This window comes from Pinus tabuliformis, chromosome 1_2 (genome assembly GCF_031772625.1).
Source record: "Pinus tabuliformis cultivar Carrire ecotype Pingquan chromosome 1_2, CPIR1, whole genome shotgun sequence".
Taxonomy (NCBI): Eukaryota; Viridiplantae; Streptophyta; class Pinopsida; order Pinales; family Pinaceae; genus Pinus; species Pinus tabuliformis.
This window is the reverse complement of record NC_142298.1, coordinates 325,646,776-325,790,954: the sequence shown is the minus strand read 5'-3', so window position 1 is coordinate 325,790,954 and position 144,179 is coordinate 325,646,776.

Genomic DNA, 144,179 nt, shown 5'->3' with positions numbered 1-144,179 from the left:
TTATGATGGCAATCATTCTGCAACTTCCCTTATGTTTGCATAAACTTAATAGGTTGGTGATCTGTGTGGAAGATCATCTCCATCCTCAGAATGTAATGTTTCCACTACCAGTAAGTCGGCATGATGGAGTACATATCCTTATCATAGGTAGAGTATTTTTGAATAATATCATAAAGTGTCTCACTATGATAGGTCACAGGATGCCCTTATTGGGTGGGAAATGCACCAATAACATAGTTGGAGGCATCTGTCTCAATTTGAAATCACTGTTGTAGGTTTGGAAATGTGAGTCCTAGCACAGAAAAGGCGATGTTTCAACTCAACAAATGCCTTATGTTATTCCTTGGAGCAAAAAAACTTTGCTTTTGCTCTACCCTTTTAACTTGACTCAAAGGCCAAGTGATATGAGAGAATCCTAACACGAACCTTCGATAGAAATTAGCAAGGCCCAAAAAGCTGCGAAGCCCTGTGAGAGTTGTCGGGGCTGGCTAATCCCCAATGACTTGGATCTTATCTAGATCCAAATGCACTCCTTTCTCATCAATTATGTAGTGCATATATTGGACTTGGTTCATGCCAAAGGAGCATTTCTCCAAGTTGGCACATAGTTTGTGCTACCACAGGGTTTGAAGGACCTACTAAATATGTTGCAAATGTTATGCCCAAATCTTGCTGAATACAAGGATGTTTTCCATATTTACAACCATGAATGAGTTGGTGAAAGGTTGCAAGATGTCATCCATCAACCTCATAAAAGTTGCAGGGGCATTTGTCAACTCGAAGGGCATGACCAACCACTCAAAGAGGCCCTCCTTGGATTTGAAGGCGATCTTCCATACATTTGTGGGTTCTATTGGAACTTGGTGATAGCCAGACTTCAAATCAATCTTGCTGAAGTACTTGGCCCCCTTGAGCTGGTCCAGAAGGTCATCAATCCATGGGATTGGGTATCTGTTCCTAACAATGATCTTATTCAGTGCCCGATAATAAATACAAAGTCTCTAGGTCCCATCCTTCTTTTGTACAAGTACAATTGGGCTCCCACAAGGTGAGGAACTTGGTTGAATGTGCCCTTTTTGTAGCAACTCCTAGATTTGCCGCTTGATTTCCTCATTTTCTAGAAGAGAGCAGTGGTATACTGACCCATTGGGTAAAGGTGCTTCGGGAGTCAGATTGATCAAATGCTTGAACTGATAGTGCAAGGGTACCCCTGTTGGTGAGGAGAATATGTCTCTATACTCCTCCATGACTTTATCCACTTGCGTCTGCTAAGCAAAGGAACCCTTTTTGGGGGCCATGGATGTGGTCATGATCTTCCACTTACTTTGAGAGAAAATCAGAAAGAAAAAAAAAATCTTAGTCTGGGAGACGATCTTACCACATTACTTAGTAGAGATAAAAGAAATAGCTGTAGGCGGGGCTACCTATGGTATTTTGTATAGTTTTATGCCCAAAGTAATAATAACAGTGCAAGGTCTGGACTCATATACAACATAACTCTTCCACAAGCATGGTTGTTCTAATAAAACATCATAGACTTCAAGAGGAGCAACATCACACAATACCTCATTCGTGTAGGGCTTGATGTTGTAGGGAAGGTGACACTGCTGGCTGACACAGAGATCTCATCCTTGGTGGATCCACCTGATGGTGTATGGCTGCGAGTGTGGTGCAATTGAAAGGCCCAAACGCTTAATGACCTCTATTGAGATGAGGTTCTTTTGGCTCCCATTATCGACAATGAACTACAGTGGAGAACCCTTCACCCACATCTGTTACTGGGAGAGTCGCCCCCCCCTCCTCTGGATCTTCAGGATCAATATTTTAGAGCTTGGTGGTGGCAACAGTGGCATTAGATTCTAAATCAATAATTTGCTTCTCCTTTTCATTCTCCTTGTCGGGTTTTGGCTTAGAGTCAGAACATACATTTGACTCTGAAGCTATTAACTTAGTCACCAATGACTACTTGACACAACACTCATTTGTGTTGTGGGGGGGGGGCTCTTGTGGAACTCACACCACTTTCCAGTGTCCTTCTTTGTCTTTGTGGTGCTATTATTTGCTTGTGGCTTCGATGGGTTATCCCTAGACACCCCACCTTGGCTTTGTATTTTGTTTTGTTGTTTGGAGGTGCATTTTCCCTACTTCATATTCGCATATCTAAAGTCTCGCTTCTTCTGTTTAAATTTCTACTCGATCCTCAGAGCATATCAATACAGTGCACCAAGCAAGGAGATGTCTAGGAACTCCATTTCTGTTTAGATGTATTAGTGTAGATAACCATGATACTTGAATACCAGAAGTCGCTCAGAATCCTTGGTACCCAAATTCGTGCGTAGGGTATGGAAAATGTTCATGAACTCCGACGCATCTTGGTGGCTTTCCTGTCGTAGTGTGGTCCACTTTATGTACTTATCGTCATAGCTCCTAGCAAGGTAATATTGTTCCTTGACAACATCTGGAAAAGAATTCTAAGAGGGTGCGGCTGAAAATAGTGAGGATTCCTCCTGGTCCCTCTGCTCACAATAAGTTCCCCCCTAGTCCTTGACACGGGGGGCGACTTTGAGAAGTGCAAAACTAATCTTTTCCCTATTGAAAAAATTATGAACCGAAAAATATCCTTCCAACAGATTTAACCATCTATCTAGGGAATTTGCATCTATCTGGTCTTCAAATATAGGAGCGTCAAAGTTAACTTGTACCTTAAAGGGGTGGTACCTCCGAAGTGACTCTTGGATGACGATGCATCGCCCATTGATACCCGCTGAAGGATCTGGGAAAAAATGTCCATCATCTCATTCCTTTGTCGCTCGAGGGCCTCTTCGAGCAACATTTTGAAAGGATATGTTTCTCCCTCGTCTTTCCTTTCTTTTTCCCCGAGAGGTCGTCGGGGTTGGCGAGGCCGATCTTGCAAGGGTTCAACTAGTTCAAGTCCCAACTCCTTATACCTTGACCTCGTTGGGGATATGCACAAAAAAATAGAGAAAGAGCAGACCACTCTAATACCATTGATCCAGATTTATGAAGGAACAAAATGAAATATAGATTTAAACAAAAACACAGAGATGCAACGAAACAAAACTTCAATTAATAAATAACAATGGTCGAAAATTGGTTACATGCAAAAAGGAAATAAACTAACTCGAACGATGGTAGATTATCTCTGAGAAGAGAAGTGACGGTTACATACCTTATGAACTATGTTACTATGAGGCTCAAAGGCCTTTTTATCATCAAGAAACAACGGAAAACCCTAAAAATCCAAAAATATAATCCTAGGAGATGAAATGCCAAAAGCTTGTAGGTCCCGTTGGGGTTAGTTGGAATGTCAACTTCCCGTGGTCATAAATTTGGTATACGATCCCCGTTTTGCGTGCACAATACCTTGTTAGAAGTATCTATTCGAGGTAAACAATTTTCAATCATAAGTAAACTTATTGTTTGCTCGTTTATCAAGAAAACGCCATTTAGGGCCTCAAAATGACTCCGAAAGTTCAAGACCCGAAAAAAACTACCAAAAATAGAAAATTGTCCAATTAGGAAATGACGTTGGAAATTAGGAAACTGAAAGGAAAAAATGTTGGGGGTCCAAGTGGAATAGGTTGTTGGCTACCAATATCCACCTAGATCATAATGAAAGATTACGGGTTTTCCCCCTTGTGGGGTTTTGTCCCAAGAAATTTTGGTGTCTCTTGTTCATTGTATTTATTGTGATATCTATTACTCTACTAAAGTTAATGGTTGAAAATTTTCAAGTGGAATTGTTTAACGATTGGAATGTTCTAAAGAAGTCAAATTGTACCATTGGAAGTAGTTATCAGTTTTGAAAATTTGTACTAGTCTTGTTTGCACTAGAAAAATCAACAGCAATGAATGGGCTCCTTTCCACCCAAGTTTAATTCCCACAAATGACATGATAAGCTTTCATGTAATGGCTTCGAGCCTTGTTGTTAAGAATGAATAGTCCCTAAAAAGCCATAACATGATTTCTCATATAAAATATAAAGGTATTTTCCATATGAAAAAATATTTAAATATTCATTGTAATATTTCGTCCCTTCTTATATATATATTTCTTTTAATATTATCTTTAACTTTAATCTATTGAAAAATTAACTTTAAACTTCATTTTATTAATAGTATAAAATACCTTCTCCTTTATCTTTAAACATTTTTCCTATCTTCCATTTTAATACTTTTAATGTGGTTTATTTTTTAGTTGTTAGGTGACCGTCTGGTGATTAAGTTATTCCTTCTGTTACATGTTGTTCATTAAGTTATCTTTTTAAATGAATTTATCATTTTAAACACTATTACTAAGCATTTATATTTTTAATTTAAAACTAGGCATATTTGCTATTTTTTATATTATAAATATTTTCATTTATTTTTTCTATTTAATTTAACTTTCTCTCCTAATTATCACTTTTTTCTTTTCTTTTCTTTTTTTGGCGCTGATTAAGACCCGCTTATTTTTTAAAATCTTGTTCCGATTAAAACTCAATTCTCGATTCAATAAAATTTACTCGCACTATCTTTACACATTAAAAGAAGAAGAAGAAGAAAACCAAGATAGTACATATCTGATCGACATACAAATAGTGGAAATATGCCAATACTTTGTTAATACATTAGCATGACCGATTGAGTGTTTAAGCCATATCTCATTTGTTAAGTTATTGTCATTGGGTGAATGGAGTTATATTCCAGACCACATAATCTTCAAACTAGTGTTTCCCAATATAAATGACTATGCATAACGTCTAAGGAATAGTTACATCAATTTCAAATGGAATGTTTTCTCTGCGTGACTCTACCCCCTTTAAAAGAATAATATTTTAATTTTTCTATTTTGTTAAAAGATTTTAGTTCCAATGGTTTGGTGAATAATTCGTTTCTCCAACTGCATGGGTTCAAGTCCCGTGACATTGTACAGATTTATGACATTGATATCTGAGATCTCTTGACAATTGTACACAATTTGAAGTGGCATTAATAAATAAAAATGAATATAATTGAAAGATAACCAATATGAAATCCAATAACTTAATCAATTATCAAATATATAACAAAAAAGAAAATGTTGTGATTTTGGCATAGGAAATCATTCCCGATATTTTCTGTCTTTACAACTTTCAAAAATGTCATCTTACGCTAAATTCGACCAACGAAAACTCAAGATACGGCTTATTGAACTAAGCATTCAACACTCATTGATCTGAGCTTGAGTGATCCTTAACCATTAATTTGTAATCTTTATGTTTAATACCACATGCAATGTGAGAAATTTGTTTGATGAATTTATATAGTATTTACCTCCCGTATGATTTATGTGTGAAGTTGAGGAAGCTATGGAACACATAGTAATCTATATCATTTTATTGTGTTAAATAGTTATCATTGCATATTGTTGTTATAGGTGTTCTGTCCATAGAATTTGTGTTAAACAGTTCTCATAGTACATTATTGTTATAGGTGTTATTTCCATAGAATGCCATGTGCCCTGTATATGAGTGGCTAAATCAAACATCAAGATATTTCAAAAAGCCAGATTTAGAAATTTAGAATGCCATATCCATAGAATTCCATGTGCCATGTATATGAATAGTTCAATCAAACATCAAAATATTTCAAAAATCCAGATTTAGAAATTTATAATTCCATCTGCCCTATATATGAGTGGTTCAATCAAACATCAAGATATTTCAAAACACCAAATTTAGAAATTTGAAAAGATATCCAAAAATCTAGAAAAACCAAAAATGACCATAAACCAAAATCTTAGACTATCTTGCCATGTAGGATAGTCACCTTGGATAGGACACTTAAGAAAAAAGACATGTATATTATATAATTCCATCTGCCCTATATATGAGTGGTTCAATCAAACATCAAGATATTTCAAAACACCAAATTTAGAAATTTGAAAAGATATCCAAAAATCTAGAAAAACCAAAAAATGACCATAAACCAAAATCTTAGACTATCTTGCCATGTAGGATAGTCACCTTGGATAGGACACTTAAGAAAAAAGACATGTATATTATATGCATATATTATTTTTATTGTTCTTGATGATGCTATTCATCTTCAATGATGTTAATAGTCTTTTATTAATTTTGAGTTAGCTAAAGGCTAGAAGAGGACTTTGTAGATATGGCTTATGAGTAAAGGGCATACAACTAGGCTCTAGGATGATAGAGTTGGATATGTGGAATATAACCCACAACCATATGAAGGGACGAGTATTTCAATGCAACCATATAATTCTATTAGTTTTCAAGCCTCACTACTGGGGATTGAAGCGACTACGGCCTTAGGGTCCAACAGTTGAGAAGCATCAAAATTAAGTCTAATTGATTTGGTGGGGATCCATAATGGATGTTAATCCTTTGTACCTGAAGTCTAAATATTATCAGAACTCATGTAGAGGTAGTAGGTCATGATTCATTTGTTTGGGAGGGAACCTGTAGAATTCAGGTAGAGTTGTCAATACCATGGTATGTTTGAGTCAATGAGGTTTCAAAATGATTTTTCATATAGTTATTTTCTTTGTTATCGTTGATGTTATTTGTTTTTTATTGATTTTGAGCTAGCTAGAGGTTTAAAGTTAACTTTGTAGTTATGGCTTATCAGTAGAGGGTATATGACTAAAACTTAGGAAAATGGAGGTGAATCTCGTGGACTACAACCCAGGTCCATTCAAAGGGAAATATACTTAGATGCAACATTATAGTCTCTATTAGTTTTTAGGCCCCACTAACAAGGATTGAAATACCTACAACCACAAGGTCCAACACGTGGGCGGAATCAAATTAGGCCTAATTGATCTAGTGGGGATACATAGCTAAAGTTAGTCCCTCATAATTGAAAGTTTGAATACTGTAAGAAGTCATGCAGAGGTGGAAATTCACAAGTTTGTTTGGGAGGGGACTTCTAGTGACCATGTGGATTTTTTAATACCATAGTCGGTTAGAGCCAATGCAATGTCATATTGATTTACACCATCATTCACATGATTATGAGCCTTATTTTTCTAGAGAGGATCTTGTTTTCCGAATCCTCTACCCAAACAAGAAAATTGGCAATGTTATCAAGAGTCTACAAGAGGACATTGGGGCCAAAAGGTTATGGAATATCAATTGTTGGGTTTGTCACTAAAATAATAGTCAAAGTTGTCATACCTGAGCATGCCATTGCACCTCTTATTGCAAATTTTGCAGATGTTAGGTGAAAAAGTTAACATACTTGAAGTGAGACCAAGATTATATAACGTGATTGAAATATTTGGCACTCTAGGGAAAACCCTTTCAACTTAGAGTTTGCTTCAGACATTTATTCTAAATAATCAGTCATCGTATGGCTCATATTCTAGATACTTACTTGTATGCTTAAGCCATCAAACCCAGGTAACACAAACAAGGATGGTAGAGCACCTTCAATTTCCTGACAGTTCTGAAATCTCTCCAAACGTTGTAGTGTTTTCAAATTTCTAATAAGATTCCCTTGAGATGGACCTTGTTTTGTTTCCAACACTAATGCAAAGAATGCTCAAGTGCAAGAGCATATTTATGAGCGATGCTTTGAGATGAATTTTAATCTAAATCACAAAGATGATAAGGATGTTATGGTAGTTGGAAGGATTGCTATTAGTAGTTTGACTATAGGCATCAAATTATTCACGGCCACGTCTAAATGAGTTAAAGATGAGAATCTATCATCTCACACCAGTATGATTGACCTAACTTCAACGATGTCTATTGGTAAGTCACAGTTACACAGGAAAGTAACTCATTGCTACCATCAACTACAATCTACGTGATATAAACAATTCCATAAAACTATTATTAGATGTGGGTGTGTTGGTGTGCTTCACAATTCAGACAACGTATTAGCTATGGAGGGGCGACATCAATCTTCAAATCCTTCCCATACTTCCTAGCATAGGAAATATGGAATTTCCTATGCATGATCGACATATGTACAAATTCAAACATTATTTAAACTATTGCAGCCACATATAGTTAAAAAAGACAAAAGACGCTAGCTAGAGAAGCATAGCAAGGGTAAATGTAGTTTATAAAGGAATAAATATATAATTTAGTAAATATAAATCAATAGAGATATATATGCACAAAATAATAGAAGGTGAATGCCAAAAGTTATAAACAAAGTTAAAAAAAATGTGAATCAGTTGCCAAGTGATTGGGCAGGTGTAACAACCTAGGACTAATATCACGATCGATCCAATATTTCAATGAACTATCTGGGCCATTCATCTATCACAGTTAAATCCATAAGAGAGAGGCATGTATCTAGTCCAAAGGATCCCCAGTCTTTTGCACCAAAATGCTGCCCAATTTTTGAGTGAGGGTTTTTCCCAGTTAGAAAGGATTCTTTCTCCTTTACTTAATCAGTTTTTTGTGCATAGATTTCTGCCAATGTTTGATGATGATTATTGATTGTAGGGTGCTCTTTTAAGTGCGTCCAAGGGTGTGATAGGATGAAGGTATTACTTTCTTTTCTGCATAATTTCCATAGGTTATTATGAGTTCATCGATGTTGCGATCTGCGATGTTGCGAAGCAAATTGCAAAATCACTCATCGCAGATGTTTCGGGCACGCTATTCAAGAAAAGTATTTTCCTTAAGCTGACACCTGGTTATGCGCTTTAATGCTAATAAATGAGGTAGTTGACAGTTATAATGGATTATGGGTGCGTACTTATCAAAAGAATCATTTCACATAAGGTGGTATGCTTGATATGTCTGCGACATTTAAAACTTTTCCCATCACCCTTCCTTGTCATTCATTTTCACTTCACTTGTGAATTGCAGGAACGGACAACAGAAGCCGATACAAAGCATTACGCAGGTTGAAATGGGAAAGAAAGGCAAAGCCCCGAGCTCAGAAGAAAAGGAAATGGTGCCCTTATATACAGACACGGCCTGTAACAAAGATGCAGGAATAGCTACGTGGGAAGGCATGTATAATCTGCTCGAAGAGGAAAATCCCAGGGTAATGGAAGTAGTTGCTAGCGCAGGCTCAAATGGTTCTTCAGAAGCATCCCTTTCAGAGCTAGCTTGCTCATTCTTACACCGGATAGCAGCAAGGCCAAAAATTCTCCCATACACGGACATGGTCAAGTGGATACTGGACAGCGCAGAAATCAGAAATAGACAGTTCAAAACTCAGGGTCAAGAGCTTACGAAACTGTTCTGTTTACAAATATTGAACTTTATATCTGCTGAAAGGAAAAAGCACAAAAGGCGAAAAATGCATCAAGGAAGCCTGGATCAAGGAACGAAGGCAGTTTCCGATGCACGAATCACGCATCGCTGAGAAAAATTTCTAAAAAAGGAAAGCTGCTAGTTGCCCAGTCACCTGCAAGTCCCGAAAATCGCAAGAAAGTAAAACTACAGGCAGATTGGAAACAGAGAGCTCAAGAAAAGGCAAAAGCAATTCAAGGGTTAACCAAGTTAAACTGGGATTATTACTGGACATACTTGGTAAAACCACATAGCCAGTGGATGACTGTTAAGTGTATCATCAATTCGGCCGAAAAGATGGCGCCAACTCTTGTCGATTCTGTTTTCTCAGCTCAGCTAAAAGCGGAAGTCAGCCAGCCGACTCTGCTCAAACAGATGCTGCATGCGTGTGATTTCAAGGACCAAATATAGAAGTAGTTTAATGTTAGATTTAATTTTAGCTTTAATTTTGTTTTATTTTCCTGAAAAAAGGACGATCATTTAAACCACATCCTACATTTTTGTAATAATTTATTTTTAGAATTAGTTTAGTAGTATTTAAACCCTTCTCATGCATTTAGAGAGGGGTCCTGAAATTTATCAAAAACTTATCCCCAGAACATGCACTTCTGTACCCTCTGAGGAGGTTTTGATGAATGAATGGAACAGGATTTATTAATGTTTGCATTTGATATCTGCTACTGATGTTGCACTTTTGTACTCTTAGTGGATATTTGATCAAGGAGAGATAAATCGTGATCACTTGAAGCTCATGAGTAGGACTAGTTATAAATGGTATTTCTATCTCTTAACTATTTCTGCCTTGTGTTAAAGTGATGTTCATTTCAGTTATTTATATATTAATGTATGAATGCCTGAGTTATCATTTGGCACTTTTGTACGGTGATAGCTATTTATTTATGCTTAGTGTATGAATAGCTCATTATGCGATATGTTTTTCACAACTGTTTCGTCTAACTTCTTATACGAAGTGGTTCATCTTCATTGAATTCTTTTCTCATAATAGCTGAATGATCTTTATTACCAGTTGTTGTTTGAAATCATTTTAGATCGCATAGAAGAAAATCACACCCCGGGTTAGTGTAGATTTACATATTCCTGTTATTAGAATACAGTTTCCTTATTATTAGATTAGAATTAGAGTAGAAGTATTCCATTTAGAAACTGTTAGAAACAGAAATATCAAATCTTCCTCACACACACACACAAATTGGGAAACTGGTCCCATATCCCCAGTCGGACCCGCTATACCAAACGAAAAATGAGCTGCCAACCAAGGTCTGGACCGGGTGGGTATCCCCCTTGTTTTAGACCCGATTTTTGGGGCTTCAACAGGACCCCGTGGAGGTCGTTTTTATATAAGAAGGACAACCTACAAGATCCTACAAGCAAGATACTTTTTGCCAAATCTTCATAAAGATGCCCAAGGATTAATTGTACAATGTGATGAGTTCCAGAGAATGGAGAAGCCTACAAGCAAGGATGAAATGCCCCTTCAACCTCAAATGTCTTTTGAGACATTTGAGAAATTGGGCATGGAATTCATTGGTACTATTGATCCCCCATCTCGATAGAAAAAGTACATCATTGTATGCATTGATTACCTAAATAAATGGGCTGAAGTAAAAATAGTAAAGGCTTCCGAAAGAAAACAGTTGTTGAGGTCTTAAAAGATAATATTTTCTACAAGTTTGGTTTTCCAAGAGAGCTAATTATAGATCAAGGCACCCAATTTACTTCTAACCTAATTGAGGGAATAAAAAAGAAACATCACATTCACCATTAGAAATACACACCCTACTACCCCAAAGAAAATGAGCAAGTATAGGTCACTAATAGAGCCTTAGAGAATACTCTTACTAAGGTAATTAGTGGTAACAAGAAAGACTAGGTAAAAAGGTTTGTTAAGGCCACATGGGCCTACAATACTACTTGGAAAACCACCATTGATTTCACCCCCTATGAACTAGTTTATAGGTGGAAGGATTTATTACCAATTGAGTTTGAATACCAAACTTTAAGGATGGCCTCTTAACTAGATTAGAATTTGACCAAGACAGAAACTGATCAGATAAAGCAACTAAATTCATTGGATGAGTACCAGATGCAAGCCTTGTTGGATAATGAGGTAGTCAAACAAGAAAGGAAAATATGGGATGATAAATAAAATAAAGCCAGAGCCTTCCAAGAGTGTGATCAAGCTCTCTTGTATGATTATAGGTTAGAGGACTTCAAAGGCAAGCTCATGACTAGATGGTTGGAACCTTACCTAGTGGGAAAATGATATGACAATGGCTCTGTGAGGATTAGAACCATATATGAGGAGCAATTATGACTATTAGTGAATGATTACAGACTAAAATTTTACAGGAAGCCCGTTTCTAGGGATAAATTTACAGTTTTAATAAGTAGGGAACTAAATGTGAATGAGAGAATTAGTGATCATAATCCATCTAACTCCTAATTGGTTAAAAGAAAAATCTCAAGTGAAAACCTCCTTTGAGGCACTCAAGATAGACTCATTAGTTGAAAACATCCATGAGGTAGTCATTGGGTTTGAAAAAAGAAGAGAAAGAGAAGAAGCTCTAGGTGAAAACCTCTTATGAGGCACCTAAAGTAGGTTCATTGGCTAAAAACTCCATGGGGAAGCCATTGGTCCCAAAAAAGATTAAAAAAACATATTGATATCTCACATTTATTTTTTTGTGCAGGAACAATTTCCCATGCAACATAAGGAGAAACAACATTTAGGTCAACCAAAAAGAACATACTGCAAAAATTACAAAAAACCGCAGTTTGGCATGCATTTCAAGTCATCAATATAGATTGCCTCAAGGTTGGCCCAATTGGTATGCTTGTACTGTTTTCCATTCCCTTACATCATTCCCAACGTAATCCATCTCATATTCCCCACTTTCCATAAGTTTTTTGTAGCATTCCTGAAATGCTACAAGAAAGTCCAGAACCACTACACGAAAGACTTGTGTCTGAAAAAAACTATCGGTTCAAGTTTTTTTGAGTATCTTCTCCAAAGAAGAGCACCAAAATAGTCCTAATAATTTCCCTTTCATGTCCAAAATTCACAAATGTGCTCCTCTCACTCTTTTCACCCCATTCCACCCTCTAGTAGCCCATTTCCTTCACCTTTTCATGGAATTCACACTGAAAACCTTCTCCATCCATATTTCCTTCATCCCATGAATTATCAATCCACCTGCATCATTCAAGGAGACTTTTCACTGAGCTTGAAAGGCATTTATGCATGATAAAGGAAACTACACAATCTTGTAGCAAGTTGCAAAGGCCCCTCAAACCCAACTTTTTCTCGGCACTTCTCTAAGGGGACTGTACTCGCCAACAAACTCCATAGCCCTTGTTTCAGAGAATTTAGCATCTACGGATAAACACTAATTCACTAGATAAGTAGCTGTGCCTAGAAAAATAGTTTAAAGTGTTTTAGACTTGCCCTATAAGAAATAGATAAGAAGAGAGGATAGAAGGCCTACCTGTAGTTCCGCTTTCCTTTCGACTCCCTTGTATCGATTCCGTCGCTCCTTCTTGTACTTAAACCGCTTGAAAAGTACCCTGTCAACACAACAGAAGACGAAAACTGACCAAAGCATGCGGTCCATTGAATATGAAGCAATTCATACATATAAGCATTATGAAAGAACACAAATATGGAAAAAGGTTCAAACACTTTATTAGATAGAAGAAGGAATTACAACCATTAGTGTCTGATTCAAAGTCATTCCTCCAGCTTGGATCCCATCCACATCACATCAAAAGCAAGACAAGCTTGTGGCATCACATCATTTGCTCCAAAGTCAAGTCTCATAGCAACATTATATCCTTACAATTCAACATAATCCAGCCCCTGATTACTTGGATGAGTGGTCAATTTATAGGAAGATGAAGGAGGTTTTGTCATTAATGGTGACATTGAATGGCCTTCCATACTTAGAATTAGTTCCATGGAGGAAGGGATGATCCTTAACTCATTCCTCATCCATTTTTGAGCTCATAGGAGTTGATAAGACAGGGAAACTTCTAGATGACTCAACAAGATAATAATATTCCCAAACCCTATGTGAATTTCGCTCATTCTCGCCCAGTGCAGGTGAAAGGAAGCCTAAGTGCTCTACAGAGCACCCTGACAGTGGATTTAGCTGCTCTGCAGCGCTTCTTCATAAGGGCTTACCTGCGCTGGTCCCTCAAGAGGCAATTTATGGATGTCTTCAAGGCATGAAATTGTCTAGGAAGGAGGCATTCAAAGGGTTGACTTGTTTAGGGCATGAAACAACTGATTTTAGGGTTTGATGAGTCTTAAATCACTGATCTAAATGTTGGGATTTAATGTGCCCAAATGGATCTCTAACAGTTTCCCCCTAAAGCATGAAGTCAGAAAAATTCCAATGTCGAATGAAATTCTTTACGATGTGATGAGGAGGTATCGAAGTGGAAGGTGACCTGCATCAATTACAATACATATATCATGATATTTGATTTTACATGAATAGTTGAGGGAAGGCATGCCCATGCTCAGCTTATAAATTTTCATTACATGTACATAAACAGTCCTCTACAAATATAGACCCATGATCGGAATGACTATCAATGTAAAGCCATTGTACATATGATTTAGTACTCCTAATATCGTAGCCTGGATGGATGAAACTAAATCCGGGGCCTTCAATCTTGTTCAACTGTTTGCTCAAGTACGAGTCTAAGCATGTGAATATGTGATCTGAAGTCGAACATGGGAAGACATCATCTTATTACCAACCGATGATGTAAGCTGTTAACAGATGCGAGATAAACCACCAATAATGATAATGATCCTCAAGGTATTGCAGTACATTCTGCATGCTGTGAATGGATGATTTGATGTCGAACACCATACAAAGTCTTTTGGTCAAAGGCTATTGATGTATGCCTATTGCCGAAAGCGAGAAACCTGCCATTGATGCTTGCAAGCCTCAAGGTACCGAATGGGTGTTTCAAAGTCAACTTCTTGGATAATGAGTTGATGTCGAGAAGAAGCAACTCGTCGCAGGAGGGCCTTGATGTATCCCACATCAACGATATGAAACGAGTGTAGTGATTTTAGAGATGGAATTTGATTGACGACACAAAGTTCAGGAATGGCGGTCATGAAAATGAAGGTTTATGGTCTTGCAAAAGATGGATTTTGATTGAATGACTTCTCTTGAACATGTCGGCGACACTAAAGTGAATTGGTAGCATTGACCCAAAACAAAGCAATGGATGGTATGATAGACCAATGGTGTGATAACCATCAAGATAATAACCCAACCCAGATAGTCACGGTGATGGAGTGAAAGTGTCATGTTCAAGAGCGACCTGCTACCATAAAGTGGTTTTCCCTTTTTTCCATTTTCCCTAGTCATTGCTGACTAGTACCTCTTTAATTTTATCAAGCTTGAGGAGGATAACATATGCTTTTTGTATAATTTCACCCTTTGGGCGAATCCATTGCTATTTGATGTTTTAACAAGTTTAGTGAAGGTGAAACTTGATCTTGTCTAGATAGACAAGTTTGTCTCTATTTGATGTTTTTAACGAGTGTAACGACAAAAATAACTCGGTCCTTTTCATGTTTAGAGAGTTTGAAAAGGGACAAAAAGAAAACTCCACAAGTTCTTTTTCGTAAATTAATCTCTGAAGTCCGAAAAATCATAAAATAATACAAGAGAGATATCGTTTCCAATTCGTTAACAAGCTGGAAAGGAAAAGCACTCGGCAACCTTTTCATGTTTAGAGAGTCTGAAAAGAGCTTAAAGAGGACTCCAAGGGGGTTCCTTTTTCGTTTTTAACAAAGCTCAAAAAAGAGATAAAAGTGTGCTTTGTGGTCAAAAGTACAACTTACAATCGAGCACGTTGAATTTTGCAAATCAGTTGTAAACCTGCTCAAAACATCACCAAATGGATTAAAAATATCTGTTTCATAGGTAAAAATAGGCAAATACTAATGTTTAGTTGATTAATTAACATGAAATAAACATAAAATAAGTTTTTACCATATCATTTTTACCATTTGGAACTTACCATCCAGTTTTGTGCTCTGAGCTCAGTTTTTACCTCAAACTTCACCGGCTGATTGCGAAAGATTCTGCGGACCGTTTCTCGAGCCGTCTGGACCAGGTTGGAACTAAACCTCTCTACTTTCTTTTCAGTCCATTCTTTTGTCATTTCATGCAAGTTTTAGGGTTTTTTGGGGCCCCTGGTTTTTTTTTTTTTTTTTTAAGCGCTAGGATTAGCGCAGGCTTTCACATCGAAAACTGCGCTGAAGAGCACCCAGATAGAAGGCTAGATGCTCTACAACGCACTGTCTCTGTGTCTAGGCTGCACTGAGCGCATTTCCCAAGTTGGTTTTAGCTGTTTGCTCCAAAATTTGCCCTATTTTTTTGCATGGAATGGATCCTAATTTAGCTTATGATTGTGTTTCAGGCTTTCATCGGATCAGAATGTTGATTACATGGTGAGAAAGAGAGCATGAAGAACAAGACATGGTTTCCCTAAATAACCTGGGTACAGTTGAGGCCCTCAGGAATTGCGGGTTACTCAAATACTTCAAGTTGTTCAGAATGAGGCAACAAATAGAACTATTGCAGTTCCTTGTTCGTTCATGGGATCCGATAGATCAGACATTTCACATTAGAGACAAGATGGTCCCTATTACTATTGAGGATATTTACTTTATTACTAGACTGTTGAGGCGAGGTGTCCCCATATCACTTTCTGGATTTTCCCGTGGAGGTGAATCGGTGAGAGATAACATCAGACAATTTTGTTGGCTCGGTAAATAGCCTAGCAGGGATGGGAAAATAAAAATTCGGGATGTGAGTGATTTGCCTTTACAAACGATCCTCTTTACGATCGCAAAATTGGCTGGAAGTGTGACACTACATCTGGCAAACAGATCTTATATGCAGTATGCACTGGAGTGTCTAGAGCCAAAAGTTTTCAACTGGTGCGAGGCTATACTTTCACTGCTGAAAGAACAACTGACTAAGGTAAAAAGTGGTAAGATGAAGAATTTTTGCTATGGTTTGATCTTGATTGCTTTTTCCTTAGAGAAAATCCCATTGATGCAACCACAACATGTATCACTGGGTGTGGCTGGTCCTAGAGATCCACGTATGTAGAGGTGGGTTGAATTGATGGCTCGACATGCTGGTCAGTCAACAATCATTTTCTCCCTTGCATTTTTCAGCTGGCTTGAGTGACAACATGTCGTTATCGAGAAGCATCCATACTCAGGGATGGATTATCGTGGAGATCCAGATTTGATTCTACCAGTTGGAGCACAATGGGGTGTTATGGGTAAGTTGTTTGACCAAAGTGTTTTTTATTTTTCAAGTTTCTACATGTTTTTTGTGTTTTTTAATGTTTCCAAGACTAAAATAAAATTACTCTTATGCATACAGATGTGGGTACTATTCGACTTACGGTACGCCAATAGGTTGCAGGTGGGCCAACACAGAGAAACATCGGGAGAGCAGTTCTCCAGGACTTGGATTTGGCCGAGACCTTAGCAGAGTTGCAAGATCACATAGAGGGATTAACCCTTGGTATTCCGGATATCTGGATCGAGGAGTTACCTATGAGGCTGCAACGCCACACTATTGGTGTTCCTAACCATTAGGCTAGGCTTTTGCACATGATAGCATAGGCTGTGACCTGTTACCATGAGCACCACTAGATCTACTTAGGATATTTTGTATGCATTTTTGAGTTTTCGAGTCAGATGACCAAATGTGTCTTGGGCACAAATTTTGTAAAAACTTTTAAAACACATATCTATTTTACTTTCAGAGTTTTTTATGGTTATATGCAATCCTATTCAATTGATGATGTGAATTGAAAATATTACTTTTACATATGTCACAAATGTCTATTTAACACATAATTCGCTAGAGAATCAATTAATGTGTTAAGATTTCTGGAAATATGTTGATATTGAATGTGTTCAAAACGTCTTTCCAAAATACGAACTCTAAGGAACATACAAAAAATTGTTGGATTTCAGATAGTATAAATGTTTGTTAGTTGTAGTACAACGAGTTGCGAGTCCAGCCTAACGATGATTTGGTGAATGCCAAGTGAAATGGCATTAGAGAGTAGTTAAATCAACGCACTATACTCAGTGATATTGTTCGTCGATCGACTGATACAAATCCCTTGAAAACTCACTAACTCGCCACTTGGAGCGAAAATGGCCCATGCTGCAGAAGACAAATTCTGTGTACTACGACTGGCACCATCGGCGTAACCAACAAAAGGTTTTGAATCCTCTCACATCTGCAACAAATGCAAAGTGGATTACTAACCAGATAAAAATCTCTAAAAGACACACACACGCACACATGCAATGAAAGCATATATACAATGAGTTTTACTATGCTTAATCAAGCATAGTGACATTTAAGGTACAGCCCGTTTCAGGGCTACGACAATGGAATCCCATCATAATCTACTAACTCGTAGGCTTCTTTCACCAGAACACGCTTGAGAACATAAGGACCCATCCACATTGGTTTGAATTTCCCTGCTTCAAGTTTATCAACTTCCTGATAGTAAAGCAAGACCAGGTCTCCTTTTGAGAAGATACGAGGCTTGACATTCCTATCATATTGAGCCTTAATACATTTCTTATGCACTTCGTTAGCCAATGTGGCATCACGACGGGTTTCATCTAGATGGATTAATTCCAAGAACGCGCTTCTTCTTCAGAAGTGTCGGTAACAGGTCAATCGCGAGTTTGAGCGATGGAATTTCACATTGTATCGATAAGATTGCTTCCAAACCATACACCAACTAAAAGGGTGTAAATCCAATTGCATTTCTCACTGAGGTTCGATATTTCCACAAGGCAGAATACAAGATTACGTGCTAGTTTATTTTATGAACCCCTATCATTCTTTGCAACATCTGCTTCAGGACCTTGTTGATGGCCTCAACTTGTCCATTCGCTTGTGCGTAATATGGGGTTGAACTATCATGTGACAGTCCTAACTTAGCAGTCAATTCAACCATCATGTGATTGCGAAATGTGACCTGTGATTTGTAACTATGGCTTGTGTTACACCAAACCACGCAACCACATGGTTAAAAAAGAAAAGAGCAACTGTTTTGCCACTGTTGTTCAATGTTGGCATCACCTTGGCCCATTTGGTAAAATAGTCAACGACGACTATAATATACCCATGCCCCCCTGCCGAGGTGGGTTACATGTCATAAAGTCAATGCCTCATCAGTTAGAATTAGTTCCAACAACAACAACTGGATGCAATGGTGTAGGTGGTAATCTAGTTTTTCGGTCATATATCTGGCATGCATGACAACTTTTGACAACAATAATACAATCTTTGAATATAGTTGGCTAGACATAACCAACACGAAGAATCCTTTGTGCGGTTGCATATCCAGATCAGTGTCCACCACATGCACCTGAATGGAAATCATTCAATGCTTTCTCAACCTCCTCATGCGTGAGGCACCTCCGTAAAACCATATCAATACCACAACAGTAAAGTGTGTCGCCAATGATTAGATAATCTTTGGCTTGGTAACAAATACGTCATTGTTGCGAGTGAGAGGTATCTTGCCGGAAAGTTTGGGTTTGGGGATAGATCAGTATATATCCATACCAGGCATCAGATGACGAAATTAGAAACAAAGACTCATCCAAAATTGATGGTTCGGATGTTGATTCGATGAAGGTTGAGAAAAGGTCACATAGTAACTCAGCGAAAACTATAGATTTCTTTCATTTAGACTTGATGAATTCTAAATCAAATTCTTGTAAAATAACTATCCATTTCGAATATTTCCCCCCCTGCAATTGACGTGGCAAAATGTATGTCATAGGGTTGTAATATGAAATGACAGTTGTTTTTCCGTAACAGGATATAGTGGCGAAATCTTTGAACAGCTTGCACAGCTACCAAAGCTAGTTTTTCGACATAAGAGTACTTACTTTCTGTATCGTTGAGATTATGACTCAAGTAATAAATAGGATGTTCAATCCCGTTTTCTTCCTGGACTAAAACCATGCCAATGGTTGTATCTACAGCGGTGAGATACAGGTAATAGTCATTTTGGTAATTTGGAGAGTACATTAATGAAGCTCTAATCAGGGTATCTTTAAGAGCGTCAAAGGAAGCTTGCGCAACCTAATCCCAATGAAATGGTATCTCCTTTTTCAAAAGACGTGTAAAACCTTTAGCCATTTCAGCGTAATTAGGAATGAACCTCCTTAGAAAGTTGGCTTTCCCTTGGAGTCTTTGTAACTGTAAAAGATTTGAAGGTGGAGGCAAATCCAGAATTGCCTGAACCTTTAATGGATCCAGTCGAATCCCTTCTTGAGATACTACAAATCCAAGAAAGCGACCAGAACCAACACAAAACACACATTTGTGTGGATTGAGTCGAATCTTGTAGTGTCGGCACTGTAAAAATATTGCTCTCAAATGTTGCGGGTGATTAGTCTGCTTTCGTGAATGAGCAGGTAAATCGTCAAGGTAAGGTTGAACAATGTGCTTGATGTCATGGAAGGCATAATTCATTGCCCTATGAAATGTGGCCCCAACGTTCTTCAAACCGAATGGGAGTTTCCTATAGGCGAATGTGCCCCATGGAAAAATAAAAGTTGTTTTCGATTGGTCCTGTGGGCATATATTGATTTGATTGTAGCCGAAAAATCCATCCATAAATGAGAATATTTTGCATTTGACACATTCATCAATAATCTGGTCGATAAAAGGAGTAGGATAATTGTCCTTTGGACATGCTTGATTTACATCCCTATAATCGATGCACACTCGTATTGTTCCTTGTTTCTTCATGACAGGAACAATGTTGGAAACCTAGTCAGTAAGAGGAATAGGGTAAATAAAACCAGCCCGCAAAAGTTTTTCAACTTCTGCTTTAATTGCAGCAGCTTTCTTTGGATGAACAAGTCGAAGCCGCTGTCGAACTAGCTTGACATCAGGGTACATTTTAATTTTGTGTTCAACAATACTAGAGTCAATGCCTGGCATCTCCTCGTAAGACCATGCAAAAATATCTCTAAATTCACGAAAAAGAGCACGATAATTATCAAGTTCCAATGGAGAACAAGATTTGTTGACATGAATGTTCTCTACAATATTAGGCCTGGTCTAAATATTAATAGAAATCGTTTCTTCAATATTTGACAGATTTTGCTTAGATTCGATTGTGTCTATGAAAACTAAATTCAAAATTATAACATAGTGGAAGATCTTGCTCAATGTGCACAATTCCCTTTGGTGGTTTTATTGTCAATTCAGGTACAATGGGTGGAATAACTTCAGATGAAGTCGAAGTCGAAGGATTAGGTTGATCAATGGCCTGATTATTCGACGATGACAACGGATTTCCATAATCTTTGTTTCTCGTTGACACCAAAACTTCGTTTTGTGGCTTTGTGATGGATAACATGAGTACTTGGGATGTGGAAGCATGGTCTGTTGCAACCAAATGTGTCTCTGGGGTTGGAAACAGATCAATCAACACTGCCGATGTGTTTGAAGTCTTTAAAAGTTTAGAGACCTCAGAGCGGTGTGGACAATCTCTTGTAAAATTCTCGTCATTACATATCAGACATGGATAACGAGGTTTCCTTGCCAAGGTAGAGGAATCATATGATTTCTTTGGAGGGGAATTTTCTTGTTTCTTTTTGTTTTTCCCCTTTTTCTTGCTCCCTGGTTGCTTTGGATTTTTGCCTTTGTTAGATGACACGACATTAATCTCGGAGGCAAGAGTATTTTCTGATGCATTGGTAGTTTGATTGGAAATAGCAAGAGTTTGACTAGATGGTCTTCCTGCTATTTGCGTGCTTGAAGAACCGATCACACCATCGCCGGCATGGCATCGCCGGCATTAGAGTCCTTACTCGATTGTGGAGGAGGGGAAATAGTGAAAGCTGGTCGAGGTGCATTTGGAATTTTATCATAAAGCGTGCCAGATTGTGTGTAAATCAAATCCAAGTATTGGGCACAAGAAATAACTTGCTCTTCTGTGACAACTCCACCTTTTGCCACATCCTCGATAATTGATGGCAACAAGGATTTTATGAACCACTCGACTAAAAATTGATCGGGAACATACGTCTTAACCATTCGACGATGACACCACCACTCATGAATATGATCTGATATATGGGTAGCAGTAGTCTGTTTAAAGTTGGTTATGATTTCCATTCCATTCTCATATCTGATAGGTAACTAGAAGTGGGTCAAAAATGTAGTGGCTAAAGTGGTGAAATTATTGAAAGAAGCTCTTGGTAATTCAATGTAGCATTTAGCAGCTGGACTAGTAAGTGTTCTTTGGAAAAGACGAAGTCTGATCGAATCATCATTTAAGGAGTTTGATTAACACCACAAATGAAAGGTCATGACATGATTTGACGGGTCTTCTCTAGGATTTCCATTAAATTTCAGAATGTCAGATGGTAACTTATGCAGAATTACCGGCCACCAAGGTGCATATAATATTGGATCATTAGTGAGCCGATTTAAATCTGGTAATTCTAAAGTTTCTAAAAATGGCAACTGTCGATTCAAGTCAGGTTGAGCATACCCAGGATATGATGGAATTGCCTGAGTAATAGGTCTTTGCATATCGACATAGGGCATCTACATTTGGTAACCTTGGTATGGATGTTGAACAAAACCAGTATAAGGTGGTTGCTGATAACCAAGTTGCATGTGTAGTTGTCTATAACCTACAAAGCCATGTGTACCAGGACCTTGGTAAGATTGAGATTGACCAAAACTAGGTTGAGCCTGTGGAACAAGTCCAAAATGGGGTTGGAATTACTGGAATTGGCATTGTTGAAATTGAGGCTGCCACGGTTGTTGAATCAACTGTTGTTGTTGTTGGTACAACTGTTGTTGATTTAACGGTTGTTGCTGTCCAGCAATGAAAGTTTGGCTAGGTTGTGAATAAACTATACCACTGTAAGCCTGGGTCAGTCCAGATAAGGGTATACTAACTTGAGGTTGTTGTTGAACTCCAGAAACATGTGGTTGTTGTACAAAAACTTGAGTAACTTGAACTTCTTGACTTGAAACTTGTGGTTGCAAGGTAGAAGGATCAGTTTGTACTGGTTGAGATACAACAATTTGAACTTGTGACTGTGGTACAGTAGTAATAATAAGTGTTGTAGGAATAGCTAACATTGTTTACATTGGTTGTGTTGGAAACAAAAGCCTCGGTTGAATTGGCATTGTTGGTTTCCATTGACAAACTCTAATTCTAGATTGACCTAAATACTGTGGGATATTACCATATGGTAGTCCTCTGGAATAAGGAGGATACAGTGAATAAGCATATTGCTCTCCATATGGTGGCAATCCAGTATTTAATGGATATATAGGTCTTTGTTGACCAGATTTCCCAGCTTGATACTGATATGCAGGATCAAACTGTTGAGTTCCCATTAGAGAAGAACCAGGTAAAATTTCGGTTGAGGACATGGGTGATGACCATGGTGTAGAAGCAACCCCTGAGTGGGTTCCAGAAAATGATTGGTAACCAACTGGGATGGATGATTCACCATATAGGTGCGACTCAGGTGTGGTAGAAAACATCAAAGAGGTTACAACAGAAGATTTTGCTGCAGCTGCATCAAATGATACAGTCTGAGATGTTGACAGTTGTTAACCATAGTTAACTGACCCAAAAGTTGTCTTAAAGAATCAACAGGTACTTGAAAAGAAGCAGGGTCAAATGAAGCGAAAAAATCAGGAGTATTAGGGTAAAGATAAAGCCCAGTTGCAAAGTGAAACAGGGTTCCAGGTGTGGAATCTTCTTCCATTTCCTCCTTTATATCAATTAAACCTAGTGGAAGAACTTCACCGTCAGGTCCGTAAAAGATTTCTGGTGTTGATGAAGTTGAAGTTTCAATAGTTACTGATGTCTGAGGGGTAACCGGTTGGTTTTCTTCTGGTAAAGTAACAACTTTTGAATGTTCAAATTCCAAGTCCAGATGTTCGGGTAAATGAACAAAAGTTTCAGAAAGAGGTTCTTGAATAACTTCAGGTTCAGACGTAACTTCTGTTTGAACTGGGATAGGTTCTGGATTAACTTCTGGTTGAACTGATTCAAGTTTAGAAGTACTTTCTTGTTGAGCAACTTCAAGTTGAGGATCAACTTGTTGCTGAAAAACCTCGGTTACTATTTCACTAGGATCAATACTAATGTCCTCAAGTAATTGTGAAACTTCTTCTTTAGAAACATACGGACCAGAAATAGTTGGAGTAATTGAAGCCTCTGCACTTACCGAAGTAGATGATTCAGGTAACTCAAATGAAGAGCTAGGAGTTCTTGATGTACTAGACTCAGTTAAGCGAGACCGCTTTGCCCGAATTGGTGTCGCTTTGGGAGGCAAAGGTGGTTTTCTCGCTGTTCTCCATGAACGACAGGGTATGAGTTGATGTTCCTCCACGATTGATGATTAATTTTATTATCAAAAAAGAAATAAACAAAAAGGGGCATACTAGGCAAAAGGTTTACCAAGCAACTGTGAACTGCAGAATACCTCCTGGCGAACCAAGAAGTACGGGCAGGCAATCTCCCCGAATGTTGTCTTCGATGTATCATAGTTTAAAAGGCAATCGACTCGATTACTTAAGGATGGATAACAACCTAGAGTTGTCCTCCCATATATACCCAAAGGTACGTGGAGGCCCAGTCCGTGTAAGTGCTGTCTAATGCAAAACCACATAGTGAGAGCATTCCCATATACTTTACGTACTGAATTGGGTAACTTATTGGGCTCATTTTGCCTAATTGTCCTTGTTCAATCCTCCATTTTTCATAGATTATGCATGTTTTTTTAGTATGTTTATGTTATTTGAACGAATAAGGGTGGTCACTCTACCAAGGAGGCTAATACGTGGTCATTTTAGGTTTTTTGGACAAATTTTGGAGCAAAAACAAGCAATTATGGCCCAGGTGACAGCCAAGATTGAGGTGAGGATTCGTAGGAAGGTTGTCTTTGGCATTAAATGGCCCTTCCTCGATATCTCCACCCTCAACTCCGAGCTCAACAGGCCACCAAAACGAATTCTAAAGGTAGCCGAGCAGCTTTGGTAAGAGTGACTGTTTACTAGTAGTTGGAACAGCCGAGTCCCTTGAATTTAGGAGGGCTTCTAGGCCCCTCGTAGTGTACAAATAGGAAGGCCTCAGCCTTCGTAGTTTACTTTTGGAACTATTGGTATTTGCACTATAGTGCTGTCCTTTTCTCAGCTCGTTTTCTTAGCTACTGTTGTATAACTTTCTTATGATGATTATTTTTGAGTAATGAGAAGTAGCTTTATTTGGCATTAGATCTGAGTTCTTTATAGGAGCTTGCAGCTCTTCGGGTTGGGCCCAACCCGAGTGCTAAGGCCTCCTTTATGTATTGTTATTTGTTCTGTATGTATTTGCAAAATCATTTCTGTTAAGTAGATTAAATGTTGCTGATTAACTAGGTCACTGTTGATGATTAGAAAGACTTTTGATGTTCAGATTGAGTTGATAGGTTGTTAACAGGTAAAAGCTTCAAAAAAGGGCCATCAAACACCTCTGATTTCACCTCTCGCTCATTGGGATCAGGAGCTGGGATCAAGGTGACCTTGCTGCCCACAAAAACACTAACTTTGCTTTTCCATGCAATCACTAGTGTTTGATTTTCATTCGTAGAAGTTGGTTACATGTTCAGATTCTTGCTTTCTTAGTTGCATAGTTAGTATACATGGTTTCATTGCAGTTCAAACTTCTGTTCATTCTATTTACTGTTAGCTAGATCAGATTAGGTCAACGTAACTAGGTCTCATATTTTACAAGTCTTCGTTGGTTCAGTTGGAAAAACAACTTGCAGAACACCTATACCACTTCTCTATCTGCCCATACTTCATCAATCCCATCTGCTCCATCCCCTAACTCGGATTCTTGCCTTACGTTTGCCATTTTCTCACATAACCCTAGTTTTTGTGCAACATTGCTTCAGTCCTCCTTGAACAAATACAACCATATACATCTTTCCTTAACTCCATCCACCAAGTCCTGGACCACCTCAAACCCTTATCCTACCTCCATACTCCCTCCCACACCTTTCTTTCTCCATCCATCCTCCAAAACCCCATTTCTGAACAACCTGTAGAAAATTACAGACATCCTGTAGAACCCCTGCAGACTTCCTGTAGAAGCTCATGAATGAGGTTTCTTGATAGCCAAACTCTGTGAAAATTTCTAGAAGGGTGTTAGGGACCCCTTAGGCCCTCTCTGAACCTTCCCGACCTCCTCCAAGCATTTCCTCTCGCCAATCCACCTCTGCACAGTCAAAACAATCAAATCGCATGCATGATAATTTTGGCAACTTATTCAAGAATACAAAAAGATGGTTTTTTTTTTTTTTTTTCTAGAAGTTATTGTAGAAGTAGCTTAGATACATGTATTTACCTTCCTAGAAGTCAATGGCATCTCTTTCAGTAGCTTGCATCCTCTTTCTTGCATCGGTAGGGATAACTGGTAAAATTAGGGTTTGCTAGGGTTTACGTTTCCTTTCAGCTTTCCAGTTTCTTTCTGCAAATAGATCAACCTTCTTTGAGTTAGCTTTCATCCATCAATTAAAATGCTTCTTCTCAGAGCTCATAGAAGTTGGCTTAAGCTCCTAGCGGACTTGTGCCAGCTGACCAAGTGATAGCTGCGGCAAGAGCTAGTACTTGTGCATACAACACCGTCACTTCCAAGTTTGTTACGAACTACCGGGTTGATAAAATTAAAGAAGGGAGTCACAGGAGTTGCAGCATTATTGCTGCAATACTGGAGCTCACCACTCTTTTTGGCGTCGTTGCCGGGGAAGCGTCAGAGTATTTGTGATTGCTACTTTTCTTCTATTTTCCTACTCTAACCTTCTGCTAAGTAGTTTATTTCAGTTCCATTCTGCAATTTCATTTCTGCAAAAGTAAATTAGACATTTCCTTCTTTCATAGATTAGCCTTTCAATTCCTCAATTTCAATTCTGCAAGTGTAGAATAGAATTTCAATTCTGCAAGCGTAGTCTAGCATTTCATTCTCGAAATTTGATTTCAACAAAATAGATTAGTCCTTTCCTGCTTTCATTTCAATTCCGCATTTTCATTTCTGCAAGATAGATTTTAGTTAGTTGCAATTCCATCTGTTTTAGTTTTGCAGGTACAAGCAGAAAAAAAGCAAAAGCGACAAAAAATCTTTTCATGCCTCGTAGCAACAAAGATAATACCGGAAAATTCCTACCCAACACCCCCACCACTTCACTGAGTCACCCTTCTCTCTTCTTTGGTGGTAGTGACCCAGAAGAACCTATAGGTGAACCTCCTGAGATATGCGAAGATCCTATAACAGAAGAAGAGCAAGAAAAAATTCCTTTTGAGACCATGGCTGAAAACAGAAATGGTAGAGACGATGACGAGAGAATAGAAGGTACCTTCCCCATTCGAGAGACCAACGGGGACATGAAAATGAAGAACATAAGTCCCTCATACGTACCTCATTTCCATGGATTGACCACTGAAGACCCTGATACCTTCCTGTTTGAGTTTGCTATCCTTTGTCGAACTTATGACTATGCAGAAGACGAGCAAAAGTTGAAACTCTTTCTCTCTACCCTCAAGGATGTAGCGTCACGCTGGTTCATGGGGCTGCCTGGAAATAGTATCACTACTTGGGCTCACATGCAACAAGCCTTTAACAACAAATACCGAGATTACTGTAGGTCAAAGGAAACCAAGGGAGAAATTTTTCGGATGACCATGAGAAATGATGAGTCTTTAGAAGACTACGAGGAAAGGTTCCAACTTAGCTATAAATGGGCCAGGTGCACACTTGACCCTGAATCTCTAAAGCTGGTTCTGCTCCGAAGAGTCCCTGAAGACCTTCTAGATACCCTTCACATGCTAGTTGGAGGAGACATATACCAACTACCTTATGAGGACATAAAGACTGTGTTTAGAAACCACTCTAGGGTAGCCCGGAAAAGAGGTAGGGGGAATCCACTTTCAGCTAGTACTACCTTCTCCAAGCATGAGTTCGCTAATCAGATGGAAGACCTCAAAAGTGAGATGAGACAGACCATTGCCATGCAACTTGATACTTTCTGAATCCAACAAAAGAAAGAGGAAGCTGAGAGGGCTTTGGCCATTTTTTGTCCTAGATGTACGAGGAAGCACCCTAAGAACGAGTGTCCATTGCACTCAGTAGAGGTATGTTTCGTTTGTGAGGAGAACCACCCCACGAACCAATGCCCAACCTTGCCTGGATTTAAATCCATGTACCAAGGGACTGAGGCAACCACTGAACCTCTCTACTTCCTCAACCAAAGGAGGCCGCATGGGCCCAGACCTTACCAGCAAGGGATGCAAGGGATATCCCAAGCTTATTATAGCTCCAACCAATCTACTCACATGCCTTCTTGGGGTCCCCCTTCTCATCCTTCCTGGTTTGCACCTCCTCCGTGGTCTTATCCACCTCAATACCATACTCAACCCACTGCTCATTCATTTCACTCACATGTCCAGCCACAGCCTCAGTGGAATGCACCTCAACCGGGGTGGAGGCCCTAATACAATTCTCCTCCCACCATTCTACCTCCACCACCGGCTCAACCACAACCATTACCTCCTGCTCCTCCAAGACAACCCCAGATGCCTGCTCAACCGAACCCGAACCCCAACAACCGACAGGCCCAACAGGTATACACTGGGGAGACAACATGTCCTACCTATGCTGTGGAGATCCAGGAGATCAACCTGCGATCCAGGAAGACCCTTCCAGATCGCCAACCTCCTCCCCAGAGGACGAGGAAGAGAAATAGGAAAGTGAACTCAAAGCCATTCCACCCTTTCCTGAGTGACTAACAGTAACCACGCAACCAAACCCAGAGGAGATTGAACTTCTGGGAGAACTGAAACAGTTGTGTGTGAAAATACCACTTCTCCAGGCCATCAAAAATGTACCGATATACAACAAATTGATTAAGGAGAAGTGTTTCAGGCACCCAGGCAGGCGAAAGAGAGATGCCTCGACTATCAATGTCATCAGACAACTGTTCGATTTGATGTTGGGGCAAGTAATTTGTCCAAAGTATTTGGACCCTGGGAGTCTTGTAGTTGATGTCCACATCAATGTCACCATAATCCCCCATACCTTGATTGATCTAGGGGCTGCCATTAATGTGATGACCAGGGACACCATGCTTAAACTCAACCTTCAGAGTTCCTTAAGGAAGACCTCGACAGTCCTGTAGTTGGCAGATCGCTCCACCGTGACTCCCGAAGGGATTGTGGAAGATGTCTTGGTCTCTATTGACTCTTGGGAGTACCCTGCGGACTTCTTGGTCCTTCAGCCAAAGGCAAAGCTCACTGGATACCCCCTCATTTTGGGAAGGCCTTGGTTAGCCACTGCGGATGCTTACATCAGTTGCCGAGCTGGAAGCATGACCATCAAGAATGGGCCTATGTCCAAGAAGCTAGTCCTATATCCTCCTTCCCAACCTCTGCTAGAACATGACTTACCACTCTGGTTGGAAGAAGGAGATGAGGATGAGGTCTACTCTGCACCATTGTGCACAGTAGAAACCACTAGGGGAGGCCCTCAAACCGAGGATGATCTAATTGAGACTTTGATTCAAAATCCACCTCCCAGTGCACTGTCCTTAGAGGAATTGGTGGAAGATACCCAAGCCAGCACCTTAGTGGACCTCTGTGTGACTGATCCGACCTCTCCCAGAGTTAAGAACGTGGAGTTTGGTCCCGAAAGAACTTTAAATATCAGCTCCTCCCTATTTCCCTCCCAGGAGAAGAAGCTGTGCAGCTTACTTAACAATCATTTAGATGCTTTCGCTTGGAGCTATAAGGAGATGAAAGGAGTCCATCCTTTGGTATGTACCCATCACATTTACATTAAAGAAGATTGTAAACCAGTTAGGTAGCCTCAGAGGAGAATGAATCCAACCCTTAAAGACATTGTCAAAGAAGAATTGCAAAAATTGTTGGATGCAGGATTCATCTACCCTATCTCTGATAGCGAGCGGGTCTCACCTCTAGTGCTTGTGCCCAAGAAGAACGGGAAGTAGAGGATCTATGTAGATTACCGAGAACTTAACAAAGCCACCAAGAAAGACCATTTCCATTTGCCTTTCATAGATCAAGTGTTGGATGGACTGGCAGGGAAGAAGTTCTTCTCTTTCCTAGATGGGTTCAGCGGGTATAACTAGATCCAAATAAGCCCGGAGGACCAAGATAAAACCACCTTCACTTGTCCATGGGGTACCTTTGCCTATCGAGTCCTTCCCTTTGGGCTTTGCAACGCTCCTGCCACTTTCCAGAGAGCAGTATTGAGCATCTTTTCTGAGTTGGTCCATGATTTGGTAGAAATCTATATGGATGACTTTACTCCTTAAGGGTCCAACTTCCAAGAAGCATTGACTAATTTGGGAAAAGTTCTAACCAAGTGCATTGAGATAAACCTGTCCCTCAGTCCCGAAAAATTTGAATTCCTGATGACTGAAGGGACCGTGCTAGGTCATACCATTTCTCGACAAGGATTACAGGTGGATCCTAATAAGATTTCTATCATCCAAAAGGTACCACCTCCTCAAAAGGTAAGAGATGTTCGGAGTTTCCTAGGCTTAGCAGGATATTATCAAAGATTCATGAAAGACTTCAGTAAGCTAGCCTCGCCATTGTTTGGCCTCTTAGGGAAAGATGTTGAGTTTAAATGGACTGACAACTGTCAAGGGGCACTAGATGAGTTGAAAGATAAGCTGGTGTCCACCCCAATCTTGAGAGGTCCGAACTGGGCCCTACCTTTCCACATCCACACTGATGCCTCGAACAAAGCCATAGGGGCAGCCTTAGGACAAGTTGAGGAGAAACTACCATATGCCATATAATTCGTCAACAAAAACCTATCCAAGGCAGAAATGAACTATACTGTAACCGAGAAAGAGTTCCTGGCTGTAATCCATTCCCTAAACAAGTTCAGACACTACATCAATGGTTATCAAACATTTGTACACACTGATCATGCTGCGATTAGATATTTAATGAATAAGCTTGATGTCAATGCTCGTATCATTAGATGGTTACTTTTGTTGCAGCAATTTGATTTGACTATTGTCAACAAGCCATGTAAGGAAAATGTTGTTGCTGACTTCTTGTCTAGATTGGATTTGCCTGCAGGTGAAGAAGGAACAGTGGATGACCAGATGCCAGATGAACATCTGTTTGCTATCTCAGTACTCTCTCCATGGTTTGCTGATATAGCAAATTACTTGGTCTCAGCACAGTTCCCTCCGCATCTATCCTCAAAGGAGAAGAGCAGAATTGTAAGGAAGAGTGCCCCGTTCACTTGGATCGGGGGCAACCTGTTCAAACTTGGCCCAGATCAGATCTTGAGGCGTTGTGTTAGGGAGGAGGAAGTCTTTAACATCCTCCTAACCTGTCATGACGGACCTTGTCGGGGCCACTTTGCAGCAAAAAGGATTGCCTTCAAAATTCTACAGGCAGGCTACTATTGGCCTACTGTTCATCAAGATGTCAGAAGATACATCAGCTAGTGTGACCGATGTCAGAGGATGGGGAAACCAACTCCAAGGGATGAAATTCCTCTCAAACCTCAAGTGACCTTTGAGCCATTTGTGAAGTGGGGCATGGATTTTGTGGGTCCTATCAACCCTCCTTCAAAGCAACGGTCTTGCATCATTGTGTGCATCGACTATCTGACCAAGTGGGCAGAAACGAAGGCAATCAAAGTAGCAACAGAAGAAAAGGTGGCTGAGTTTTTGAGGGAAAATATCTTCTACAAGTTTGGCTACCCAAGAGAGTTAGTCACAGATCAAGGAAGCCAGTTCACCTCCAACCTGATTGAAGACTTGCTCGCGCATCACAAGATCAAGCACAATACTTCCACCCCATATCATTCTCAAGAAAATGGGCAGGTGAAAGTCACTAATAGAGCATTGGAAGGGATTTTGACTAAGGTTGTGAGCAGCAGCAGAAAGGATTGGGAAGATTGCCTGGTTGAGGCCACCTGGGCTTACAACACCACTTGGAAGACTACAACAGGTTTCACACCTTATGAGATGGTCTACGGGAAGAAAGCTTTTCTATCCATAGAGTTCGAGTACAATACATTGAGGGTGGCAGCTCAGCTGGACCTAGATCTTAGCCATGCTCAACGTGAAAGTTTATTGCAGCTGAATGGATTAGATGAATACAGAATGCAGGCCCTCCTCCACTCAGAAGTAGTTCAACTCCAGAGGAAGATATGGCATGACCGACACCTTAATGAAAAGCAATTCCAAACGGGAGATTGGGCACTGCTGTATGACTCAAGATACAAGGATTTCAAAGGAAATTTAAGGACAAGATGGTTAGGACCATATACAATGGAGAAATGCAATGAAAATGGTTCAGTCCTTATCAGGACCATTGATGAAGAAGCCATCCCCATGCTTGTCAATGGGCATCGATTGAAAATATACAAGAAACCCCTTTCGAGGCAGGAGTTCATTGAAACTGTGGAAAAATCAGTGCTGGTAGTAGAGCAGGGTTTTGCCTCTATTTCGGCCACACCTTGACCATAAAAAAAAAGAAACAAAAAAAGGGGGAATAAAAAGATCCCTGGGTGAAAACCTCTCTGAGGCGCCTAGGGCAGACAGTGAGGGTGAAAACCTCATGGAGGTGCCCCAGCTGTCTCTCAGAAAATAAAGAAATGGAATAAAAAAGATCCTTGGGCGAAAACCTCTCTGAGGTGCCCAGGGCAGATAGTGGGGGTGAAAACCTCATGGAGGCGCCCCTACTGTCTCTCAAAAAGAAAAAAGAAAAAGAGAAAAAGAAAAAGAAGAAGAAAAAGAAACAGGTCTAATCTCTGGAATTATTGTAGGTTGCAGGGAATACAGTGCAGATAAAGAAGGTCACGCAAAACGAGGACAGGGGTCCGTACCAAGCTACCAGACATCCTCACAGACACCCCCTCCATGGCCACTCACTTTTTCTAGGATTTGAACACATTTGGGTCGAGATTCAACCTCCTACAGGAAGTTCTGAGCTTTCTACAGGAAGTTTTGGGGCTTTCTACAGGAAGTTCCACATTTCTACAGGAAACATCCTGTAGAGCCTTCGTGTAGGCCAAAATTGATTCTGGAAAGGGATTTAAAGCTTGAAGTCTATTGATGAGGCCTGCAGCCACCCCTCTCTTCCATCCATCAACAGTTTCATCTCTTTCCACCGCCATTACAACGATCTGGTCCTGTATTCCTGCATAGCCATGCAAAGAGTCCTGTTTTCCTCAGATTGAATTTTTTTTCCCAAGTGACAAATCAAGTACACAAAGGCTCGCACACTCTACTTGTCAAAGCTCCATCAGGACCCTTCATCCGTGAATACGACCCTGCTCGTTTCAGCATGCATCCCAGGAGGAGAAGCATCTATAGGATGTCCTACAGGAATCCTGTAGCAGCTGATCCGTCTGGAGCACACACTATGGATTCAATAGCAGTTGAGATTGATGCAGGAGGCATGTAACTAGCTCCGCTTGAATGTGAAAACCTCCTCGACAGCTGAGAAAATACAGAGCCGTGCATGTAGCGTTCACCACCAGAGGATCGGGTCCCGAAGCCTTGCATACAACATAGCCAATAAAAGAAGGCATTCCAGCGCCTGTGCATGAAGCAACAGTAAGCAAGGCCATCGTTCCACATCCCGAAGCCTGCAGAACACGTCCACGGCCACACAGGTAAGTGTCTAACCTTATTCGTCAAATTGCATAGACAATACTCTGAAAACTGCATGTCTGTGAAATGGTGCGGATTGAACGAATTCGGTGGCCAGTCAATTGGCCACCCACAGTCAGTCGAATGGCCTCGTGGGATCTGAACGAGCTCGGTTACGCTTGAATCTGCCAAAGGGACGAAGAGCCGACACGTGGGAAGTGTCCAGTCGGGGAAAATCGGTGGATTGGCAGTGATGACGATGGGTAATGGCAGAGAAAGGAAATGGCGGTCAGAGACACGTCGAAGAATGATGGCCGTGACGTTGGCTAATGGATCGGCCTGGACACCTCACCCCCTCGCCATTAATTGCACCGTAATTCAAAATCGTTCAGCCAAAGAACTCACATTAACCACTGTCATTTACACTTGCAACCGTTTTTTAGCAAAGTACGCGTCCTCCTCCTCTACAGTTCATTAGCCCGAGCTTCTCAGCCTGTTTCAAAATCCTCCCACGTCCCAGGCTCGTTCAGAAGCGCTGTGACGCCCTCCAAAAGCCGGCAAAGCTCTCTACAGGAAGGAGCTCTACAGGAAACGCGGCATAGCCTCTCAGAGTGGAAAAACCTGGACTTTCTGCGTCGAAGTTGGAGTTTCGAAGAGAGGTAGGCTCGAAAACACCATTCCCATGCATGATATTTCGAAAGGTGGTGAATTAAACTGTCCGGAGTAAGAGAATTAAAAACAAGTCTGCCTGTGGGTCAAGAATGGTAGTTTGCCTGTGTGATACACATAATTTTTTTCAGTTGGTTCTGCGTCACATTCTCCTCCACGGTTCCTGTTAACAAATTCCTCCTGTAGAAACGATAAACCACTGTAAGGGCTAACCTGTGCATGAAGAATGTGACTTGTATGTGGTTGGTGTGAAAATTAAGCTCTGCACTCTGTCTGTGAGAGCCTAATTCCCTTTTGATAGTCGAGTTTTGGGAAGCAACAACATTATAACTAGGGAATTGGTGCAAAGTGAGATACAAACATCTGAGAAACCCTGTCCTAAGAATCAAAGGAGGAAACCATACACAGAATTCCCCTTCTGATTAGAACACAAGCCAAAACAGAGCATTCTCACCATTCCAGGAGGGTTTATCAGAAAGGAACCCTTGGATTCTAGGAAATTACGAGAAACTCCCGAGGTGGTAGACCTATTTACCCGTGCCAATTGGATGACCTTCTGTGACAGAATTCAAGATCATGATGATGAGGTAACAGAAGAGTTCTTGATGTCTCTGCAGCCTAAATCCAAGATATTGGCCACTGTAAATTTCAGAGGGTTGACCTTAAAGCTTACGCCACAACTCATTAGTCGAGTCACTGATCTACCATTAGGGATACCCTGGAGCAAAGAGGAGAGGCATTGGGCCAAAAAGCCAAAAAGGAATTCTTCCTACCAGAGGAACAGCTTTCAAAGGATAAAAATGGGGTCTGGAGAGCCAACCTACATCCATTTTGGAGCGAGGTCAGCCTTCAAATCATGAAATACATTACCTGTGAGGGGCGGTTCAGTATTGTATATGGTTATCACTTCCGGTTGCTAACTGAACTCAAGCATAAGATGGATTTACCCACAGAACAAAAGTTAAGAATCCCATATTTCCTCCTACAATCATTAATGGAGTGTGGCACAAAATTGAAGGAAGGGACACCAGACCAGCTGGCCCATCATGGGTTTATCAAGCTTCTAGTAGAAGATGCCCTCCATACCTATACTATCCCTCTCTCCTGGGAGATTTTCCGCAATATGTCCAAGGATGATGATATCCGGATTTTGGCTGAGTAACTCACTTCATCCAGCAGTGGGGAAAGGGAGCACATTGAGGCAGAAGAGAAAGCCAAGGGTAAGGAAACCTAGGACAGACCACCACAGAAAGAGCAAGAAGAGACACAAGAGAAAGGCCAAGCTGCTGAGCCCAGAACTGTGGGTGAAATAAAGGCACAAACGCCAAGGGAGAAACAGTTGCAAATCAGGGTGGAAAGGACTGAAAAAGTCCAAGCAAGTGCGGGCACACCCAAGGCAACCACAAAAAAATTAAAAGAGAAGGCACCCCCAGCCAAGCAGGCCAAAACAGTGAAGACCATTTCTACAGGAAGCCAGAGAACTGTTTCTACAGGAAGACAAAAAACAATGAGCACAGGAATTTCTACAGGAAGTCTGGAAAAAGGGCAACAGAAGGAAAAATCACCAGAGATTTTAGCCAGGGAGGCAGTAGCTATGTTGGCCAACCTAAGAAAATCTCCCAGGCAGAAGGGGAAGTGAAAGAGGGAGCCTTCACTGTATTTTAAGGCAAGAAGGAGCGTGAGGATTAAGACTGGAAGACCCCAGCCACCGTCAAAAGAACCAATCACAATTGTAGACACCCCTGCCACACAAAAGGAGAGGCCCCCCTCCAAGGCATCCATCACTTATGAACGGGGAAGCCCGAAGACATCCACCTGGAGAGAAAGAATGAAAATGTTGGACACAAAGGCCTCTCTACAGGATGTTGAGACTATTCTACAGGAAACGCTGGCTAGGCTAAAGGAGACTGAAGTAATGGAAAGTGAGGCAGCTAAATCACCAGAGGAGGAAGAAAGGGTGGAGAAAATTGTGGAACCTAGCCCCCAACCCAGCTTGGGCTCCTACTATAACTTCTTAGAGGCTGGAAAGATGATTCCTAAAAAATTCATAGTGCCACATTTCCTTGCACTAGAAGAAGAGAGAGTGAGGACCCACACTTGGATGAAAATCGCCAAGTCCAAGGGTGTGGCAGATATAGGTTCTCTGGAGGAACAACTCAAAGAGGCAAGAAGGGAATTGGCTATGGTACGACATGTGGAGAGTAGCCAGCAGGTCAAGCTACAGGAAGAAAATGAGCTGCTTAGACAACAGCTACAGTTACAGGGACAGAGGAAGGAAGACATGCATCATATCTTGGGAGAACAACAACAGCAGGAGGAGCCCACAATAGCCAAAGATACCCCTGATGAACAACAGAGAAAGGAAGGGATGTAGGCTGAAATTGAGACACTGAATCGACAGCTACAGGAAAAAGAATTGCAAGCAGGCTTGGAGATACAGTCTCTGAAACAACAGGTACAAGAAAAGGAGGCCCAACTGGCCTGCATGGCTAGCTGGGCAATGGAAGCTCTGCAGTGTAGGCAGCCTACCAAATCCTATGCCCTATACCTCAAGGATCAATGGTTGCAGTTTCAGATCAATACCTTGGCCCAAAGGGGCATCACCCCATTCAAAAATTATCATCAGTTTGCAGCTCTATGTGGCAGTAGTTCATCAGAGGATAGGGCCAAATTATCAGAGTTCTACTTGCACAACTTCGCGCTTCCGAACATGAACGCATGGGATCCCAACACGGTGATAGGAGATGTCCAGCTTATGGCCATGGCCTCTTGGATGAGTCATGAGGATAAGAGAGCAGCAGAGGTCTGCAGTATCATAGGCAGAGAGCTCAGTGAGCCACTCATGATCAAAGTAGAGCCGGATGACCCCTCAGCAGTGATAAGCGCCCACCAGCACTTGGCCAACAGCCCTTAGGATCTACCGGAATACATTGAGCAACAGGCTCAAGCTATCGCCCACTTTGAGGACATGGAGAGACTGTTGGGAGAAAACTGCCTGCATGCCTGCACAAGGCAGTGGAACACACTGCCTCACAACCTGAAGATAAAGGAATACCACTCTCCCACCAGGATGAGGGAAGCCTTGGCAAGGGTACCTCTCTACAAACAGTTGATGCAGAATTTGCAGGCCAATTGGATTGGCCTGAAATTCAGTCCTCCTTTACTTTTGGGATTGCTAGAAGGAGTTAAGGAAGAGGAGGAAGGTATACAATGGGAGGAAGTGGAAAGGAAAGTAGGATTCCACGACCGGGAAGAGGATATCACCGTAGAGCCCTGGGACGTGAGGGAGGCGATCAAAGCCATAAAGGATGATGAGCTGGACTAGTTTCTCAGACGATGAGCAACCCATTTAGCAGGGGGTGATGATGAGCCCCGAACTGGGTAACTTATTGGGCTCATTTTGCCTAATTGTCCTTGTTCAATCCTCCATTTTTCATAGATTATGCATGTTTTTTTAGTACGTTTATGTTATTTGAACGAATAAGGGTGGTCACTCTACCAAGGAGGCTAATACGTGGTCATTTCAGTTTTTTTGGACAAATTTTGGAGCAAAACCAAGCAATTATGGCCCAGGTGACAGCCAAGCTTGAGGTGAGGATTCGTAGGAAGGTTGTCTTTGGCATTAAATGGCCCTTCCTCGAAATCTCCACCCTCAACTCCGAGCTCAACAGGCCACCAAAACGAATTCTAAAGGCAACCGAGCAGCTTTGGGAAGAGTGACTGTTTACTAGCAGTTGGAATAGTCGAGTCCCTTGAATTTAGGAGGGCTACTAGGCCCCTCGTAGTGTACAAATAGGAAGGCCTCAGCCTTTGTAGTTTACTTTTGGAACTGCTGGTATTTGCACTATAGTGCTGTCCTTTTCTCAGCTCGTTTTCTTAGCTACTGCTATATAACTTTATTATGATGATTATTTTTGAGTAATGAGAAGTAGCTTTACTTGGCATCAGATCTGAGTTCTTTATAGGAGCCTGCAGCTCTTCGGGTTGGGCCCAACCCGAGTGCTAAGGCCTACTTTATGTATTGTTATTTGTTCTTTATGTATTTTCAAAATCATTTCTGTTAAGTAGATTAAATGTTGCTGATTAACTAGGTCACTGTTGATGATTAGAAAGAATTTTGATGTTCAAATTGAGTTGATAGGTTGTTAACAGGGAAAAGATTCAAAAAAGGGCCATCAAACACCTTTAATTTCACCTCTCCCTTAGTGGGATCAGGAGCTTGGATCAAGTTGACCTTGCTGCTCACAAAAACACTGACTTTGCTTTGCCATGCAATCACTAGTGTTTGATTTCATTCGCAGAAGTTGGTTACATGTTTAGATTCTTGCTTGCTTAGTTGCATAGTTAGTATACATGGTTTCATTGCAGTTCAAACTTCTGTTCATTCTCTTTACTGTGAGCTAGATTAGATTAGGTCAACGTAACTAGGTCTTAGATTTTACAAGTCTTCATTGATTCAATTGGAAAAACAACTTGCAGAGCACCTATACCACTTCTCTATCTGCCCATACTTCATCAATCCCATCTGCTCCATCCCGTAACTCGAATTCTTGCCTTACGTTTTCCATTTGCTCATATAACCCTAGTTTTTGTGCAACATTGCTTCAGTCCTCCTTGAACAAATCCAGCCATCTACATCTTTCCTCAACTCCATCCACCAAGTCCTGGACCACCTCAAACCCTTATCCTACCTCCATATTCCCTCCTGCACCTTTCTCTCTCCATCCATCCTCCAAAATCCCAATTTTGAACAACCTGTAGAAAATTACAGACATCCTGTAGAACCCCTGTAGACTTCTTGTAGAAGCTCACGAATGAGGTTTCTTGATAGCCAAACTCTATGAAACTCTCTGGAAGGGTGTTAGGGACCCCTTAGGCCCTCTCTAAACCTTCCCGACCTCCTCCAAGCATTTTCTCTCGCCAATCCACCTCTGCACAGTCAAAATAGTCAAATTGCATTAGCTCAGATACATGTATTTACCTTCCTAGAAGTCAATGGCATCTCTTTCAGTAGCTTGCATTCTCTTTCTTGCATCGGTAGGGATAGCTGGTAAAATTAGGGTTTGCTAGGGTTTACGTTTCCTTTCAGCTTTCCAGTTTCTTTTTGCAAGTAGATCAACCTTCTTTGAGTTAGTTTTCGTCCATCAGTTAAAAAGCTTCTTCTCAGAGCTCATAGAAGTTGGCTTAAGCTCCTAGCAGACTTGTGCCAGCTGACCAAGTGACAGTTGCGGCAAGAGCTAGTACTTGTGCATACAGCACCGTCGCTTCGAAGTTTGTTACGAACTACTGGGTTGATAAAAGTAAAACGAACTACCGGGTTGATAAAAGTAAAGAAGGGAGTCCCAGGAGTTGCAGCATTATTGCTGCAATACTGGAGCTGACCAGTAACACTGCCCTATATACCCGAAGGTACGTGGATGAGCTACGATATACTCACGTACGTGGAATGAGGTATCTCACTCAGGATGTATTGCAGATAAGTTAGCGACAACTGCTTTGTTTTATAACGCCGGAACACGTCTCTAGCCTAGAACCACTAAATGTTCTCGTTAATGACAATGCTCCATTAGGTAAATTGATGTTATTTTTAAGTTCATCTTACTTAGGAATTTTCCTTTCAAGTTCACCATGTGATGTATTCTGAAATTCCTAGGAATGCAACTATCATGATAAGCATTCTTTCCATTCAATTTAACGATGAAAATCCTAGCTACTTAGGGATAAAGTAATCAGATTTCTTTTGATAAAAGAGCAAAGAGCACAATCTAAATGCAATTTCCCTACACTATTCCTATCAGCACACACAAAATTTTTCAATGCAACATGCACGTATTTCTTTTCGATTCCCTTAATATGAATATGAACAAAAAGGAAATATGAACATACAATAAATCAATCTTTCATATGAACGAAGACTTTTATGACAGTCCAGATTCGAAGGAAGAGAAGACTTTTACAACAGTCCAGATTCGAAGGAAGAAAATACTTTACGAAACTTTCTTTCGAATGAATATTAATCAATTATATCCTAACTTTGACTATTGATCGATAATGACAAAGAAAACATGAAGAAACATTAATCAATCCAATCAAAGTTGGGCTAGACCAGGAGATAAACACTCATTTTCAGAGACATAACATTCATTGATCAATCAACAAACAATCAAACAGAGAAAACTTGGTAAAAACTCTTTCCAAAGGTGGGAAATTGATCCTAGGAGGATCAGCGCAGCCCAGAGTGGGAGACAGTGTGCTTCAGAGCACTGTCCCTAAGCCAAGGATGCTCTGCAGCGCACTGTGTCCCTCACAAGCCTGCGCTGGTGACAGTAAGCCATTTCAAGAGGCAATTTGATACAGTTTTGACCAAATTTTCTATGTAAACAGCTGAATCACAAACTATGAACACAAATAGAGTCTACAAGGATGTATTAGGAGGTGGATAAGCTACTAGGAAACATGATTCTTCCCCACCAGAGTCGCCAATTTGTTTTGGAGAATTTAGCATCTACGGATAAACACTAATTCACTAGACAAGTAGCTATGCCTAGAACAACAGTTTAAAGTGTTTTAGACTTTCCCTATAAGCAATAGTTAAGAAGAGAGGATAGAAGGCCTACCTATAGTTCCGCTTTCCTCTCGAGTCACTTGTATCGATTCCATCACTCCTTCTGTTATAGACATTTTTGTGCCTCGCAACATGGAGCATGAAATGTCAATAAATATAGGGATCCTCAGTCCCTAAACATGTTGTTCTTACCCCTAAAAGAACAAGGTCATCAAACCACAGCACTTCCAATCAGTTCTCCACCTGAAAACACTTCAAAACAGGCTATTTTTGGATCATGTCAGCTGCTCCACTGAGCATCTGCGCTGGAATGCAACTGCTCCTCCTTGTACCTGCGCTGGAAGTCAAATCTAATGAAGGCTACCTGCGCTGGGCGAGATTGGCCAAGTGGCACAGTCATTCTGCAAGGTGTCAACTGCCCAGGAAGCTTCCAAACTGACACTTGGTTCATGAGATTCGCCCTGTGATGAGTAAGAGGTACTTGATCACCATGTGTAAGCAAGGATCTCCAAGTGGACTCAAGAACTGAAGATTAACTGAAGAGGGAGAGGACACTAGTCAGCTCTATGCCAGCCTCAAGCTGACTCATCCTCTCTTCTTCTCTCCTATATATAGAGCTCTTCTATGAGGTCTAAAGAGGCTGGAATTTTGTGCAAAGTAAGGAAGTGCTGTTGGTTTACAGTTAGAGCTATTGGGTGATTGTTTTTCTAGAGGTGTAGAGGAGACTTCTTGCTGCTGGGGAGGTGCTGCTGGATTGGAGCCATTGATGGTTGTAACCTTCTCAGAACCCTGTTACTTTTATCAATAAAGCTTTGAATGTTCTCCTATATACTTGTATTGCATTGATGTATTGTATTTACTTGTATATTTGATTCACTCTAATCCATGCATCAGTTATGAGTACATGTATCTTGTAGTCTTCTTCTCTCTGTTGTGCAGGATCTGTGTGTAGCTGGACCGGCAAAGGGAGCAAGGAGCTGGGAACAAGAGACAAAGAGAGAGGATAAGGATCGACAAAAGCGAAAGACACCGGTTGGTTAATCTTTTCTTCCTTCTCTCTGTACTTTCATAAAGGAAAACATTAAAGCCTTACTTTCAGTTGTTGCTAAAGACTGTCGCCTTTAGAGTAGGGATAGGGTCATCCGAGTCGGATACTTTTCCCCACAACACCTTCCCATACTTAAACCGCTTGGAAAGTACCCTGTCAACACAACAGAAGATGAAAAACAATCAAAGCATACGATCCATTGAATATAAATGAAAGGAATCAGAAGCAATTCATACATATAAGCATTATGAAAGAACACAAATATGGAAAAATGTTCAAACACTTTATTAGATAGAAGAAGGAAATACAACCATCAGTGTCTGATTCAAATTCATTCCTCCAGCTTGGATCCCATCCACATCACATCAAAAGCAAGACAAGCTTGTGGCATCACATCATTTGCTCCAAAGTCAAGTCTCATAGCAACATTATCTCCTTACAATTCAACATAATCCAACCCCTGATCACTTAGATGAGTGGTCAATTTATAGGAGTATGAAGGAGGTTTTGTCATTAATGGTGACATTCAATGGCCTTCCATACATAGAATTAGTTCCATGGAGGATTGGATGAGAGGATAGGATGATCCTTAACTCATTCCTCATCCAATTTTCGAGCTCATAGGAGTTGATAAGATAGGGAAACTTCTAGATGACCCCACAAGATAATAATATTCCCAAACCCTATGTGAATTTCGCTCATTCTCGCCCAACATAGGTGAAAGGAAGCCTAAGTGCTCTGCAGAGCACCCTGGCAGTGGACTTAGCTGCTCTACAGCGCACCTTCATAAGGGCTTACCTGTGCTAGTCTCTCTAGAGGCAATTTCTAGATGTCTTCAGGTCATGAAACTGTCTGGGAAGGAGGCATTCAAAGGGTTGACTTGTTTAGGGCATGAAACAAATGATTTTAGGGTTTGATGAGTCTTAAATCACTGATCTGAATGTTGGGATTTGATGTGCCCAAATGGATCCGTAACAACTCCGGAAGCACCCTGCAGGATTGATGAAGAGCTCATGAGAACCTATAGAATCCCTTACAGATTGCTACAGGAGGAACTATACACAACAACAAAATTATACACATCGACTAGCACTAACCCAGTCCCTGAAAACATCTACAACCATGAAATTCATCAACACCAGGTAAACACGAGGTATGGAGCCCTCAACTCTCTTTGAATTCATCTAAATCATAGTGAAAATTTCCTTTTTATGCAAATAGGGCTTTAAATATACTAGCAATCAACACCTACTTTTCTCAAGTTCTCGTCCCTTGCGTGAGAGGGAAGTAAGAGAAACAAACTTATCTCCTTGACTTATTTGAAAAGATGACCATTGTATTTTGATGATGTAATGCTAAAGGTGGAGAGTATGACCGAGAATCACGTTGAGGAGTGGAGTGGTAGATGGGACAAATAAGCGCTATGTGTTGATTCCCATCCATCACCCTGTTACTACATTATACTTTGTGATCATTATATTTTTGAGAAAACAATACCGGACGGAATACAAATCACATAGTTTGGGGTAGGATAGTACCAAGGACGGGCGATTCACTCACTCATCGGGCAAGAGGAGAGGAGAGGGGAAGGACAACCAAAGAAGACAACTCACCTTCATCATGCCACATCCACCCGGCAAGAACGAATGCACCAGCAAGGGACATAGTCTCACTCAGCAGAGACTATCTCCCCATCGACGAAGTGCACGAGAAAGTAAGAAACCATAGGTTGCTAAAAAAATTGTTATAGGTTGCTACAAGATATATCACAAGCTGCTACAAATAATATTATAGATAGCTACAGGTCTGTAGGTGTTTGCTACAGGATCACATAAACACTACAAGATTTCCCTCATTGAGTATCAAAAATATATGCATGTTTTAACAAGGTTGGTACCCACAAACAACTCTTGAATTTCCTACCAAGACCTCTTCCTGAGAAGTTGTTTAGTCCGCACTGTCTATTCTTTGTTAAATTGGGCACACAGTTTGCATAAAAAAATCTGTTTTGTGTCAAATTGAAGTGAGAAGAGAGGAGATTCATCATTTTTCTTGTTTATATTTGATGCCAAATTTGTTGAAGGAATAAGATAAAAAAAGTTCTGATATTTGAAACTCTATCCTTTAAAAAAGAAAAATATAAAGAGGTACTACAACACGAAACCATGTTTCCTATAGGAGCACACCACAATATCTCCTCCCAAAGTTGTTATAACTGCAAGCAAAAATCCATTTAGGAGCTATAAGAAGGAAATCTCTGAGTTTGATTTGAAATTAGCTTCTAAAATCTAGTTGAGGGAACCCTATGAGAGGACAAAATGGGGTCAGTTTTAACAAAAGAGAGCCCACTTACACCAACAAAATTTACCAACACCCTGGAGTTGTTACCATCTTTGAAAGTTGCCAATGGTTAAGGTTCTTTGAAAAATCAATGGCTTTGATGATGAAGTGACAATGGAATTTTCCATGAGTTTGTAAAACCCTTAGGGGCATGAGTTTGTCACTGCAGTCAAGGGATTAGTAATTTACTTTAATATGGAATTCGTGAGCAAAATCACAACTCTCTCAAGGGTCTTTAGTGGAACAAGGAAGAGAGGCAAGAGGCCATCACTGCCAAAAAGGGTTTTTTCTTGCAAGATGAAAAACCTAATGAGGATAAAAATGGAGAGAGGAGGGAAAGCTTCCCTGATCCCTAGGATGAGGTAGCCTACCATATACTCATATACATCTCTTTGTGATGGAAGGCCGATCATAGTCTATGCGTACCAATTTAGGCTGCTATACCATATATGATTCTAAGCCCACCTCCCAACCTTTGAATAATTGAGCTTCCCATTATTTCTCCTACAATATATGAAAAATATGAGCACTAAAGTGAAGGAAGGGAAGCACAAGTACTTGTTCCATCATGGACCGATTAAATTGATTGCAACTTATGCACTAGAAGACTTACAACATCCTGTTTCTTGGGCCAACTTTATGGATATATATAGACATACATTTCCAGAAGCGTAAGAAGAATTTAGTAGGCTTAAAAATATTGTAACTAAAAAGAGGAAGGGGAAGGAAATAACCAACCCCTCAAAGCAAAAAAAGAAAGACACCATGGAGGAGGAAGAAAAGGAAATAAAAACCACCTTGGTAAGTTTAAATACCCCTACCAAGCCCAAAATAAGTAAGCCTATCCAACAAATTGTCTATACAAGGAGAAAAAGCACCAGAATTAGATTCAATGGAAAGCCTCAACCTCCTTCTACCACTCCCTTTGCTAGCTTCAAAGATAAAGGGAAGTAAGAAAGAGAAGTACATGGCTTCCTAGATATTTATAAACTATAAACTAATGTGCAATAAGGAAAAATGATAGTACTATTTGAGGAGATAAAGCATCTATAAGAGTAGTTTGTTTGGTTATAGGAGCATCATAAAAAGCTACAAGATGGAAAAAAAACTACAAAACAGTTTGCAACATAGAAGCCACCTTCCTTCTTTTCCTTGCCATTAAGGGTAGATCCTCTTACTACAGGTCCATCAAGCAAAGTGATTCTTGCATATCTAGTGCATCACCTAATGATTAAGGTGGAGAAAGCCAAGTCGAAACCCACATGTGTAAAAGGGTTTCTCAAGATAAAGGGGTGGCAGATTTTGATAGCATGTAGGATGAAGTCATAAAAGTAAGGGTGGAAATGGCCTTCCTAAAAGTAGAAGAAGCTAGTAGAAGAGAAAACCTTGAGAAAGAAAATCAATAGCTAAGGAGTCAATTGCAACAAGCACAAGGGTTGTGTTGTCACTTACTGCAAGATGTGTTCTCAGTTGTCCAAAGAGTAATGAGAAGAGAATTTTACAGTCATATTCCAAGCCATATAAGGACTCAAATCCTACATTAGACCCTCTCCATTGGAAATTTCTATGAACAAGCTTTCCAAGGATAAGTGGAAATCCAAAAATGGACTCCTGGATCAAAAGATATGGTCTTTTGAAGTTTCAAGGATTAAAGCCTCAAGAAGGAAAATATCGGCGATCGCACATCGGAGCATCAGGCATATCCGAATATTGGCGATCGCATATCGGAGGTCCTGACATTTTGATGATCGCATATCCGAGGTCCAGATGTCAGAGGTCAAGCAGATCGATGATCAAGTATCGAAGGTTAGGTATCAAGGCATCGCATCGTCGGCACATCGGAAGCTCGGCAAGTTGGAGAATCATAACTTCTTAAAGTGTAAACCTTTTAAAAGTTGTGATATTTAAAAAGTTTTGATGAATGTTAAAAACCATTGGGAATGCCAATAAAGTATTAACAAATGATTTCATCGCAAAACCAATGGTGGGCGAGCCCTTTTCTCTCCCCTCTAGTAGGACACATGGCAATATATGATTGGTTTTGATAAATTACACATGGCAACATATGATTCTCTCCAATAAAGACACATGGCAACATATGATTGGTTCCGATAAACCACAATGACATCTGACATCAACATGACATGGCGGTACAACAGGACATGTGGTAGGAAGTTTTGGCGTTTTGACGGGCCTAAGGGGGAAAATCTGGGTGACATGTGTAATCACTCAAGAAGTTCCACATGTAGTGATGACTTGATATCGAAGGTCGACATTTTTGCAACTTCAAAGTTATTTCCCCAATTGGAAACCATCGATGAGAGGGGCTCTGATATTTGGCTAGCACATGGTCAAGAGGAACTTAAAGAAACTCAGGCGCTAAGCACTTAACAAAGGAAGAATGGCCCTTGGCAAGAGTCTAAACGCTCCAACACCTCAATGCTAAGTGACAGGTCTCGACCCTCAGTCCCATGGAGGAAAATAGAAAGGGGCTAAACAAAAAGGGCCAAGGGCATCAAAACTCGTTGTTTTCATAATGTCTTTTAAGAATAAATTTCCAATAAGGAAAAGCTCTTAAGTGGCATTATGGCAATGTTGAAGGACATAGTGGGCTCCGATAGTGTAACATAGAGAGTTATGAGATGGATGAGTTGACAAATGTGATTCCGCGACGCAACTAAGGCCATCACAACTGATCACTCTGAGCTCTAGAAAGTGGGAAGGTCAAGAAGTTAAGAGGAAAGTGACAGGTGAATCGAACGAGTAGATGAAGAAGAGCATCATGGCAGAGACATGGCCTGATCAACATGAATGGCAGGGAGATATTTTCCTCAATCATCATTCAGTTTTCCTTTTGTCTTTTATTCTGTAATTTCTGCATTTTAAAGAAAGGAATCAAATCCAATTGTAATGATTTGGGCAGCAGACCTTCGCACATTGAGACAACTAGTCAATCACATAGCTAGAGCTCTGCTGAGATATTTTGTAACTGCTTTCAAAGCTCCCCATATCCTTATAAATAGAGGGAAGAAACACTTAACAAAGGTTCCAGAATCCTGAACCCAAGAGGCCAAAATTCTGTGGTTCCAATTTTTGGTTCAATTTTGCTTGTTCATGAGGTCCATGGACTGATACAATTGCTAAATGTAATGGAATGGTGATTTGGACTCCATCTTGAAGGATTAATAAAGCAGTTTTGTTGATTCCAATAAGAGCAATGCGCAATCTGTTTTCCCCTTTGTTTATCATTTCATGTATGTCTTTCCTCTTCTGAAATTGTATAATGAAGCTGTCTGTTTCACTCTCTCATGGTTGTATGTATGATGCTAAGTAGTGAGAAGTACCTGTGTAAACACATATTTACTTGTGTTATTTGATAGCCTATAGTACCTGTATGTAAGCACATATTTACTTATGCTAATTGGTGACAAATGTATTCACGAGGCATAGAGTTTGAGACCTTAATTCGTGCTGCACTTTTTTTTTGCATTTTCACCTCCTCACTCTTCCATATTTCCGCTGTAAATTATTTCTTAGGATTTTGTGTTATGTCCATCCCTCTGCATCGATTTCACTCCTTTCCTTCTTCCTTTTCATCTATACTATAATAACAAGTTAAGCTACCTATTGTTGTGTGTGGACCACCAGAACCAAGACATTTCTCTTTGAGATTAGCCATATTTACCCCCTCAGTATTTAGATCTATGTGTTTGCTTGAGTTTACCTTGATGAAGGACTATTGAACCAAGCCACTGAATGATCTCTTTTCAAACTCACAGATAATCTTCAAAAGCACTCCTCTTAGATACCCTAGGCACTGGTCTCCTATCAACCCAGAGGTCATCTCTAGGAGGCTTCTACATCTTCTAAAGCACTTGTGGTACAGGAAATAGAAAAAGCTACAACATATTTCTGACACCATTGTGGGGGAACGAATCATAATATTTTTCACTGGATACGAAAATTTTTACAATCCCTCTGTCTGGTGAGAAAGGGAAGTGTGGGTTGAATATCTCTCACCTTGGCGACTCCACTATTTGAATCTTATTGTAAACACCTTGGTGACTCCACTATTTGAATCTTATTGTAAATACCCTCACGACTCCACTGTCTATATCCTGATTTGGTCATCCTGGATTTCAAGAGGCGTCAGACTCGCTCTGATGTTAAACAATAGAAAATTTCCACTACATCTGATCTTGAGATTACTCACCTAAAGGGGTTTTCAAAATGGCCATTCTTGCATTCTTGGCCAACAAATTTTCCCCACTGGATTTTTCTTCTATTGCTGGTTATCCCCATCATGTCCCTTCAGTTCATGAATGGTATACCTATTTTCCTAGATTCAGTGGAAACACAGATAGAAGGTCGGACCAACACCTCAAGGATTTTCATGAATGCATGGAACAACTGGGTATTGTTTTTGAAGATGTGAAAATGAAATTGTTCATGTATTCTTTAGAGGAAGATGCTAGACTTTGGTACAAAACAATACCTCATGGAAACATATCTTCCTTAAAGAGATTTCACATAACATTCAATCATTTTTGCAAAAGATTATATCCACTGGGTGCTCTGTTTGAAGATTGTTGTGCACATTTTAATGTTGAAAATATTTCTAAGGTTAATGATCCTGCTGAAGATGTTTGTGGGGCTCAAATCCAAGAAAACATATACTTGCATCAAGAATCGCTACCCATCAATCAATAAAGGGAAGAAGGAGACATTATAAAGTTGAAAATAAACCCTAAGAGATATTATTCTGTAGAATTTGTTGATTCTCCTTCTTATGATGTGTATGATGAGCGATGCATTACCACAATAGTCTCAGTCATGGGAAGTTGCACAAAAAGAGGAGGCCCACCATGAGGTTAACAAGGAGGCTCCAGTTTATGATTCACATCCTTCACCTGGAGAACAAGTTCAAGAACCTTCTCCAATCTATGATTTAGATGATTCAGAGGAATATAAGATGGTCGTAGACTTTCAAAGGGATTTTATTACATATAAGTGGGGAGAATATGACCAACAAGAACTTCCTTAAGAGGATCCCAAAGTTGAAGAGCCAAGAAATGTCTATGGTTGCCTGTTGCTAAAAGGTTCCTCCCTGGAAACTGTTCAAGAAAGGGAGATAGTTATAATTTTTTCTCATCAGTTCCATGATCCAGTAGCTGACTACATGGCATCTTTCTTTGGCCTAAAAAAATATACACCAATCCCAAGGTATGCGTCAAATTTATGGTTTGAAGTTCTTATGGGTGCATGCCTATTTTAGTCACTGGTTTTCAAGAACACAACCCAATTAGCAGGTTCACAGAGGAGATTAAAAGAGTTGAGCATCAACTATCAAGTTGGCCAAAGAGTAAATGAGTAGAGAAGTTTGAAGTCATCTTCCAAGCCACAGAAGGACTCAAAGGCTACATCAGACGCTATCCATTGGAAAGTGCTCTTAATAAGATTTCCAACGACATGTGGAAATCCAAAAATGGACTCCTGGATCAAAATATATGGTTTGTTGAAGTTTCAAGGATTAAAACCTTAGGAAGGAAAGAATATCGACAATCAGACATCGGAGCATCAGGCATATCAGAATATCGATGATCGCATATCATAGGTCTTGGTATATCGGTGATTGCATATTTGAGGTCCGGATGGCAATCGTATATCGGTGATCGCATATCAGAGGTCTTGTGTCAGTGCATCGCAACATCAACGCATTGGAAGGTCAACGACTTGGAGAATCAAAACTTCTTAAAGTGTAAACCTTTTAAAAATTGTGATATTCAAAAAGTTCTGATAAATGTTAAAAACCACCGGGAACGCTAATAAAGGATTAACAAAGGATTTCATCACAAAACCAAAGGTGGGCAGGCCATTTTCTCTCTCCTCTAACAAAACATGTAGCATCATATGATTGGTTCCAATAAACTACAGTGGCATTTGACATCAACATGATGTGGTGGTATGACATGACACATGGCAGGAAATTTTGGCGTTTTGAGGGGCCTAAGGGAGCAAATATGGATGACATGTGTCATCACTTAGGAAGTGCCATGTGGAGTGATGATGTCATATTGGAGGTTGGCATATCGGAGAATTAGAATGTCACAACTCCAAAGTTATTTCCCCATTTGGAAATTGCCGATGAGAGGGGCTACAATATTTGGCTAGCGCATGGTCAATAGGAACTTAAAGAACCTCTGATGCTAAGCACTTAACAAAGGAAAAATGGCCTTTGATAGGAGTCTAAATGCTCTAGCACCTTGATGCTAAGCGGAAGGTCACGACCCTCGATCCCATGGAGGAAAATAGAAAAGGGTTAAACAAAAAGGGCCAAGGGCATCAAAACTCGTTGTTTTCGTAATGTATTTTAAGAATAAAGTTCTGATAAGGCAAATCTATGAAGTGGCATTATGGAAATGTTACAGGGCATAGTGGGCTTTGATAGTGTAATACAGAGAGTTATGAGATGGATGAGTCGACAACTGTGATTCCGCGACACCACTAAGGCCACCACAATTGATCACTCCCAGCTCTAGAAAGTGGGAAGTTCAAGTGGTTAAGAGGAAAGCGACAGGCGAATCGGCCGAGTAGCTGAAGAAAAGCATCACGACAGAGATGTGGCCTGATCAGAGGCCATCATAGTAATGGAGGGAGATATTTTCCTCAATCATAATTCAATTTCCTTTTGTCTTTTATTCTGTAATTTCTGCATTTTAAAGAAAGGAATCAAATTTCCTATTGTAATGATTTGGGCAACAGACCTTCGTATGCCGATACAACTAGTCGATTAGACAACTGGAGCTCAAATGATATATTTTGTAACTACTTTCAAAGCTCCCCCTCTCCTTATAAATAGAGGGAAGAAACACTTAACAAAGGTTTCAAAATTCTACACCCAAGAGGTCAGAATTTTGTGGTTCCAGTTTGGTTCACTTTGCTTGTTCATGAGGTCCTTGGGCTGATATAATTGCTAAATGTAATGAACTGGTGATTTGGACTCCATCTTGAAGGATTAATGAAGCCATTTTGTTGATTGCAATCGGAGCAATGCACAGTCTGTTTTAACCTTTGCATATTAGCTCATGTATGTCTCCCCTCTTCTGAAGTTGTGTAATGTGTTGATTTGGGGTAGCATTGGATGTGCTATAGGCCTCAAATTTTGTAGGGAGTCTTGGGAACATGCATTCCAAATAACTCAGAAACCATTTTGGGAAATTCGACCCAGAGACAATTATATTAAAATAATTAATATTTTTAATGGAGTTCCTAAGTCTAAACTTAGGAAAATTAAAATATTAATGGGTATTAATCTAATTGTGGGTGAATCTTCTAGGTAAAGATGGAGATCACGTGAAAACGATTTGAGCCTTTGATTAGGAGTTAATCTAGGTCATTGGTTGTCCAATAGGAATATATAAGAAGGGGTTGAGGGTCATTTGGAAAATACACTAGAGGAAAATACTTAGTTACCTAAGTAAGATCGATTTTCTCACTGGTTGAAGTTAAGAAAGAGAAAATAGATTCAAAGGGAGGGTTGCAGGTGAGACAAAGAGAGAGGGAACCAACACATTTAGAGAGTGTAAGGTAGAAAGACACAAAGCAAGAACATGGTGACGCAAAAAGAGGCAGTGCAGAGGCAGTTTGACGCAGAGCCTGCATGGGCAGCTTGACATTGAACTTGGGAGAGAATTTTGACCCAGAGAGGATCAGAAGGATTACAGAGAAGAATAAGTGATTCATTTGGGGTAGAACTTGGTAAAGAAGTGTCTGTAATATTTCTCATTCCTACTTTGTTGGTTGTAATTTGTACAAGAGAATTTGCTAAAGAATATAATAAAAACCCTCATCTGCTGCATTGGTTTTCCCACATTGGGTTTTCCCAGGGACGATTGTCCAAAAACCACTGTCATTTTGGTTGTATTTGTGCCAATGTATTTCCTTACATTTACTTTCTGCAATGTTTTAATTGTGAAGGCTGTAGTAGAATATATTTCGATATTTGTCGTAAGAACACTGTAGATAGCTTATTTATGAGCTAATAAGTAGAAGAAATAATATTAAGAACTGTAGTAGGATTTCTATTTAAAAATTTTCACATAATGAAGCTGCTAATTTCACTCTCTCATGGTTGTATGTATGTTGCTAAGTAGTGAGAAGTACTTGTGTAAACAAAAAAGTACTTGTGTTATTTGATAACCTACAATATCTATATGTAAGCACAAATTTACTTATGCTAATTGGTGACAAATGTATTCATAAGGCATAGAGCTTGAGACCTTAATTCACGCTTCGCTTTTTCTACATTTTCACCTCCTCACTTTTCCATATTTTTGCAGGAGATTATTGCTTAGGATTTTGTGTTATGTCTAGCCATTTGCATCGATTTCCCTTCTTTCCTTCCTCTTGTTCATCTATACTACAATAACAATGTTAAGATGCCTATTTTTGTGTGTCGACTACCAGAAGCAAGACATTTCTCATTGATATTAGCCATATTTACCCCCGAGTAGTTAGATCTATGTGTTTGCTTGAGTTTACCTTGATGAAGGACTATTGAACGAAGCCCATGAATTATATCTTTTCAAACTACGTGACATATGGAGCGCAACCCAAAACTCTCAGATAATATTCAAAAGCACTCCTCTCAGATACCCTGGGCACTGGCCTCCTATCAACCTAGAGGTTGTCTCTAGGAGGCTTCTACATCTTCTGAAGCACTTGTGTGACAGGAGATATAAAATGATACAACATATTGTTAAAAGCAAAAGATTCTCAAATTCCAACAATGGAGACATCATTAGAGCTATGGCACATTTTTCCTTAGAGGCTGCCAACTATAGGCAATCATTCAAGGCATATTCATTATTTCTAAAAAAATAATGGTGTAGATTCCACGTTAATCAGATAGGTCAAAGGGGCACCATACAGTTGCAAGAGACTAAACACTTCATAAACTTATACCTAGAGTGTATCATGGAGGACAAAGCAAAACTAGTTGAATTCTATATGCATAAAATTGTCCTATGTGATATGCCCATTTGGGAACCAAATCCTTACTTGTGGAATGCATAATTATTGGAATTAGCATCTTGGTTAAGACATGAAGAGATTTGAGTAGAAGAAGTGAAAAATGACCTTGTAAGGGGAGTTAAAGGGGCCATTATGGATCAAACTAGAGCATCCATCTCCTTCAGTGCTTGCTCAATCCCATGCTATTCTTCCACAGGACCCCAAGGCTTTAGATTCTATCCAATAGGAGTAGCCACAACCAGTTCATCTTGGGACATCAAGCAATTTATTAGAGAGTTGAATGAATAGGAGCATAGAAGAGAGGAAGATTGAGTTTCTAAACGATGAGAAATAGCTATAGTAGGGGGCATCATGGGCCTCCAAAATAGGTAAATTATAATAAGACTAATTAGTCCACTCCTAGGCACATAGAATAATGTTTGACCTTAATGGTATATTTTTCTAACTTGATGAGTTCCGAGAGGATTCAATGTGTTTTTCATACTTTATGTGCCTTAAAATGTTTATTGTGTAGCATTTATAAATATATTAGGCATATTCTGAGGAATAAAACACTAGAGAGAAACTAGGGACTTGCTCCCTGCAATAAGAAGACTCTTGCTTAGCTGGCTCGCGACATTAATTTCCTCCTCCTTTTGCTGCGAGTTGGATTTGGGACAAGCTGAACTCTTTTTATGAGTTTTGGAGGGAAATGCAACCCTCTTCTCAAGGAGGCTGCTCACCCGCCTAATGTATAAATAAGATATGTGAGTTGGCCCTAGAGGCAATATCAATAGAGAAGGAATAGACTAGTGTTTTGAATATTTTTTGAGCAAGTTTTACAATATTGTAATTTCTAATGTAAGACAAGTTTTCAGTTAATGGAAGAAATTCCTCATTTCAGTTCTTAGCTTGGTTCCTCTTCAAGGAATCTGAGCACCCTTGGGTTAGGCCCACCCTAGAAGCTTCATATCTCTCTTTTATTTCTATTGCTATTATTTCAATGCTTTGCATTTGCCTTGTTTATCTTTTGAATCAACATTTCTGGAAATTACAGTTTGATAGCTTTGTGCTTGGTTAAGTAGGTAGTTTTATGAGCTAACCTTTTTGCATTTCATTTATACAACTTGTCAACCTCTTAGATCATTCACGTCACTTATTATTGAATCCTTAAGTATTTCTCCATTTCATTTCATTTGTTATTACAATTTTTGTAGATTTTTGTTTTAATGTGCAACTAAGATTATGATTACAGAAGGTAAACAAAGATTGCTTTTGTAATGATAAAGCTTATACTTAATTGTCCAATGCCTTTAATAGAAAAATAACATCATTTACCATCATTCCTACCCATTTATCTCACCTTAGATTTGCATTTCGGGAATTTTACCGGCTTGTTGGTCTTTACGTATAACAAAACAGAGAATCATGTAGCAGTCTAAAACAATTTGTTTTCTTTACCTAGTTTAGCAAAGAAACCCTTGGTTTAGACTCCTTAACATATTAGAACATGTATGGGATGTTTAAGATGGATTTTTGAAGAAAATAAATCTCATAAAGTTTCATTTAGATGCTTTTATTGCATGTTTTTTTAGTGTTGTTTTTATCTTTTGCAACATAGGTTTCAAGTTTACTATCCAAGCCCTTTATTTCCAAGCAAAGTGTGCTTTCCATTTCTTGCAATCAACATAGGTGCGTGCCCTTTCATTTTTGCAAGTTACTTACTCAATTTCACTTTCTTGTAGCATATTTATCCCAACAACTTGACTAGATTTCTATTCATCTAGCCTACGCTCCAACATCTCTCACCTACATAAGGATTAGAAGAAGAAAGAGATAGTTCCTATTACACATATAGTGTCAAACTCTCTTAAAATTGTATGAACCCTGAGTTAATAATTAATGTTGAGACTCTTGGAGTTGCGACATTATTGCTCCAATAGTGAGGGTCATCAATAACATTAATGTACATTACTTGGCCGTTGGCCATATTATTCAACTCATATCCCAATTCAAACATATACAATACGTTACATTATGGAGATCACATCTGGGCCATTCCAAAAACTAAGGGATAAATTCATTTTTTCATAATTATTGTGGTGTTTCACAGACTAATCACTCTCATGGACAAGAGTGATCCCCTTAGGTTCGAAAAACAAACACTAGAACAAAAACACGCAAAAATATACAAGGTTTCCCTAGAATACTGATACAAATTTGAATATGGAATACCTTGTAACCTAAAGTTTGTCCTTGCTTGTATTTTTGTTTGTTGCAGCTTTGGTTTTGCCTTTGTTCCTCAAAACCAAAACCTAAAATATCACCAACAAACAACTAATCAAAGCATTCGATAGATAAAATACTCAACACATTCTAAATGGATGATCAAGGAATTGCATTACATTATTTTCACAATGATACAACATATGTGGGAAACAAATATACTTTGTATTAAAGGAGAGAGTTACAACCAAAACCTTGATGTTGATAGCTTTCTCCGAACAGTCCTTAATTCCAACCTTGTATTGAAAAACATTCAATGGATACTTTAGCAAAGTAAAAGTATACTCCAAGAGTATAAAATCCAACCCATTTTCCTTTCAGTGTATTGTATTTATAGGCCAAGGATGGAAGTTTGTAATGTTCCTAATTAGGAAAAACAACGATATGCAAAGAAAAATAGTACATGCAACACAAAAACTCAGGAAATTCAATGAACACCCATAAAAACTCTAGAAATGTCATCTATCTTAGCCATTTTATTAAATAATTGGAGCAAGAATACAAAAGTATGGAAGGAGTGCACCTGGGTTTGCCTCAATGGGAAGCTTGACAATACCCATGTGATAAAATAAAATTCCCAGATGAGAGGATAAGTTGCTCCAATGATGCCCTGTGCTGCCCAAGGAAAATTGCACTGTCTACTGGAAAGATACTACTGGAAAACGCACCTCTGGTGCTCATAAAATTCTGTAAAATTATCCTTAAGTTCCTCTCAAATAACCCACCAAAACCTAGAAATGGTTTGGCCTAGTTTGACCCCATAAATTCGACCCCAATTACCATGTCCTCCTCCAATCGCTAGAAAATGCGTCTTGTCTACAAACCACCTAAAAAAGACCTCCAATCCCTCCCAAAAGGTTGAGTCTCATTACCCCAAAGCTCTGCTTATTTTTCCCGGCAAAACCCAATTCCAAATAACTTCCCTCCGACTCCCACTTGTGCCCAAAAGATAGCTATTGCGCAGGCCTTGGATGTGCAAATTCGTCCTACCTTCAATCAGCAACCTCCTGCCCCAAAAATCCTCAATTACCTGATCTTTCCCTAAAGCTCCTATGCCAAATTTCTCCTGGAGATCATCACCCGGAAGACTGTTGAAATGATCCAAGAGTGATCCCCTCTTTCATCCTCCTAGAATACGCATTGGCTGAGAGAAAGTTTGTGTGAATAGGTTTGAATCCCTCCAAAATCTCCTCCAACTTGGTACAATCTGACCTTCCTATGGTGGCACTCGTAGTCCACCGAAAGAAGGGTGAGCTTTCCCTTTGGATAACTTGGTGCTGAACAACAGTGTGACCCGACTAAGCAGCTCGAGCAACAAAAGTAAGTTTGATTGAAAAAGACCCCCAAAAGTTGTTGAGCTTATTCTATTTATAATTTGTGAGTTTCCTTTCCCCATGTGGGCCCCTCTAACAAGATTTTTGACCACCTTCTTTGGAAATTCGAATCCCCTCCTAGGAAAGTGTGTTTTACCCATGCGTGTGGCCCCAACGCTCCACTAGAAAAAACATTTCGGCCTCCTTTTTTTCCTAAGTCTTTCTCTTAAAATCCATGGGTCTCGTGGTCACCAAATATGCCAAAATTGTGGAAATAAACTTAAGGTAAATTAATTTAGGAAGGGACTTACAATCCTCCCCTCCCAAATGTTGCTTGTCCCCAAGCAACTTCAGCATTGGATACTCAAGTATGTTCTCACCCTCCCAAGTGGCATCTGCATCCGTTAAGCTCCTCCAATGTACTAAGTACTCCCTGATGGTTTTGCTCCTCAACTTTCTCTACCTAGTCTCCAAAATGGCTTCCAGTTCCAGAACCATATAACCCTCATCATCAAGTGGAGGCAACTTCATAGTTATTGTCACCTACTTCCCAAACACCTTCTTGATGCATGAGACATGAAATATGTTGTGAATCTTGCTCCCTGGTGGAAGCTCCAACTCATATGCCACCTCCCCAACTCTCCTAGTCATCGTGTACGACCCATAGAAATGTGGCTATAGCTTCTTGGCCCCCTTTTGCTTCAATTTATACTGGTGATATGGATGTAGCCATAGGAAGACCAAGTCCCCCTCCTCAAACTACCTCTCAACCTTGTGCCTATCCGCATACGTCTTCGGCTAATTCTGGGATGTCAATAAGTTATCCTTGAGAGCCTTGAGGATATTTTGGCTCTCTTGGATCCAATCTTTGGCCTTTGGGGCCTGGTTGTCTCCAAAAACAATGTCGGTAAAAGATAAATAATCATAACCATAGAAGGCACGAAAAGGTGACATACCAATGGACATGTGATGGGTGGTGTTGTAGCAGTACTCACCCAAATGCAACCACTGAATCCATGCTCTCTGCTACCCGATGACATAGTTCCGTAGATATCCCTCCAACCATTTGTTGAACCTATCACTTGACCGTCAGTCTGTGGGTGGTAGATAGTGCTGGGGGTGAGCTCAATGCCCAATAATATGAAAAGCTCCTACCAGAATGCCCACATGAACTAACTAGGATTTTTCACTGACTATGGTCTTAGGGAGCCCATGGAAGCAAAATATCTCTTTGAATAATAACTAGGCCACCTGTGATGTTGAATACCATGTTGGAATGGCTAAGAAGTGAGAATATTTGGTCAACCGATCCACCACCACATAAATACAATCTTTGCTATGCATCATAGGGAGCCTTGTGATAAAATCCATTGAGATACTCTCCCACTTCCCCTCAGGTATGGGAAGTGGCTGCAACAACCCAGTTGGATGGGTCAAATCCCCCTTATTCCTATGGAAAGCCTCACACTTCTGCACATATCTCAATACATCCTCCTTAAGGCCTTTCCATGTAAATTTCTCTCTAACTGTCATATATGTCTTCCGGAACCCTTGGTTCCTTGATAGTGGAGAGTCATGAGCTGCATGGAGAATCCTCTCCCTCAACTGTGAACCCAACACCAAAAATATGTGCCCTTTGTAGTATATGATGTCAGCCATCACGCTGTAACGCTCATTCGTGTGAGTACCCTCCAGAATCTCACATGTCCATCGATCTTTGGATTACTCCACCAACAACTGAGCCTTCCAATCATGGAAAATGCTCACGAGTGAAAGTGTCGCGGGCCTCCTAAATAATGCATTTGCTATCACATTATGCTTGCTCTTGACATAATGAATATCAAAGTCATAGGCCTGCACCTTGCTGACCCACCTCTGCTACCTGTCATTGAGTCCCTATTGCCCCATAAAATGGTGAAGACTATTGTGATTAGTCTTCCATTGAAATTTATTGAACACGAGATACTGCCGGAATTTGGCCATTGCATGCATGATGGCCAACATCTCCTTGTCATAAATAGTATACAACGTCTCATGCGGAAGGAGCTTCTGACTATAAAAAACATTGGGGTGTCCCTCCTAACACAAAATTATGCCAACCCCCTCATCTGATGCATCACACTCCAAGGTGAACGACTGAGTGAAATCTAGGATTGCCAAAACTAGGAAACTACTAATCACGTCCTTGAGGTGATTAAATGTCGACAACGCTCTATCCGTCCATGCAAAATCACCCTTCTTCATCAGATCTATGAGGGGAGCTGCTAACTGTGAGAAGCCCTTTATAGACTTTCTATAATAGGTTCATATGCCTACAAACCCCCTCAACTCAGTCACATTATGGGGCCATGACCAATCTTAGATGGCTTTGATCTTATCCTCATGCACCCTCACTCCATTTGCGCCAATGATGTGCCCCAAGTAGAGCAACTATGTTAGCCCAAACTCACACTTGGATAACTTGGTGTAAAAATGTTGCTCTTCCAAAATGCACAACACCACCTCTAGGTGATGCAAATGCTCCTCCCATGTTCGACTGTAAATCAAAATGTTGTCGAAAAACACCAATACAAACTTCCGCAACTGCCCACGTGACACATGATTCATGCACAACTGAAAAGTGGTAGGTTCATTGGTCAACCCAAAGGGCATGACCAAAAACTGAAAATGCCCATAGTGGCACCTGAAAGCTGTCTTAGGGATGTCCTGATCCCTCACCCTACTTTGGTGGTACACCGAGCGCAAGTATATCTTAGAGAAGTACTTGGCTCCTCTAAGCTCATCCATAAACTCGTCAATGTGCAGAATGGGGTAGTGGTTCTTCAAATTCTTCTTGTTGAGGGATCTATAGTCAATGCACATGCGCAAAGTCCCATCCTTGTTCTTCACTAGAACCACTGATGAAGCGAAGGGACTAGAGCTCGACCTAATGTGATCCAATGCCAACAACTCCTTAATGACACGCTTAATCTCATCCTTGTATGTCTTGGGATGCCTATAAGGAGTGGTGATAACTGCATATACCCCTAGCTCTATTTCAATCGTGTGCTCAAATCCTTTGTCAGGTGGCTTCCTTGGTGGTATGTCCCCAAACACTAACAGGTACCTGTCCAAGATGGCTTATATATCGGGGTGTGGTGGCTTGGGCTTCCCCCAACCTCTAAAATTCTCAACTCCACTGCCCATGCTATGTCCCCATGCCTCAAGTCAACATCCATCATGTGCATTGGAACTATTTGTGGAGGATATGAATGCATACCCTTAAGAACCACCAGCTTGCCATCCGACCCAGTGAACTCCATCTCTAGTTTACTCCAATCAGTGGTGACCTGACCAAGGGAATAGAGCCACTAGACACCCATCACCACATTGGTGTCTGACACATCCACGACAAAGAAATGATCTGTCATCGAGTAGTTCCCCATGGTCATTGTCAAAGCGGGGACATATCAGGTACACTGCATAGTTCTATCCCCTGGTACCAGAACTGAGAACCCATCAAACTCCTCTGTAGTGATACCCCACCTTTCAACCATATGAAAATCAATGAAATTGTGTTTGGCCCCACTGTCTACCAAGACTGAGACACACTATCCTTGCACTATGCCTGTGATGCTCAGGGTAAAAAATTTGGGAATTCCACGCAAAGAAGCTAGGACTCCCCCAAATGGTGTGAAAGGTGTTCCCCTAGGTGGTGGTGGCCCCCTCTCCTCCTACACCTCACTGTCTCCATTGACTCTCTCCAACTCCATATCATCCTCCTAGTCGCTATCCAAGAAGACCTCGATGTAGTGGGCCTTGCCCGCTGTGAACCTATGGCCTGGTGTGCATTGCTCCCAACAAGTGAAACATAGTTTCCTCCTCTGGTGGTCTCTCTGTTATTCTCATCTAACTTCCCACACCCTGGGCTACTCGCTGTGGTCGGGGCATAGTGTCATTCCCCTTCTATGAGTATGGAGCCCATGATGGAAGGGGTGCTCTATGTTAGGGTCTTATGATTTTTGACGTCAAATGTATTTGCCTTATTCATTCATTTTTTGTTTTTGAGCAACAATTTAGCCTATGACCACTATTGCCATACTCCCAAAGGTCATTGTCCGACATTGTTGAGTTTCTGTCATCAAGGGTTCACCAAAAGCATGAAAGGGTCTCAGTCAATGGGATTCATGGTCGTATCGTCAAGTCGAAAGGGGTTTTGTGTTAGTCTCCATTGATCAAAACTGTCCAAAATGAATTTGTTTCAGTCAAGGTTCTGTTGGTCATGAGGTCTGGTCATTAAAATGTTCCACCGCCTATGATCTATATTTTTATCCCCTATTTCTATCTACTCCATGCTTCCCTATCCCATACCCTATTTCCCCATAACCCTTATTCTCATGCCACTGTACACTCATGGACACTGCCTAATCTGAGTACATAAAATCCCTACAGGATACCACAGATTGATTCCTAGCTGGTAGTTGATGAGAAATTGAGTTCGTCCTCACTGTGGAAAATCTGTTGCGCACAAGTGCTACCCAACCTAGTCGTTGCGCAACTGCTATGCAAGTGGGTATCAACCATTTAGGAGGTTTGCAAGAGTTGGAGAGCCTACTTAAAGAGTTATACACCATCACACAACCATTTCAAGCCTACCTATTTGATCCATTTTTCTAGAGGAGGTGTGAAACCATACAGAGCATGGAGTGCTACTCAGACTTTTCGCTGCCCAGTGCTGCACAAATACTCTGTTTTAGTCATCATTTTCCAAACCCGTTTTCGATCACATGGAGGCAAATTTTTGGAAAATGAAAGAGTTTTTTCTCAAGGATGGGCCAAATAACAATAATCTCTTCCATTTTTGCATACGTGTCATGGATTAGGAGATTCGAATGCATCTTCAAAGCATATTTTTCGGACTGTGCAAATTGCCTGTTTTAGTCATTGTATTGCAGAGGATTTTCTGAGGAGTTGGGGAAGAATTTGAAGAAAATGAGAGAAGTTTATCTCCAGGAAAAGTTCATCCACAATAAAATCCTTCAGTTTTACATAGGTTCTACCATTTGGTAGCTACAGGTTTTTCTTCAAGGCCTATTTTCGCAGTTTTTGTTGGCAGAATTGTAAAAAATTTGAAATTCAGTTTGAGATTGTGGAAATTCATGGATTATTGAGGCTGCCACATGTAAATGGAGGGGTGGTAGAATGTTTTTCTGTGTCACAATCTTATTCACCGCCTAATCATCAGCTAGGTGGAATATCATGCCAACATGGAATACTACAAAGGTGTTGTGCAATACATATTTGGAAGCGGTCTGTTGTTTCTTATTTTTTATTTCTAAAGCATGGTACTATGACTATGACAAGAATCTCAGGGACTAGAATGGTGTCTCAATAGGATAGAAGGATAAGAACTAAGTTAGTTTTTTCTTTTTACTACTAAGAAAAGCTGAATATATGTATAGAAAACTTGCTACTTTTATGATCTTTTTTATCTGTCTCATGGAGAATATATTCATTGTATCTAGACATGATATTTTTGAAGATGTAAGGTGATATAATGTCGGGTGATACAAGTTAGAAAGGGTTGGATGGTATTGCAAACTAGTTTTCAGAAGCTTGTATACTGTGGTCTAATTTTTCATGAATAAAGGTGTTTTTTTGCTCAGTGTTCAAGTGGATATTCGCATAGATACTTATGGTATTGTGCTTTAGATTTGTTCCCTTCTTGTGATAAGTGTAATATTACATTTCTTTTACAGTCTTTCAGTTTATGGGTATATTGATTCAGTTGTGTTAGAATTTAGTCTTGCATTGCTCTAATTAAGTTGTGCCAAATATTTCACTTGCAAATGGAATATATTATACCCTTGTTTTTTGTTTTTTCTTCTTCATACTTAGTCTCAAATATGCAACATCCGAGCCTAATTTGTTTATGTTATGTGTGAATGAGTATTATTTATGTTCATCTCCCACTATACTATATTTTGTTTCATTTATCTAAAGTATATGCCAGACAAGCCTATGTGTTTGTTAGTGGTTGTTAAATGCATAAACATCATTAGCCAGTAGTTTTTGGATCACAATTTTTCACTTCCCAGTATCTTCGTTTACTTTCCACAATATTTTTTTCACAAACTCCTTTCAGATCTAGTCTTTATCTTATATGTGCTTTCAAAGTCTCCATTTTTAGGTTTTTTTTTTTGAGTGAGGGAACCGCCTCTGGCTGGAAAAGACCAATTTCTAGCCAAAAGCAGTTTGTGGTTACCTCTGTGATCCTTTTCCTTCATCTTAAAACGATTCATTGAGTGCTAACATAGTGGCGTCGCTGCCGGGGAGCGAAAAGTCTATCTTCCCCAGGAAAGAACGACAACGATCTAGATCCGATTATTGATGGTGAACAATAGTTGGACATCAAAAGGCTATATATTTTTTTCACCGGGCGATTCCATTGTCAGAGAATCCAAGTTGCAGAACACTCATGGTGACTCCACTGTCCGAAGCATTCAGAGCTTAAACTATTGATCTGGTTGCTTGTCAAACAAGATGACAAGGTATGTGGCAGACCCTATTTCTATTGAAGGTTTCAAAGAATACTGGGATAATTTTGATGATGGTGCTTTCTCAAATTTTTTACCTATTTATTTAAAGTCATGCAAATGTAGCTCTAAAGCCAAGACCAACTTTTTAGAAGAGTTTGCTGAAAAACTTGAGAAAGATCTTCAAGCCTTAGAAGTTCAAATTCAGTCCCACAATTTCCAATGTCAAAATCAACCCTTTGAGAACCTTTGTCAGCCGAAACGAGAAGTGGTAGTGCTGCCTTTTGATATTGAGATTGAGGAGTGTTTTGAGAATGGGTTTGATGACTCACAACTGAAACTATATGATGGAAACGAAAGCATATATGAATTGTCCAAGCATGATGATCAATTTGCAGAATACTTTGAAGATCAACAAATAATTCATGTCTTTCATGATCCCATAGCTATCTATATGGAGGAATTGTTCACTACAGAGTTCCAATCATGTTTCAGTTGTGAAGATCAAGCCTACAATCAGTTTCCATTGCCCTTACATGTTCTAGTTTTGATTTTGCTGAAGCACAATCAAGAAGCCACGGTTGAGCAGCTACTGGACTGGTTGCATTGGCATTTTAGTATCACCTAATTCAGATTTCAAAGATTAGCTTAGAGTAGATTTCTCTGTATATAAATAAGCTCATAGGAATGAGCATGCTTCAGTTTGCAATTGCAATAGTGTCTTTCTAGTGTTGATTTTATTTTCATTCTATATATTGGTTACATTGCAATAATTTGGCTTCAGTTTGAGAAGGTCGCATGCCAAAGTAGATTGTAGTTAGACTCCATTTCCCAATGGATCAGGCTACTAGTCTATGGTGTTCTTGGCACCTCACAGGGAGGATGCCATCCCCATTGGAGCCAATGTTAGGATCCTATAATATAGGAATCAAAGTGTGTTTGCCTCTTACTATTCATCTAGGAGGTCTACAGGGATTGGAAAAACTACTTCAAGAGTTCTACACCATCACACAGAAATTTCAAGCCTACCCATTTGATCCATTTTTCCAGAAGAGGTGTGTAAACATACAGAGCATGGAGGGCTACTTGGACTTGCTACGAATTTGTTGCGAAATTGATTATTTTTGTCATCATTCTCAAAATATGTTTATGACCAAATGGAGCTCAATTTTGGAAAACAGAAAGAGGTTTTTTCCAGGAACAAGCCAAGTAACAAAAACCTCCTTTAGTTTCGGCACATGTGTCATATATTGGAATATTCAAATGCATCTTTACAATTTATTTTTCAAGGTTTTGGAATTTCCTGTTTTAGTTATGATGTTTGGGTGCAGATTGTGAGGAGCAGGAGAGGAAGTTTAGGAAACTGAGAGATTTTTCTCTCAAGGACACTCTAATATACAAAAACCTCTATGAGTTTTGCAATATCTATCCGGATTCAGGATATATGAGCTCATATTTGAATCCTATTTTCTAGAAATTTGGTGCCTTCTGCTGCGCAAAAATATCAGTCAACTTTATTTTGGAAAATTTCGAAGTTTGGAGCTTCTAGAAGTCATTTTATTTGCTGGATAAGTGTTGATAAGTTAACATCATGTATTTTGAGTTGTTAAACAAATATGCATTGCTTGAGGTGATGTTTCTAAATTGCATTAGTCCTGATATAACATTTCCTTGTTTTTTGCTACATAGAAAGTGGAGATGCATTACATCTGGATCATTCAACTTTTATGGAGTGAATTCGACCACCTAGAGTGGTAATTCGAATTCCTAATTGTATATGATGTTGTAAATACGTGGAGAAGTGTTGGTTGGTCATATTGGAGAGGAAAGAACACTATGCATGTTGTAATTTTTTATGAGTTTTAATGAAATTGGTGGATCAAAAGTACTTGGTTAAATCTCTTCAGAGATTCATGAGATTCATCTTTCTTATGTGAGTGTTCCTATTTTGTGCGTGTTATATTTATTCCTATGATGTTTAAATGAAAACTTGTTTCAGAATTCATCTATTTAATGGTGCTCTGTTGCAGTCACTTAGACATTCCATATGTTTTTTTCTGCCATAGTCATTTTAAGATTCATCCATTGTTTGATGCCTTGAGATGGTTATCTACTTTCTTTATTCTTCTCACATTTGCAACTATTAATTGGCATAAGGAAGTGTTTCTATATTTCCTCTTAACAAATTTTCCCAATTCATCGAGCACCCACCACGTCATTGATCTTATTTTTACTAATTCCATGCCCAATGGGTTTTTCTCTGCACTACCACCACACCTATAAACTATGTTAGTTGCCAAAGATCTAGCCATTCTTATTCATTGAAACCAATATTTAGTGACTAAGTTGAAAGAGAGAGCCCTCTCTGGGGTTGGAAGGGCTAGTTTCCAATTCTGTAAGTGGTTTGTGGTTACCTTTGGGATTTCTCTCCTCAACTTGGAGAAATTTTCGGAGTGATAACATAGTGGCACCATTGCCGGGGACTGAATAGTCACATTTTACCTGGGTTTGAACAAAAAGGATCACATCTAATTGTTGATGGTGAACAGCAGTTAGATATTAGAAGGCTGAATCTTTCACTTGGCGACTCCAATAAACCAGAACCCAAATTTTCAAGTTCCACTGGTGTATCCACATTTTCAAGATGAATTCAGTTGCGAGGTATGCACCTATGAATCATGCTCATATTCCAGGCTTTCCAAACTACATGCCTTGTGTAGATTGGAAAACTTAATTTCCAAGATTCAAATATGAGGATGGAGATGCTGCTTCTTTGCATTTGGTTAAATTTCACATACATGTACACTAACTAGGGGTTCAATTTCCTGAAGATTGTCTCATGAAGGTGTTCATGGCCACTCTAGAAGGAAAAGAAAGGTCATGGTATGAAAAATTACCAGCTGCTATTTTATGTTCTCTGAAGCATTTTCATACAATATTTTTTGAAAATTATAAAGGATCTTACCCATCTCTACTACTAGTTCAAAATTGTTGTGATCATTTTGAGAATTTCATTCAACATTTGGAATTTTTTTATGGATATGGTGAGTTTATGGATGATAAGATTATAGAGGCATTTCATGAGAATCATTTTCAACATTAGAAAGAAATAGTAGAGGATAGTTTCCATGATATTCAGGTGGATTTACAAAAGGCAATAGTTTCTCCAAGGGTTGAAAGTGAAGTAGATCAACATCCCAATGAAGACAATCATGATTCACTTACTAAGTTTAATAATAATGCACAACAGGTTTGTTCTTTAGAGTTTGATGAACATTTGCAGCAGTCTTGTCAATATTTTTGTGATCAAAGGTATGAGGATAGTCATCCATATGTCTCTTCAAATTGTACATTTCCTGAATCTTTCATTCAAGAAAAATTGGTCTGAATCAATTTTCTAAATCAACAAGTGTAGAAACTTTAGACACTCAAACATCACATATCATAGAGCTGCAAGAAAGAAACAACCCGGTATATGACACACTTCAAACAGAATCACATGAAGGGTTAACTTTTAATGTTTATGATGTGGCTTTCCTCTTTCAATCTGTTCAAGAATATACAAAGTCTCTCCTTGCTATTAATAATGAGGATGATAAACAAATTGCTACCATTTATTTTGAGAGTGGTCTTGAAACTGATGACATAGAACAAGAACAACCAATAGTTAGGAATGATGTTTATTTTTCTCCTTTTGTTGATCAACAAGAAGCAATCCTTCATGTTTTTCAAGATCCTTTGGTTAGTCTGTTGGAAGCATCAGAAAAGGTGGAGTTTGTTTTGTTCGTCAGCACAGGTTTTGGACTCAGGTTTCATATTAAGTTGCCAGCATTTACATCTTTTTGTCTGCTTACAGAGGGTGTGAGAAGAATTCAAGTAAGTAGCCATTTTCTTGATTGGCTACATTGGAGGGATCATCTCACATGAGTGTATATATATCTTCAGCAGGTGTGGGAAATTATCGTTGGAATTTGAAGCCCAAGGAGAAGGCCTTGAGATTCCAGTGATCTGCTGCCATATGTAAGTTCAATCAGCCAATAAGTTAGTTAATTTTAGTTAGCCAATTATATTTCCAGTGTCTATGTTGACTTCATTTCCAAATGATCTGGTTAGGCTACTAGTCTGCATTTTTGTTCTTGGCACCTCACGAGGAGGCTACCATCCCCATTGGAGCCAATGTTAGGGTCTTATGATTTTTGACGTCAAATGTATTTTCCTTATTCATTCATTTTCAGTTTCTGAGCAGAAGTTTAGCCTATGACCACTACGGTTTTCATAGTCCCAAAGGTTCGTAGAGATACTTGTGGTATTGTGCTTTAGATTTATTCCCTTCTTGTGATATCTATAATATTATATTTCTTTTACAGTCTTTTAGTTTATGGGTATATTGATTCAACTATGTTAGAATTCAGTCTTGCATTGCTCTAATTAAGCCATGTCAAATATTTCAGTTGCAAATGGAATATATTATACCCTTGTTTTCTATTTTCTTCTTCTTAATACTTAGTCTCAAATATGCAACATCAGAGCCTAATTTGTTTCTATTATGTGTGAATGAGTATTATTTATGTTCATCTCCCACTATACTATAATTTGTTTCCTTTATTTGAAGTATATGCTAGAAAATCCTATGTGTTTGTTATTGGTTGTTAAATGCATAAATATCATTAGCCAATAGTTTTTGGATCACAATTTCTCACTTCCCAATAATCTTCATTTACTTTTGACAATTTTTTTTCACAAAATCCTTTTATATCTAGTCTCTATCTTATATGTGCTTTCAAAATGTTAAGTCTCACTAGTCCAAATCTATCCTTATTTATCCTGACAAAGCCCAACTCCAAATCACTTCCCTCCAACCCCCACATGTGTTAAGAAAATATCTATTGCGCAGGCCTTGGATGTGCAAATTCTTCTTGCCTTCAATCAACAACCTCCTACCCCAAAACTCCTCAATTAGCTTGATCTTCCCCTAAAGATCCTATGCCAAATTTCTCCCAACAATCACCACCTAGAAGACTAATGAAATGAGCTAAGTGTGATCTCCTCCTGCGTCCTCCTAGAATACACACTGGTTGAGAGAAAGGTTGTGTGAATAGCTCTGAATCCCTCCAAACGCTCCTCCAACTTGGTATAATCTAACCTCCCTAGGGTGGCACTCGTAGTCCATTAAAAGAAGGGTGAGCTCTCCCTTTGGAAAACTCGGTGTTGAACAACATTGTGACTAGGCTAAGTAGCTTGAGAAACAAAAGTAAGTTTGACTGAAAAAAGACCCCCAAAAATGGTTGAACTTCTTCTATTTATAATTTTTGAGTTGCCTTTCCCCATGTGGGCCACTCCAACAATTTTTTCGACCCCCTTATTTGGAAATTCGAATTCCCTCCTAGGCAAGTGTGATTTACCCATGCGTGTGGCCCCCATGCTCCACTAGGAAAAAAAATTCGGCCTCCCTTTTTTCCTAAATCTTTCTCCAAAAATTTGTGGGTCCCATGGTCATCAAAAATGACAAAATTGTGGAAATAAACTTAAGGTAAATTAATTTAGGAAGGGACATTGCAAAGTTTGAGAGACACTTAGGTAGGAATTAGATCCATAATGGGATCCACTATGGTAAGGATTAGAACCACTTGAGCCGGGGTTCGATCCCATATCCTCACCGATCAGAAATATACCTTGAGGAGGCTTCTAGAGTGGGAGCCTTGTAGCCTTTTCAATTTTTTACCCACTTAAAAAGACCGAAACACTTTTTGATAAGGCAAATTGCAATAATTACGTAAGATGTTAACTATGCAAGGTGTGATGTTGCAGGTTGTAATGCAAAATACCTGTGATGGTCTCCAAAAATAGGGCTTTTAAGTTATGTAATCCAAGATTCTTATCTTTTATGGAGAGGTAATTCTTCCATCTTTTCCAGGGATTGATGACAATAGTTCTTCAAATAGTGTAAGATCCAGATTTGACATCATTTACCTAGATGTGATGAAATAATGTGTAAGATATTGTCCCTTAAGTACCAAGTCAGAAAATGTATGATGACTAAAGTGCTTTATCATGCAAAGGTTCTAATCAAGGAACAACTAGTTAGAAGCCTGTATGTCAAGGATCAAAAGACTACAATATAATAAAATCATATGATCATCTACGAGGTAGGCATTCCCATACTCAGAATACACATAACTCTAAGCATAAGTATGGAAATGTACAAAGGTCCATGTCAAAAAGCAAGGTTATGGCCATTAGAAATACATTGCAGATCCATGCTCGGAAGACTCAGTATAAATATAACTACCATACATACATTATGGATCTATGTCATAATCATGAATAGTCAAAACTCCATGCAACCTGGATATATTAGACAAGATCTAGGGTCTTCATTTGTATCTATCCATAGTACAAATCTAACCATGTAAATAAATGTCTTGAGGTCGAACATGGTAGAAACCATCTGATTACTGGTCAATGATGAGAACCATTAATAGATGCGAGAGGAACCACCAATAATGACAATGGCCCTCAAGGTAATTTAGTACATTCCATGGGGTGTGAATAAGTGATTTGAAGTCAAACACCCATATAATAATTCTATCTAAGGTTAATGGTGTAAACCTATCATTGAAAATGAGGAGACCTGCATTTGAGGCATGCAAATTCCAAGGGTCTAAAAGGTTTCTAAATTAATTCCCTAGATAATGTGCTGAAGTCGATAGGATGTGATCTGTTTCAAGAGTGCCTTGATGTATCTTCCATCAACGACATGAAACACATGTCAATATTTGAACTAGAACAAAACATGAGTGATTCATGATTGACTAAGGGATGGCCAACACGATATAAGGCTTTTAGGATTGCAAAATTGTTTAAATTAGGTTGAACTCCTCTTGAACATATTGACGACATGACAATGAATTGGAAGCACTTGACTCAAAATGAGACCAAAGACCAATATGAATACTTTTAATTGAGCATGATAAATAGAAAGACAAGTGGATTTCCCAACCTTGACACGAAGAGTGACAGAGTGTCATGTTCAAGAGTGACTTGTTGCCTTTTCAAATACATAATTTATATATTTCTTTCCCAATTTCCCCCACCATTTCTAGCAAGTACCTCTTTATTTTTACACAAGCTTGAGGAGGATAACATATGCTTGAAGTATAATCTCATCCTTTAGATGAGTCCTTCAGATTATTTTTAACGAACCCTAGGAAGGAGTGGTTCATCTCATCATCATGGATGAGTCCTACATTGTTTATGTTTTATGAGTCCAATAAATGAATAAATTAACTTCTTTTCCATGTTTAGAGAGTTTGAAAAATAAATAAAAAGGAAACTCTGTAATGTTTTTTTGTTGTTCTAAATTTAGTCTCCCAAGGCCGAAAAAAGAGCAAAAACAAGGGAGAACTCAGCTGCAAGAGCCTTCCCCTTTGCCTAAGTACAGGAAACAAACTTTCCTGCCTTAGACTAATCACCCATACAATGATCTTCAATTCTACTTACTCCCTATGACTCACTATGACTTCTTTATGTAGCTTCTTCTTTTACAATACCATGGTTTGTGAACCATGGGCGGATCACCAAACATCCTATCTCTCAACAAAATAAGGGACTAAATCCCCTTTGACTCCTATGACCTTCACGCTCTGCTCCCTCAAAATGCAGAGACTTTACAAAATTAACAAAATTAGTTACAAAATTTACCCCTGGGGACCTTGTCCCAACAGGCCCCCAATACACTTTGGTGACTTGTCCTCGAGTCACTCTGCTGGTGGCGCTTCGGTCTTCGCATGCAGCTCACTGAACTCAATCTTCAAAACCTACAGGTCTGATTTTCCCTACGTAGCAACTTTTTTCACTTCTTCGACCAACTTTTCAATAGTTGGGCCTTCAACTGCGAGGCCCATGCTCCTTTGTGTCTGCTGCATCCCTGTAAGCTTACTCTGTATTGATAGGGTCAACTGGCTGGCCTCATCTGCCCATGGTGACGTTTTTGAAGAGATGATCACTTCCTTGTGATGCACCTCATCAATTTCATTCTGAATAAACTTTCCTTCCTGTAATCTAGCGAACCTTTTCACTGGTGCTAGGGTCTACGCTGTTGATTGGATTTCATCAAACTGGCGCTGCTTTTCCCTGATGTCCATGCAAATATTTTATAGAGTTTGATCCTCCTGCAGCAAGGTCCATAACTCCGTGGCATGCTCAAATAGCTTAGTGAATCCCTTGACTTCATCTTCCAAGTTGGGCATTCCTTCTTTAATAGCAGCTTCGTGCTGCTCTCTGACTTCAGGAGGGGTAGTGTGCTGCAACTTGAGTTGTAACTATGAAATCTGTAGCTGCAACTCGAGTTGCAGTATTTCTCTCAAGGAATCTCACATGATAGAAATCAGGCAAGTTTGCAAACTTTGGTCATGAAAGGAGTTCCTACCATTCCGGCTCACACATATAACATTGTACTTGGCGCAAAGCAAGGAAAAAAATATTAAGGAAAACTCTTAGGAAGAAAAGTGTTCGAATACAGAATGGTACACTGTATTTATAGACCAATTTGAATTCAAATCCAACCGTTCCCTCCAATTCTTGGTCATTAATGCACATTTGGCGGCAGATTTCCAAAGATATGCTCCATAAATGCTTCCCCCCCGCTCCTTTCAATGGAAAATTCTCCATCCAATCATCTATAGTGCTTCCAACGGTCACTTTTTGGCTAGGCTACATGAGGCCTACCCACCTAGCGCAGATCCCCTTGGCGTCATCATGCGACTTGTCGCGTAGTCCCTTCACTTTTCCTTTTTGACTTTCAGGCAGTGTAGTTTAAAGTCCCGTACTTCCTTGCAGCTGCATGGAGTACTAAGACTACCCCACAATCATATAGTCATTGCGCAAGGGCGAGATCACCCCTGTACAACTTCAATCGACTTCCATTGACCTTTCTCGGAAATAATTCCCCATTCAGCTTCGCGAGTTGAACTACGCCTCCATCTGTAATTTCCTTCACAACATATGGCCCCAACCAATGTATATGAAATTTTCCCGTGAACTTTGTGAATTTACTGTCATATAGAAACACTAAGGCTTCGATCTTGAAGGTGCACTATTTCATATGGTGATCATGCCATGCTTTTTCACGATCCTTCTGCACCTGCTGATGAAATCCAGCCAAGAAACGGTCTTCCTCCAACTCAACGAGTTGCGCGAGTCGCTCCTCCATGGTATCGCGTTCAAACATATTCGTAACTGCTGCAATACTTAAGCTTGGCACTATGTACTCCATGGGCATTACAACCTCTTGCCCAAATACCAGTCTGAACGATGTTTGTCTTGTCAACTTCTTGCAAGTTGTCCTTTATGCCTAGAGGACCGCTGGTATGTGCACATCCCAGTCATTTCACTTCGCATTGTAAATATTTGTCAAAGTGCTTTCTAGAATTTTGTTGAAGTCTTTTACTGTGCCATTTGCTTGAGGGTGATAAGGCATACTCTTATGACGATATATCTGGAATTCCTCATGTAATGCAACAATTGTCTCATTCAAGAAGTGCGTGCCCTTATCACTCATCAAAATCTTAGGGTAGCCAAATTGAGGCAAGATATGTTCAAAAACAAACTTCGCGGCGGTAGCAGTGCTACAAGCTTTCACGGGTTGTGCCTCCGCCCACCTGGTTAAGTATTCAGTCACAGTAATGATATATTTGGCCCCTGTCTTCTTACCTAGTGGCTGTATTGGTCCAATAAATATATTGCTCACTTATCAAACACCTGTAACGTCACTTGCGGATTCACTGGCAATTTGTCTCTTTGCGATGGTCTCCCCGTCTTTTGGCAGACATCGCATGCCTTGCAATATATCTTGGAGTCCTTATGCACAGTTGACCACCAAAGTCCTACACGTAGGATATTCTACGCAGTTGCTCTTCCTACATAATGTCCTCTTGCTACTCCTCCATGCACTTCTGTAAGGATAATTTTCCGCTCATACTCTGGAACATACCTATGCAATATTTCATCAGAGCCCATTTTGTATAAGTGTCCGACGATAACAGAGAAATCTGCAGCCTGGACCTCCAATTATTTCTTTTGTTGCGTTGAACACCCTTCAGGAGCTGTACCTGTATACAACAATTGAATTATATCGGTGAAATGATCACATGCGATGAGAACATTGAGGGGCCCTGACCCAAGTTTAGAGTTAGTTGCGCCAACCAACAAAACCCTAGACTACTGGCCCTTTCAACAACAACCTGCGTAGCACAGGCTGCAGCCTCACCCGAAGCAGTATTGGGGGATGACAAAACAAGGCTTCTGCATCTAGAGGTATGTGTGAACGGTTTCTACTACTTCTAGGCCTTTATCCCGATCTTTGCGAACCCTAACCCTTAAAATACAAAAATCATAGTAACTTACAGAAAACAGAATCTAACCCTTCGCATAACACTTTAAACATTCATACTACCAATTAAACTTGTAGATCTACCACTTTCGCACATCAATTAAATGTCACTTCAGATAAATGCAGAAAGCAGAGCGAATACACATAAATTGCAGAAGTAAATATAAATGCACAGATACTCAATAATTGCTCCAAAATAGTCTTTATTAGATATGATCTTTCTAGTACAGACTCTTCTTTTCCCCGTGGACATAGTTGCAGGGGCCCGCAGACTCAGCTTGCAGACTTACCAAGGTCTTCGCACACTCAGCTTTAGGAGCCTTCCCTACCTATTTACAGGAAACAAACTTTCCCGCCTCAGACTACTCACCCATACAATGATCTTCAATTATACTTACTCCCTATGACTCACTATGACTTCTTTATATAGCTTCTTCTTTTACATACCATGGTTTGCGAACCATGGGTGGGTCACCAAACATCCTATCTCTTAACAAACTAAGGGACTAAAGCCCCTTGGACTCCTATGACCTTCGCACTCCTCTCCCTAAAAATGCGGAGACTTTACATAATTAACAAAATTAGTTACAAAATTTACCCCAGGGGACCCTATCCCAACATGTGGTTGCAAGAGAAAATAATTATGATTGAAGACTATCCATACAAAAAATGAATTTTAGAGGAGAAAAAGACCTAGGACTTCTTAAGGGGATGCAGTGAGATTAATCAAGTAAAAATACCTCTTTTTTTTGCTAAATATTTGATTTTTATGTATTTTTTGTTTTGTGTCAAGACTAACATTAAATTATCATGCAGATGTAGGACCAATATGACTAACCAGAATTCCACCTACTCAAAGGCGTTGCCAACAACAAGTTGAAATAGGTGGACATAATCCTGAAGCAGCCAAGGCACTTAGAGAAATTGAACAGAACATTGAGGGGCTTAGCCTCCTGATTCTCAAATCGAGGATGTCCCTCTTCATTATCAAAGACATACTATAGAAGTACCTGAGTAAATAAGCCGCTTGGTTTGGTGAGTAGCCCGAGCCATAGTTTATTATAATGAACATCATGTCTAGGGTTTATACATTTAGGGTTGGATTTTGTTTTTTGGTACTATTGACATATATGAGATAAATAAAGGATGGAAGCCTCATGTGTCTTGAACACTTTTTGTTATGTAAAACTCTTTGCAAAAACTATCTATGGAGACTGTTTCTATTTGAGCTATTTATCTTTGTACAATGTATGCATGTTATAGTTTTTTTCAAATTTTGCAAATGTCTATCTAGTGCATAACTTGCTAATTTATCAGTTAATGTATTTAGACTTCTCGGAATGTGTTGATATTCTAAGTAATTAAACTCTCTTTCCAAGAGATGAACCCTTAAAAACATTCTTAAAATAGAAGGACTTCTTACAGAATAGACGTTACTTAATTGTAGTACTATGAGCTAAGAATCTAGTCTAACAAACAAACGATGAATACCAAAAGAAATGGCATCAGATAATAGTTCAATCATTGCACTATATTCCACAATTTTTTTAGTTGTACGACCCAAACATATCCCATGTAGACTCACTAACTCATCAATAGGCGTATAGATTTCCCATGCAACAAAAGAAAGATTTTGAGTACTACGACTAGCACCATCAGCAAAGCCAACATAAGGTAAAGGGAACGTCAACATATACAAACCAAGTATAACACGAGATAAGTAGTAGAGATATAAATTGTTTGTAAAAATAAAACTTTGCAACACACCAAAACTATGGTACAACAATGTACAAAGTACCTATGTAGAAAACCTAAGCATAGTACTTTTTAAGATAAATCCCATTTCTAGACTCAACCAAAGGAATTCCATTGTAATCCACTAACTCATAGGAACCTTTTACAAGTACACATTTGACGATGTAAGGGCCATGCCACCTAGGCTCGAATTTACCTGCTCCTAACTTATTGTCTTCTCGATTATATAAAAGGATCAAGTAACCTTCATAAAATACTCGAGATTACCAGTTTTGTAAAAATGAGCTTTAATACATTTTTTATTGGCCTCGTTAGCGAGAGTGGAATTACAACAAGTCTCGTCTAAATGTGATAAATGTAAAAAATATTATTCCTTGACAAAAGTAGCAAGGAATAATTTGATGGCTAGTTTTAGGGATGGAATTTCACATTCAATTGGTAAGACAACTTCCAAACCATATACAAGTTGAAAAGGTGTAAATATGGTAGTTGTTTTTGCTGAGGTACGATATGCCCATAATGCCGAAAAAGTCATGAGATGCCAATTTATTTTATGAATCCCTATCATTCGTTGAAGCATGGTAGTCAAAACTTTGTTTACAGCTTCTACTTGGCCATTGGCCTATGGATAATAAGGAGTTGAGCTATCATGGCGTAAACCCAACTTGGCAATTAGTTCCAACATCATAAAATTTTGAAAATGGGTGCCATGGTCAGTGACAATGGCTTGAGGGACATCGAATATAGTGATTACATGGTTGAATATGAATAAAGCCATAGTTTTTTCATCATTATTAAATGCATGCATCCCCTCAGCCCATTTGGTAAAATAATTGACTACAACAATAATAAACCCATGCCCCCCAGTCGAGTGAGGGTTACATGTCATGAAATCAATGCCCCATCTGGAAAAAGGGACGATGGTAACTACATGATGGAGTGGAGTAGGAGACGTGTGCATTTTACAATTATAGATCTGAAAAACATGATGTTTTTGGGCTGGAAAAATGCAATCTTTGAAGAGAGAAGGGAAAAAATATCTAACGAAAAAAATCTTTTGGACATTGGCATACCCCAACATATGACCACCACATGCTCTAGCATGACATTCATTAAAAAAAGTTTCAATTTCTTTGTGTGTTAAACATCGTTGAAAAACTAGATCGACACCACAATGATAAAGGGTATCACCAATAATAACATATTGTTGGGTTTGGTATCAAATCCGTTGACGTTCAATATGAAATAGTTTGGATTGAAAGTTTCGAGTCTACATATAAACAATAATATCTTCATACCATGGATATGAGGGACTAATCAAAAATAAAGATTTGTTAGGGATATAATCTTCTGCCACCATTTTTGTATCAATGTAGGGAAAGTCATATATTAGTTAGGCAAAAGCCAAAGATTTCTTAGATTTGGACTTGATTAACTCCAAATAAAATTATTGAATAATTGCAATCCATTTCAAATATTCCCCCCCAAGCAATTGTCGAGCGGGAATATATTACACAGAGTTACAATCAGAAATCATGGTGGTTTTGTGTAACAAAATGTAGTGACGGAAACATTGGACAACTTGAACACTTGCCAAGGACAATTTTTCCACGTGTAAATGCTTGATTTTAGAAGTGGTAAGGTTCCTAATAATATAGTATATCACATTTTATCATTCAAATCATCTTCCTTAACAAGTATCATTGCAATAGTACCATTCGATGCGGCTAGATAAAAGAAGTAATCCTGATGATAATCATGGGGATGTATCAAAGGCATGTGGGTAAACACACTATTTAAATCATCAAAGGATTTTTAGGAAATGTCATCCGATATGAAAGGAACCCCTTTTTTCAACAGTCAAGTGAAACCCTTGGTAAGCTCTGTGTAGTTAGGAATGAAATGACGTAAAAAGTTTGCCTTCCCTTGCAAAATTTGGAGTTGGCATAGATTGGAAGGAGGGGGGGATTTTAAAATAGCCTCTATCTTCAGTGCATCGACTCAAATACCTTGCTTAGAAATGATAAATCCTAGTAGATGACCATATTACACACAAAAAACACATTTATGCAGATTCAAACGAATATTGTAATGCCTACACCGGAGAAGGATAGCTCATAAATGCATAGGATGATCTTGACATCTCATAGAATGTGTACGCAAATTGTCAAGATACAACTATACAATATGTTTGATATCATGAAATGTGTAAGACATGGCTCTCTGAAAAGTTGCGCCAACATTCTTGAGTTAAAATGGAAGCTTTCGATATGTGAAGGTTCCTTGCGGAAAAATGAGAGCAATTTTATGTTGATATGATGGGAGTATGTTGATTTGATTATAACAAGAAAATTCATCCATGAAAGAGAATATTTCATTCCTGACACAAACATTGATGATCTGGTCAATGAATGGAGGTGGATAATTATCTTTTGGGCAAGCCTATTTATGTCCCTATAATCACATAGTTGGATAATACCTTGTTTCTTTGTGTCTGGAAGAATGTTGGAAACCTGGTCAGTCAAGGGAACGAGATAACTAAACCAAATTTCAGAAGTTTACCTCAGGTGTAATGGCAACAAATTTTCACAGATGTACTGGATGTAGTCTTTGCTGAACAAGCTTAGCATCTAGATAAGTCCTAATTTTATGAATTACAATATATGGGTCAATTCTAGGTATTTCTTCATATTACCAAGCAAATATATCACAAAATTAGAAATAGGTCCTTTTATGTTTGGATTTCTTAAGGAGAGAAAGAGGCACCTATATGAACGTTCTCCATGATTCCAGGTTTTATTGAGATGTCAATTGGAATAGTTGCATATATATTCCCTAAATTCCTTTCAGATGTAGTATCATAAATCGAAATAGGAGTTTCAAGGTTATTGACTATCTCAGGTAAAAACAAAGTATCAAAGCTATTCTCAATAGTCTCAAGTTTTGGGAGAAACGAGGAATGATGATGGCTATCATCCCATGGCATTTATTCTAATGACATAGTCTCCATAATACTTTCATCAGTAGGGAAACATCATCGAAAGGATTAGGAGATGAAATAGAAATCAACCAAGAAGATTGAGAATACTCATCTAAGACCACGTTCATTCGGTCATTGGATTCTAAAGCGGTTGCAGAGGCCAAGTGAATAACTTTGTAAGTTAACTCAATTGGACTAAGTGGCAGTTGGTCATCGTGAATTGTAATTTTTTATTGACTAGGAACTACCAAGGGATCATATGATTCATGGGATTCAAAAGTGCTAGATGAAATCATATTGATTGGAGTGACTGAGGGAGAAACGTTGGGTGGTGGGAGCGAAAAAGTTCCCATTAATGATGAATCTTTAAGTAATCCCACACCAACATTCTCATAAGGAACTAGTGTTTTACCTATGAAAGGTATACTACTCGTGGGGTGTGAATCAAAGGAATAAAGGTAAAGTTGGTTTATGGTAACTATATTTCCTTGATGAGGAAAGAATAGTATGTGAAAAAAGTAAATAAACCACTTTTGACATACCGTAGGTCCAGCTACAACCTAGTAAAAGGTTATAGTCGAGTTGTGCATCAATGAATTCGACTTCAATAGTAACCGTTTTACCTTCTAACTCCACAGGTAATGCGTTTAAAATCCCATAGGGTTTAAATCCCTTTCTGTCAAAATCTTTCAAAGTAGTAGGTGATTAATTAATTGAAGGAGAGCCCAAGGATTTCCAACAATATAAAGACATGATACATGCAGAGGCTCCTTCATCTATAATAGTACAAAAATAAATTTTCCTCATACAAGAAATTAAATCTGAAAAGAAAATTGGTGTGGGAGCCTTGGTACATGGTCCTATAGATAAAAAAACTATAAGACTCAAATCCGATGGATCAATTCCACCAATAGCTGATAAAAGTGATTTTCGTTGCGTAGGGAAACTTTGAAGGACTTTGAGGGTCTACATTATAGAATGGGCCCGAGGTAGATCTTCCACTATATTATAATTCTTAGCACCTCTAGCATGCTGAATGAAATATGACCTACGAATGACACCTTTAGGAGGGGGAAAAATCACTATTTTAGAAGTTGGTCGCTCGATTTGTAGAGGATCAGAAGGAGGTGGAGTTGATGTGGAAGGTTGATCTGGAACACTTCCATTTGGAGGATTTGGAGGATTAGTCTTTGGCTCTTGTAGTCACCAAATCTATCTCTTGACACATCATTATATCATAAGAGTTCTAAGAAGAGGAAGATTGATTTTGCGCAACCATTTTTATCTCCTAAGTAGGAAAAGGGTATGTCAAAACAACAGGTATGTTTTAAGTGCCTTGAAGAAATCGATTAACTTCAACATGATGCAGACATTCTTTGGTATAATGATCCTCATTACAAATGAGACAAGGATACCACGATTTACGTTTTTCATCAGGAGATTTGGTTTTTGGTTTTTCCTGTTGAGGGGCATTTCTTTTAACTTTTCCTTTTCCCTTATTTTTACTTATAGGTTGCTGAGATTTACTAGTTGACAAATATTGAACTGCATTAATCGTAGAAGTATTAATAGGAGCAGTGGTAACATGACCGGTGCTTTGAACAACAAGAATGGGAGTAGGATTAGGATTAGAGTGATTGGATGGTTTACTTACTGACTATTGATTACCAAAACCAATCACATCATCAACAACGTGAGATTCTGTAGAAGCTATTTGAATAGTATTTGATGGACAAGGAGCATTATGAAACTTATTATACAACATGCCAGATTGTGAATAAACGAGATCTAAACACTGAGCATGAAAAATAACCTACTCCTCAGTAACAACTCCACCCTTGGAAACATCTTCAGTAATGGTAGGAAGTAATGACTTAACAAACCATTTCGCTAGTAACTGATATGAAATATAAGCTTTAACTAGATGAAGACAATATCTCCATTCATGTATATGATTAGAAATATGTGTGGATTTTGACTGTCATAATGAAGTGAAAAGTTTAGTACCAGTTTCATATCGAATTGGTAATTGAAAATGAGTCAAAAATGTTGTTTCCAAGGAGTTGAAATTACCAAAGGATGCTCGCGGTAATTCAATATACCACTTAGCTACAAGATCGATAAGAATACACTAGAAAAGACATAGTTGAATACAATAATCATTTAGGGAGTTATACGTACACCATAGATGATAAGTCATTACATGATTGGATGAGTACTCTCCAAGTTTACCATTGAATTTTGGTATATCACTTGGTAGTTTCGAAGGAATAGTTGACCACAAAGGATGATGTTAAATTGGACCATTAGTAAGCCGAGGCAAATCTGGTATATTTAGCATAGTAATAAATGGTAATAGCCTATTGAAATTAGGTTGTGGATATTGGTAGCTAGCCATAGGACCATAAGGTCCAAGTGTCGAAGGAGGATACCCATGATATCCCAGAATAGGTTGTTCCATAAGCATCTACATTACAATATGATAAGTTAGAGGAGGAAATCCAGGGTAACCTGGAGCAGGTTGAGTTGTGGGTGGAAATCCTTGGAAAGGTTGACCTATTGGCATTTGAGGATAGCCTTGGTATGGCATTTTAGGTATACCTTGGACAAGTTTCCCAATAGGTATTTGAGGTGTACCCTGAATAAGTTGACCAGAAGGAATTTGAGGTACACCCTAAATAGGTTGACCAGAAGGAATCTGAGGCATACCCTAAGCAGGTTGAGTAGAGGGAATATGAGGTACACTACCATAAGTAAGGTTCCAAGAAGTACTAGCCATTCTTGGGAATGGGGCAGTGATAAGAGGTTGAGTTTTGACAGGTTGCATTAAACTTACCTAAGGTGTTTGACCAGGGGGTGGATAACATACAACAATAGGTTTCCCTCTAACTGGAGGATATGTTGCTACAAGAGGTTTCTCCCTTGTGGGACAATAGGGTCCATAGGAATAATGCCACCCAATAGGAGGATAAGATCCTACTGGGGGTTGTTGAGGAAATCCTACCCCACCAGATAACAAATTAAGTTACTGATCAATTCTTGGTTGTACCAATGGTACAAAATTTTGTGAAGAAACTGTAGGTTGGGAAATTTTACCAATATTTTAGAGATGGAATAGACAAAATTTTAGAGGACCAAGTACAAAAGTGAGGAAAAGAAGGACTAAATGCATCTCCCTAAAAGGTTCTACTGAGTGACTGACGCCCAATAGGTACAAAAGGTCCACCATAAATGTAGGAATAAGGAGGTCTAGTAAACATGGAATTCATACTTGATTCAGTAGGTCCACTCATGAGAGTAGATGAAGTTTGACTTTCAAGTGTAGGCTCAGTCATGGTTGGACTAGGTAAAAAATATGAAGGAGTGTGCAACAAAGGAAATCTGCCATGCAGAGTAACTGCTCTTGGAGAGTTTAGAAGAGCTCGACAGTGAGACTTTTTTCATAAGGGAGATTTCGGATAAATAAGATAAGGTCCTGTAACCTTGGTAATGGGAGGGTTAGAAAGAACAAGTTCTTTAGTAATATCTTCAATACTCAACAAACCAAGTGGAAGATGGTCTACTTCATCACTTAAAGACACAGATTCTTGAGATGTAACTAGTAAAGGGGTAGATACTAGACCTAATGAAGGAGAGACGTAAGTTTCTAAAGTTATTGGCTCGATAATTTTTTATTCCTCGAGTAAAATTATCTCTCGTTCCAAAGTTTCAGGTTCAATTACTTCTGGTTCTAAAATTTCAAGTTCAATGATCTTAGGTTCTAAAGTTTCAATAGTTCTATTTTCTACCACTTCAGTTTGCAATGTCTGAGATTTTATGATATCAGGTTTCGTAACAAAAGGTATTGATATTTCAAGTTGCGTAACCTCTAATGTCTTAGGTTTTGTAGTTTCTACTGTTTTAGGATTTATTTCAGGGGGTAAACCCTACATTCTATGAGAATGACAAGGTAAACGTGCCACGATGAATTTTTTATATTAACAATTAAAATTTCACCTAAGGTCCACTAAAGAGTAAAATAAACAACACACACTAAAAAATATAAGGTAGAAAACATAAAAACCAATACACTAATATTTTCACAGTGAAACTACTAGTTGGTGATGGAATTCAACATCATAGGGATTAATACGAAAAGTGGCTAAATATAGAGCGGGGGGAACTAGTTACGCTAACAATATGCTTAATGGTCCAATCCTAGTGCAAGTAATGTCACATATAGTTAAGTACCCTCCCAGAACGCCCAAGTGAATCTAGCCAACGTCTGTCTAGGGTACAACAAGGATTTCCCTCTCTTCATTACCTTGTGTAATAGCCTTAGGATTATGGTCACTAAGGTCACCAACTACAACAACTTGGCCAGGGGGGATAATCGACAATTGGATATACATGCAAGGGTAGGGCAACAAAGCCCGAAATCCCCTTGAAAGATTCCTCAAAATGAGGTAGTACTTTCAAGTTACCTCCAAGTGCCTTTCGATTGTAATGCGTGCAGATCAATGCCACCGTAACCAATGAAGCAGGGTAGTTTACTTCGTCGGGTCCAATGTGACCTCATGCTTGACTCCTGTGTAAGAGGATCTTCCTAGAGATAATATGCGGTAAATGGATTTCTCTCCCTATCACAAGCTTCTATGTTTTTTTTTTAGCTTTGGAGCGTTTACTTTCAACACATATTCCAAATCCCTACAACTAATCTAATGTAGGTGTAACTACGATATAAATATAAAATGTCTAATTAATTTTATTAAGTGTTGATTCTTAAGCTGTTATTTACTTAATAGGTAGATGGAAATGAAACCTACGGTATTATGACCCGACTCAAATCTTAATGCAATGAATATGAGGATGTAGTTTTTTTCAATTCAATGAATTTCTAATTACAAAAAAGAGAAACTTTTCAATTCTCAAGATGCAAAATGTCCTACTTTTAAAAAATTCATTTAAACCAAAAAATAATTCCAACAAATACTCCTTTCAAAATATAGCAATATACCTTTTAAGATGCAAGAATTTGTATTTTTGTTTTTGCAAATAGAACGAAGCACACAATCATACAATGAGTTCAATCTAATAAACAAATTAATTCAATCATCTTTTTTAATGAAAACCAATATTTTTATGCAAAGCAATGTAAGCTCTTTACAAAAATATATAACAACAAAACTTTGAAATGATCACTGAAATAAAGAAAGAAAGAATTTGTTGGCTTGAATATTCAAAGCAAGAGACTATCGTTCTTTCAATAAATCGATAAAACCATAAAAACAAAGTATTGTAAAATGAAAATGCTTCACAAAAAGATAACCAAATAAAACCAATACTGAAAAGTTTGACCTACAATAGGCAGAGAATAGGCTAAAAACAACATTAATAAACAAATCCAAGATCAGACGTAGGAAACCTTGGGAAAATTATGTTTTTTCAAAGATCGACACATGCATTCAATACATATTAGTGCAATGAACAAGGATAGTAGTAGTTTATTAAACATCATAGTGCGATGTAAATGCACTGTCTCCCACAATAGAGTGCGACATGCATGAAACTCAAGAAAAATAATAAAAAAAACTTTCAAAAGGTCTAAAAGATCCGGGTTTTAAAAACCGAAATAGGGTTCGCTAGAGACTCATGAAAGGTTTGACTTAAGAAAACAAGGAATAAGACTAAAGAACAACTCGTTCCCCATTGGAGTAGCCAATTTTTCTTGGAAACTAATCGCTTTTGCAGACAAGAGTGATCTCCATAAGTTCGGAAACATAACACGAGAACAAAACACACACAAAAATATATAAGCTTTTCCTATAATATTGTTAAAAATGTGAATATGGACATACCTGGTCATTTGAATTTTGTCTTTTCTTCTCCTTTGTTTGTTGTAGCTCCTGTTCTTCCTTTGATCCTCAAAGCCAAAACTTGCAATATCACCAACAAACAACTAATCAAAGCATTTGATATATAAAATACTCAACATATTCTAAATGGATGATCAAGGAGTTCCATTACAATATTTGCACAATGATACAACATATGTGGGAAAGAAATATACTTTGTATTAATAAGGAAAAGGAGAGAGTTACAACCAAAGCCTTGATGTTGATAGCTTCCTCCCAATAGTCCTCAATTCCAACCTTGCATTCAAAATCCTTCAATGGATACTTTAGTAGAGTGAAAGTATACTTCAAGAGTCTAAAAGCCAACCCCTTTTCCTTTGAGTGTATTGTATTTATAGGCCAAGGATGGAAGTTTGAGATCCACTTAGGTAGGAATTAGATCCATAATGGAGGGGATGGGATCCACTATGGTAGGGATGAGAACCACTTGAGCAGGGATTTGAGCCCATATCCTCATCGATAAAAAAGATACCTCCACGAGGCTTTTAGAATGGAAGCTTCATAACCATTTTTTATTTTTTAACCACATAGAAATACCGACACACTTTTTGATAAGGAAAATTGTGATGATGATGCAAGATGTTAGTTATGCAAGTTGCGATGTTGCAAGTTGTAATGCATAATACATGCAGCAATCTCCAAAAATAGGGTTGTTAAGGAATTTAATCCAGGATTTTGTCTTTTATGGAGAGGTATTTCTTCCATCTTTTATGAGGATTAATGCCAATATTTCTTCGGATAATGAAAGATCCATATTTGACATCATTTGTCTAGATGTGACAAAATAATGTGTGACATGTGGTGTGGTGAACATGAAAGTAAGAGAGAGAGCAATAAAGTAGTGAAGAAGAAGGGAAACATAGTTGTAATAAGCACTCTGAAGGTTGATTTAGGGAAACAAAGTTGTGATAAGAAAAAGAAAGCAGACAAAAAAAACCTCAAAAATCTTATAGCCAAAAGAAGGATGGGAAGATTTAATCATAGCGAACCCACAAATATAGCACTCTTACATAGTAACCTTGAAATTCTAGAAATGTTATTGAAAGTATGGTTTTGGAATCTTACACTCACTTTCAAGGGATTGATGATGATATATTGATGAAGTTTGCTTTAATCTACAAGACTATTGTTATTGAAGAGAAACACCAATGATGCTTTTCCATCATTAGAGGATTGGAAATAAGGGTAGATTTCAAGACTATGACATAAGTTACACAATTACCCATTGGTCAAACATGGAAAAAGGATGGAAAGGTTAAATATCGAGAAGCAAAGCAAGAATCCCTCATAGCATATCAAATCATAGAGGAAATAGGTTAAAGATTCAAAAGGAATAGATTCCAATCTCCTTAGGATCAAGCAAAACTCCATATTATTAGGTATATAAATTTTGAAGGAGAGGAAATAAGAGGTAATATCTCCATATCACAAAATCATAAGATTCAATTATCGAGATACTATAGATGTCCAAAAGTATATTGGAAGCTCTGAACCTTGCACCAAAAATAGTAAAGACACACTACCGACTAGGACTCAAAGCTATTGTAAGTAAGTCAAAACTCTACGTTGACACTCATAGAACAATGATTTTGAGTTTGATAAGCCTAATCTTTAGATTTAGACTTCTCTTACACTTGACTCCATCATGGAGATCTTTAGGGTGGATTTATATGATCTTAGAAAAGAAAATATAGAGTGAGGTGGAAAAGAGCTTTGCTAATATAACAAGGACACTATCACACACTTTATGGCGTAAGAGGTTTGTAAGGTGTGGAAGGAGGAACATTTAGGGAGTGGGGAATAATTTCCAAAGCATAGTCTAATTTTTGGGTTCATTTTTTGGCACAAGGTTACGATGAGGCCCATGATTGTTATAAGTTTATGATCCTTTCCACACTGTATTTTTTTCTCACCATTTCTTACTAGCCTTAGATACCCAAGACATTTGAAAAGTATTACTTGAATGACCAACTTAGATATTGTTTGACACTTGATGTATAATCTTATTAGTTTTTCAATAAGAATATGATGAATGTGTCGATTATCTTATTTGAGACTATTATGTTTATTAAAATAGTATGCACTAATAATGATTGGAAATACGATTTCTAAAAAGTTTGATTTATGAAAATTTTCCCATTCTTTCACACCATAGGAGACTCAACCCTTGTGCGAATACTCCACCTTTAGATATGAAATGCATTTTAATTAATAAACAAAGGGATAAAATCAAGGGATCATGTCAACACAATTCATGAAGGGGACTAAGTATTTTATCTAGCTCAAGAGACAACCACTAGTTGCATGGGAGTTTCAATTGCATATCCCAACAATATTTTTGATAAATTCTAAATAAAGGAGGTATGCACTAATCCCCCAAGATGAATTTCTCATATAATGGAGGGAAATATGTTGACCATTTCCTTGGAATTAGGATTGTTTACAACTCTTCCAAATATTGATATGGGTCAACATCGAAGAATCACTCCCTAATTTTGTAGGTTATGGTCTAGTTCAATTTTATTTTTTTATGAGAATGAGAATTTTTAGACAATCGATAGCTTCAAAAAAAATAAACTACCCCTATTACACCAAATAGAACTATTTCCTAAATGCCACAAATAGTCCAGTTACAACATGTCTTTGGAGACTTGAACCCACACAACTAGGGGAACAAATTGTTCACCAAACCACTTGAGCTAAGATCCTTTCATGATTTAGTTCAATTTGCTAGCCAACAAAAATGCTTATGACTAATGACAAGATCCATAAATGACATATTTTTATACAAAATTTTCCCTATGTCTAACCCCTCTCTACTTACCTAGATATTGTATTAAGCCATTATTATGCATTTATAATTAATGTGTTTTCATTACATTTCTTCAGTGTTTCACATGAATTTATTTTTAAACATTAGAAAAATATCATATTTTTCTTTAAGTTAATTTGCAAAGCCAATGTGCCAAATAGGTTGTTGCATAGGTTGTGATGTCGCCACAGGGTGTATTTTAGTTCCAGTTACTACAACAATCATTTGCAGTTGCTGCAACACTCTCATGCAATTGCTACAACACTCATTTCTAGTTGTTGCAACATTGTTATTGCAACACCATTGTTGCAACACTCGTGTTGTGACAACACTGTTGCAACATAATCATTGTTACATAGTTGTTGTGACATAGTCGTTGCCTCACAGAAGTTGCAACATCTGTGTAGGAGCTACAACATTGGAACCATAAACCAACACTGGACAAGGAACTATTAAAACCTTGAGCCATAGAAACCATGAATAATTAACCAAGAATATTGGAATTCTTCGACAAAGGATATTGGAGATATTTATTAATTGTTAGTTGTTAGAAAAAGATCTTGGTTTATTTGTTAGTTGCTAATTGTTAGCAAGGATCATGGAAACCATTAATCATTGAGGAAATTGTTGTAACCAATATGGATTTATTAAATTCATAAGTGGGTTTATTTAGATATTTGTTATTTTTAGTTTCCATTAAATTTACGTATAAAAGAGAGATCTCTCTCCATTGTTTAAGGAGGATTTCTAGAGCACATCTTCGAATGATAATGGGATAATTTATAATTATTGAGCTTTTATTTTAATTGTAGTTTTATAATTTCCATAGTTTGCGATTTAATTAATTAATTTAATTTATTTCTTTTGCATATTCTTGGTAGATTGATTTCTTATAATTAATTTAGTTAATTTATGTTATAGATGTAGTGAGAATTGATATGGAATAATATCAACAGTACGTACTATGGAAGCAAGGCCCACTCCAATAAAACATAATGTTGTGTAATTTAGATAACTTCTTTAAATTATTGTTGTGTGATTTATTTATCCATTCACATAAGATTTCTTTTATTTATTTATCTAACTAGTTTCTTGTTATATGAATTAATTTGTTCACGCAATTATAGTACTCATGTGAGATTGTGTTTATTTATTTATGCGTTTAATTATTCATGTCAAACTTCATTTATTTATTTATTTCTAATGCTTGCATTTCAGATTGGTTTGTATTCCTTTATGTTTTTTTTTGAATTAGTGAGCTTAAACAAAATGGTTTCATTTGTTAGTCCGTGTAGAAAAAATAAACATCTTGGCAAGGGTTAAATGACGATCTCCATGGGCCGTTGAGAGTGGGAGTTGACAGAAGCCACTAATTCATTTTCACAAGTGTGTTTTGTTTATTTTTCAGCATGTGTGTTTCTTTTATTTTCATTCTGCATGTTTCCTTTTTAGCATGTGTGTTTCTTGTCTAGGAGGTGTGTTTCCTTTTATCATGAGTGAATTTTATTTTTTGTAAGTGTGTTTTCTTTCTTACAAGCTTGTTTACTTTCCAACAAGTAACTTTGGTCACTTTACTGCTAAATTTGTAGATACTTGCCAAACGTACTATCTATACTCCCTCTGCAAAAGTAATATTGATGCTACAACCATAAAACAAACTAGTGGAATTGTATGGTGTAGCATGCATATACAATGCACAATAACTCGTAAGTTCCATATGAGCCCCTCATTGACAATTAAATGTACAATCTTTCAAAGTTATCTTTCAAAAATTTAAAGATAATTAAAAGGCACTTCATTTTGGTGACATTGTTGGGTAGTTACCAAAGATACATTTTGAATTTCATATTTTTTCATACATAAAAGATTGTATTCTTTTGTTTCTTTTAGAGCACATGATATAGGTCATTTAAACACATTGATTGGATATTTTTGTGGTGCAGTAAGAGCCCCCCATGATACTAATCTTTCTTTTACAAGAAGTTTGGTATGAGGAAACAAAAGCATCTATGAATGATGAGGAGCCAAGGGGATGTCAAAGCCTTCAAGCTTAAGTATGGATTGATTATCGAGATATGTGATGCATTATTGATTTCATAGATTTGGTAGCTCTGCAAATAATTTTTTGTTGTTGTTGGAAATTCCTTGTATTTTTCTCTCTTATCATTCTTCTTTCTCATTCTTCTCCATCCTCCCTCCCTCATTCCATTTTCCATCCACCAAACTATTTATGGAACACACCTATTCTCTTAGTTTTTGGGAAAACTATGCACTATATCAATGAATCAATGTCCAAGAAATTAATGGTTGGAAATAGTGTTTGAGTTTACTTAGTAAAGTGTGTTTACATTTATCACCTCCTTACATCAAGGTTGATGTTTGGCCCTGGAGTACAACAGGTTCTTAGTCAACCTATACCAGTAATTTAATCAAAGATAATGTTGGTTCCTAATTGATATATTTATCCTAGTCACAATCTTGAAAGTGAATAGAGGACTATCATCACCTGATAGATTTAAGCCAATCTCTCTCCATACACTTACATGTTTCATATTATCTAATTGTTTCTTGGTTAATGGCTATTAATTATGAGGAATGTAGGATTGAAATTGTTACATCCCATATCCAAACCATTCTACTAAAATATCGATGAGCAACATGGTTGGGTACCTAGATCTCCCGGTTGATGGGAATGTGTCCATAGGATGACCAATAGTTCAGTCCTTACATCAAATTTGATCTTTTCACCTAAAGTACTATTGGTTCATAATCAACATATATTAGTGTTTGGCCAAAAGGTATAATTGGTTCCCATCTTGTAGATTGCTTTAAACCACAATCTTACAAGTAAATTATAGGAGAACATCATTCCAAGGAAAACTTTGCACTCACATGAAAAATTAATGCAATTTTTTTTTGCAACATATTTTTTAACAAATTCCCTAAAAACAGAGTTCAAAGACATTATATTCAAAGTAACGATGCACTTCATGGACTCCCACGATGGTTGTGTGAGGATCCCATTGCTACCTTCTCATTACTACCATACAATATTTTGAACAAAAAAATTGTTGATCAATTTTTTTATAGTATGTTGGCTTGACAAATTTACTAAAATGGAGTTAGGACAATTCTATTTTCAGAGACCATATGGGCATGATTTTAAAAGTTGTTTCTATGTATGAAATTTGAATTGTAGCTTTTGATCCAAATTTAATTTTCCAATTTGGATATCAAACGAAATGTTATGGTCAAAACACTCACTCAATGTCAAACATGAAATTTAGGACAAAGTTGGGACAATCAATTATGGATGCCTAAATGAATAGATATTTCAAAACTGTTTCTATGGTGTATTCTCCTATGGATCTAGTTTACAATGCAATTTGAATCACTCAATTTCGATGTGAACAAAGGAAGTTATGCTGAAATACTAATTGTTTGTCCTAAATTTGCAGTACTTAAACTATGTTCCTAGTATGTTCACCGACATATTCAACCTGTCATTTTGTTTTTCAAAAGATATTTTATTGGAAATAAACACATAAATATACTTTCATTTCTAATGGGAATCACATTACTCTGTCAACAAATGAAAAAGTTACAACCCAAATAGTAATTGTTGGTCTATGTGGGAATTCAAAAACAACTCCGTAATGTAGAATTTTCTTAAGCTAATTTGGCATAACATATCATGGAATTTGTAAAACTTGTTTCTACTAAAGATATGCATATGAATCTATTTTATTTTGGCTTTGGAATCACTCTAATCGAACATCAAACAAAAAAATTATTAGCAAAACACTGCAAGGTAGCCTAGTTGGCCAACACTCAATAAGTAAAAAAAAATGAGTGTCTTTGTTTGTATTTATTTAGACCCTTTTTATTTTTTATTTTTCTGAGGAAAAAAATCAACCTCCCTCTCAACCCGAGGGCTAGAGTGAGGTTACTAGTACTAGGAAAGCACATAAGTATACTCACTTAAGAGTTCACAAGACTCGAAATAAATACAATAATATCCATAGGCACAAAGCCATTACAACAGTAATTATTAAGGCATTATAACTCATAATGTCACCAGTGGGGATTTGAACCTAGGAGTGGAAGATAAGAATCGTTTTACCCAATCACTCTATATAACCTCAATTTAATTAATTATATCTATTTTATTAGCACTACTTCTTATTTTTTAAAAATATGTATTGGTGAATAAATACTAACCACTTTTATTCTTGTAAGATCTCATGTTTTACTGTAGATAAGTGCTAATTCTGGCAGGTTCTGAGAGAAACAAGCAGGTTAATCCATGCAAAAAGTGAGTTTTGAAGATATAATTTCACACAAAAGGGCATACTCTTTGGGCAATCTTGCACAAAGATTTTGAGTCCTTTTATTCACCATGACTTAGAGCTAAAATTCTTAGAAGATTGCTCTAGCAATATCTTCCCCAAAGACAACAACACCAAGATTTTTTAATCGAGGCTATAGGTGGATCGAATAGTAAGAAAACAAAGAATTGGTATGAAGATGAAGTAAATACCATGTTATAGAAATTAAATTCCATTGCCACATTGCTAATACCCTTGCTATAGATAAATCCTTTCATAAGACCTATCATTCATCTTGCTTGTTCATTGGTACCATAGTATGCCCATGCATTTCCTTTATCCTACTTCAAAATAATTGCTGATGAAGTTTATGAAGTTCCCGTTTTCCTTATGTGGTCTCCCTTGAAGCTTAATCTTTTAAACCACAACTTCAATCTAATCACTTCCTACTTCTTGCTCTAAACATCCCTAACCCATGTAATAAATTCATTCCGCTCACTTACAATGTTGAGTCACCTTGTTATCCTATTCTTTTCCATAATAAATTAGACGATGAAAACCTGTCCCAGGCACCATCATACCTTAGAAAGTTTTAAATCCATCTTTCTAGTGGGTATTCCTTGAAAAATATAAAACATAAAATAAAATAATAATAATAATTTTAACTGTGAAAACCATCTAGGCGCAGTTAACAAATCTTGTTTAAAAACCAACTTGATAACATATAAGATTTGAAAATAAAAATAAAGGTTCATTTCCCAGTTTCTCATTCAATAAGGTTTACAAGTTTCATTTCTCCATCATATGGTTGTTCCATATCTCAGTGTACATCTCATGTGGTGATCTAAGATCCCAAGCGCCACATTGTTCTCTCTTGCAGAATTTTATATCATTATGGACCATCTTAGGTTATTATACACCTGTTGAAAAGTTCCATATAGGTTGTTACTATCACATCCCTTTTTCTAATCCCTATGTTTTGTAATGTAATTAAAGGATGATAATGTTAGGGGGCCAGAATTTATATTTGAAAAATTGTCTCATGTAATTATTTTGCTAATTTAATAATAAAATTGCTAAAACTGAAGAAGGAAAAACTTATACAGATTGTGATATCAAGAAGGATAACTTTCTTAGGAAGCTTGTAAGAGAGATTGGGGAGTTTCTATCTTCCTTGAATTTAATGTTTGGCACCTGATGTTCTTGTTGAACCACCCAACTTCTAAAGAAATTATGAGAGGGATGGGGGAGGAGGTATTTGAGCTACCCAAGCATGGGATATGTACCTCACAATAGAGTCTTGGTTGACTTTGCTGCTCAATAAGGGGACCCAAAACCCCTCATGCTTAAATAAGTGCTCGTGGGGAAAGGAAGTCATTATTCAGAATTGTTAAGTTTGGAGGTTTTGTAGTAACTAGAGAATCGAGATAGAGAAGAGACGCAACATGTGTGCAACTTAGAGCCATTGTGACCCTGTAAACCTATAAACTTGTGTCTGGGCACTAGATCGTAGAGTCTGATATTGGGGTATGATACTTGAGGAAACCAATGCTAGATCCCTCTGCCTGAGTTGGACCTCAAAGAACTCTTCTATTTGGTTATGTTTATGCATGAGAAGCAGTGGAAAGAGGGAAAATCATTGAGGAAACCGTAGAAATGAGTGAAATGGGTCTTCCTTTATGTTGTGCATGCCTTTAGTGTGCATACTTTATTTTATATTCAACTTAGAATTAGTGCTTGAGAAGTAGCATCCTTGTGTTTCCAGCCAGTGAAGGAGATTGGACTTCATTCTCTATCTTTGAATTGACCTTTGGTGTAATACCCTTAGTGAAACATCTTTCAGACATCGGATTTGGCTCGGGGGTGTCCAGTTGCAAGAAATTTGAAGTGTAGCTATGCCTATGGTTAGGTGGAGAGTGGAAATCCCTTTAGCTTCCAACAAAATTAAGTGGAGAGTGGCAATCCATTTAGTTTTCAATACTTCATGTTTAAATATTATGTTGGATATACTATTTATGTGTGCAATGGTAGACTGAAAATTATGGTATTGTCATAGTGAATATGCATGATTAGTTTGTTGTGTATCTAATATGGCTTTCTTGACTGTTGGAAGTCATTCCTTTATAAATATGAATGATGTGTGAAATGGGAGCCTTACATATGTGTTAAATGAGAATATTATGTTTTGTATGTTCATGGAGTTAAGAGGTCAACCTTAAATGTGTTGAGTGTGTCATGTTAATATGCTTGATTGAAATCATTTATGAATCTTTGTGATGTATGGCGTGTTTCCAAAGGGGACATGACTGATAGGTCTATGGTCTTGATTATTACTATTTTTTGGTTAAATCCTTATTCATTATGAGTTTGAACCAATAAGCTTTAATAAGTTTGAATGAGTTCATTGTGATCTTGAATTAGTTTGAATCTAGAAAAAATTGGGGATTAAGCCCTTTAACGCTTTGATTCATTAGAGAATTAAGGAATGGTATGCCCCATTGATATTGTAGAGCATCGGAAATTCGAGGTTTGAATGACCTTGAACTTAGCCTCTGGTTACTAGATGATAAAAGGGCATGACCCAAATTTAGTTGAAAAGGGGCCACATGAGTATCAACATATCATGCCTGGAAGATTTTTAAAGTGCGTAGTATGGGAAAGCCTTCGATTTGTCATGACCAGAGTAATGGACCATCAATTTACATCTTTATTTATGTTTACTAATTCCATCGATTAATGACCTCATAATATCAGAGTGTAGAAGTATTGAGGCCCTAGAGGGTGACAACATGATGATGTCATAGGCAATGACATGGAAATGCCATGTGTATGACACATGCCACCTACATTTGGCCTTTTTGGGGATGGTAACTATAAAAATATGCGTGACATGTGGCACTAGTCAATAGTGATACATGGTAGTGGACACATCAACATGTGCCACATGTCAAGTGGTGATTGGTTATCCGTGATCAATGTTGCAACCCAAACTATCATAACGACATATCAAGAGTTTAGGAGTACTACATCCTAGAAAATCTTTCAATATCTTGATATCTTGATATACATGTTAGTTGGGCCACGCGTAAGATACATCAACTTTTTCCTTGTGGTGGGATGTGATTAGATATAGAGTTATGAGGTGGCATGATAAGCAAGTCACTAACATATAAGCCAATTGGTGTTTTGTTGGGGTTTCTTATTATAAATTTGTTGCCGAATCTCTAGTATTTCACATTGATATAGAGTAGGGGTTTCCTATTATAAAGTTGTTGTCGAGTCTCTAGTATTTCACGTTGATATAACACTATATCGAATTATGGGTATCTTGGTCGTCATATTCCCATATTAGTGTATTGATAGACTGGGTGACTATTATATCAACCATATCGGTATTTCTGGTATATCAGGATATCATAACTCCCAAAAGAATTGGGCAGTGTAGGCTTATTGATCCACATGGCTTCAGACATACGCATAAGTCCCAGAGGACTCAGAAAGGGTCAAAATTTAAGGTGGTTAGATTGCTCCCAAACCAACACCAGATCGAAGTGCTCGTCACCCTGATTCCAACGGTGTGAACGACACTCAAATCCGAGCTCGTATGAGGGAGAAAGAGCCAGTCAAAGTTTTGGTCAAAGTTGGGTTGTGGGCCAGGTTTAAGTGTCCTACAAATTGACCGAGTCCCGACATGAAACCTAGCTCCTGAAAATAGGTGAAATTGTGGCCTCTTTAAATTGCCCAATATCACTTATTTTCGAAAAATTTGAAAACAACTTATTGTATTGAAAAATAAAAATAAAAACATAATAAATGAGGTGGCAGGCCATGACCCCGCCACCATCCCAAAACATATACATTAAAATCAATTTTTTAAAATTAAATATGGTTCGACGGCCATGACCCCACCGAACCCCCAACTACCGTAACCATATTGTTTTAAAAAAACCAAATGGTGGTGAGCGGGCCACCTCTGGTGGACCCGACCCACGCCTCCCGGGTGCCTCCACACAACACCATTTAATACACCAAACAAAACAGTAACGGCTCCAACGTATTTAACACTCAAACGGTCACATGGTAACGGTTACCACCATAAAAATCCGCGCCCATTCAAACCGCTCCTCTATTTAAATAAAAAATCCCAAACAATTATGTGTCATTGCAAGGATTCGAACCTTGATTTCCGCCCTCTTAAACGACTCTGCCACCATAGGGCCATGGGGCTCACCCTTGATAGCTCTGCCCACATCTAATATATAAGCCTTCAAATTCATTTTGCAGGGGGGATGGGAGGACCGAACGGAGGAACGGAGTCAGAATGGAGTTGGGGCAGCGTAGAGGGGATCCGCCCTGGGAACAGAAAATGAGGTAGATTCCCAAAATATTCCAAGGAATATTTTCATGCAGATTTTTTGAGGAATCTTAAAGATTCCTTGGGAGGTAATTTTTTTTTTCATCATAATGTAATCGAGTTTATAGTTATTTTTCTCAGATTTTTGCAAGGAACGCAATGACAAGGTTAGTTTCGCCTTTTGAGCAGAAGATTTGCAAATTCCCAACGGAGAAGAATCTTCAAAAATCTTGAGGGAATCTTCCAGATTCATTGGAGGATGAAATTCGCTAGAGTCAGAATGTTGCCAACTTCATACTCATTTTTCTCAGAATTTCGCAAGATCTCGAGGGCATAGACAGAGTTTTGATCTGAGTAGGAGATCTTCAGATGACCTAGAGAATGGAATATTTGAGGAATCTAGGGGGAATCTAAAAGATTCATGTAGCCCCATATTTTCACTTTGTGAGAATTCATAAATTTGATAGTTGATTTTACACTATTAGACGCCACGAATCTGATGGTGTAATCAGATTTTACATTTGATCATTCTATTTTTCGGCCACTTTTCAAAGTGGAGTGCAAGTGTCAACATTCAATGTGCGAGCAGTCATTTCCATGAGATTTGACGCCACAAGATTGATGGTACAACCAGATCGAACAATTTATCATCTTCTTCTTCAGATAACTCCTTGATGTGAGGTATATGCAATGTGATCATGTACTTCTTTGTCTCTTTGCTTGAGATGAATTGTGCTATATAGATCCATGTTTGATGTTTGATGTGGGGTCTTGTTTTGTTATTGACATGAGATTTACTTATTGTCATGTTGTGATTGAGATCCCTTTGTCACCATGTTGATAGAATAATCACGTGTCGCCATGTATGTTTGAATTGAGATCCCTTTTATGCCATGTTGGCGGGATGCTCATTATTGTCATACGTGAAATTATGTCATGCTGATAGGAGTCCTTTTGTTAATGAGAGTTCCTGCAGCGAAACATATTGTGGAGCCACCCCTGCGTGAGGGCATATTCCTTGCATGATAGAGAAAACACAATCATGTACATCTTCACTCTTTCTAGCACTTAATGCAGCGGCCTACACCATCGTGACACTGGGGCCCAGAGACGTAGTCCCTCCTGGACGAACTCCGTTATCAATGTCTCGTGTTTTATGTTGTTGATTCTTGTCATGTTACCTCTTCTTTACAACATGCATATATGTTCCTTTATGCTCTTTTAAATGCAATTCTAACAACAACACGGAAGTAAAATATCTTGGTTAAATCCGGGATTTGAGTCAGCTCGGATCACTTATGGAAATTGTTGATATGGTAATGTTCGATATGACATGTGGCTTGGGACGTGGACCAATGCAAGTCGACACATGTCCAAGAGTTTTGACGTGTTAGCCACATGGATATGTACATATGATGATGTGGTCGTAAGGGACACAACTTCAAATGGGAATAACTTTGTGCCTGAAGTTCAGAATGAGATGAAATTTATATTGTTGGAAAACTATTAACGAGCAAAAGATGTTGGTGGTATTGGAATTATGATTTGAGGTGATGTACGAAAGAATAAATTTGACAACCCCATCCTCATAATAAACATTAAAGGTCAAGTCTAATTATGCCCCATAATCCTAATATGACATTAGGGGGTTGGGTGTGCTATAGAGTGGTATTAGAGACAAAGGATTCAACACTTGGGGTTGGATGGACCCTAGAAGTATAAAATTATTTGAGATAAAGTTAGAGCTCTAATACAACGTGGTATTAGTATGGTGTTCAAACATTGGACCTAGGTCGAAAAAATATAGAATAAGAAAGTAGGGAGCTATTAGAGATGTGGTTGAAACACTAGGCCTAAAGAGTTAGAAATACACCACAAGAATACATTTGGGAGCTCTACTCCAGAGAGATAGGGTTTAACACTTGGGTTAAATGGGCTTTGAGTAGAGGGAGTTGATTTGAATATTGTTTTGGATTACTATGTAGATTTTAAACCTCGTTAATTATTTATCTTATGTTTCAGTTGGCCTAAACTAGTTTTGGTATATCTAAGGTAACTTAATGTGTTTATTGCTAATTATAAATGTTGTATGTTTTATTCCAACACATAAGGATATACGTTCTCCAAAAAAAGACAAAAATGAATGTGAATTGATAGATGCATGGATCAACTGAGCTGGTAAGCAAACATAAGGTTACTTGAGATGTTTTGGGTAGGCATCGTACTACTTGGGTTGCCTTAGTGGGAGGCTATGTGGCACATGGTGCTAATCAATGCAAGTGTGCAAGAGAAAGTTGTATTCACAGAAAGATCCACAATGTTGGTTATGGAATGAGTGGGAAGGGAAGGAAACCCATGCAAATCAAATACGTTTAAAACCTAAGTGAAAGAATTAGATGTGAAGCAATACACCTAAGTGTGCTTGTGTATGAGCATATTAAGGCATGCAAAGCATACTTGAAGGTTCCCTTGAGTATATTGTATAAGGAATGATATTGGATTGAATGATAATGTGAGTATGCAGTAGGAGGTAAGTCTACTGGAAACAAGGCCAAGATGTGGTTCAAAGAATAGGCCTGTAGGGCCAGAGATTTCCGACAAAGGTGAATTTGAGGAAGATATAGAACTCGATAGTTACTTTTTGGTAGTAGTAGATCTACTTGTATTTGAAATTGGATAAATGTTTTTGTGGTTTAATTTTGATCAATTGTATAAAACAAGTACTCTCTTGAAAAAGAGTCATGTTTCAAAATTTGTTCCTTGTGGAAGGTTGTCAAAATGAGTGTGAATTCTTGTAAGTGATATTGACCTTGAAATCAACAAAGTATAATTAGACGCTAAAAAAATGCAATGGATACAATTTCATGTGTGTGGTTGTGAATAATTTAAATAATTCTCTTGCATGGTAAGACAATGTACCTAGAAATAAATGCATGTGTTCATAAAGAGAAAATGAATGTTGTGATAAATTATTAAATTAGATTAATGACTTTTAGAAGTTTATTTTAAATAGAATACTAAACAAAATATGAATGTGACTTCTACCTAACACAAAGATTTTGTTTCATACCATTATAGTCCTATGCATACGTGGCCAACAAAATTAAATATGGCAAAAAATGTAATCTCTTTTCTTAAGCTAACATTGATGTGTTGTTTTCAGCACATAAGAAGGCAACCAAGAGTGAAGGAAAACTACCAACAAAGTAGTACAATGTAACATGGAGGCAATTCTAAAAATCATTGAAGGTGAATTGGATGAAAGGAAAGTTACATAATCTACCCTAGAATTGGAATGAACAACGAGAAGTATAAAGGTTGAACTTTAGAGCTACAAGGTTGATAACAAAATTCATTAAAGAGCATGAAAACCTAGTAGAGCTAAATGCAACATTGCTACAAAGCTTGTCATACATGCAAATAATGGTGCAATCTATAATAACTGTCAGAGATGTAGAGAGATACTATGATGGCAATATTATGGATTTCCATGAACTAAAGATGGGGTAGCTCACGTTGAATGACTATGATAACAAGTTCATAGAGATATTGAATCATGTACCATTTATTAAAGAGGAGAAGATGACGATACAATGATTTCTCAGTGGGTTGCCAAAATCCTTTTAGGATAAGATAAAGTATGAAGATCCCAAGACACTTGATGATTCTATCTTAAAAGTAAAGAAATGTTATGAGCAATCAAAGATTAAGGCAACGCCCCACACGGTCTAGAAGAAGAAAGGCAATGTTGGGCTCAAGAGAAAAAGGTCCAAAGCACCATGATATCAACTACCAGGAAAGAGTGCTAAACTTTTTTCATTGAAATGTGTACACCAACAAATTTCTCCACTCAAGGGGAAAATGGGACTTCTAGAGTAGGGAGGGAAAGAACAAAGGACCGAAAGAAAGAGCCATTGAAATATGGGGGTGTGGAGAGGAGGACCTGCTTCATTACTTCTTGATTAAGTAGCATAATGGTCTGAATTTTTTTTATGTCCAAGAGACTACCATAATGGATGAAGTAACCAAGAGTTTGTCTAAAATCCATGCAACAGTGAAAGCATGCTAGGAGTTGCAAGTGCATCTAGTTATAAGAGGACACTTGAAAAATTTGAGAAGGTTGAGTTACCCACCATCGATGATGTAGAGGAAAGAGATAACAATGAAAAAAATCTCTCTAATATGATTAGAGAATTGAATAAATCCTAGGGTAGAGCTACGAGAATGACTATAATTAATGATGTTTATATAATTCATAAATCTATATGCACTAGAGTGTAAGGAGAAGAGATCCCCTAGATTATTCAGAAAACATTTGGGTTTTTGAGGTTTCCATAGACCTTAAAGAATATATTTAATAAATTTTCTGCATATTATGATGTGGTAAGTTCCCTTGCTGAATAAACATATAGGATAGATTTTGGATATTTGAAGATCAATCATAGTAGACTTGACTAGTTTGTATACCGAATCATGAAATGGTATGATCTTGAGAGTGCTTAATTGGTTATTGAAAAATATTGAAAATGAATGAATGAGTAAACAAAAAAATGGTTGCTAAATTAGAAAATATTAAGAGTGTATGCATTCAAGTAATTCAATTAACAATTGATGTGTGAATGAGATTGTGAAGAAGGAAAAGGTGCACGATTACTTAGGAATTAATATTAATAAGGTTTGACACAACATAAGTGTATTCAGTCATACAAACAATATTAAGGATAGTGACAAGAGAATGAAATGCTAAAGAAGGAGCTAGATGGACACTCTAAGAAAATAGATGAGAGTAATGACAAACATGTAAGCCTGAAAATCATCCAAGATGCAACAAATTGTAGGTTGAAGGATTTAGGTGGTAATTCTTGCAAAACAAGTTTGTGAAATTTTAATCTATTGCAACAACTGAAAATAATTTTCCTAATTGGTTAATTATTAAGCAGTTTATTGGGTATGAAAAATAACGAATAAAATCACAATTACAATTTTCACCATTAAAAACATTGCGAAAAATAATCTGGAAACTGAGAAATAATATGCACACACACAATAAAATTGACACAATTATTTTTTGGACAAATGTCCCCGGAAAATCTCGAAAACTGGTGCAGTAGCTGAGGGTTTTATTATGACACAGTAATGAAATTTGAGTACAATTGGATGCCCAATATTGGCAATCCTCTACAAGATAAACTGGTCACAAAAAATAGTGAGGCAATTCTTTCCTCACCTGACACTGATCCAACTCCAAATACTGGCAAAAACTAGGCTACTCAAACCCCTGCGTTAACCTTCTACATAGATGTTGCATAGGCCCTCACACACACTTCTTGGAAGTTGCTATGATCAAACTGTCTAGCCCAACTTAGCCTTTGATCATCACTCACTTGCCCCTGCATAAATTCTCCCAAACTTCAACAACTAAATCAACCCTCAATCTAGATAAATCAAACTGTGCCTCTAAAGTTTCCTGTCCAGTTCTTGCACAACCTCTCTAAGGAAACTTGACACTCTTGTAGATGACTCTCCGAATCTAGAAAACTTTCTCCAGACTCACTATCTTTTCCCCTCACTATCTTTGTGTCCCCTCTATGGCTCGAACTTCTCTTTGTTGAATCACAGCAGCTGGGAAACTCGATCTCTGCCAAGGAACTCAACCTCCAAGTGTCTCTAGCGTGTTCTTCTCCAATCCCATCAACCACTTATAATCTCTAGTTGGATCACCAAAAACCATGATTAAAACCTCATCAATGACTAATATCATCTCTGAGTCGATCCATGTGAGTTTCTAGAAAATTCTCACATTTCTCAATTAATTCCCATTAATTAATCAATTTCCCTAAGTTAGACTTAGGCATTTTTAATTATCAATCAATTAATTTAATTGAGTTGTCTCTAGGTGGAATTTCTAGAAATGATTTATGGGTTTTGGAGATCTCGTGTTTTATCCTCTCCACAAAGTTTGAGACTAGAACACCATCTGATGCTACAAAAACTAACGAAGTTGTAATGATGAATAATAATTAAATAAATGAGAAATGCATTTGCAAGTTAAAGAAAACTTGGGATTAGTAATTCATGTCTATTATATAATATTTAGTGGACGATGATAACAATTTCATTACATTACATATGATCATGATTTTTTTTTAAATTAGTATATGTGTGTTTGATGCACTTAATGCATGCTTGTTTGTATAGGGAAAGCGTTAGAGTGACTAAGTGTCATGAAAAAAATGATGGTTGATATTTTTTAAAGAACTAATGATTGTTGAAGTGAGTGGTGTAAATCCCTCACTTGCATGGAAAGTAAAGCGGAAAAATTGATATTTAATAAATTATGAGTTGAATATCTTAGTAGAGAGAGTGAACATGAAACTCTTGGCCTTGAGCTAATTCAATTTGGAGACATGAAAAGTATAATTGTCATATGAAATCCTTAGAACGATTGAATGTGATGCAAATGATTAAATATGTAATGCAATGATGGTTTCCTTTCAATGAAAATATTATGCAGTTGAAATGATGAAATAAGTAATTGTGTGATGACTTTGAATTCAATGTTTGTAAAATTATATTGAAAGGTTTATGTATGGCACAACTAATATATTGTGGTTGAGTGCAACAATGGGATTGCAGGAAAAAAAATGGTCTTGATTATGACAAAGGATGTAAGCCTATGATGAAAATTGAAATATCACCACCTACAAATAGCCCAATGTTATAAGAAAAGTCTCATGTTTGTGAGACCAACTAATGTGTGAAGCAAGTTAGGAAAATAAAGAAAAAATCTAATTGAATATTTTATGGATATATTTCATGTAGACTGGATGTTGTAATACAAGTGAAAGGAGGAATCACCTAGGAAGGGTGGGTAAAAGTTGAGAAGTAGAGAGCCTAAGAACAAGGCCGCAGAAGTAATAATGGACCCCAAGACAAGTAAACTATGTTTGGAGCTAGCCAACAGAAAACCTTAGCTATAAGACTCTAATAGTCTCTTCAATATTTCGACGTAGGAAAACCTCAGTCATGTAGATCGCCTAATGAAGGGGATTTCCTAGACACTGAAATGTCGAGTAATTACTAGGAAGGGGAGAATTGTCACACAATTATAATATCGATACCATGAATGGGTGTATCCAATTGCAAGCAGTGAACTATATTGTTACCCATGGAAGACTAAAGAAGTGAAGGGAAATTATACATATAAGTATTAAGTTGAAAATTTCAATTATGGAAATGCATGTTTCTCTGTGGATATGGAGATTCCTATGGAAAATATTTAATGAATGTATATGGAAATGGTCATAACACATATCTGTTGTTGGTTTTCTATTCAAGGAACTTAAAGGAGTACCTTAAGTCTAGAAGTGAATAGAAAATGAATACAAATATCATCACTGACGAAGTAAGAGAGGAAAAGATTAGGAAAATGATGTTGAAGTGCAATACAAATGAACACTGGATGAAGAGGATCATGTTGGATATTCAAATGAGGACATGTCAAGGAAGTGGGCTCAACCAAAAGGTAGCATTCCATAACTACTGAAATGAAAAAAATAGCACCTGAAATAGTGCAATGTTGTTGAAGATAACAACTAAGAGGGTGTGAATATTAATGACAATGTTGCTCTAAGGGGAAGGAGAATTGAACATCCTTTTTTCTAATCCCCAAGTTTTGTAATGTAATTAAAGGATGATAATTTTGAGGCCGAACATAGATATTTTCAAAACTATCTGATGTAATTATTTTGATAATTTGATCATAAAATTGCTAAATTTGAAGAAGAAGGACAATCCTATCCAACTCACAATGTCTAGAAGGGTAGCTTGTTTCGGAATCCCATAAGGGAGATTGGGAATTTTCATATCTTCCTTGAATTTAATGTTTTGACCCTTGGTGATCTTGTTGAATAAATTAACTCGAAAATAGTTATGAGAGAGATGGGGTAAGAGGTATTAGAGATACCCAAGCATGGGCTATATACCTCATGGTAGTGTCCTTGTTGATTTTGTAACCTAAGAAGGAGACCAAGAACCCTTCATGTGTAAAGTAACGCTTATGGGGAAAGGAAGTTATTATTCATAATTGTTTAGTTTAGAGGTTTTGTAGCAAGTGGAGAATATAGATAGAGAAGAGACCCAAAATGTAAGTAACTTAGAACTATTGTGACCATGTAACCCTATAAACTTGTGTTGAGACACTGCATTGTAGAGTCTAGACTTGAAGTGTGATAGGCGAGGGAACTAGTGAGAGAGCCCTCTATGTGACTTAGGTGGACCAAGAAGAACTCTACTATTTAGGTCTGTTGTGCACATGAAGCAGTGAAAATATGGAGAATCACTGAGGGAACAATAAAAATCAATTAAGGGGTCTCCCTTCATGCTCTATAGGCCCTCAATGGCCATATTTTGTTGTGTATTCAACCAAGACTCGGTGCTTGAGAAGTGGAATCCCTATGTTCCTGGCTACTAAATGAGATTGACTTCATTCTCTATTCATGAATTGATCTTTGGTGTATTAACTTGAGTGAAGCACCTTTCAAACATCAAATATAGCTTGGGGGTGTTCAACTACAAGAAATTTGCAGTGTAGCTATTCCTATAGTTGGGTGAAGAGTGATAGTCCCTTCTTTAGCTTCAAACAAAATTAAGTGGAACAAATAAGTGATTTAACTTTCTTGCAATGTTTAAATACTATGTCAGATTCATTATTTATGTGTACATTGGTGGACTAAAGTTGTGGTATTGTCATAGTGAATATGCATGATTAGTGCACTGAGTCACTAATATGGCTTGCTTGACTCTTGAAAGGCATTCCTTTATAAATATGAATGTTGTGTGAAATGGAAACCTCATATATGTGTTAAATGAGAACATTATGTTTTGTATGTTCATGGAGTTAAGAGGCCAGCCTTAGCTATGCTAACAATGCCATGTTTATATGCATCCTTGAAATCATTTATGAATCTTTGTGATGTATGGTATGTTTCCAAAGGGGATAGGACTGGTATGTTTATGGTTCCATTTATTGGTTGAATTTTGGTTAAATCCTTGTTGCTTGTGAGTTTGAATCAATAAAATTTAATCATTTTGAATCAATTTGTTATGATCTTGAATCGATTTGAATCAAGAGAAATTCAAGGACTAAGCCCCATAGCACTTTGGTTCATTTAAGAATTTGGGGATGATATACCCTATTGATATGCGGAGGATTGGAAATTCAGGGTTTGAATGGCCATGTCCTTAGCCCTTGGTCACTAGGCTATATTATTAAAGTTGGAACTAGGTTTGGTCTTCATAATATAAATTTATCATTGATGTATTATTATATTTATATTTCTGTCAAAGCATGTTCTTCAGGCTTAGAGTAAAAAAGAGTAAAAAACAATTTATTGAGTCAAAAGAAAATGTCTTTGAGTCTTGTCCCATTTGGATATTTGTAAGAAAAAATAATATGAATTTTTATGTTCAACCATTAGTCCACAAGATGACCAAGTCGACCCTCCTTGGACAAGTTAGCCTCGCCCTCGAGAGTGGCACCTATTCAACCCTCATGGACAACTATATATAAGAGGCAGTTCGACTCACTTGGAATCTCATTCACATACACGAAAAGAAGCATATCTTAACCTAGAAAAGGAGATGTGAACGCCGAGTCAAAGGAGAGAGAAATGAAAGATAAAGACAAGAAGAATAACCCTTCATTGACTGGATCTTTTACTTTCACAGTTCACATTTGTGGAAGGAAAAAAAATTGTGGTAGAGGCCAAAACTTCTGAGTTAGTTTCAAGCCAAATTTCGGCCCCTTTTTGCAAGTCCAAATTTCAAAACGTTGACCATATTTGGAGCAGTTTGACCAACATTGACTTTGACTTTGGAGGTGACTTGGACTTGGTTTCTTGGTGGCAGTTTGGTCTCGATCTTGGTCTTGGATTCTCTCGTTTTGATCTAATTATATAAGAGAAGGATTGTTGGGTTTTACCCTTGTGGGTTTTTCCCTGGCTACCAACCTAATTTTGGTGTCTCTTGTCTCTTTGTGATTTCTTCATTTTCTTGAAATATTGAATATTTGTATATTTTTTTGATGAAGAAGACATAAGAAGTAATATAATGACATCTAATATTCACAAGTAGTTATCAAGAAGAGAAATTAAGTGCTAGAATTCATTATACTTGGTTTCTCAACACGGTATCAAAGCTAAGGTGAAGGAAGGAAGCTTGAAGACCACAATATGGTTACATATTTGAAGACACCCTTGTAGCAACTCTCTCTCACTATCAAAGTTAAGGAAAGAAGCTTGAACATCACTCTCTTGAAGACATCATTATAGCAACTCTCACTCACTTGAAGACATCCTTGAAGATATTCTTGTAGTAGCTCTCTCTCTCACTTTCAAGTAAGTACTCTTCTATGTTTTATGTCTAATACTCCCAATCAAATGGCATCTATCTGCAAGGAAGGAAAAAACTTGATGGAGCATCCAACTTCAAACTTTGGAAGAAGAGGATTGATTTAGTCCTTAAATAAAATGAATTCATGCAATTTGTTGAAGGCAATGTTTCAATACCACATAAAAACAATGCTTGAGAAGTGGCCAACTACAGTAAGGGATAATTCAGAGCTCAAAGGATTCTCTTTGAGTCCATCAAAGACCATCTCATTTTTTTTTTTTTTTAATAGATTTGTCTACACCCAAGGAAGTCTATGATACATTGGCGAAATTATACTCCATCAACACAATTGGTCAAAAAATATCTGTAAGGAATCAAGTCTATGGAATAAGAATTCCAAAATAAGAGAATGTGGTTTCATACTTTACGAAGATATCAAAAATCAAAGTCAACTTCAAGGGCTTGGTGAAACCATACCTGACTTTAAATTGATCACATCTGTAATCAATTCTCTACATCCATATTGGGAGGACTTTGTAGTAGGAATCTATGCTAGAAAGGAAACTTCGAACTTTGAATAGTTGTGGGCTTCATGTTTTCTAGAGGAATCATGATTGAAGGCTAAAATTGATACTTAACATAATAATGAAGACTCTGAAGCTTTTTTAGTAAGATCGAGAAATAAGTTTGGAAAGTTTGGATCTCGACACAAAAATAATGGAAACAACTCCCATAGAAACAAGGATATGTCCAAAATTTAATGTTAGGGTTTTTGTGAATATGGAAAAATGAAGAGAGATTGTCTGAAGAACCCTAAGATCAATAAGATCAATAAGAGAAGGAAAGACACAAATAATTAACAATTGAAGATGAAGAAGCTCTAAAGAAACCCAAGGTCGAAGACAACAAGGATCTCTACTATTAACGATAATGAAGAATATGACAAGTGCACCTAGCTCTAGAATCCATTTTTGTACCTAGTTTATAGCCAAGTTTGATTTCTATTTCATGTTTACAAGATGATAGATAGAATAATACTTATTGATGGCAAGACAATTATATGATTTATGGGGTGATAACATAGGATATTATTGGGATCTGTGAATTGTATAACCTTATGTATTTTCAAGGAGATCATAATTAAGAGGGATCTCATAGTCATCCATAATGAAGTAGTTAGAAAGAATCGACTCATTAAAGTAATAAGAAGAGCCTCATTGACCATTGTATACATAGAATCCATCACAAAACTCTATAAGAAACATCCAGGTGCATAAGAAGATGACCAAAGATGTTCCCACATTATGTAGAAAGACTCATATTTCATCATGCAAATCTAGAGGAAGATAATATGATGGAAGTAACGAAAAAGGGTAGAATAAAATATCAATTGTAGTCAATATCTAGCTTGCATCATGTTAGAGACTCTTCCAGCCAAAAAGAGTTAAAATTTACCTCAAATCCCAGTGAAGCTAATTCGAACTTATGCTCAAAGAATGAAACAATGATATTATGATGACTAGAGGAGAGTATTTCAGGAAGCAAAATTTTCTTATATATATAACAGGACGTAGCAAAGAAGATTATACAGATTGAGGCAGTTTGAAGTATACATCAAAGAAGTCAACACTTAGCTTGAGATGGCAGCATGGAAGCAAGTCTTGAAAAAGGTTCTCCCAGAAAAAGGAAGAAGTTCACAATCCTTGGTTGGAAAGGTTACTCCTGATTCTTGAAAGACTAAAGAAGACCTCGTCTTTTGGAAAAAAGAAGGACTCACATGTTAAGGAAATATATTATATTCAGACGGAGCTGAAAGAAAAATTTGACATATCTTAGATGGATACACTACTACTTTAATTTTGGAAAAAAACCTAAAAAAGCTTGTGACCAAAATCATCTAGAAGGTTAGATGACATATTATATACCTATGGAAAGACCACTTAGAAAGAAGTTGAAAAGTTATGATATTGATGATCCATCACTGTACCAATAGCTTATTGGTCCCCTGATACATTTGATTCAAGGACATGCCAACTGGGTTGGCAATGCCGATGATGAGTAGAGACACTACTAATGATAGGTTATCCTTGGGATTTAGTATTGTTTCTTGGTAAAAAATGAAGCAAGACTCTATTGTACTACAAAGAAATAAGATATGGATGTTTGTACCATTAGCTTGGAAGTAGTTTGGCTCTATAAATTGTTTGGTGGACTATTTCATGACACGTTGGATTCAACCATGATACTTTGTATTGATCAAAGTTGTATGAAGATTGTCCAAGAACCAAGAAGTCTGAAGAACATTATGATTTGTGACATGATGTAGGATGGAGTTGTGAAGCTATAATATATATCCATTGAAGAACAGGTAGTTGATACATTGATGAAGTCCCTTCCTAAGGGAAAGTATGAGTATTTTTGAAACAAGCTTGGGCTTGTGGATATCTCCTCCCTATTTGGGAGGGAGTGAGGATGGATACCTTTTTTCTCCATGTGTCATGTACTATGACCAAGACTAACAACTGTAAGTCTAGTACATGAACATGGATAGGGAGAATGGTGGATTGGATAAGCATTAGGGACCGACATTCTTATGACATGTACTGTGACAAGGACTAACAACTGTAATTCAAGTACATTGATCTGGTATAAGAATGGTCCGGGGGACCAATATTTCCTCGTGTTAAGTATTGTGATAATGGATTAAGAAATGGTCCCATGAGGACAAACTTTGGTGAACCTAGGTGGAGTACATGCCTCATATTGGCAGTAGTGTCCTATTGGATTCCTCCCAACATTGTGCTCTAATATAGTGGAGAGATAAAGCTTATTTATCAAGGCCTTTGTATTTTGATAATGTTTATTACGATGATGTTTATCAACCTAGACCATTTCTTATATTAATATGTCAACTTGAGATTATCCCGTTGAGTCATTATGAGTACCTCCCTAGGTAAGAGGGAGTGTTGAAGTTGTAACTAGGTTCAATCTTCGTAATATAAATTTATCATTTATGTATTTATTATATTTATATATTTTTCAAAGCCTTTTATTCATGCTTAGAGTAAAAAAGAGTCAAAATGAATATATTATGAGTCAAAAGAAAATATGTTTGAGTCATGTCCCATTTGGAAATTTGTAAGAAAAAGGATTTGGAATTTTTATGTTGAGTCATTAGTACACAAGATGTTGCTCTGGCCTCCATAGTGGCACCGACTCTACCCTCCTGGACAACTATATATAAGAGGCAATTTGACTCACTTGGAAGCTCATTCACAACACAAAAAGAAGCATATTTGAACCTAGCGAAGGAGAAGAGAAAGTCGAGTCAAAGGAGAGAGAAAGACAAGATAAAGACAAGAAGAATATCCCTTTGTTGACTAAATCTTTGACTTTGACAATTTGCATGTGCGAAAGGACAAACTTATGTGGTAGAGGCCAAAATTTTTGAGGAAGTTGTAGGCTGAATTTTGGCCCCTTGTTGCAGGTCTGAATTTCAGAATGTTGACCAGATTTGGAGCAATTTGACCAGTGTTGACTTTGACATTGGAGGTGACATGGAGGAGGCTTGGACTTGGTATCGTGGTGGCATTTTGGTCTTGGATATCTCTCATTTTGATATGATTCTGTAAGTGAAGGATTTTTGGGTTTTCCCCTTGTGGGTTTTTCCCTAACTACCATCCTAATTTTGGCGTCTCTTGTCTCTTTGTGATTTCTACATTTTCCTAAAAGATTGAACATTTGTATAATTTCTTGATGAAGAATACATAAGAGGTAATAATAAGACATCTAATATTGACAAGTAGTTATCAATAAGAGAAATTAAGTGTTAGACTTCATTACACTTGGCTTCTCAACATGGTATCAGAGCTAAGGTGAAGGAAGAAAGCTCGAAGATCACAAATTTCTACTGGTATATTCGAAGAGACCCTTTTAGAAACTCTCTCTCACTATAAAAGCTAAGGAAAGAAGCTTGAATATCATTCTCTTGAAGACATCATTATAGTATCTCTCAGTCACTTGAAGACATCCTTGAAGATATTCTTGTAGCGACTTTATCTCTCATTTTCAAGTAAGTACTCTTCTATTTTCTATGTCTAATACTCCCAATCAAATGGAATCTATCTACAATCAAGGAAACAATATTGATGGAACATCCAACTTCAAAGATTGGAAGAAGATGATTGATTTAGTCCTTAAAGGAAATGAATCATGCAATTCATTGAAGGCATTGTTCCAATACCAAATAAAAACAATGCTCAAGAAATGGACAAATATAATAAGGGAGAAATCAGAGCTCAAAGGATTCTCTTTGACTCCATCAAAGACCACCTCATTTCTTTCGTTTCATATTTATCTACATCTAAGGAATTTTATGATACATTGGTGAAATTATACTCCATCAACATAACCAGTCAAAAGATATCTCTAAGGAATCAACTCTATGGAACAAGAATGTCAAAAGAAGAGAACATGGCTTCATACTTTATGAAGATATCAAAAATAAAATATCAACTTCAAGGGCTTGGTGAAACCATATCTGACTCTAAATTGAGCACTTCTGTAATAAATGCTCTACCTATAGCTTGGGATGGTTTTGTGGGAGGCATCTATGCTAGAAAGGAAACTCCAAACTTTGAAGAGTTATGGGCTTCATGTGTTCTAGAGGAATCAAGATTGAAGGCTAAAAATGATACTCAACTTAATAATGAAGACTCTCAAGATTTTGTGGCGAGATCAAGAAACAAGTTTGGAATGTTTGGATCTCAACATAAAAATAATGGCAACAAGTCCCATAGAAATAAGGACATGTCCAAAGTTCAATGTTATCATTGTCAAGAATATGAACATATCAAGAGAACTTTTCCTAAGAACCCTATGAACAATAATAGCAATAAGAGGAAGGAAATACATGAAACATTAACAGTTGAAGATGAAGAAGCTCCGAATAAAACCAAGTTCGAAGATAACAAGGATGTCTACTATTAATGATAATGAAGAATATGCCAAGTGTACATAGCTCTACAATCCATTTTTGTACCACGTTTCTAGACAAGTTTAATTTCTATTTCTTGTTTAGAAGATGATAGATAGAATGGTATTTATTTATGGCAAGACAATTATATGATTTATGGGGGGATAACATAGAAGATTATCGATATTCATGAATTTTATTAATTTTATACGTCTTTTCAAGGATATCGAAATTAAGAGGGAGCTCATAGTCATATACAATGTAATAGTTAGAAATAATCGACTCATTAAAGTAAGAAGAGGAGCCTCCTTGACAATTGTCTACATAGAATCTATCACATAACTCTAGGAGAAACATTCAGGTGCATAAGAATAATATCAAAGATGTTCTCACATTATGTAGAAAGATTCATATTCCATCATGCAAATCCAAAGGAAGCTAACATTTTTCTCTAAGAAGTACGAAAGCTAACAAGATGGAAGTCAGGATAAAGGGCAGAATAGTATATTAGTGGTAGTCAATATCTAGCTTGCAACATTTTAGAGACTCTTCCATCCAAAAAGAGTTAACATTTACCTCAAATACCGGTGAAACTAATTTGAACTTATGCATAAAAGAATGAACCAGTGACATTACGATGACTGGAGAAGAGTATTTTAGGAAGAAAATTTTTATTATATATATAACAGGATGTAGCAATGCATATTCTACAGAAGAAGGTAGTTTGAAGTATACATCAAAGAAGTCAACACTTAACATTAGATGGCAGCATGGAAGCATGTTTTGAAAAAGGTTGTCCCAGTAAAAGGAAGAAGTTCACAATCCTCATCTGGAAAGGTTACTCCTGATTCTTGAAAGACTAAAGAAGAACTTGTACTTTGGACATAAGAAAAACTCATTAGTTAAATAAATATATTATCTTCAACGGAAGATGAAATACAAATTTGACATATCTTAGATGGATACACTACTACTTTAAGTTTGGTAGAAAAACTAAAAGAAGCTTGTGACCAAAATCATCCAGAAGGTTAGAGGATAGATTATATATCTATGACAACACCATTTAGCAAGAATTTTAAGAGTTTTGATATTGATGATCCACCATTTTACCAATAGTTGATTGGTCCCCATAATACATTTGACTGAAGGGCATGTCGATTGGGTTGGCAATGCTGATGATGAGTACAACCACTACTAATGATTGGTTCTCCTTGGGATTTGGTATGGATTCTTGGTAAAACATGAAGCAAGAATCTATTGTAATATAAAGAAATAAAATATGGAAGTTTGTACAATTAGCTTTGAAGTTGTTTAGCTCTAGAAATTGTTTGATGTATTACTTGATGACATTTTGGATTTGACCATGATACTTTGTATCACTCAAAGTTATATGGAGACTGTCAAAGAACCTAGAAGCCCAAAGCATATTATGATTCATGACATTATTTAGGATGGACCTATGAAGCTACAATATATCTCCACTGAAGAACAAGTAGTCAATACATTGATGAAGTTCCTTCCTAAGGGAAAGGATGAGTATTTTTTAAACAAGCTTGGTCTTGTGAATATCTCCTCCCTGTTTGGGGGGGAGTGAGGATGGACACCTTTTTTCTCCATGTGTCATGTATTATGGGTAGGACTAACAGACGTAAGTATAGTACATGAACATGGATAGGGATAATGATGAATTAGATAAGCATCATGGACTAGCATTCTTGAGACACGTATTTTGACCAAGACTAACAACTGTAAGTCAAGTACATTTAGTTGGTATAAGAATTGTCCAGGGGAACAACATTTGCTTGTGTCAAGTATTGTGATAGTGGATTAAGAAATGGTCCTATGAAGAGATACTTTGGTGAAACTAGGTGCAATATGTGCCTCAGAGAGGTAGTGGTGTCCTATTGAATGCCTCCCAACATTGTGCTCTAATATAGTGGAGAGATAGATCTTACTTGTCAATACTTGGTTATTTTTACAATGTTGATTATGATGATGTTATATTCAATGATGCTTATCAATCGGGTTCCTTTCTTATATGAATGTTTCAACTTGAGATTATTCTGTTGAGTCATTATGAATAACTCCCTAGTTGAGAGGGAGTGTTGAAGTTGTGACTAGGTTCAATCTTCATAATATAAATTTATCATTGATGTATTTATTATATTTATATTTTTGTCAAACCATGTTCTCCATGCTTAGATTCAAAAGAGTCAAGAAGAATTTATTATTGTTGGGAAAAACATTGGGGGGGGGTGTGAATCAGTATTTTAAAACTCACTAAAACCTTTCAATTTCTTATTCACATTTTTGTATGCGACTATAATGAAGTAAACCTATGTATGTATGTGATTGTTATGCAGACAACTAACGTATATCCAATTAACTAACTTTTCAGTTAATTCATCATATGTTTAACTTGAACCAGTGTATCAGTACTTCATTAGGCATTAATTAAATAGTAACCATGTGTAGTAAGAACATAATAAACCATCACACATAAGCAACACATAAACACACATGAACACTATGATTTTTTGGTGGAAACCCAATGTGCGAAAAACCACCATTGCTTTCATCTCTATCTTTATCTTTTATTATAAAAAAACATCTTACAATCTTGTATTGGTGCAGATTCATACCAGCACACAGGCACCCACCTGTAGAAGACTACAACCTTCTCTCGTTCTCCAACACCCACTGGAAGGGAGCTCCAACCCCATGATCTCATTTACTGACACCCACTGGAAGGGAGCTCCAACCCCCTAATCAAATTTACTAGCTACCACTGGAAGGAAGCTTCGACTTCCTCACTTTAGGTTTTAACTCTGTACATAAATTACCTACATATGAATTCTAAAAAACAGAAAATAAACAATGGCGAGAGCATAAAACATAAAACAAATAAAAACAAAAATTTTCCCCTGGATCCCAAAAATGGGACTACCAGATTGAATTTTCATTATATCCCTTTCAATGTTACAATACATATACATGCTAAAGCATCTATAAACCCAAATCCATTAACCCTAGATTAGACATAACCATAGCTCCCTTAATCGGATCTACAAAATACCATGGATAGAAAACAATCATGCCAAAAACCATGTGTGAAATCCATGCACAAAAGTATAGGTAGATCTGCCCACCTAATATAGGGTCCAAAAAAAAAATTCCCGGGGCACTGCCCCAGACCCCGTGTAAGGGGACTACTACTCCCTTACTGTGCCCGACGCAACGTACATACAGGGGGGCTTACTGCGCCCCCCCCGCACGTGGGGTAGTCATGGAAAGAATATAAAACACACCCAAAATTCTCCCACTTGTTGTTTTCTTTCCACAGGGAGCCACATGAGAGTTTAGTCATTGGTCCAACCTTGCAATGCCCATTGTTTTCTTTACACCAAGAGAACTTCTCAGTGCTCACAGACTTTGTCAATGCATCTGCAATATTCTTCAAAGTGTCTACCTTTACGAGAAACACCTTTTTATCCTCAACCATATCCATCACAAAGTGATACTGAATATCAATGTGCTTTGTCTTTGAATGATAAGTAGGGTTCTTTGCCAAGAAAATTGAACTTTGTCTATCACAGTCTATCCTTATAGCTCGTTTTACTCACCCCATACTTGAACACAATCTCTACAACCAAAATGCTTCCTTGCTTGCATGAGCGGCTGCCATGTATTCTACCTCTGTAGTTGAAAGTGCCATTATAGACTGTCTCTTACTTATCCAACTGACTGCACCTCCAAATAGGTTAAACACATACCCACATGTAGATATTCTCTAATCCAGATCTCCAGCCCAGTCTGCATCAACAAAGCCACGAATGTCCAAAACTCTATCCAATCCTGGTCTTCCTTGGTAGCACAAACCATAATCACTAGTGCCACACAAATACCTGAAAACCCGCTTCACTGTTGTCCAATGCTCCTTCCCTGGTTTTGACATAAACTTGCTCAATACTCCCACTGCATGTGCAATGCTGGTCTAGTACAGACCATTGCATACATCAGGCTATCGAATGCACTTTCATATGGAACACAAGACATGTCCTCTCCTCTTCTTGTGTCTTAGGACACTATTCAGTAGATAACTTTACACCTACATGAATAGGAACCTTCACCGATTTACTATCCTACATATTAAACCGTACCAGTATTATCTTGACATACTTTCTCTAGTTTAACCAGATCTTCCTCTTTACCCGATCTCGTTTAATTTCCATGCCCAAAATATAGTTTGCAGCACCAATATATTTCATGTCAAATTGGAGGACAATTGGGTCTTCAAATCCTGGATAATCTCTTTTTCATTTCCAACCAAAAACATATCATCCACATACAAGACCAGATAAATAACACGGTCACCAATTAATTTAAAATACACACGGTGATCTGCTTTGCTTCTGGTGAAATCAAGTCCCCGTATAAATGTATCAAATCTATGATACCAAAACCTTAGTGATTGTTTTAACCCATGCAAAGACTTTTTTAACTTGCATACCAGTTATTTCTTACCCTTCACTGCAAATCTGGTGGGCTCCAGTATTGTAGCAATGATGCTACAACTCTTGGGACTCCCTTCTTTACTTTTATCAACCCGGTAGTTTGTAACAAACTTGGAAGCGACGATGCTATATGCACAAGTACTAGCTCTTGCTGCAGGCTGTCACTTGATTAGCTGGCACAAGTCCGCTAGGAGCTTAAGCCAACTTCTATGAGCTCTTAGAAGAAGATTTTAACTGTGATGGACGAAAGCTAACTCAAAAGAGGCTAGTCTACTTGCAGAAAGGAGATGAAAGCTGAAAGGAAATGCAAACCCTAGCAAACCCTAGTTTTACCAACTAACTCTACTAGTGCAAGAAAAGAGATGAAAGTTGCTGAAATGGATGCCATTGATTCTTTGAAAGGTAAAATGCATGTGAATAAGCTACTTCTGAAGTAAAATATGGAAAAAACATCTTTTTGTATTTTTGAGTAATCTTGCAGAATTATTATGCATGTGCTTTAACTGTTTGTTTTACTGTGCAAAGGTTGAATGGTGGAAGGAAATGGAATGAGTGCTTGCAGGAGGTTGGGAAGGTGAGAAGATGGCCTAAGAGGTCCCTAGCACCCTTCCAGAGAGTTTCACAATGATCAGATCTCGAAAAACTGCTCACGTGAACTTCTACAGGAAGTCTGTAGGGGTTTTACAAGAAGAGCCGAAAGAGGATTCTAGAGGGTTGATGGAGGAAAAGCAGTAGGGAAGTGGGAATGGAGGATGGATGAGGATGTGAAGGGGTCTAGGATCTGGTAAATGAAGCTAAGGAGTGATGAAGGTGGTTGTATTTGTTCAAGGATGGAGGGAGCAATGTTGCACAAAAATGTAGAAATTAGGTCAAATTGGAAAAGTGTGGCGAATGAAGGGAAGGAATCTGGAATTAGGGGTTGGAGTAGGTTGTATGATGAAGGAAGGATAGGCAGGGATGTATTACAGGTGTTTTGCACACTATTTTCCGAAATTGATCGAACAAAGACGAGAAAGACCAGAGATCTATCTATTTTGACCTAATCTGACCTAAAAACCAGAAACATGATGAGCAGAAGGTTATAGACAGGAAATCATGCAAAGTAACTATGGAAACTAAGCAAGAATAGATCTAAGCATGCAAGTACAACTGGTACCAACTTTTCCAACTAGAAATCTAACACTAGCAATTGCATGGAAAGGCAAAAACAATGTTTTTGTGGCAGCAAGTATGCCTTGGTCTCAGCTCATGGTCCCAGGGAGGGAGAGGTGAGATCAAGGATTGCTTGGTGGCCTTTTTGCAAATCTTTTCTGTTACCAAACTGTCAAATCAACCTGAAGCATGAGAAGCTATTTTAATCATCAAAAGCAACCTAAGTAACAAAGCAAGATCTTAACCTAAATAACATAAATTATTCTATGAATGCAGCAAAGACACATAAAAGTACACAAAGGAGGTATTGGCACTTGGGTTGGGCCCAAACCCAAGAGCTACAGCCTCTTAAGAAAACTCAGAGCTGGTGCAAAGTGAAATTTATCTCCATTACTCAGAAAATAATCATGTCACAAAAATGTTTATAGCGAGAGCTCGAAAATGAGCTGAAAGGCAGAGCAGCACCAAAGTGTGAAAAACAACTGTTCAAGAGCTAAACTACCAAGGCTTGAAGCCTTCCTACTTATGCACCACGAGGACCCCCAACAGCCCTCCTTAACTTGAGGGGCTTGGCTGCTCAAAACTGTAGTTAATCAGCCACTTCACAAAATCTGCTCGGTTGCCCCTGGAAATCATCTTTGGTGGGCTGTTGAACTCCAAGATGATGGTGGAGAACTCGAGGAAGGGGTCATTTAGTGTAGGAGACACCCTTCCTACCAATCCTCAGCCTTGTTCCCTCATATTTGGCTGCCAACTGGCTCATAAATGTTTGACCTTGGTCCAAAAGATGTCCAAAAATTTGCAATAAGCACGTATTAGACTTTGTGGTCAAGTGACTATTCTCATTCGTTCAATTAACATAAATATATTCAAAAGCATGCATAAAACTATGAAGAATGGTGGATTAATCGAGAATAATAGGAAAAATGAGCCCAATAAGTTACCCATTTTTGGGGCTCATCATCAGCCCCCTGCTGAATGTGTTGCTCATCCTTTGAGCAACTAATCCAACTCATCATCTTTGATTGCTTTGACTGCCTCTCTGACATCCCAGGCTTCCGAGGTGATGTCCTCTTCTCAGTCATGGAACCCTTCTTTTCTCTCTACTTCCTCCCATTGCCTATGCTCTTCTTCTTCTTTGACCCCTTCCAACAGTCCCAAAAGCAATGGAGGACTGAACTTTAGTCCGATCCAGTTGGCCTGCAAAGTTTGCATTGACTGTTTATAAAGTGGTACCCTTGCCAAGGCCTCCCTCATCCTTGTTGGGGAGTGGTACTCTCTGATTTTCACACTGTGGGACAATGTGTTCCATCTCCTTGTGCAAGCATGAATGCAGTTATCACCCAACAGTTTCTCCATGTCCTCAAAGTGAGCAATGGCCTGAGCTTTCTTTTCAATGTAGTCTAGGAGAACCTGCGGGTTGTTGGAAAGGTGCTGATGGGCATACAGTAAAGCTGAGGGATCTTCTAGTTCTGCTCTGATCATGAGTGCTTCACTTAGCTCCCTGTTCATAACATTCCGAATCTCTGCTGCCCTCTTTTCTTCATGGTTTAACCAAGAGGCCATGGCCATGAGTTGCACATCTCCCAATGTAGCATTGGGGTCCCACAGATTCATGTTTGGAAGGGCCAAGTTGTGTAAATAGAATTTTGATTACTTGGCCTTATCTTTTGCTGAGCTATTGTCACACAAGTCCATAAATTGATGGTAGTTCTGAAATGGAATGGTGCCCCTTTGGGCCAATGTGTTAATTTGAAATTTCAACCATTGATATTTAAGATATAAGGCATATGACTTAGCAGGTTGCCTACATTGTAAGGCTTCTACTGCCCAGCTGGCCATGCAAGCCATCTGGGCGTCTTTTTCTTGCAATCGTTGTTTTAAACCTTGTATCTTTTCTGCTGCCTGAGACTCCTGTTCTTGCAGCAGTTTTGTGAGCATATCCACATTAGCTTGTAGATCTTCCTCCTGCTACTGTTTCTCAGTTGTGTCCTTTTCTACTGGAGGTCCTTCTTGCTGCTATTGCCCTCCCAAAATAGATAGCCTACCTTCCTTATGGACTTCCTGTAGCTGCAACTATTTTTTCAGCAGCTCATTCTCCTCCTGCAGCTGGGCTCTTTTGTAGCTTTCTACATGCCTTACCATGGCCAGTTCTCCTCTTAATTCTTTTAACTTCTCCTCCATGTGGCCTATGTCCTCAATTCCCTTAGATTTGGAAATTTTCATCCATGTGTGTGTTCTGATCCTCTCTTGTTCCAATGCAAAGAAGAGTGGCACAACAAATTTCTGTGGGATGATTTTCCCACCCTCTAACAGATTGTAATATGAGCCCAAGCTAGGCTGAGGGGTAGGTTCAGGTATTTCTTCAGTTTTTCTCTCCCCTTGTGATTGTTTAGCTACTTTCTCCTCCAATTTCTTAGTCTCTTTTAACTTGGCTAGAGTTTCCTATAGAGATGTTGCAGCTTCTTGTAGAACTGCCTTTGAGTCCATCGACTTAATTTTCTCTTTCCATGTAGAGGTTTTTGGGCTTCCTCTTTCATAGGTGATGGATATCTTGGAAGGAGACTCTTCCTTCTGTTTAGTGGGTGAGTCCTCAATGACAATCGGTTCCCTGGACGGTGGCTGAGGTTTGCCTACTTTGATCCTTGTGCTTTTTCTGGCTTTGAAGTACATGGAGGTTTGCCTCTTTCTCTTTCCTTTTTGTTTTGTAGGTGTGCTTAATGCAGCAAGCACAACTGTTGCCTCCCTTACCAACGTCTCAGGGGATTTCTCTTCCGGCTGTTCTTTTTCTTTACTTCCTGTAGAAATCTCTGTGTCCATTGTTTCTGTTTGTATGACTGATATCTCAGGGTGTGTCTGTCCCTTTTCTTTCTATGTGCCTGCTTTGGCTGTGGCAGCCTTCATTTGGGCTTTCTCGGCCTTTTCCTTTCTACTATGTATCCTCTTTTCCCTTGGTGTTTTTGCTATTGTTTCTTCCTCTGTTTTAGGCCTAGCAGTCTTGCCAAATTCTTCTTTTCCTTTCTGTTTTTCCCGTGCTTCCTCTGTTTTTCCCTTTGCTTGAATGTCCTGGGTTCCCTCATCATTGTTCTTCTCAATTTCTTCAGTGTGCTCCCCCTCCTCACTGCTGGATGGGGTGATGTTTTCGGCCAAAGTTCTAATGTTATCATCCCTGGACATGTTTCTGAAGATTTCCCAAGATATGGGGACAGTGTAGGTATGTAAAGCATCTTCCACCAACAATTTGATGAGCCCATGATGGGCCAACTGATCTGGGATCCCTTCATTTAACTTTGTACCACATTCAATTAGGGACTAAAGAAGGAAATATGGGATGCTCAGCTTCTTGGCTGGAGGCAAGTCAATCCCATGCCTTAATTCACACAACAACTTGAAATGATATCCATAGATGATGCTAAACCTCCCTTCACATGTGATATACTTCATAATTTGAAAACTAACTTCACTCCAGAGAGGAGGCAAGCTGGTTCTTCTAACCCCGTTTTTATCTTCTATAGGATGCTCCGTGGGCAGAAAAAATGACTTCTTAGCAATTTGGCCCAATGATCTCTCTTATTTTCTCCAAGGGAGCCCCAATGGTAGACCAAGAACTCCACTGCTGACCTCAGGGGTGAGTTCTAGGGTCAAACCCCTAAAACTAACTGTGGCATGTGTTTTTGACTGTGGTCTCAGGGACATTAAAAACTCCTCAGTTATCTCCTCATGAAGACCCTAAATTTTGTCAAAGAAGGATATCCAATTTTCTCGGGTGAAAAGGTCCACCACCTCAGGATGCTCATGTAGTTTGCTAGAGTCCGAGGGCTATTTCCTTATGAATCCTCCTGGCATGGTGTGAGTGCTCTTTCTATGTTTTAACCAAAAAAGGAAATACTCAGGAAATCAAATAGTCAATCTGAAATAGAGGATAGCTGAATTCGGTTTCTTTTGAACCCAAGAAGGAATTTCTCGTGTATTCAATATCAACTAGCAAAAATTTCCTTGGTTTAAGACTGCTGTCACCCAGAATTCGACTGTCTGTTTATGAAAAGGAAAATTTGGTTTTTACAAAACAGAGCATAGGGACACAGGTTCTCTTCTCAGCATACAAATAGATATGTAAATTTAGTTTTTCACACACACAGACTGGTCTCTATGACTGCATATATCCTCATTGCAGGAGAATTTAAAAAGAAATGTGGAGGAGATTTACGATGCAGAAAAACTAGGGAAACTCAGTGAAATATGCAGGCAACTTTCACATTTTTTCAATACACAGGAAAACTTTTTCCTCTTGTTTTTCAACCTGATGCCGTTCAATTCACCACCTTGCACAAACAACTTATGCACAGAGAAGGTTTTTTTCGAGCCTACCTCATTTGGAGCTTCAAATTCAACGAAAATTCTGGGTTTCCTTTCCCCGCAGAGCTGTTCCGCCTTTCCTGTAGAACCCTTCCTGTAGAAAGCTCCCGGTTCCTGTAGAATGAAACTGTGCTTCCGATAGAGCCCGATGCGTGGGAGATTTTCGAAAACAGGTAGAAAAACTGGTGGAGGACAACTGGTTAACTGTTTTTGGAAGCGGTGGATGCATACTCCAGTCGAGGACGTTGTGAGTGCAGAGTGAACAGAAGGTGGTGCATGTTTTAGCTAGGCATCTTTTAACTGCGGCATGATTCGTGGTGAGGGGATGAGGTGGCTGGACCAGACCGTTGGTTCGACATCACAACCATAATGTTTCTGCGTGTTTCTGACTACCATCACGTCCTCTCTGCCGTTATCCATCGCCACCACTACCAGTCCCGACGATTTCTCCCTGAATGGACACTCCACACATGCTGGCTAGCAATTTTGAATGTAACGGGGCTCGTTTGGATTCCACGAGGATTTTTAACTAGCCGAGGGTGGCCAGTTGACTGGCCACCGATTCCACTCAACCCAAACCATTCCCATAGTCATGCAGCCTTAAAATATGATTTATGCAATTGAAGAACAAGTTTAGGCACTTACCTGCATGGTCGCATCCGTGTTATGCAGATTTCAGGTTTTGGAAGCCATTCCTTCGGTTGCTGTTGCTGCATGCACACTACATGCTTGGTCTCGGCTATTGTTGATTTGAAAATTTTTAGGTAGAGCTCCACGCATGCTTCTTCTACCATACTTTGCAATCCCTGTCTCTGAAGTATGTCTTTCAGAGGGATCAACTGCTATAGGATTCCTGTAGGAAGTCTTGTAGCTGCTTCTCCTCCTGGAATGCAAGCTAGAATGAGCAGGGCTACATTGCTGATGAGGGTCTCGACTGATGAGGAGTCTAGATGGAGGGTGATAGGTATGGTGAGTGAGAAACTGCTGCTTGATTTGTCATCAAAAAGTTTTTTTTTTTTTTGGCAGTGTGAAGAAAACAAGATTCTGTGTGTGACTGTGCAGGCATATATAAAAAATGGGTGCAATGGAGGTGTACAGAGATAGAAAAAGGCGACATATGGCGATGAATGGAAACAGGGATGTGGACAGGTCTCATAGGTAGATTCCCAACCTTCGGATTCCCTTCTGAGATCAATTTTGCTCGTCTGTGGGTTCTACAGGATCTTCCTGTAGAAGACACAGAACTTCCTGTAGAAGACACAAAACTTCCTGTAGAAGGTGAAATCTTGGCCCGAATGAGATCAAATCTTAGGGAAGGGTAGTGGTCATGGAGGAATTGATTGTGAGGGATGCATGTAGCCTAGTGCTGACCTCTGTCTTTGTCTTGTGCGATCCTCCTAACCTGCAATGTCCTTCCTGCAACCTGCAATTTATTCAACAGAAGTCAGGTTTATTTTTCTGTGTTTTTTTCTTTCTTTCTTTTTTTCTGAGACAGCTAGGGCGCCTCCAGGAGGTTTTCACCCTCACTGCCTACCCTGGGCGCCTCCAAGAGGTTTTCACCCAAGGATCTTTTATTATTATTATTATTTTATTTATTTATTTATTTATTTTTCTCTTGGTGCTCAAAATGTGGGTGGGGTGGAGACAGGGGCCTGCTCCACTACCAGCACTGATTTATCCAGAGTTTTAATGAACTCCTGCTTGGAAAGGGGCTTCCTGTAGATCTTCAATTGATGCCCATTGACGAGCATGGGGATGGCTTCTTCATCAATGGTCCTGATAAGGACTGAACCATTTTCATTACATTTCTCCACTGTATATGGTCCCATCCATCTTGTCCTTAGCTTCCCTTTGAAATCCTTGTATCTTGAATCATATAACAACACCCAATCTCCTGGCTAAAATTGCTTCTCTTTAAGGTGTCGATCATGCCATATTTTTCTTTGAAGTTGGACCACATTTGAGTGGAGGAGGGCCTGCATTCTTTGTTCATCTAGTCCATTCAGCTGAAGTAGTCTTTCCTGTTGTGCATGGTTGAGGTCTAGGTCCAGCCGAGCTTCTAACCTCAATGTGTTGTATTCAAATTCTGTGGACAACAAAGCCTTCTTCCCGTAGACCAGCTCATAAGGTGTGAAGCCTGTTGTAGTTTTCCAAGTAGTGTTGTAGTCCCAGATGGCCTCAACCAAGCGATCTGCCCAATATTTTTTGCTGCTGCTCACCACTTTAGTCAAAATCTCCTCCGAAGCCCTGTTAGTGACTTCCACCTGCCCATTTCCTTGCGGATGATAAGCGGTGGAAGTTCTGTGCTTAATCTTGTGATGAGCAAGCAGGTCTTCAATCAGGTTAGAGGTAAACTGACTTCCTTGATCTGTGACTAATTCTCTTGGGTAGCCAAACTTATAGAAGATATTTTCCCTCAAAAACTCAGCCACTTTTTCTTCTGTTGTTGCCTTGATTGCCTTTGTTTCTGCCCACTTTGTTAGGTAGTCCATGCACACAATGATGTAAGACTTTTGTTTTGAAGGAGGGTTGATAGGACCCACAAAGTCCATGCCCCACTTCTCAAATGGCTCAAAAGTCACCTGAGGTTGGAGGGGCATTTCATCCCTTGGAGTCGGTTTCCCCATCCTTTGACATCAATCACATTGGCTGATGTATCTTCTGACATCTTGATGAAGAGTGGGATAATAGTAGCCTGCTTGTAGAATTTTGAAAGCGGTTCTTTTTGCTGCAAAGTGACCTCCACAGGGTTCATCATGACAGGTTAGGAGGATGTCAAAAACTTCCTCCTCCTTGACACAACGCCTCAAAATCTGATCTGGGCCAAGTTTGAACAGGTTGCCCCCAATCCAAGTGAATGGGGCACTTTTCCTCACGATCTTGCTCTTCTCTTTTGAGGATAGGTGTGGCGGGAACTGTGCTGAAACCAAGTAATTTTCTATATCAGCAAACCATGGAGAGAGTACTGAAATAGCAAACAGGTGTTCATCTGGCATTTGATCATCCACCATCCCTTCTTCACCTGCAGATAAATCTAGTCTAGACAGAAAATCAGGAACAACATTTTCCTTACTTGGCTTATCAACAATGGTCAAATCAAATTGCTGCAAGAAAAGTAACCATCTAATGATACAAGCAATTACATCAGGTTTATTCATCAAATACCTAATTGCAGCATGATTAGTGTGTACGAATGTTTGATAACCGGTGATGTAGTGCCTGAACTTGTTTAGGGAATGGATTACAGCTATGATCTCTTTCTCGGTTACAGTATAGTTTAATTCTACCTTGGACAGGTTTTTACTGACAAAATATATGGCATATGGTAGCTTCTCTTCAACTTGTCCTAAGGCTGCTCCTATGGCTTTGTTCAAGGCATCTGTGTGGATGTGGAAAGGTAGGGCCCAGTTTGGACCTCTCAAGATTGGGGCAGTTACCAGCTTATCTTTCAACACATCCAGAGCCTCTTGATAGTTGTCAGTCCATATAAACTCGACATCTTTCCCCAAAAGACCAAACAATGGAGAGGCTAGCTTATTGAAATCTTTAATGAACCTTCTATAATATCCCGCTAAGCCTAAAAAACTTTGAACATCTCTTACCTTTTGAGGAGGTGGAACCCTTTGGATGATAGCAATCTTGTTGGGATCCACCTGTAATCGTTGCTGAGAAATTGTATGACCTAGCACGGTCCCTTTAGTCATGAGGAATTCACATTTAGAGATAGGTTCATCTCAATACACTTGGTTAAAAATTTTCCCAGGTTAGTCAATGCTTCTTGGAAGTTGGACCCATAAGGAGTAAAGTCATCCATATAGATTTCCACTGAATCATGAACCAGCTCAGCAAATATGCTCAGTACTGCTCTCTGGAAAGTGGCAGGAGCGTTGCATAATCTAAAGGGAAGGACCCGGTAGGCAAAGGTACCCCATGGACAAGTGAAAGTGGTCTTATCTTGGTCTTCCGGGCTGATTTGGATCTGATTATACCCGCTAAACCCATCTAGGAAGGAAAATAACTTCTTCCCTGCTAGGCCATCTAACACTTGATCTATGAAAGGAAAAGGGAAATGGTCCTTCTTAGTATCTTTGTTAAGTTCTTGATAATCTACACAGATTCTCCACTTCCTGTTTTTCTTGGGCACAAGCACTAGAGGAGAAACCCACTCGCTGTCAGAGATGGGGTAGATGAATCCTACATCCAACAACTTTTGTAATTCTTCTTTGACAGTGTCCTTAAGGGCTGGATTCATTCTCCTCTGAGGCTGCTTGACTGGTTTACAATCCTCTTTAATGTAAATGTGATGGGTACAGATTGAAGGGTGGACTCCTTTCATCTCCTTATAGCTCCAAGCAAAAGCATCCAAATGGCGGTTCAATAAGCTACACAGCTCCTTCTCCTGAGAGGGAGATAGGGATGAGTTGATCTTCAAGGTTCTTTCAGGGCCAAATTCCACATTCTTAACTCTGGAAGAGGTCGGATCAGCCACACAGAGATCCACTAAAGCATTGGCTTGGGTGTCTCCTACCAACTCTTCTAATGGCAGAACACTGGAAGGTGGATTTTGAATTAAATTCTCAATAAGGTCATCCTCGGTTTGAGGACCTCCCCCAGTGGCTTCCATGGTGCACACTGGTACATAGTAGAATTCATCCTCATCTTCCTCCTCCAACCAGAGAGGTAAGTCATGTTTGAGCAAAGGTTGGGCAGGAGGATATAGGACTAGCTGTTTGGACATTGGCCCATTCTTAATGGTCATGCTCCCAACTCGACAAATGATGTAAGCATCTATAGTAGCTAACCAAGGCCTTCCCAAAATGAGGGGATATCCAGTGAGTTTTTCCTTTGGCTGAAGGACCAAGAAGTCCGCAGGGTACTCCCAAAAATCAATGGAGACCATGACATCTTCCACAATCCCTTTGGGAGTCACGGTGGAGCAGTCTACTAACTGCAGTACTGTCTAGGTCTTTCTTAGGGAACTCTAAAGGTTGAGTTTGAGCATAGTGTCCACGGTCATCACATTAATGACAGCCCCTAGATCAATCAGGGTGTGGGGAATCATGGTGCCATTGATGTGGACATCAACTATAGGACTCCCAGGGTCCAAATATTTTGGACAGATTACTTGTCCCAACAGTAGGCTAGAAAGTTGTCCTATGACATTGATAGTTGGGGCATCTCTCTTGCGCCTGCCTAGGTGCCTGAAACACTAATATTTGATCAATTTGTTGTATATTGGTACATCTTTGATGGCCTGGAGAAGTGGTATTTTTACACACAACTGTTTAAGTTCTCCCAGAAGTTCAGTCTCTTCTGGGTTTGGTTGTGTGGTTCCAGTTAGTCTCTCAGGAAATGGTGGAATGGCTTTGGGTTCACTTTCCTGTTCCTCTTCTTCATCCTCCTTAGGAGGAGGTTGGCTATCTAGGAGGACCTTCCCAGATCGTAGGTTGATCTCCTGAATCTCCATAGCGTAGGTAGGGCATGTTGTCTCTCTAGTATATACCTGCTGGGCCTGTCTGTTATTGGGGTTCGGGTTCGGTTGAGCAGGCATCTGGGGTTGTCTTGGAGGACTAGGAGGTAATGGTTGTGGTTGAGCAGGTGGTGGAGCCAAAATGGCGGGAGGAGAGTTGTACTGGGGCCTCCACCCCTATTGCAGTGCATTCCAGTGAGGTTGTGGCTGAACATGAGAATGAAACGAATGAGCAGCAAGTTGAGTATGGTATTGAGATGGATATGACCAAGGAGGGGGTGTGGACCAGGAAGGATGAGTAGGGGGACCCAAAGAAGGTATGTGAGTGGATTGGTTGGGGTTGTAATAAGTTTGGGATGTCCCTTGCATCCCCTGCTGGTAAGGTTTGGATCCATGTGGCCTCCTTTGGTTGAGGAAGTAGAGTGGTTCAGTGGCTCCTTCAACCCCTTGGTACATAGCTTTAAGTCCGGGTAAGGTTGGGCACTGGTTTGTAGGGTGGTCTTCCTCACAAACGAAACATACCTCTACTGAGTGCAATGGACACTCGTTCCGAGGATGCTTCCTTGTACATCTGGGATAGAAGATGGCCAAAGCCTTCTCAGCTTCCTCTTTCTTCTGTTGGATTCAGAAAGTATCCAGTTGCATGGCAATAGTCTGTCTCATCTCACTTTTAAGGTCTTCCATATGATTTGTAAACTCATGTTTGGAGAAGGTGGCACTGGCTGGAAGTTGATTCCCCCTACCTCTTTTCCTGGCTACCCTAGAATGGTTTCTAAACACAGTCTTTATGTCATCATAAGGTAGTTGGTAGATGTCTCCTCTAGCTAGCAAATGGAGGGTATCTAGAAGGTCTTCAGGGACTCCTCGGAGCAGAACCAGCTTCAGAGATTCAGGGTCAAGTGTGCACCTGGCCCTTTTATAACTGAGTTGGAACCTTTCTTCATAGTCTTCTAAAGATTCATCACTTCCCATGGTCATTCGAAAGATTTCTCCCTTCGTCTCCTTTGACCTACAATAATCTCGGTATTTGTTGTTAAAGGCTTGCTGCATCTGAGCCCAAGTTGTGATACTGTTTCTAGGTAACCCCATGAACCAACGTAGTGCTGCATCCTTGAGGGTAGAGGGAAAGAGTTTCAACTTTTTCTCGTCTTCTGCATAGTCATAAGTTCGACAAAGGACATCAAACTCAAACAAGAAGGTATCAGGGTCTTCAGTGGTCAATCCATGGAAGTGAGGTAAGGCTGAGGGACTTATGTTTTTCATTTTTGTGTCCCCATTTGTCTCTCGGATGGGAAATGCACCTTCTATTCTCTCCTCATTCCCTATATCGTTCCTATGTTCAGCCATGGTCTCAGGAGGAATGTTTTCTTGCTCTTCTTTTGTGATAGGATCTTCGTATATCTCTGGAGGTTCACCTATGTGATCTTCTGGATCACTGCCACCAAAGAAGAGAGAAGGGTGACTCAATGATGTGGTGGGGGTGTTGGGTAGGAATTTTCCTGAATTGTCTCTGTTCCTAAGAGGCATGAAATGAGATATTTTTAGTTGAATTTTTGTGTTTTTCTCTGCTTGTACCTGCAAAACTGAAATTGATTGAAAAATAAATTGCAACTAACTAAAGTAAACCTTGCTGGAATGAAAATTGCAGAATTGAAATGAAAGCAGGAAATGACTAATCTATGCTGCTGAAATGAAATTGCAGAAATGAAATGCTAAGCTACGCTTGCAGAATTGAAATTGTTGAATTGAAATGCTAATCTACGCTTGCGGAATTGAAATTGCAGAATGGAAATACTAATCTACGCTTGCAGAATTGAAATTCTAGTCTAGGAAATGCTAATCTATGCTTGCATAATTGAAATGCTAGTCTAGGAAAGCAGGAAATGTCTAATTTACTCTTGCGGAAATAAACTACTTAGCAGAAGGTTGTAGTAGAAGATAGAAGAAAAGCAACAATCACAAATACTCTGACGCTTCCCCGGCAACGGCGCCAAAAAGATGGTGGGCTCCAGTATTGCAGCAATGATGTTGCAACTCTTGGGACTCCCTTCTTTACTTTTATCAACCTGGTAGTTCGTAACAAACTTGGAAGCGACGGTGCTATATGCACAAGTACTAGCTCTTGTTGCAGGTTGTCACTTGATCCGCTGGCACAAGTCAGCTAGGAGCTTAAGCGAACTTATATGAGCTCTTAGAAGAAGCTTTTAACTGTGATGGACGAAAGCTAACTCAAAAGAGGCTAGTCTACTTGCAGAAAGGAGATGAAAGCTGAAAGGAAATGCAAACCCTAGCAAACCCTAGTTTTACTGACTAACCCTACTGGTGCAATAAAAGAGATGAAAGTTGCTGAAATGGATACCATTGATTCTTTGAAAGGTAAAATGCATGTTACTAAGCTACTTATAAAGTAAACTCTGGAAAAAACATCGTTTTTTATTTTTAAGTAATCTTGCAGAATTATTATGCATGTGCTTTAACTATTTGTTTTACTGTGCAGAGGTTGACTGGCGAAAGGAAATGGAATGGGTGCTTGCAGGAGGTTGGGAAGGTGAGAAGAGGGCCTAAGGGGTCCCTAGCACCCTTCCAGAGAGTTTCACAGTGATCAGATCTCGAAAAACTGCTCACGTGAACTTCTACAGGAAGTCTGCAGGGGTTCTACAGGATGTTCTACAGGAAGAGCCGAAAGAGGATTCTAGAGGGTTGATGGAGGAAAAGCGGTAGGAAAGTGGGAATGGAGGATGGATGAGGATGTGAAGGGGTCTAGGATCTGGTAAATGAAGCTAAGGAGTGATGAAGGTGGTTGGATTTGTTCAAGGATGGAGGGAGCAATGTTGCACAAAAATGTAGAAATTAGGTCAAATTGGAAAAGTGTGGCAAATGAAGGGAAGGAATCTGGAATTAGGGGTTGGAGTAGGTTGTATGATGAAGGAAGGATAGGCAGGGATGTATTACAGGTGTTCTGCACACTATTTTCTGAAACTGATCGAACAAAGATGAGAAAGACCAGATATCTATCTATTTTGACCTAATCTGACCTAAAAACCAGAAACATGATGAGCAGAAGGTTATAGACAGGAAATCATGCAAAGTAACTATGTAAACTAAGCAAGAACAGATCTAAGCATGCAAGTACAACTGGTACCAACTTTTCCAACTAGAAATCTAACACTAGCAATTGCATGGAAAGGCAAAAACAATGTTTTTGTGGCAACGAGTATGCCTTGGTCTTAGCTCATGGTCCCAAGGAGGGAGAGGTGAGATCAAGGATTGCTTGATGGAATTTTTGTAGATCTTTTCTATTACCAAACTGTCAAATCAACCTGAAGCATGAAAAGCTATTTTAATCATCAAAAGCAACCTAAGTAACAAAGCAAGATCTTAACCTAAATAACATAAATTATTCTATGAATGCAGCAAAGACACATAAAAGTACACAAAGGAGGTATTGGCACTTGGGTTGGGCCAAACCCCAAGAGCTACAACCTCCTAAGAAAACTCAGAGCTGGTGAAAAGTGAAATTTATCTCCATTACTCAAAAAATAATCATGTCACAAAAATGTTTACAGCAAGAGCTCGAAAATGAGCTGAAAGGCAGAGCAGCACCAAAGTGCGAAAAACAACTGTTCAAGAGCTAAAATACCAAGGCTTGAAGCCTTCCTACTTATGCACCACGAGGACCCCAACAAACCTTCTTAACTTGAGGGGCGTGGCTGCTCAAAACTGCAGTTAATCAACCACTTCCCAAAATCTGCTCGGCTACCCCTGGAAATCATCTTTGGTGGGTTGTTGAACTTCGAGCTGATGGTGGAGAACTCGAGGAAGGGGTCATTTAGTGCAGGAGACACCCTTCCTACCAATCCTCAGCCTTTTTGCCTCATATTTGGCTGCCAACTGGCTCATAAATTCTTGACCTTAGTCCAAAAGATGTCCAAAAATCTGCAATAAGCATGTATTAAACTTTTTGGTCAAGTGACTATTCTCATTCATTCAATTAACATAAATATATTCAAAAGCATGCATAAAACTATGAAGAATGGTGGATTAATCGAGAATAATAGGCAAAATGAGCCCAATAAGTTACCCATTTTTCGGGCTCATCAAAATCCTTCAGGTTTCTTCATGTAGATCTCTTCTTCCAAATCCTCATGAAGAAATGTTGTCTTCACATCCATCTGTTTTACCTCAAAATCAAAGGCAGTAGCAACATATAAAAGTAATCTAATAGAAGCTACCTTGGAAACAGGAGAAAAAATATCACCGAAATCAATTCCCGACCCCTGGGAATAACCTTTTGCTACGAACGAGCTTTGTATTTCTCCACCTTCCCTTCTGCATTCATCTTCTTCTTAAACACCCATTTGCTGCCAATAGGTTTCCTTCTAAACGACAAATACACCAGATCCCAAGCCTCATTTTTGTGCAAATATGTCATTTCATCAACCATGGCCTCTTTCTAGAGTTTTCCATTCTCTGAATCTACTACTTCCCTCACAGTTTTGGGATCATCAACAGTAATAGATAAAGAAAAAATTGAATAGAAAGCATATGGACTATACCTTTCTCACGAACTAATATTCTCACAATTGTAGTTTTTGTCTCTTCATCTTCTGATTCCTCTTCTGTTGTAGAGTCTGATTCTTCCTCCTTTAGCTCAAACTCTATCTTCTCAGGTTCCTTTGGTAGGACTTCATGTTTAATAACATCTTTCACCTCTCTAAAAACCACATCTCGGTTGTACACAAACTTCATTGTTTTTGGGTTCCAAAGCTTATAACCTTTTAAACCATCCGTATACCCAATAAAGATGCACCTTTCATATTTACTATCCAACTTTGTTATTTTCTCCTTTGGAACACGCACATATGCATCACATCCAAATACCCTCAGATGTGAAAGAGAAGGTTTCATACTAGTCCATACCTTTTGTGGAGTCTTCTCTTCCAACGTTGATGAAGGTGATCTGTTGACCAGGTAACATGCTATCTCCATCGCCTCTGCCCGGAATTCCTGTCCTAACCTAACACCATTGAGCATGCTTCTTGCCTTTTCCATCAACATCCTGTTCATTCTTTCTACAACTCCATTTTGTTGAGGTGTGTATGGAGTAGAATTCTACTGTGCTATACCACACTTCTTATAGAACTCTTCAAATTCCTTCTTGTAAAACTCTCCACCATTATCTATCCTCAATACCTTTATCTTCTTCTTTGTCTGGTTTTCCACCAGAGCCTTAATTTCTTTAAACCTGTCAAAGACTTCATATCTCTTCTTGAGGAAATATATCCATGTATTCCTTGAGAAGTCATTTGTAAATGATACATAGTACACATACTTACCCAGTGATGGAACTAACACAGGTCCAAACACATCACTGTGCAGAAGCTCTTATATTTGTTTCGCCCTCTTAGCACTAGATGGGAAACTCACTCGATTCTACTTCCCATATACAAAATTTTCACATAAATAAAAATCCAGAGAGAAATTAGACATACCTTCTACCATACCATTACCATGAAGTATTTGAAGGCCCTTCTCTCCAATATGTCCAAGCCTTTGATGCCATAACATGGTCATTTCTCCATAGACCACTAGATTTTCTGCTCCACTTTTAGGAACCACAAAAATGTTGCACCCATCAATAATAGTGCTACCCTGAAGCTTTTACAGATTTTCAATCCAAATTCCCCACATCAATACCAGTGCTCCCCAAACCATCTTGCAGGTATCTTTCTCGAAAATTGTTTTTACACCTGCATCATCCAACTTGCTTACAAAATTCAAATTTCTGGCCGATGTAAAAATATGTAGAACACCTAGAAGTGTTCTAATCCTTCCACCTTGCAACTTCAACTTGAATTTTCCATGATCGACGATTTTAGCCTTCCTATCATCCCCTAAGATGACATCAACACCATCATATTTCTAATACTCACAGAATCACTCTCTATAGGGAGTGAAGTGAAAGGATGCACCTGAGTCAATCAACCATGCCTCATGATCTACATGTGTACTTGAAGAAGAAGCCAAGTACACATCCCCACCTTCATCTGAGGTGGTTTTCGCCTCTGTATAAGGAGCATCATCATAACCCTTTCCTTTCCTATGAGATTTAGATTTACAATCCCTTTTGAAATGCCCTTCCATTTCACATTTCCAACACATCTTTACAGGTTTTCTGGAGATTTAGATCTCCCACTCGAGAACTTCTTTTTGTATCTAGTCTGGGACCGTCCTAGTACAGAAAAGACATCACCATTCTAGCCCTCCATATTTTTTTGTCTCATCTCCTCCGACAACAAGGATGAGACTATTTCATCAAACTGCAAGGTAGTTGCATTGCTTCCTTTTGCAACAACCAAACTATCCCACGAATCTAGTAGAGAACACAAGAAACTAGTGCACTTATCTTCATCTGAAATTTTAATATCAATAGATAATAACTGGCTTACCACAATATTAAAAGCATTCAGATGCTCTATCAACAAGTCTCCATCTTTCATCCTCAAGTTATACAACTTTTTCCATAGGAACAATTTACTCACCAGAGACTTAGACTGGTACAAAGTCCCTAACTTTTCCAACAAAGCCTTTGTCGAAGCTTCCGCTAATACATCCAACAATACTAAATCTAAGACACACGAAAGTATCGTGCTCTTTTTCTTCTGATCCAACTTTGCCCAGTCTTCAGCTGACATTGTTGTTGGTTTAGTACTTGGATCTACCATGATCCACTGATCTTTATCCACCAGAAGATCCTCCATCTTGAGTTTCCACAACTCAAAACTTTGACCATTAAACCTCTCGATCTCTATATTTCCATTTCTCGTCATCTTCTTTCACCACAAGAATCGATCCAGTAGATCTCCCACTGAACAGGGTCTACCACAGGCCCGAGCAAAACCCCTCAGTAGCAAAGGCGTCCCCTTGAATGAAAAACAACCCTGATACCAAATGTAGGTTTTAACCCCATACATAAATTACCTGCATACAAATTCTAAAAAAGAGAAAATAAAAAATGGCAAGAGCATAAAAAATAAAACAAATATACATAGAGATTTTCCCCTAGATCCCAAAATAGAGACTACCAGATTGATTTTTCATTATATTCCTTTCAATGTTACAATACATATACATGCCGAAGCATCCCTAAAACCCAATCCATTAACCCTATATTAGAACATAATCATAGTTCCCTTGACTGGATCTACAAAATACCATGGACAAAAAACCATCATGCCCAAAACCATGTATGAAATCCATGCACAAAACCATAGGTAGTTCCATCCACCTAATATAGGGTCCAAAAAAAAATTTCTCGGGGCGCTGCCCTGGACCCCGTGTAGGTGGGCTATCATTGCCTTGCTAACCTTCCAATAGGGGGAGCTGCCAGCCCCCCTGTGACCCCCCTGTTGTGCCCAACGCAACATATAGGGGGGTCTACCAACCCCCCTGTGACCCCCTTGCTGGCCTGGTGCAACATACACGGGGCCTACCACATCCCCTGTGAACCCCCCACGTGTGGGGTAGCCATGGAAAGAATATGACACACACCCAACACACATGGAAGGCTTGAACCCTCAACACTTCTATGGACCACGTCTCATAATTTTCATACTAGATCCACCTGAACCAAAACATCAAATCTGTAGGCCACGTTTCATAAAATTTTTAGAATGGACCCACTACCATCATTTAAGCTCAATATTAAATAATAAAACTGAAACCAATCATCCTATCAAATCATTTAATCACTGTACCAACTGACACCCAAATTAATCTCAAACAACCAAAGCAGTTAGATAACTATAAATCCTTTCACCGGAATACAAATCCACATACTATTCATCATAGAAACCAGATTCTGTCACTGAAAACCCTGATCAACCATATATCAGAATATATACGCTACTGTTTTTAAGTATATCCATGTATATACATGCTTTCTATGAAGCATACATGTGTATGGATATCAAAACATTGAACACTGAAACTAAATCACTGTCATACTAAAATACTCACTGAATCACTTACAAAATCAATCACAGATCTCTGAACCACATACAGATAGCAACATCATTACTATTCAACAAATAATTCCACAAATCATTCAACCTCAACCATCACTGTCAAACCCAGATCACCATGAAATACTTCATTAGCAAACAACAACAAACACAACAAGACTGATCAATCTGATCAAACATCACATTCAGTCAAACCCTAACATATGTACACAACCCTTACAAAACACTTCGCGTATGTATGCGCTTTTCATATTTAATACTCACGTACAGATCTGTCCATACTGCAAAATTGATACGCTACTACTCATAGTCTGATCCACGTATGTACGCACTTTTTTTAAAACAAAACTGCATACAGATATGTAATTATCGACTCATACATTCGCTGCGCAACAAAACTTCAGTCAAACTCATACACAGTAATAAAACATGTCAAAAATTATCATCATAAATCAAACCAACCCATAAGCATATTATTCAATGTATAGTCATTTTAGATCTATTGGATCCGATCCATGATCATATTCCCTAGATCATACTTATTTCAGATCAAACTATTCACTAATAACCCATAACTTTCACACTTAGCACTTTGATCTCCATCTCCTCATATAGCTTAGGCCTTAGCCAATACCATGGGTCAAACCCTTAGATATGCTGATAGTACTCTTTGAAGTGATAAAATATCCGTTGTCGCGCTCATTACTATGGGCCAATACCATGGTAAAGACCCTTGGGATTTAGAATACCATGGTGCGGAAACTGTATGCGACTTTTCTTCACCAAAGTTGCGTATGTACATGACTTTGCTTCATATAACCTACGTATATACACTTTGCTTCACCAAACCTACATATGTATGTGGCTTTGCTTCACCAAACCTACATATGTACACGACTTTGCTTCATAGAACTTGCGTATACGCGACTTTGCTTCACCATACTTGAGTATGTACGCGTCTTTTCTTTATAGAACCCTGTGTATACTTCTTCAAACTTCATCTTTATCATTCCTCTATCTCTGAACTGATATTCCTTTGTCCAATCTTTCTGTCACATCTGTACTGGCCTGAATACTCATCCTGCTACCATCATGTTGACATGTTTATTAAGTAGGTTGTCATCAAGGACAACACATTTTTCATAATGCCAACAATATCCCCCTTTGGACTTGATGACAACCACTTTGGTGTTTGGTCACCACCACCTATAGACCTGTAAACACATATGTAGATATACCAATCATTCTCCAAAAACCAAGCTTCTCCCCCCCTTTGTAATCAAGGGAAAAGGGTTGACCAATGTTGAATGAAGGATTCTCTCCCTTTTTTGACATGAGCGTTGTAGATCTGATCTATTGAGTATGAATACTAAATATTGACCATGCTCCCCCTGAGCACATGCTGAATTTTCTGAAGATATACAAAGAAGTACATGAATCTATGACTCAACCAGATATAACCTTTCCTACCACCAATGACTCATGCTAACATTCATCACCCAACACGGTGGGGTTACAAACTACATCACATTCCCAAAAAGATGGGATTACATGACCTGACCACAATAGTCCATACATGATTGAATTTTACAATAATTTATAACATACTTATTTACATGAACTTTACATTAAGAGACAAGTATGGAATTTATAACCAAAACAAAAGACCTCAATAATACCATGATAGTCATCAACAACTATCATACACCATATAGGATCTGCACCATAAGCATCTGTTAGCAACAACATGAACAACAACATGCACATTTTCATCATCAATTTGCAAGATAAGACAATGTAGCTTTAATATCATCAACCTGTGACCAAGTATGTAGCATAAGATTTTCCATAGAGATTTTCTATCAACTCATCCTCTTGACCTCATCAAGGTCAACTTGCTCTTTCCCTTAGTAGGAAGAGCCTCAATCCATGTTCATCAAAGCATAGCAACATATCTTTTCATGCATCAATCAACATATGTGAGAACCAAGCATATCATCATAAATTAAGATAGGGAAAAGTAGCATCATTCCTTAACATCATCAATATGTGACTAAGTATGCCATGTCTCCAAGTATCATTTAGTAGATGTCTTCATGAAACCTACAGTAACATCATTCTCTTGGCCCATTTTCTTCATGCAAGAAGAACTATCACACCAACACCACTTCATCAACATGCAACTTAAGTAATCATCCATAAGATCCTTATCTGTAATTCACCCATCAATGATATCCCATGATCTCACCAATGATGGTATGTATCTAGCTTCTCATCAATGAGAAAAGTCATCAATAGCAAACCATGAGCTCACCATCATTTATCAAACTTTGTTAGTAACCCATATCCTTGATACCATCAAGAGCAACAATCCTCAAACAATATACCATGTGCAGTATATTATACCATGTGCAGCATATCACGTACACGTGAGAGCCAAGCACTATAGGAATCATCATCCATAACTACACCATATGAAACTTATGCATCTTTGAAGGCATAATGATAACAACATAAAAGTAATGAGTGACACTTATCATCATCAAATAATGAGGTTGTATAATCAAGCTCTATTTATCTCCTTGAACTTATGAAGATCAACATGTAAGCAACATAACATATGTACCATATGCATCATCAAAATAATCTTCTATCATCATAAATCTGATCAGTAACATCATAACAACTATGTGGCTCAAGCAATATATAAGTATCATCCATGATTTCATCATAGGAAACCCATGACAACAGCATAGCATGATGCAACAATAGCCATCATTCAAAAACTTCAGCAACATGTGTATCTTCAACAACATCATTAATATAAGCATCATTATGTAACAAGATATTATCAAGCAATCATAATGCCAACAATGCACTATTAGATGCATAGAAAATTCTCCCCCTGAACCTACGCGAACTGTTCTCCGTCAGGTCTGATCACATCAACTCATCCAACAGTAAGGTCATTAAGTAAACTTCAATAATTAGTATATCCATGCCATATTACAACAACTCATAAACCATTATAATCCAATATCCTTTCTAAGTGGCATCCATTGACTGTAACCAACCAAAGTCAGAACCATAAAGCCAAATATAACTAACTAAATCATATCATAGACTTTCCCTGAGTTTGTCCTATTGTTTACTGTCTATACCTATTTACTATTACTACATAAGATGTACTGTTAGGAATCTTGAATATTATAACAACCATGGGAATCATCATCAACATATGTATTACTCCCCCTGAGATTATACATCATTGATCTTGAGGACCTGATAATCATCTTCTGTTCTCATGAGGTCATGTACCTCACATCACTTCTGCAGTCACTGTTAGAAGTATTCTTTTAAGAATAATGGACTACAATGGGCACCATCTTCTTTTACTCTGAGTCTGAATCCTCCTCATATCTACGAGAATTCAGTTCTTTAAGCACATATAATTTGTCTGGGTTTCTATATCCTCTTGCTATGACCTTTCCAGATTCTTCATCTATAACTTTGCATTTGGTTGATGTAAATACAATTACATTTCCTTTATCTTCCATTTCACCTACACTTGGAATATTCTTCTTTAGCCCTTGAAGCAATTAAGTATCAACTACTCTATGTTTATTAATTCTGGATCTACCCTTTCCCAGAACTTTTGCTGGAGCATTATTTCCAAGAATAACTTGCCATATTGGTTTTTCTTGATAGACTCCATCTTACTCTTATCTCCAGTCATGTGATAGGAGCATCCACTATCTATGTACCATTCATATTCTTCTTCAAATGAGCAGAGAGTAAGACCACACCTTATATATTCTTCTTCTTTCTGCTTATTATGAGAAATGTTGGTGGATCCATCTTTTTCAAGTCTTCTTACATCAGCAGAGAGCAAGACCACACCTTATTTGTTCTTCTTCTTTCTGCTTATTATGATAAATGTTGGTGGATCCATATTTTTCAGGCCTTCCGACATCAATATTCTTATATGGTTGTTTTCCATGTTATCTGAGGCAATCAATAGTTTTGTTCCTGCATTCTTTTGCTACATGCCCAAACTTGTTACAAGCATAACATCTTATATGAGCATAGGAATCATAATATTCTTGTTTCATATTCCTTTTGTTGCAATCAATGGATTTGTGACCAATATATTGCAAGCAAAACAATATTCCTTAAAGAAGCTTGAGTACTTGGAAGTTGATGATCTTTCTGTGACGCGGCTATTTTCTTGTGATTGAATCAATCTACTTCTACAATTAGTTGCAACGTGTCCGTAATTATGACATATAAAACATTCAACATTATTACTCAGTAACTGATTTTATTTGAAGATTCACTTTCCTTGGTTGTTGATAAGGTTGAATTCTTATATCCTTGTTGATCATCTCGGGTTTTGCATTGTTACCCTTTAAATTCTTTGCATCAGCTTGGGAACTAGATTATCCTTCAATAGTTTCATGAAAACCAAGACCAAATTTGATGGAGGGAGACCTTTGAATATTAAGAATATTATCCAAAATATTAGTACTATCTTGAAATCTCAAATGTTTATCCTTTTCTTCTAATTTACCTTTTAGAATGTTTACCTCAACCTCCATTCTTTGATATTGCTTTTCCTTTTCTAGATACTGCTTCTTCATATCTTCTTCAACCCTTCTTCATTCTTCCACTTGCTCCTTTAATTTTAGAATCTCTTCTTTCAACCCATTTTCTTGTTCTTCAAATGCTTGAAGTAGTTTGTCATTCTGCTTGTTAGATTTTTCAAGATCTACTCTTAGAGAGACGATCTTAGCTTCAAGACCTTGACAATATTGTTTAGATTCCACAACAACATTTACTAATTTAATATGATCCTTATTATCATATGCCCACACCTTATCTTTAAGATTAACAACTTTTTCAAAAAAATATCAAGTTTTTTTCCAAGATTAAAAATTTCTTCCAACCTTTCTTCTTTTGAATGAACAATTGTCATTACAAAGGTTGTTTTGTCATCATGTTCATTTTTTGACACATTGTTAGGGATAGGATTACCTAGTAGTTCTTATGATGAGCAACCTTCCTTTGGGTTTTCTTCATGGATTTCTTGTAGCTTATCCCACACTTGCTTTGTAGTTTCATAATGCATAACCCTATTTAATGTTGAATAAGGTGTACTATTAATGATGTCACTTATTGCCTTACTATTATTTTTCACTTCCTCATCTGATGGAGGAATTTTGGTGTAGCCATTGCATACTAAATAACAAACGTCACGGTTCATTAGATTAGACTTCATCTTTTCTTTCCATTGTAGATGATTATCATTACTTAGCATAGGTATGCCTTCTGTTAGCACTTGAAATTTCACCTCAGGCTGAAAAGGCAAACCTCAAAGCTACATCAAACCATTCAGCCTCGTAGCTAGCCCTACGGGGCAGGAGAAGGCTCTCTCCGGTCAATCTCGGTGGATCTTCAATGGGATGAGATGACAAACACGGTAACACTGATATTAGGCTAGTAAACTGATTTGAAGGTTGATTTGGGGGTTTTTGGGGTTTTTGGTGGCAAATTGAGGAACTGCAATTTAGGGTGCGGGGATTGGACACAGTTTCTGCAGGGGGGTCTTTGGGGCAAGGTAGGAAGCTGTATTGATGTCTTTAGCTGAAAGGGATGATTAAGAAGAAAGATGAGAGGGCTAAAGAGAGCAAACAATGGGTTTGAATTCTCTTTATACAGCAGAAAACATAGAAATTAAACAAATTTAAAAGCAGAGCATGGCTAGCATGAATTCTAACTTTATCACTTCATTTGTTTAATATGCAGCAGTATAGAAAGGAAATGAATCACATAACAAAGCTTACAATGACATGAAGAAACACACCATCAACACATGAGTCCACAAGAATCCCAAAGATGACTGCAAAACCCTGGTCTTCCTTAGCCAAAAATTGCAGAGATACAAGTGAAATATACAATGATAGCTCCTCCCTCAAGAGTCCAACCATGAAAATGAGCAAAAGAGTGCATAATATAGATGATCTAACCTCTTTCCCCACCTCTAGGGGTCGAGCTCCCCTTCCTAGGAGCTGTTGCAACTACTTCTAAACTGAGCACTAGATAATAGGCAATCATAACAACTTGCCTCTATAAGCTAGGAAACCTATCCATACATTAAATATTTACCATTTACATTCAAGAAACTTCTAGAAGTGTTAAAGAAGAGTAAAAATGTCTTTGAGTCATGATAGTTACATAAAAATCCATCATCTAGAACCCCAAAAAGTCAAACTAGGTGAAAACAGTGATTTTCTGGCCGAACTGGTAAAATCTGGCACAAATTCCTCAACGGGTCGTGCACACTTTCTCAACGGGTCGCGCACTTTGGAGCTCTGTTTGGAGGCCTTCCCGGTGTCAGAATCGAGTGCAGGATAGCTCGTTGGAAAGGTCTCTAAGTCTACTTTCCAACCCAACTAGAATTTGTGGATTTGGAGGTCATTTGCCTAGTCAAAAGTCAATTCTCCCAAGACTACTTCTGCAGCTCAAAAAAGGGGCAGAAAGTCAAAATTTGGCTGTATTTTGACCTTTTGGAGGCCCAAAACTCCATGAAAACTCAAATCCATCCATAGGCATTTGTAAATTTGCATGAAAAATCTAGCAATGCTGAGTTTTCGCAAAACGGAGCTACGATCACAAAGGGTCTCACCGGGGGTGAGACCCGTTGAGAAGCCAAAACCTGTAAATTTCCCAAAAATACCAAAATTACCCAAAATTCTCCAAATTTTTTGGGATTTGTGCTGTAGATGATGCTAGTGAGTGCCATGATCCTTGAAGGATGCCTCAGCCAAGATACGGAGTGGATTTGGCCTTTTTCTCCGTTTAAGTGCCTCGGTCAACCTCCTTTGGAACATTTTCATTTTTGCCTTGCAAACATGCATCCTCGCCCAATAGTGATTCTTCATGTTCCTTAGCAGCTTTTTATCTTGGTTGGCCTTAGCCAACAACCTCTCCAAGTGAGCATTCTCCTGAATGAGCAATGACTCCCGGTCAGCAGGCAATGGATCACCGGGCCTCCTACGGTTTAGGACTCGGTCACTACGAATCCTCCAAAGCTCATCAAGTGCCTTCTCCTCCTCTAGTTGTGTGTTCCGCTGCTCTAGATAAGTGATGGTCCATTGGGCACCCTCAAGTCTCCGCTACAAAACATCATTCTCGGCCCTGAGATGCTGAATAATCTCCTTTGCCTCTTGGCTAGGAGAACTGGCCTCGAGATCAATCACCGGATCCTCATGAATGATGGGCTCTTTGCCCCTCTGCAGTACCTGTGCTGGTGAAGAAAGCGAGGCCCCTTCCACCTGATGTGGAGATAACACTCGCTGATCTGAAGATGAAGGCGAGACCCCTTCCACCTGCTGTGGAGATAGTACTCGCCTAGCTGTTGCAAATAAGGCCCTTGGGCCTTTCTGATAGGTGACCAAAGGAGTGGAGCTGACATGTCGGGTGACGGGAGCATCAGGCTGCTGAGATGGTCCACCCCCCTCGTGAATGGCATCCTGATGTGGCTGAGGTGGCACTGTGAAAAACTCACGGGAGATGAACTCCTCCCATGAGATGCCCTGCTGAGTCAACTGATGAGAGACTATGAGCTGGATCAAACCATAGTGAAAAAGGCTCCTGTACTGCTGAGCCGGGGTTTTCCTCTGCAACATGGGCACCATCCTCTGAATGTTATGAAACAAGAAGACCAGGAGGTTCATCATCCTCACTCGGGTGAAATGCATCAAAAGGCGAATGTGATAGGAATACACCTGAGAAAATCTGCCCTCACAGGTAAAGTAATGCATAATAAGTCTCATGAGGGGAGCATACTCGCTCCGGAGAAATCTGAATGGGAAAACACCCGTCAACAGTCTCACAAATGATGGCCGGACATAGGGCTCAAAGTGAACAAAATCAAGTAATCTGCGCTTAGGCCACACCTCACCCACATTTGGTATCCCTGTAGCCTCTGAGATCACCTCAGGTGTCAATATGAAGTTCACCCCTGCAAGAGTGACATGTCCATCATGGAGGTGTAAGACAAACAAGCGGGCCAACTCTCTATGATGCTGAATCTGAGATATCCTCTCACAAAATTGATAGCAAGACATGTACTGGAAGCAATTCACTGCCAAAGGACAGGCCTGTAATTCTGCCAAAGAAGTAGGCTCCTCCCGCTTATGATGTCCTCCCTTACCTCCTCTACGAGGCCTCCTCTGTTCCTCAACCTCTGTAGATGATGAATGGTGATCACTTTGCTCATAAGTTTCGGTATCTGACATGGTTTTGGAGCAAAGTGGACAAACTGAAGGACAAATTGAACTGCTGCCTCTGCCTGCAAAAGTACTGAACTCTATGCTGTTTCAAGGATAAAAAACATGAGGGGAATGTTAGGGGAGGGAACTTCTTAACAAGGAATGGGAATATATGAAAATAACAGGGAATTTCAAGGGAAACTTTACAAATTGTCATGCATATAGGAACACATTTTAACATTGGGAAATCATTTGCAAAGAACATCTCATATGGGACAAGAACATGTATGATAATGAACATGGAAGGGGCATACATGTATCAATAGGGACATAGGGACACCATACACCAAATTTACTTATAGGAGTTCATGTGTATCATAAGGCAAATTTTTTGATAAGGAGTACATGTACATTGTTTTAACATAGAGGGAAGGTTTTCATGTACAAGGGGATGTCAAGGGCATGTAGGGGATATGTACATGACTTTAGATATACAACAACATTTATTTTCACATGACTCTTTTCTTTATTTGCAAATTTATCTTTTCTTTTTGTTCTATTTTTGCATGTGTATGGTAGAGGTAATTAGGGTTTTGTGTGCTTGGGAGAGGGGTAGGGTTTATAGTTTAGGGATGGGGAAAAAGTCTACATTTTATGTACAAATAATATGGGACAGAGATGAAAGCATGACTGTGAATGAAAGGGGAAAAGAGGGAAGGGACCAAATGGGACAAAATCACTTGAAACAGTCACAAAACCCTAGCATTTTACAAACATTAACAAGCAGCCATATAAGTCTTTTCATTCGCTTGATATGAGGTTAGAATCATAGCATACAAGCTTATTTTCACCACCAATATCAACAACCATGCATTAAGAGCCTACCTCGACCGATTGAGCAAAGTTGAAGGGAGTTTGAGGATTTTGTGTGAAGTTTGATTGCAGACAGCTGAACGGGTCGCGCAGGCTCCCCAACGGGTCGCGCACCGCCCAACGGGTCGCGCCCGTAGTAAATTTATACTGCGGGAAGGGTCTGGACGGGTCGCGCACCGCCCAACAGGTCGCGCACAGGCTTGAACGGGCCGCGCACCTGCAAACTGCCCGAAATCACTGTAATTTCGCCTCTTTCGCCTATCACTCTCTCACAACCTCTCTTGCAAGCTTTGAAATGCACAATGAGAGTGAAAGGAGGGAATATGACCTTTTATAATCTCATTTGAAAAAATTTATCCATAAACCCACTTTATAAAGTCTATTTTGACACTTTTCTTTAAAACACTGATTTTTTAGTTTCCTTTATCTGAATTTGACCTTTTGAGTGCTTTGACTTGCTTCTTCTTGCAGGTAGATCATCTGAAGGACTGTGGCAAGGGGACCAGGGTTGTTGTTGCCTTTTTGAAATCTTTTTGGAAATTTATTCTTTTTACAAAAAATTATCATGACCTTGGCTTTAAAAACAGAGTTTTTAAATCCAAGTTTAAAAATGAACTGTACATAATCAGAATATCAAAGAAACATGTTTACCATCCTCCCTCTGGCTTGCTGGTCACTCAAGGACTTTCAGAGACATGACCTTGCAGAGGCAAATGACCAAAACCCTAGACCTAGAATTTTGACATTAAGACACATCAAGACAAGCTTGAAAAACTCAATGACTGATATGACCTGATCCAGCAAAGCCAAGAGGGGTATGAATAGACCAGCT